The following is a 144,179-nucleotide window of genomic DNA, read 5'->3' as shown; positions in this document are numbered from 1 at the left end:
ATCCCTTGTACCTTCACATTGACGATGAAACACAGAAATTGCCCCGGTATTTAATACAAAAGGCACAATGACGGCATAAGTACAAGAAGAGGAAATCTTCTCTTTGTCTGATGTTTGCTTACAGCGTTTCCTGGGAGCCCAGTACTAGATATCGATGCACCACTTCAGGTGGACCTTCACATTGACGATGAAACCCAGAAATTGCGTCGGGATTTAATACAAAATGCACAATGCCGACTTAAGTACAAGAAGAGTAAATCCTCTCATTGTTTGTGGTTTGCTTTCAGCGCTTCCTGGGAGATCAGTATTACATTCCGATGCACTACTGCAGCTTTACTCTATTCCTTGGACCTACACATTGACGATAAAGCACAGAAATTGCGTCGGGATTTAATACAAAACGCACAATGCCGACTTAAGTACAATAAGAGTAAATCTTCTCATTGTTTCTGGTTTGCTTTGAGCGTTTGCTGGGAGATCAGTATTAGATTGCGATGCACTACTGCAGCTTTACTCTATGCCTTGGACCTTCACATTGACGATGAAACACAGAGATAGCGTCGGGAATTAATACAAAAGGCACAATGCCGACTTAAGTACAAGAAGAGAAGATCTACTCATTGTTTGTGTTTTGCTTTGTGCGATTCCTGGGGGATCATGATTAGATTCCGATGCACTACTGCAGCTGTACTCTATCCCTTGGACCTTCCCATTGGCGATGAAACACTGATATTGCGTTGGGTTTTTTTCCAAAAGGCACAATGCCGAATTAAGTACAAGGAGATCAAATCTTCTCATTGTTTATGGTTTGCTTTGTGATATGCTGGGAGATCAGTTTTAGATTCCGATGCACTAATGCAGCTTTACTCCATCCCTTCAACCTTCACATTGACGATGAAACACAGAAATTGCGTCAGGAATTAATACAAAAGGCACAATGCCGACTAAAGTACAAGAAGTGTAGATCGTATCATTGTTTTGGTTTCTTTTGAGCGTTTCCTGAGAGATCGGTATTTGATTCCGAAGCACTACTGCAGCTCTACTCATTCCCTTGGACGTTCACATTGGCGATGAAACACAGAAATTGCGTCGGGATTTAATACAAAAGGCACAATGCCGACTTAAGTACAAGAAGAAAAAATCTTCTCATTGATTGTGGTTTGCTTTAATGGTTTCCTGAGAGTCCAGTATTAGATTTGGATGCACCACATCAGGTTTACTGTATCCCTTGGACCTTCATGTTTACGATGAAGTACAGATATTGCGTCGGGATTTAATATAATAGGCATAATGCCGACTTCAGTTTAAGGAGAGTAAATCTTCTCATTGTATGTGGTTTGCTTTGAGAATTTCTTGGGATATTAGTGTTAGATTCCGATGCACTTCTGCAGCCTTACTCTACCCCTTGGATCTTCACATTGACGCTGAAACACAGAAATTGCCTCGGGATTTAATACTAAAGGCACAATGCAGTATTAAGTACAAGAAGAGTAAATCTTCTCATTCTTTGTGGTTTGCTTCGAGCGTTTCCTGGGAGATCAGTATTAGATTCCTATGCACTACTGCATCTTTACTCTACCCCTTGCACCTTCACATTGACGATGAAACACAGAATTTGCCTCGGGATTTAATATAAGAGGCACAATTACAGCTTAAGTACAAGAGGAGTAAATCTTCTCTTTGCTTGTGGTTTGCTTTGAGCGTTTCCTGGGAGATCAGTATTAGTTCCGATGCACGACTGCATCTTTATCCCTTGGACCTTCACATTTACGATAAAACACAGAAATTGCCTCAGGATTTAATACAAAAGGCACAATGTCGACTTAAGTACAAGAAGAGTAAATCTTCTTATTTGTTGTGGTTTGCTTGGAGCGTTTCGTGGGAGATCAGTATTAGATTCCTATGCACTACTGCATCTTTACTCTATCCCTTGGACCTTCACATTGACGATGAAAGACAGAAATTGCGTCGGGATTTATCACAAAATGCACAATGGCGACTTAAGTACAAGAAGAGTAAATCTTCTCATTGTTTCTGGTTTGCTTGAACGTTTCCTGGGAGATCAGTATTAGATTCCGATGCACTACTGCTGCTTTACTCTATCCCTTGGACCTTCACATTGACGATGAAACACAGAAATTGCGTCGGGATTTATCACAAAATGCACAATGCCGACTTAAGTACAAGAAGAGTAAATCTTCTCATTGATTGTGGTTTGCTTTGAGGGTTTCCTGAGAGACCAGTATTAGATTCCCATCCACTACTGCAGCTTTACTCTATCCCTTGGACCTTCACATTGACAATGAAACACAGAAATTGCGTGAGAATTAATTCAGAAGGCACAATGCCGACTTAAGTACAAGAAGTGTAAATCTCCTCATTGTTTGGTGTTTCCTTTGAGCGTTTCCTGAGAGATCGGTATTAGATTCCGAAGCATTACTGCAGCTTTACTCTATCCCTTGGACCTTCACTTTGGCGATGAAACACAGAAATTGCGTCGGGATTTAATACAAAAGGCACAATGCCGACTTAAGTACAAGAAGAGTAAATCTTCACATTGATTGTGGTTTGCTTTGAGGGTTTCCTGAGAGACCAGTATTAGATTTCGATGCAGTACAGCTGGTTTACTTTATCCCTTGGACCTTCACGTTTACGATGAAATACAGATAATGCGTCTGTATTTAATATAATAGGCACAATACCGACTTAAGTTTAAGGAGCGTAAATCTTCTCATTGTATGTGGTTTGCTTTGAGCATTTCCTGGGAGATCAGTGTTAGATTCCGATGCACTACTGCAGCCTTACTTTATCTCTTGGACCTTAACATTGACGATGAATCACAGAAATAGCGTCGGGCATTAACACAAAAGGCACAATGCCGACTTAAGTACAAGAAGAGTAAATCTTCTCATTGTTTGTGGTTTGTTTTGAGCGTTTCCTGGGAGATCAGTATTAGATTCCTATCAACTACTGCATCTTTACTCTATCCCTTGGAGCTTCACACTGACGATGAAACACAGAATTTGCCTCGGGATTTATACAATAGGCACAATGACAGCGTAAGTACAAGAAGAGTAAATCTTCTCATTGTTTGTGGTTTTCTTTGAGCGTTTCCTGGGAGATCAGTATTTGGTTCCGATGCACTACTGCATCTTTATCCCTTGGACCTTCACATTTACGATATAACACAGAAATTGCCTCAGGAATTAATACAAATGGCACAATGTCAACTTAAGTACAAGAAGAGTAAATCTTCTCATTGTTTGTGGTTTGCTTTGAGCACTTCCTGGGAGGTCATTATTGCATTCCGATGCACTACTGCAGCTTTACTCTATCCCTTGGACCTTCACATTGCCGATGAAACACAGAAATTGTGTCGGGGTTCAATACAAAACGCACAATGCCGACTTAAGTACAATAAGAGTGAATCTTCTCATTGTTTCTGGTTTGCTTTGAGCGTTTCCTGGGAGATCAGTATTAGATTCCGATGCACTACTGCAGCTTTACTCTATGCCTTGGAACTTCACATTGACGATGAAACACAGAGATAGCGTCAGGACTTAACAGAAAAGGCACAATGCCGACTTAAGTACAAGAAGAGATCTACTCAATGTTTGTGTTTTGCTTTGTGCGATTCCTGGGGCATCAGTATTAGATTCCGATGCATTACTGCAGCTTTACCCTATCCCTTGGACCTTCACATTGGCGATGAATCACTGATATTGCGTTGGGATTTGTTACAAAAGGCTTAAGTACAAGGAGAGTAATTCTTCTCATTGTTTCTGGTTTGCTTTGAGCGTTTCCTGGGAGATCAGTATTAGATTCCAATGCACCACTGCAGCTTTACTCCATCCCTTGGACCTTCACATTGACGATGAAACACAGAAATTTCGTCCGGAAATTATACAAAAGGCACAATGCTGACATAAGTACAAGATGAGTAAACCCTCTCATAGTTTGTGGTTTCCTTTGAGCGTTTCCTGGAAGATCAGTATTAGATTCCGATGCACTACTGCAGCTCTACTCTATCCCTTGGACCTTCACATTGACGATGAAACACAGAAATTGCGCGGGAATCACTTGAAAAGGCACACTGCCGACTTAAGTACAAGAAGAGTAAATCTTCTCAATGTATGTGGTGTGCTTTGAGCATTTCTTGGGAGGTCAGTGTTAGATTCCGATGCACTACTGCAGCTTTACTCTATGCCTTGGAGCTTCACATTGACGATGAAACACAGAGATAGCGTCGGGACTTAACACAAAAGGCACAATGCCGACTTAAGTACAAGAAGAGTAAATCTTCACATTGATTGTGGTTTGCTTTGAGGGTTTCCTGAGAGACCAGTATTAGATTTCGATGCAGTACAACTGGTTTACTTTATCCCTTGGACCTTCACGTTTACGATGAAATACAGATATTGCGTCCGTATTTAATATAATAGGCACAATGCAGTCTTAAGTTTAAGGAGCGTAAATCTTCTCATTGTATGTGGTTTGCTTGGAGCATTTCCTGGGAGATCAGTGTTACATTCCGATGCACTACTGCAGCTTTACTCTATCTCCTAGACCTTCACATTGACGATGAATCACAGAAATAGCGTCGGGAATTAATACAAACGGCACAATGCCCAGTTAAGTACAATAAGAGTAAATCTTCTCATTGCTTCTGGTTTGCTTCGAGCATTTCCTGGAAGATCAGTATTAGATTCCTATGAACTACTGCATCTTTACTCTATCCCTTGGAGCTTCACACTGACGATGAAACACAGAATTTGCCTCGGGATTTATACAATAGGCACAATGACGGCGTAAGTACAAGAAGAGTAAATCTTCTCATTGTTTGTGGTTTTCTTTGAGCGTTTCCTGGGAGATCAGTATTTGGTACCGATGCACTACCGCATCTTTATCCCTTGGACCTTCACATTTACGATATAACACAGAAATTGCCTCAGGATTTAATACAACTGGCACAATGTCAACTTAAGTACAAGAAGAGTAAATCTTCTTATTATTTGTGGTTTGCTTCGAGCGCTTCCAGAGAGATCAGTATTAGATTCCTATGCACTAGTGCATCTTTACTCTATCCCTTGAACGTTCACATTAACGATGAAACACAGAAATTGCTTCGGGATTTAATACAAAAGGCACAATGACGGCTTAAGTATGAGAAGAGGAAATCTTCTCTTTGTTTGTGGTTTGCTTTCAGCGTTTCCTGGGAGCCCAGTATTACATATCGATGCACAACATCAGGTTTACTGTATCCCTTGGACCTTCACGATTACGACGAAATACAGAAATTGCGTTGGGATTTAATACAAAAGGCACAATGCCGACTTAAATACAAGAAGAGTAAATCTTCTCATTGTTTGTGGTTTGCTTTGAGCACATCCTGGGAGGTCATTATTGCATTCCGATGCACTACTGCAGCTTTACTCTATCCCTTGGACCTTTACATTGCCGATGAAACACAGAAATTGCGTCGGGGATCAATACAAAACGCACAATGCCGACTTAAGTACAATATGAGTGAATCTTCTCATTGTTTCTGGTTTGCTTTGAGCGTTTCTTGGGAGATCAGTATTAGATTCCGATGCACTACTGCAGCTTTACTCTATGCCTTGGAGCTTCACATTGACGATGAAACACAGAAATTGCGTCGGGATTTAATACAAAAGGCACAATGCCGACTTGAGTGCAAGAAGAGTAAATCTTCACATTGATTGTGGTTTGCTTTGAGGGTTTCCTGAGAGACCAGCATTAGATTTCGATGCACGACATCGGGTTTACTGTATCCCTTGGACCTTCACGTTTACGATGAAATACAGATACTGCGTCGGGATTTAATATAATAGGCACAATGCCGACTTAAGTTTAAGGAGAGTAAATCTTCTCATTGTATTTGGTTTGCTTTGAGCATTTCCTGGGAAATCAGTGTTAGATTCCGACGCACTACTGCAGTCTTACTCTATCCCTTGGACCTTCACATTGACGATGAAACACAGAAATTGCGTCGGGATTTAATACAAAAGGCACAATGCCGACTTAAGCACAAGAAGTGTAAATTTTCTCATTGTTTGCGGTTTGAATTGAGCCTTTCCTGGTATATCAGTATTAGAATGCGATGCACTACTGCAGCTCTACTCTATCCCTGGGACTTCACACTGACGATGAAACATAGAAATTGCGTCGTGATTTAGTACAAAAGGCACAATGCCGACTTAAATACAAGTAGAGTAAATCTTTTCATTGTTTGTGGTTTGCTTTGAGCATTTCCTGGGAGATCAGTATTCGATTCCGATGGTCTACTGCAGCTCTACTCTATCCCTTGGACCTTCACATTTACAATGAATCACAGATATTGCGTGGGGATTTAATGCAAAAGGCACAATGCCGACATAAGTACAAGAAGTTTGCTTTGTGCGTTTGCTGGGAGATCAGTATCAGATTCCGATGCACCCCTGCAGCTCTACTCTATCCCTTGGACCTTCACATTGACGATGAAACACAGACATTGCGTCGGTATTTAATACAAAAGGCACAATACCGACTTCAGTACAAGAGAAATAAAACTTCTCATTGTTTGTGGTTTGCTTTGAGCATTTCCTGGGAAATCAGTGTTAGATTCCGATGCACTACTGCAGTCTTACTCTATCCCTTGGACCATCACATTGACGATGAAACACAGAAATTGCGTCGGGATTTAATACAAAAGGCACAATGCCGACTTAAGCACAAAAGTGTAAATTTTCTCATTGTTTGTGGTTTGAATTGAGCCTTTCCTGGTATATCAGTATTAGAATACGATGCACTACTGCAGATCTACTCTATCCCTGGGACTTCACATTGACGATGAAGCATAGAAATTGCGTCGTGATTTAGTACAAAAGGCACAATGCCGACTTAAATACAAGTAGAGTAAATCTTCTCATTGTTTGTGGTTTGCTTTTAGTGTTTCCTGGGAGATCAGTATTCGATTCCGATGCTCTACTGCAGCTCTACTCTATCGCTTGGACCTTCACATTGACGATGAAACACAGACATTGCGTCGGTATTTAATACAAAAGGCACAATACCGACTTCAGTACAAGAGGAATAAAACTTCTCGTTGTTTGTGGTTTGCTTTGAGCGTTTCCTGTTAGATCAGTATTAGATTCCGATGCACTACTGTAGCTATACTCTATCCCTTGGACCTTATCATTGATGATGAAACACAGAAATTGCGTCGGGATTTAATACAAAAGGCACAATGCCGACTTACGTACAAGAAGAGTAAATCTTCTCATTGTTTGTGGTTTGAATTGAGCGTTTCCATGGAGATCAGTATTAGATTCCGATGCACTACTGCAGCTTTACTCTATCCCTTGGACCTTCACATTGACTATGAAACACAGAAATTGCGCCGGGATTTTATACAAAAACACAATGCCGACTTAAGCACAAGAACAGTATATCTTCTCATTTTTTGCGGTTTGCTTTGAACGTTACCAGGGAGATCAGTATTAGATTCCGATGCACTACTACAGCTTTGCTCTGTCCCTTGGACCTTCACATTGATGATGATACACAGATATTGCGTCGAGATTTATACAAAAGGCACAACGCCAACTTAAGTACAAGAAGAGTAAATCTTCTCATTGTGTGTGGTTTGCTTTGTGCGTCTGCTGGGAGATCAGTATTAGATTCCGTTGCCCTACTGCAGCTTTACTCTATCACTTAGACCTTCACATTGTCGACGACACACAGAAATTTCCTCAGGATTTGTCACAAAAGGCATAATTACGACTTAAGCACAAGAAGATTAAATCTTCTTATTCTTGTGGCTTGCTTTGAGCGTTTCCGGAGTGATCCGTATTAGATTCCGATTCACTACTGCAGCTTAACTCTATACCTTGCACCTTCATATTGACGATGTAACACAGAAATTGCGTCGGAATTGAATACAAAAGGCACAATGCCGACTTAAGTAAAAGAAATGTAAGTCTTCTCATTGTTTGTAGTTTCCTTTGAGCGTTTCCTGAGAGATCGGTATTAGATTCCGAAGCACTACTACAGCTTTACTCTATCCCTTGGACCTTCACGTTTACGATGAAACACAGAAATTGCGTCGGGATTTAATACAAAAGGCACAATGCCGACTTAAGTACAAGAAGAGTAAATCTTCTCATTGATTGTGGTTTGCTTTGAGGGTTTCCTGAGAGACCAGTATTAGATTTCGATGCACCACATCAGGTTTACTGTATCCCTTGGACCTTCACGTTTACGATGAAATACAGATACTGCGTCGGGATTTAATATGATAGGCACAATGCCGACTTAAGTTTAAGGAGAGTAAATCTTCTCATTGTATGTGGTTAGCTTTGAGCATTTCCTGGGAAATCAGTGCTAGTTCCGATGCACTACTGCAGTCTTACTCTATCCCTTGGACCTTCACATTGACGATAAGACACAGAAATTGCGTCGGTACTTAATACAAAAGGCACAATGCAGACTTAAGTACCAGAAGAGTAAATCTTCTCTGTGGTTTGTTTCGAGCGTTTACTGGGAGATCAGTATTAGATTATTATGCACTACCACATCTTTACTCTATCCCTTGGACCTTCACACTGACGATGAAACACAGAATTTCCCTCTCGATTTAATTCAAAAGGCACAATGACGGCTTAAGTACAAGAAGAGTAAATCTTCTCATTGTTTGTGGTTAGCTTTGAGCATTTCCTGAGAGATCAGTATTAGATTCCGATGCACTACTGCAGCTCTACTCTAACCCTGGGACTTCACATTGACGACGAAACATAGAAATTGCGTCGTGATTTAGTACAAAAGGCACAATGCCGACTTAAATACAAGTAGAGTAAATCTTCTCATTGTTTGTGGTTTGCTTTCAGTGTTTCCTGGGAGATCAGTATTTGATTCCGATGCTCTACTGCAGCTCTACTCTATCCCTTGGACCTTAACATTGACGATGAAACACAGACATTGCGTCGGTATTTAATACAAAAGGCACAATACCGACTTCAGTAAAAGAGGAATAAAACTTCTCATTGTTTGTGGTTTGCTTTGAGCGTTTCCTGGGAGATCAGTATTAAATTTCGATGCACTACTGCAGCTTTACTCTATCCCTTGGACCTTCACATTGACGATGAAAGCCAGACATTGCGTCGGTATTTAATACAAAAGGCACAATGCCGACATATGTACAAGAAGTTTGCTTTGTGCGTTTGCTGGGAGATCAGTATTAGATTCCGATGCACAAACTCAGCTTTACTCTATCCCTTGGACCTTCACATTGACGATGAAACACAGAAATAGCGTCGAGACTTAATACAAAGGGCACAAAGCCGGCTTAAGTACAGGAAGAGTAGATCTTCTCATAGTTTGTGGTTTGCTATGAGCGTTTCCTGGAAGATCAGTATTAGATTCCGTTGCACTACTGAAGCTCTACTCTATCATTTGGACCTTCTCATTGACGATGAAACACAGAAATTGCGTCGGGACTTTATACAAAAGTCACAATGCCGACTTAAGTACCAGAAGAGTAAATCTTCTCATTGTTTCTGGTTTGCTTGGAGCATTTCCTGGGTGAACAGTATTACATTCCGAAGCACTACTGCAGCTTTATTTTATCCTTTGGACCTACACATTGACGATGTAACACAGAAATTGCGTCGGGATATAATACAAAAGGCACAATGCCGACATACGTACAAGAAGAGTAAGTCTTCTCATTGTTTGTGGTTTGAATTGAGCGTTTCCTCGGAGATCAGTATTAGATTCCGATGCACTACTGCAGCTTTACTCTATCCCTTGGACCTTCACAGTGACGATGAAACACAGAAATTGCGTGGGGATTTAATACAAAAGGCACAATGCCGACTTAAGTAAAAGAAGAGTAAATCTTCTCATTGTTTGATGTTGGCTTTGAGCGTTTCCTGAGAGATCAGTATTAGATTCCGAAGCCCTACTGCAGCTTTACTCTACCTCGGACCCTCACATTGGCGATGAAACACAGAAATTGCGTCGGGATTTAATACAAATGGCACATTGCCGACTTAAGTACAAGATGAGTAAATCTTTTCACTGTTCGTGGTTAGCTTTGAGCGTTTCCTGGGAGTTCAGTATTAGATTCCGATGCACTACTGCCTCTCTACTCTATCCTTTTGACCTTCACACTGACGATGAAACACAGAAATTGCCTCACGATTTAATACAAAAGGAACAATGACGACTTAAGTACAAGAAGAGTAAATCTTCTCAGTGTTTGTGGGTTGCTTACAGCTTTTCTTGGGAGACCAGTATTACATTTCGATGCACCACATCACGTTTACTGTATCCCTAGGACCTTCATGTTTACGATGAAATACAGATATAGCTTCGGGATTTAATACCAAATGGACAATGCCGACTTAAGTAGAAGAAGAGTAAATCCTCTCATTGTTTGTGGTTTGCATTGATCGGTTCCTGAGAGATCAGTATTTCATTCCGATGCACTACTTCAGCTTTACTCTATCCCTTGGACCATCACATTGACGATGAAACACTGAAAATGCGTCGGGATTTAATACAAAAGGCACAATGTCGAATTAAGCAGAAGAAGAGTTAATCTTCTCATTGCTTGTGGTTCGCTTTGAACGTTTCCTGAGAGATCAGTATTAGCTTCCAATGCACCATTGCAGCTTTACTCTATCCCTTGGACCTTCACATTGACGGTGAAACACAGAAATTGCGTCTTGATTTAATAGAAAACGCACAATGCCGACTTAAGTACAAGAAGTGTATATCTTCTCAACGTTTGTGGTTTGCCTTGAGCGTTTCCTGGGAGATCAGTATTAGATTCCGATGCACTACTGCAGCTTTACTCTATCCCTTGGACCTTCACATTGACGACGAAAGACAGAAATTGAGTCGGGATTTAATACAAACGGCACAATGCCGACTTAAGCACAAGAAGTGTAAATTTTCTCATTGTTTGTGGTTTGAATTGAGCCTTTAATGGGATATCAGTATTAGAATCCGATGCAATACTGCAGATAGACTCTATCCCTTGAACCTTCACATTGACGATGAAACACAGAAATTGCGTCGTGACTTAATACAAAAGGCACAATGCCCACTTAAGTACAAGAAGAGTAAACCTTCTCATTGTTTCTGGTTTGCTTGGAGCCTTTCCTGGGTGAACAGTATTACATTCCGAAGCACTACTGCAGCTTTACTTTATCCTTTGGACCTACACATTGACGATGTAACACAGAAATTGCGTCGGGATATAATACAAAAGGCACAATGCCGACATACGCACAAGAAGAGTAAATCTTCTCATTGTTTGTGGTTTGAATTGAGCGTTTCCTCGGAGATCAGTATTAGATTCCGATGCACTACTGCAGCTTTACTCTATCCCTTGGAGCTTCACATTGACTATGAAACACAGAAATTGCGCCGGGATTTTATAAAAAAACACAATGCCGACTTAAGCACAAGAACAGTATATCTTCTAATTTTTTGCGGTTTGCTTTGAACGTTACCATGGAGATCAGTATTAGATTCCGATGCACTACTACAGCTTTGCTCTGTCCCTTGGACCTTCACATTGATGATGATACACAGATATTGTGTCGAGATTTATACAAAAGGCACAACGCCAACTTAAGTACAAGAAGAGTAAATCTTCTCATTGTGTGTGGTTTGCTTTGTGCGTCTGCTGGGAGATCAGTATTAGATTCCGTTGCCCTACTGCAGCTTTACCCTATCACTTAGACCTTCACATTGTCGACGACACACAGAAATTTCCTCAGGATTTGTCACAAAAGGCATAATTACGACTTAAGCACAAGAAGATTAAATCTTCTTATTCTTGTGGCTTGCTTTGAGCGTTTCCGGAGTGATCCGTATTAGATTCCGATTCACTACTGCAGCTTAACTCTATACCTTGCACCTTCATATTGACGATGTAACACAGAAATTGCGTCGGAATTGAATACAAAAGGCACAATGCCGACTTAAGTAAAAGAAATGTAAGTCTTCTCATTGTTTGTAGTTTCCTTTGAGCGTTTCCTGAGAGATCGGTATTAGATTCCGAAGCACTACTACAGCTTTACTCTATCCCTTGGACCTTCACGTTTACGATGAAACACAGAAATTGCGTCGGGATTTAATACAAAAGGCACAATGCCGACTTAAGTACAAGAAGAGTAAATCTTCTCATTGATTGTGGTTTGCTTTGAGGGTTTCCTGAGAGACCAGTATTAGATTTCGATGCACCACATCAGGTTTACTGTATCCCTTGGACCTTCACGTTTACGATGAAATACAGATACTGCGTCGGGATTTAATATGATAGGCACAATGCCGACTTAAGTTTAAGGAGAGTAAATCTTCTCATTGTATGTGGTTTGCTTTGAGCATTTCCTGGGAAATCAGTGCTAGTTCCGATGCACTACTGCAGTCTTACTCTATCCCTTGGACCTTCACATTGACGATAAGACACAGAAATTGCGTCGGTACTTAATACAAAAGGCACAATGCAGACTTAAGTACCAGAAGAGTAAATCTTCTTTGTGGTTTGTTTCGAGCGTTTACTGGGAGATCAGTATTAGATTATTATGCACTACCACATCTTTACTCTATCCCTTGGACCTTCACACTGACGATGAAACACAGAATTTCCCTCTCGATTTAATTCAAAAGGCACAATGACGGCTTAAGTACAAGAAGAGTAAATCTTCTCATTGTTTGTGGTTAGCTTTGAGCATTTCCTGAGAGATCAGTATTAGAATTCCGATGCACTACTGCAGCTCTACTCTATCCCTGGGACTTCACATTGACGACGAAACATAGAAATTGCGTCGTGATTTAGTACAAAAGGCACAATGCCGACTTAAATACAAGTAGAGTAAATCTTCTCATTGTTTGTGGTTTGCTTTCAGTGTTTCCAGGGAGATCAGTATTTGATTCCGATGCTCTACTGCAGCTCTACTCTATCCCTTGGATACTTAACATTGACGATGAAACACAGACATTGCGTCGGTATTTAATACAAAAGGCACAATACCGACTTCAGTAAAAGAGGAATAAAACTTCTCATTGTTTGTGGTTTGCTTTGAGCGTTTCCTGGGAGATCATAATTAAATTTCGATGCACTACTGCAGCTTTACTCTATCCCTTGGACCTTCACATTGACGATGAAACACAGAAATCTCCTCAGGATTTGTCACAAAAGGCACAATGATGACCTAAGCACAAGAAGAGTAAATCTTCTTATTTTTGTGGTTTGCTTTGAGCGTTTCTGGGGTGATCCGTATTAGATTCCGATGCACTACTGCAGCTTTACTCTATACCTTGGACCTTCACATTGGCGATGAAACACAGAAATTGCGTCTGAATTTAAATGGAAAGACACATTGCCGACTTAAGTACAAGAAGAGTAAATCTACTCATTGTTTCTGCTTTGGATTGAGCGTTTCCTGGATGATCAGTATTAGATTTAGATGCACTACTGCAGGTTTACTCTATCCCTTGACCCTTCACATTGACGATGAATCCCAGAAATCGCGTCGGGATTTAATACAAAAAGCACAACGCCGACTTCAGTGCAAGAAGAGTAAATTTTCTCTTTGTTTGTGGTTAGCTTTGAGCGTTTCCTGGGTGATCAGTATTAGATTCCGAAGGACAACTGCTGCTTTACTCTATCCCATGGACCTTCACATTGACGATGGAACACAGAAATAGCGTCGGGATTTAGTACGAAAGGCACAATGCCGACTTAAGTACAAGAAGAGTAAATCTTCTTATTGTTTGTTGTTTGCCTTGAGCGTTTCCTGGGAGATCAGTATTAGATTCCGAAGCACATCTCCAGATTTACTCTATCCCTTGGACCTTCACATTGACGATGAAACACAGAAATTGCGTGGGGAATTAATACAAAAGGCACAATGCCGACTTAAGTACAAGAAGAGTAAATCTTCTCATTGTTTCTGGTTTGCTTGGAGCCTTTCCTGGGTGAACAGTATTACATTCCGAAGCACTACTGCAGCTTTGCTTTATCCTTTGGACCTACACATTGACGATGTAACACAGAAATTGCGTCGGGATATAATACAAAAGGCACAATGCCGACTTACGTACAAGAAGAGTAAATCTTGTCATTGTTTGTGGTTTGAATTGAGCGTTTCCTTGGAGATCAGTATTAGATTCCGATGCACTACTGCAGCTTTACTTTATCCCTTGGACCTTCACATTGACTATGAAACACAGAAATTGCGCCGGGATTTTATACAAAAAGCACAATGCCGACTTAAGCACAAGAACAGTAAATCTTCTCATTGTTTGCGGTTTGCTTTGAACGTTACCAGGGAGATCAGTATTAGATTCCGATGCACTAATTCAGCTTTGCTCTATCCCTTGGACCTACACATTGGTGATGAAACACAGATATTGCGTCGAGATTTATACAAAAGGCACAATGCCAACTTAACTACAAGAAGAGTAAATCTTCTCATTGTGTGTGGTTTGCTTTGTGCGTCTGCTGGGAGATCAGTATTAGATTCCGTTGCACTACTGCAGCTTTACCCTATCACTTAGACCTTCTCATTGTCGTCGAAACACAGAATTTCCTCAGGATTTGTCACAAAAGGCATAATTATGACTTAAGCATAAGAAGAGTAAATCTTCTTATTTTTGTGGCTTGCTTTGAGTGTTCCTGGAGTGATGCAAGAAGAGTAGATCCTCTCATTATTTGTGGTTTGCTTTTTAGCGATCCCTAGAGGATAAGTACTAGATTCCATTGCACTACTGCATTTTTACTCCATCCCTTGGACCTTTACATTGACGATGAAACACAGAAATTTCCTCAATTTAATACAAAAGGCACAATGACGACTTAAGCACAAGAAGAGCAAATGTTCTTATTTTTGTGGTTTGCTTAGAGCGTTTCCTGAATGATCGGAATTAGATTCCGATGCACTACTGCAGCTTAACTCTATCCCTTGGACCTTTACATTAACGATGAAACACAGATATTGCGTCGGACTCTAATACAAAAAGCATAATGCCGACAAAATTACAAGAAGAGTAAAAATTCTTATTGTTTGTGGTTTGCTTTGTGCGTTTGATGAGAGATCAGTATTAGATTCCGATGCAGTACTGCAGCTTTACTCCATCCCTTGCACTTTTAGAATGACGATGAAATACAGAAATTGCGTCCAGATTTAACACAAAATTCACAATGCTAACTTAAGTACAAGAAGAGTAAATCTTCTCGTTGTTTGTGGTTTGCTTTGAGCGTTTCCTGGGACATCAGTATTATATTCCGATGCACTACTGCAGTTCTACTCTATCCCTTGGACCTTCACATTGACGATGAAACACAGAAATAGCGTCGGGTTTTAATACAAAAGGCTCAATGCCGACTTCAGTACAAGAAGAGTAAATCTTCCCATTGTCTGTGGTTTGGTTTGAGCGTTTCCTGGGAGATCAGTATTAGATTGCGATGCACTGTTGCAACTTTACTCTATCCCTTGGACCTTCACATTGACGATGAAATACAGAAATTGCGTCGGGATTGAATACAAAAGGCACAATGCCGACTTAAGTACAAGAACAGTATATCTTGTCATTGTTTGTGGTTTGCTTTGAGCGTTTACTGGGAGATTAGTATTAGTTTCCGAAGCACAACTTCAGCTTTACTCTATCCCTTGGAATTTCACATTCACGATGAAATACAGATATTGCGTTGGGACTTAATACAAAAGGCACAATGCCGACTTAAGTACAAGAAGAATAAATCTTCTCATTGGTTGTGGTTTGCTTTGGGCGTTTCCTGGGAGATCAGCATTAGGTTCCGATGCACTACTGCATCTTTTCTCTATCCTTGGACTTTCACATTGACGATGAAACAGAGATATTGCGTTGGGATTTAATACAGAAGGCACAATGACGACTTAAGTACAAGAAGAGTAAATCATCTCATTGTTTGTGGTTTGCTTTGTGCGTTTGCTGGAAGATCAGTATTAGATTACGATGCACTACTGCAGTTTTACTCCATCCCTTAGACCTTCACATTGACGATGAAACACAGAAATTGCATCGGGATTTAATACAAAAGGCACATGGCCGACTTGAGTACAAGAAGAGTAAATTTTCTCGTTGTTTGTGTTTTGCTTTGAGAGTTTCTGTGAGATCAGTATTTGATTCCGATGCACTACTGCAGCTTTACTCTATTCCTTGCACCTTCACATTGACGATGAAACACAGAAATTGTGTCGGGATTTAATACAAAATGCACAATACCGACTAAAGTACAGGAAGAGTAAGGCTTCTCAATGTTTGTGGTTTGCTTTGAGCATTTCCTGAAAGATCAGTATTAGATTCCCATGCACAACTGCAGCTCTACTCCATCCCTTGGACCTTCACATCGACGCTGAAACTCAGAAACTGCGTCGGGATTTAATACAAAACGCACAATGCCGACTTCAGTACAAGAGGAGTAAATCCTCTCATTGATTGTGGTTTGCTTTGGGCGTTACCTGGGTTATCAGTTTAGATTCGATGCAGTACTGCATCTCTACTCTATCTCTTGGACCTTCACATTGATGATGAAACACAGATATTGCGTCGGGTTTTAATAGAGAAGGCTCAATGCCGACATAAATACAATAAGAGTAAATCTTCTCATTGTTTGTGGTTTGCTTTCAGCGTTTCCTGGGAGACCAGTAATAGATTTCGATGCACCACATCAGGTTTACTGTATCCCTAGGTCTTTCACGTTTACGATGAAATACAGATATTGCGTCGGGATTTAATAGCAATTGCACAATGCCGAATTAAGTAGATGAAGAGTGACTCCTCTCATTGTTTGTGGTTTGCATTGATCGGTTCCGGGGAGATCAGTATTACATTCCGATACACTACTGCAGCTTTACTCTATCATTTGGACCTTCACATTGACGATGAAACTCAGATATTGCTTCGGTATTAATTACAAAAGGAACAATGCCGACTTCAGTACAAGATGAGTAAATCTTCTCATTGTTTCTGGTTTGCTTTGAGCGTTTCCTGTTGGATCAGTATTAGATTCCGATGCACTACTGCAGCATTACTCTATTCCCTGGACCTCCACATTGACGATGAAACACAGAAGTTGCGTCTGGATTTAATACAAAAGGCACAATGTCGACTGAAGTACAAGAAAAGTAAATATTCGTTTTGATTGTGGTTTGCTTTGAGCGTTTCCTGGGAGATCAGTATTAGATTCCGATGCACCACTGCAGCTTTACCCTATCCCTTGGGCCTTCACGTTGACGATGAAACACAGATATTGCGTCGGTATTTAATATAAAAGGCACAATGCCGACTTATGTACAAGAATAGTAAATCCTCTCATTGTTCGTGGTGTGCTTTGAGCGTTTCCTGGGAGGTCATTATTAGATTCCGATGCACTACTGCAGCATTACTCTATCACTTGGACTATCACGTTGTCGATGAAACACAGAAATTGCGTCGCGATTTAATACAAAAGGCAGAATGGCAACTAGAGTACAAGAAGAGTATATATTCTCAATTTTTGTGATTTGCTTTCAGCGTTTCCTCGGAGATCATTATCGGATTCCGATGCACTATTGCAGCTTTACTCTATCGCTTGGACCACCACATTGGCGTTGAAACACAGAAATTGCGTCGGGATTTAATACAAAAGGCACAATGCCAACATAAGTACAAGATGAGTAAATCATCACATAGTTTGTGGTTTTCTTTGAGCGTCTCCTGGGTGATCAGTAATAGATTCCGATGCACTACTACAGCTTTACTCTATCCCTTGGACCTTCACATTGACGATGAAACGACGAAATTGCGTCGGGATTTAATACAAGGGGCACAATACCGACTTAAGTACAAGATGAGTATATCTTCTCATTGTTTGTGGTTTGCTTTGAGCGTTGCATGGGAGATCAGTATTAGATTCCGGTGAACTACTGCAACTTTACTCTATCCCTTGGAACTTCACATTGACGATGATACACAGAAATTGACTCGGGATTCAATACAAAAGGCAGAATGCCGACTAAAGTACAAAAAGAGTCAATCTTCTCATTGTTTGTGGTTTGCTTTGAGCGTTTCCTGGGAGATCAGTTTTGGATTCCGATACACTACTGCAGCTTTACTCTATCATTTGGACTTTCACATTGACGATGAAACACAGATATTGCGTCGGGATTAATTACAAAAGCACAGTGCCAAATGAAGTACAAGAAGAGTGAATCTTCTCATTGTTTGTGGTTTGCTTTAACCGTATCCTGGGAGATCAGTATTAGATTCCGATGCACCACTGCGGCTTTACTCTATCCCTTGCACCTTCACATTGTCGATGAAACACAGAAATTGCGTCGGGATTTAATACAAAAAGCACTATGCCGTCTTAAGTACAAGAAGAGTAAATCTTCTCATTGTTTGTGGTTTGTATTGAGCGTACCTGGGAGATCAGTATTAGATTCCGATACACTACTGCAGCTTTACTCTATCATTTGGACCTTCACATTGACGATGAAACACAGATATTGCTTCGGTGTTAATTACAAAAGGCACAATGCCGACTTCTGTACTAGAAGAGTAAATCTTCTCATTGTTTCTGGTTTGCTTTTAGCGTTTCCTGTTGGATCAGTATTAGATTCCGATGCACTACTGCAGCATTACTCTATTCCTTGGACCTCCACATTGACGATGAGACACAGAAATTGCGTCTGGATTTAATACAAAATGCACAATGTCGACTGAAGTAGAAGAAAAGTAAATATTCCTTTTGATTGGGGTTTGCTTTGAGCGTTTCCTGGGGGATCAGTATTAGATTCCGATGCACCACTGCAGCTTTACCATATCCCTTGGGCCTTCACATTGACGATGAAACACAGATATTGCGTCGGTATTTAATATAAAAGGCACAATGCCGACTTATGTACAAGAATAGTAAATCCTCTCATTGTTCGTGGTGTGCTTTGTGCGTTTGCTGGGAGATCATTATTAGATTCCGATGCACTACTGCAGTGTTACTCTATCCCTTGGACCTTCACATTGACGTTGAAACACGGATATTGCATCGTGATTAATTACAAAAATCACAATGCCGACTTATGTACAAGAAGAGTACATCTTCCCAATGTTTGTGGTTTGCTTTGAGCGTTTCCTGTGGGATCTGTATTAGATTCCGATGCACTAATGCAGCTTTACTCTATCCCTTGGACCTACACATTGACGAGGAAACACAGAAATTGCGTCGGGATTGAAAACAAAAGGCAAAACGCCGACTTATGTATTTGATGAGTATATGTTCTCATTGTTTGTGGTTTGCTTCGAGCGTTTCCTGGGAGATGAGTGTTAGATTCCGATGCACTACTGCAGCTTTACTCTATCCCTTGGAACTTCACATTGACGATGAAACACAGAAATTGCGTCGGAATTTAATACAAAAGACACAATGGCGACTTAAGTACAAGTAGAGTAAATATTTTCATTGTTCGTGGTTTGCTTTGAGCGTTTCCTGGGTGATCAGTCATGGATTCCGATGCAGTACTACACGTTTACTCTATCCCTGGGACCTTCACATTGACGATGAAACGACGAAATTGCGTCGCGATTTAATGCAAAAGACACAATGCTTACATAAGTACAAGAAAAGTAAATCTTCTCATTGTTTTTAGCTTGCTTTGAGCGTTTCCTGCGAGAACAGTATTAGATTCCGATGCACTACTGTAGCTTCACTCTATCCCTTGTACCTTCAGATTGACGAAGAGACACAGAAATTGCGTTGGGATTTAATACATAAGGCAGAATGCCGACTTAAGTAGAAGAAGAGTAAATCTTCTCATTGTTTGTGGATTGCTCTGAGCGTTTCCTGGGAGATCAGTATTAGTTTCCGATGCACTACTGCAGCCTTAATCTATCCTTTGGACCTTCAGATTGACGATGAAACACTGAAATTGCGTCGGGATTTGATACATAAGGCACAATGGCGACTTAAGTACCAGAAGAGTTAATTTTCTCATTGTTTGTGGTTTGCTAGGAGCGTTTCCTGGGAGATCAGTATTAGATTCCGATGCACTACTGCAGATTTACTCTATCCCTTGGATCTTCAGATTGACGATGAAACACAGAAGTTGCGTCGGGATTCAAACAAAAAATTCACAATGCCGACTCAAGTAAAAGAAGAGTAAATCTTCTAATTGTTTGAGGTTTGTTTTGAGCGTTTCCTGGTAGATCAGTATTAGACTCCGATGAACTACTGCAGCTTTACTCTATCCCTTGGAACTTCACAAAGACGACGATACACAGATATTGCCTTGGGATTTAATACAAGAGGCACAATACCGACTTAAGTGCAACAAAAGTATATCTTCTCATTGTTTGTGGTGTGCTTTGAGCGTTTCCGGGGAGATCAGCATTAGATTCCGATACAGTACTGCAGCTTTACTCTATCATTTGGACCTTCACACTGACGATGAAACACAGATATTGCGTCGGGATTAATTTTAAATGCACCATGGCAACATAAGTACAAGAAGAGTAAATCGACTCATTGTTTGTGGTTTGCTTTGAGCGTTTCCTCTGGGATCAGTCTTAGATTCCGATGCACTATTGCGCCTTTACTCTATCCCTTGGACCTTCACAGTGACGATGAAACACAGAAATTGCTTCGGGATTTAATACGAAAGGCACAATGTCGACTTAAGTACAAGAAAGGTAAATATTCTGTTTGTTTGTGGTTTGATTTGACGTTTCCTGGGAGATCAGTATTATATTCCGATGCACTACTGCAGTTTTACTCTATCCCTTGGACCTTCACATTGCCGATGAGACACAGAAATTGCGTCAGGATGTAAAACAAATGGCAAAATGCCGACTTATGTATTAGATAAGTATATCTTCTCATTGTTTGTGATTTGCTTTGAGCGTTATTTGGTAAATCGGTATTAGATTCCGATGCACTACTGCAGCTTTACTCTATCCCTTGGATCTTCACATTGACGATGAATCACAGAAATTGCGTCGGAATTTTATACAAAAGACACAATGCCGACTTAAGTACAAGTAGAGTAAATATACTCATTGTTTGTAGTTTGCTTTGAGCGTTTCCTGGGAGATCAGTAATAGATTCCGATGCACTACTACAGCTTTACTCTATCCCTTGGACCATCACATTGACGATGAAACGACGAAATTGCGTCGCGATTTAATGCAAAAGGCACAATGCCACTTAAGTACAAAAAGAGTAAATCTTCTCATTGTTTGTGGTTTGTTTTGAGCGTTTCCTAGGAGATGAGTATTAGTTTCCGATGCACTACTGTAGCATTACTCTATCCCTTGGACTTTCACATTGACGATGAAACACAGAAATTGCGTTGGGATTTAATACAAAACGCACAATGCCGACTTATGTACAAGAATAGTAAATCCTCTCATTGTTCGTGGTGTGCTTTGAGCGTTTCCTGGGAGATCAGTATTAGGTTCCGATGCACTACTGCAACGTCACTCTATCCCTTGGACCCTCTCATTGACGATGAAGCACAGAAATTTCGTCGGTACTTAATACAAAAGGCACAATGCCGACTTAAGTACAAGAAGAGTAAATCTTCTCATTCTTTGTGGTTTGCTTAGAGTGTTACCTGGGAGATCAGAATAAGATTCCGGTGCACTACAGCAGCCTTACTCTATCACTTGGACTATCACATTGTCGATGAAACACAGGAATTGCGTCGCGATTTAATACAAAAGGCAGAATGATAACTTGAGTACAAGCAGAGTAAATCCTCTCAATTTTTGTGATTTGTTTTGAGCGTGTCCTGAGAGATCATTATCAGATTCCGATGTACTACTGCAGCTTGACTCTATCGCTTGGAACTTCACATTGACGATGAAACATAGAAATTGCGTCGGAATTTAATACAAAAGACACAATGGCGACTTAAGTACAAGTAGAGTAAATATTTTCATTTTTCGTGGTTTGCTTTGAGCGTTTCCTGGGTGATCAGTCATGGATTCCGATGCAGTACTACAGGTTTACTCTATCCCTTGGACCTTCACATTGACGATGAAACGACGAAATTGCGTCGCGATTTAATGCAAAAGGCACAATGCTTACTTAAGTACAAGAAAAGTAAATCTTCTCATTGTTTGTAGCTTGCTTTGAGCGTTTCCTGCGAGAACAGTATTAGATTCCGATGCACTACTGTAGCTTTACTCTATCCCTTGTACCTTCACATTGACGAAGAGGCACAGAAATTGCGTCGGGATTTAATACATAAGGCAGAATGCCGACTTAAGTAGAAGAAGAGTAAATCTTCTCATTGTTTGTGGTTTGCTTTGAGCGTTTCCTGGGAGATCAGTATTAGATTCCGATGCACTACTGCAGCCTTACTCTATCCTTTGGACCTTCAGATTGACGATGAAACACTGAAATTGCGTCGGGATTAAATACGTAGGGCACAATGGCGACTTAAGGACCAGAAGAGTTAATTTTCTCATTGTTTGTGGTTTGCTAGGAGCGTTTCCTGGGAGATCAGTATTAGATTCCGATGCACTACTGCAGATTTACTCTATCCCTTGGATCTTCAGATTGACGATGAAACACAGAAGTTGCGTCGGGATTCAAAAGAAAAAATTCACAATGCCGACTCAAGTAAAAGAAAAGTAAATCTTCTCATTGTTTGAGGTTTATTTTGAGCGTTTCCTGGTAGATCAGTATTAGACTCCGATGCAATACTGCAGCTTTACGCCATCCCTTGGATCTTCACATTGACGATGAAACACAGAAGTTGCGTCGGGATTTAATACAAAAGGTACAATACCGACTTAGGTACAAGAAGAGTATACCTTCTCATTGTTTGTGGTTTGCTCTGAGCGTTTCCTGGGAGATCAGTATTAGATTCCGATGAACTACTGCAGCTTTACTCTATCCCTTGGAACTTCACAATGACGACGATACACAGATATTGCCTTGGGATTTAATACAAAAGGCACAATACCGACTTAAGTACAAGAAAAGTATATCTTCTCATTGTTTGTGGTGTGCTTTGAGCGTTCCCGGGGAGATCAGCATTAGATTCCGATACACTATTGCAGCTTTACTCTATCATTTGGACCTTCACACTGCCGATGAAACACAGATATTGCGTCGGAATTAATTACAAAAGCACCATGCCAACATAAGTACAAGAAGAGTAAATCGACTCATTGTTTGTGGTTTGCTTTGAGCGTTTCCTCTGGGATCAGTATTAGATTCCGATGCACTATTGCGCCTTTACTCTATCCCTTGGACCTTCACAGTGACGATGAAACACAGAAATTGCTTCGGGATTTAATACGAAAGGCACAATGTCGACTTAAGTACAAGAAGAGAAAATGTTCTCATTGTTTGTGGCTTGCTTTGAGCGTTTTCTGGGAGATCAGTATTAGATTCCGATGCACCACTGCAGCTTTACTCTATCCCTTGGAACTTCACATTGACGATGAAACACAAAAATTGCGTCGGGATTCCAAACAAAAGGCACAATGCCGACTCAAGTACAAGAAGAGTAAATCTTCTCATTGTTTGAGGTTTGCTTTGAGCGTTTCCTGTTAGATCAGTATTAGACTCCGACTCAATACTGCAGCTTTACTCTATCCCTTGGACCTTCACATTGCCGATGAGACACAGAAATTGCGTCGGGATGTAAAACAAATGGCAAAATGCCCACTTATGTATTAGATAAGTATATCTTCTCATTGTTTGTGATTTGCTTTGAGCGTTATTTGGGAGATCGGTATTAGATTCCGATGCACTACTGCAGCTTTACTCTATCCCTTGGAACTTCACATTGACGATGAAACACAGAAATGGCGTCGGAATTTTATACAAAAGACACAATGCCGACTTAAGTACAAGTAGAGTAAATATACTCATTGTTTGTAGTTTGCTTTGAGCGTTTCCTGGGAGATCAGTAACAGATTCCGATGCACTACTACAGCTTTACTCTATCCCTTGGACCTTCACATTGACGATGACACGACGAAATTGCGTCGCGATTTAATGCAAAAGGCACAATGCCACTTAAGTACAAAAAGAGTAAGTCTTCTCATTGTTTGTGGTTTGTTTTGAGCGTTTCCTAGGAGATGAGTGTTAGTTTCCGATGCACTACTGTAGCATTACTCTATCCCTTGGACTTTCACATTGACGATGAAACACAGAAATTGCGTTTTGATTTAATCCAAAACGCACAATGCCGACTTATGTACAAGAATAGTAAATCCTCTCATTGTTCGTGGTGTGCTTTGAGCGTTTCCTGGGAGATCAGTATTAGGTTCCGATGCACAACTGCAACGTCACTCTATCCCTTGGACCCTCTCATTGACGATGAAGCACTGATATTTCGTCGGTATTTAATACAAAAGGGACAATGCCGAATTAAGTACAAGAAGAGTAAATCTTCTCATTCTTTGTGGTTTGCTCTGAGCGTTCCTCGGGGATCAGTAATTGAATCCAATGCACTACCGCAGCCTTACTCTAACTCTTGGACCTTCTCATTGAAGATGAACCACAGAAATTAAGTCGGGATTTTATACAAGATGCACAATGAGGACTTAAGTACAAGTAGAGTAAATCTTCTCATTGTTTGTGGTTTGCTTTGTGCGTTTCCTGGGAGATCAGCATTCGATTCTGATACACTACTGCAGTGTTACTCCACTCCTTGGACCTTCACATTGACTATGAGAAACAGAAATTGCGTCGGGATTTAATACAAAAGGCACAATGCCAACTTAAGTTCAAGAAGAGTAAATCTTCTCATAGATTGTGGTTTGTTTGGGCGTTTCCTCGGAGATCAGTATTAGATTCCGATGCACTACTGCAGCGTCACTCTATCCCTTGGACCCTCTCATTGACGAGGAAGCACAGAAATTTCGTCGGTATTTAATACAAAAGGGACAATGCCGACTTAAGTCCAAGAAGACTATATCTTCTCATTCTTTGTGGTTTGCTTAGAGTGTTACCTGGGAGATCAGAATAAGATTCCGATGCACTACAGCAGCTTTACTCTACCATTTGGACTATCACATTGTCGATGAAACACAGGAATTGCGTCGCGATTTAATACTAAAGGCAGAATGATAACTTGAGTACAAGCAGAGTAAATCCTCTCAATATTTGTGATTTGTTATGAGCGTGTCCTGAGAGATCATTATCAGATTCCGATGCACTACTGCAGCTTGACTCTATCGCTTGGAACTTCACATTGACGATGAAACACAGAAATTGCGTCGGAATTTAATACAAAAGACACAATGGCGACTTAAGTACAAGTAGAGTAAATATTTTCATTGTTCGTGGTTTGCTTTGAGCGTTTCCTGGGTGATCAGTCATGGATTCCGATGCAGTACTACAGGTTTACTCTATCCCTTGGACCTTCACATTGACGATGAAACGACGAAATTGCGTCGCGATTTAATGCAAAAGGCACAATGCTTACTTAAGTACAAGAAAAGTAAATCTTCTCATTGTTTGTAGCTTGCTTTGAGCGTTTCCTGCGAGAACAGTATTAGATTCCGATGCACTACTGTAGCTTTACTCTATCCCTTGTACCTTCACATTGACGAAGAGACACAGAAATTGCGTCGGGATTTAATACATAAGGCAGAATGCCGACTTAAGTAGAAGAAGAGTAAATCTTCTCATTGTTTGTGGTTTGCTTTGAGCGTTTCCTGGGAGATCAGTATTAGATTCCGATGCACTACTGCAGCCTTACTCTATCCTTTGGACCTTCAGATTGACGATGAAACACTGAAATTGCGTCGGGATTTAATACGTAGGGCACAATGGCGACTTAAGGACCAGAAGAGTTAATTTTCTCATTGTTTGTGGTTTGCTAGGAGCGTTTCCTGGGAGATCAGTATTAGATTCCGATGCACTACTGCAGATTTACTCTATCCCTTGGATCTTCAGATTGACGATGAAACACAGAAGTTGCGTCGGGATTCAAAAGAAAAAATTCACAATGCCGACTCAAGTAAAAGAAAAGTAAATCTTCTCATTGTTTGAGGTTTATTTTGAGCGTTTCCTGGTAGATCAGTATTAGACTCCGATGCAATACTGCAGCTTTACGCCATCCCTTGGATCTTCACATTGACGATGAAACACAGAAGTTGCGTCGGGATTTAATACAAAAGGTACAATACCGACTTAGGTACAAGAAGAGTATACCTTCTCATTGTTTGTGGTTTGCTCTGAGCGTTTCCTGGGAGATCAGTATTAGATTCCGATGAACTACTGCAGCTTTACTCTATCCCTTGGAACTTCACAATGACGACGATACACAGATATTGCCTTGGGATTTAATACAAAAGGCACAATACCGACTTAAGTACAAGAAAAGTATATCTTCTCATTGTTTGTGGTGTGCTTTGAGCGTTTCCGGGGAGATCAGCATTAGATTCCGATACACTACTGCAGCTTTACTCTATCATTTGGACCTTCACACTGACGATGAAACACAGATATTGCGTCGGGATTAATTACAAAAGCACCATGCCAACATAAGTACAAGAAGAGTAAATCGACTCATTGTTTGTGGTTTGCTTTGAGCGTTTCCTCTGGGATCAGTATTAGATTCCGATGCACTATTGCGCCTTTACTCTATCCCTTGGACCTTCACAGTGACGATGAAACACAGAAATTGCTTCGGGATTTAATACGAAAGGCACAATGTCGACTTAAGTACAAGAAGAGAAAATGTTCTCATTGTTTGTGGCTTGCTTTGAGCGTTTTCTGGGAGATCAGTATTAGATTCCGATGCACCACTGCAGCTTGACTCTATCCCTTGGAACTTCACATTGACGATGAGACACAGAAATTGCGTCGGGATGTAAAACAAATGGCAAAATGCCCACTTATGTATTAGATAAGTATATCTTCTCATTGTTTGTGATTTGCTTTGAGCGTTATTTGGGAGATCGGTATTAGATTCCGATGCACTACTGCAGCTTTACTCTATCCCTTGGAACTTCACATTGACGATGAAACACAGAAATGGCGTCGGAATTTTATACAAAAGACACAATGCCGACTTAAGTACAAGTAGAGTAAATATACTCATTGTTTGTAGTTTGCTTTGAGCGTTTCCTGGGAGATCAGTAACAGATTCCGATGCACTACTACAGCTTTACTCTATCCCTTGGACCTTCACATTGACGATGACACGACGAAATTGCGTCGCGATTTAATGCAAAAGGCACAATGCCACTTAAGTACAAAAAGAGTAAGTCTTCTCATTGTTTGTGGTTTGTTTTGAGCGTTTCCTAGGAGATGAGTGTTAGTTTCCGATGCACTACTGTAGCATTACTCTATCCCTTGGACCTTCACATTGACGATGAAACACAGAAATTGCGTTTTGATTTAATCCAAAACGCACAATGCCGACTTATGTACAAGAATAGTAAATCCTCTCATTGTTCGTGGTGTGCTTTGAGCGTTTCCTGGGAGATCAGTATTAGGTTCCGATGCACAACTGCAACGTCACTCTATCCCTTGGACCCTCTCATTGACGATGAAGCACTGATATTTCGTCGGTATTTAATACAAAAGGGACAATGCCGAATTAAGTACAAGAAGAGTAAATCTTCTCATTCTTTGTGGTTTGCTCTGAGCGTTCCTCGGGGATCAGTAATTGAATCCAATGCACTACCGCAGCCTTACTCTAACTCTTGGACCTTCTCATTGAAGATGAACCACAGAAATTAAGTCGGGATTTTATACAAGATGCACAATGAGGACTTAAGTACAAGTAGAGTAAATCTTCTCATTGTTTGTGGTTTGCTTTGTGCGTTTCCTGGGAGATCAGCATTCGATTCTGATACACTACTGCAGTGTTACTCCACTCCTTGGACCTTCACATTGACTATGAGAAACAGAAATTGCGTCGGGATTTAATACAAAAGGCACAATGCCAACTTAAGTTCAAGAAGAGTAAATCTTCTCATAGATTGTGGTTTGTTTGGGCGTTTCCTCGGAGATCAGTATTAGATTCCGATGCACTACTGCAGCGTCACTCTATCCCTTGGACCCTCTCATTGACGAGGAAGCACAGAAATTTCGTCGGTATTTAATACAAAAGGGACAATGCCGACTTAAGTCCAAGAAGACTATATCTTCTCATTCTTTGTGGTTTGCTTAGAGTGTTACCTGGGAGATCAGAATAAGATTCCGATGCACTACAGCAGCTTTACTCTACCATTTGGACTATCACATTGTCGATGAAACACAGGAATTGCGTCGCGATTTAATACTAAAGGCAGAATGATAACTTGAGTACAAGCAGAGTAAATCCTCTCAATATTTGTGATTTGTTATGAGCGTGTCCTGAGAGATCATTATCAGATTCCGATGCACTACTGCAGCTTGACTCTATCGCTTGGAACTTCACATTGACGATGAAACACAGAAATTGCGTCGGAATTTAATACAAAAGACACAATGGCGACTTAAGTACAAGTAGAGTAAATATTTTCATTGTTCGTGGTTTGCTTTGAGCGTTTCCTGGGTGATCAGTCATGGATTCCGATGCAGTACTACAGGTTTACTCTATCCCTTGGACCTTCACATTGACGATGAAACGACGAAATTGCGTCGCGATTTAATGCAAAAGGCACAATGCTTACTTAAGTACAAGAAAAGTAAATCTTCTCATTGTTTGTAGCTTGCTTTGAGCGTTTCCTGCGAGAACAGTATTAGATTCCGATGCACTACTGTAGCTTTACTCTATCCCTTGTACCTTCACATTGACGAAGAGACACAGAAATTGCGTCGGGATTTAATACATAAGGCAGAATGCCGACTTAAGTAGAAGAAGAGTAAATCTTCTCATTGTTTGTGGTTTGCTTTGAGCGTTTCCTGGGAGATCAGTATCAGATTCCGATGCACTACTGCAGCCTTACTCTATCCTTTGGACCTTCAGATTGACGATGAAACACTGAAATTGCGTCGGGATTTAATACGTAGGGCACAATGGCGACTTAAGGACCAGAAGAGTTAATTTTCTCATTGTTTGTGGTTTGCTAGGAGCGTTTCCTGGGAGATCAGTATTAGATTCCGATGCACTACTGCAGATTTACTCTATCCCTTGGATCTTCAGATTGACGATGAAACACAGAAGTTGCGTCGGGATTCAAAAGAAAAAATTCACAATGCCGACTCAAGTAAAAGAAAAGTAAATCTTCTCATTGTTTGAGGTTTATTTTGAGCGTTTCCTGGTAGATCAGTATTAGACTCCGATGCAATACTGCAGCTTTACGCCATCCCTTGGATCTTCACATTGACGATGAAACACAGAAGTTGCGTCGGGATTTAATACAAAAGGTACAATACCGACTTAGGTACAAGAAGAGTTTACCTTCTCATTGTTTGTGGTTTGCTCTGAGCGTTTCCTGGGAGATCAGTATTAGATTCCGATGAACTACTGCAGCTTTACTCTATCCCTTGGAACTTCACAATGACGACGATACACAGATATTGCCTTGGGATTTAATACAAAAGGCACAATACCGACTTAAGTACAAGAAAAGTATATCTTCTCATTGTTTGTGGTGTGCTTTGAGCGTTTCCGGGGAGATCAGCATTAGATTCCGATACACTACTGCAGCTTTACTCTATCATTTGGACCTTCACACTGACGATGAAACACAGATATTGCGTCGGGATTAATTACAAAAGCACCATGCCAACATAAGTACAAGAAGAGTAAATCGACTCATTGTTTGTGGTTTGCTTTGAGCGTTTCCTCTGGGATCAGTATTAGATTCCGATGCACTATTGCGCCTTTACTCTATCCCTTGGACCTTCACAGTGACGATGAAACACAGAAATTGCTTCGGGATTTAATACGAAAGGCACAATGTCGACTTAAGTACAAGAAGAGAAAATGTTCTCATTGTTTGTGGCTTGCTTTGAGCGTTTTCTGGGAGATCAGTATTAGATTCCGATGCACCACTGCAGCTTTACTCTATCCCTTGGAACTTCACATTGACGATGAAACACAAAAATTGCGTCGGGATTCCAAACAAAAGGCACAATGCCGACTCAAGTACAAGAAGAGTAAATCTTCTCATTGTTTGAGGTTTGCTTTGAGCGTTTCCTGTTAGATCAGTATTAGACTCCGACTCAATACTGCAGCTTTACTCTATCCCTTGGACCTTCACATTGCCGATGAGACACAGAAATTGCGTCGCGATTTAATACAAAAGCCAGTATGGTAACTTGAGTACAAGCAGAGTAAATCCTCCCAATTTTTGTGATTTGCTTTGAGCGTTTCCTGAGAGATCATTATCAGATTCCGATGCACTACTGCAGCTTTACTCTATCGCTTGGACCTTCACATTGACGATGAAACACAGAAATATCGTCGGTATTTAATACAAAAGGCACAAAGCCGACATAAGTACAAGAAGATTACATCTTCTCATTGTTAGTGGTGTGCTTCGAGCGTTTCCTGGGAGATGAGTGTTAGATTCCGATGCACTACTGCAGCTTTACCCTACCCCTTGGAACTTCACATTGACGATGAAACACAGAAATTGCTTCGGAATTTAATACAAAAGACACAATGCCGACTTAACTACCAGTAGATTAAATATTCTCATTGTTTCTGGTTTGCTTTGAGCCTTTCCTGGGTGATCAGTAATAGATTCCGATGCACTACTGCAGCTTTACTCTATCCTTTGCACCTTCACATTGACGATGAAACGACGAAATTGCGTCGGCATTTATTGCAAAAGGCACAATTCCTACTTAAGTACAAGAAAAGTAAATCTTCTCATTGTTTGTGGTTTGGTTTGAGCATTCCCTGGGAGATCAGTATTAGATTCCGATGCACCACTGCAGCTTTACTCTATCCCCTGGACCTTCACATTGACGATAAAAACACAGAAATTGCGTCGGGATATAATGCAAAAGGCACAATGCCGACGTAAGTACAAGAAGAATAAATCTTCTCATTGTTTGTGGCTTGCTTTGAGCGTTTCCTGCGAGATCAGTATTAGATTCCGATGCACTACTGTAGCTTTACTCCATCCCTTGTACCTTCACATTGACGATGAAACACAGAAATTGCGTCGGGATTTAATACAAAAAGGCAGAATGCCGACTTAAGTACAAGAAGAGTAAATCTTCTCATTGTTCGTGGTTTGCTTTGAGCGTTTCCTGGGAGATCAGTATTAGATTCCGATGCACTACTGCACCTTTACTCCATCCCTCGAACCTTCACACTGACGATGAAACTCAGAAATTGAGTCGGGATTTAATACAAAAGGCAGAATGGCAACTTGAGTACAAGCAGAGTAAATCCTCTCAATTTTTGTGATTGCTTTGAGCGTTTCCTTGGAGATCATTATCAGATTCCGATGCACTACTGCAGCTTTACTCTATCGCTTGGACCTTCACATTGACGATGAAACACAGAAATTGCGTCGGGATTTAATTCAAAGTACACAATGTCGACTTAAGTACAAGAAGAGTAAATGTTGTTGCTTTTGTGGTTAGCTTTGAGCGTTTCCTGGGAGATCAGTATTAGATCCCGGTGCACTACTGCTTCTTTACTCCATCCCTTGGACCTTCACATTGCCGATGAAACACAGAAATTGCGTCGGGATTTAAAACAAAAGGCAAAATGCCGACTTATGTATTAGATGAGTATATCTTCTTATTGTTTGTGGTTTGCTTCGAGCGTTTCCTGGGAGATGAGTGTTAGATTCCGATGCACTACTGTAGCTTTATTCTATTTCTTGGAACTTCACACTGACGATTAAACACAGAAATTGCGTCGGAATGTAATACAAAAGTAACAATGCCGAGTTAAGTACAAGTAGAGTAAATATTCTCTTTGTTTGTGGTAGGCTTTGAGCGTTTCCTGGCTGATCAGTAATAGATTCCGATGCACTACTACAGCTTTACTCTATCACTTGGACCTTCACATTGATGATGTAACGACGAAATTGCGTCGGGATTTAATGCAAAAGGCACAATGGCTACTTAAGTACAAGAAAAGTATATCTTCTCTTTGTTTGTGGCTTGCTTTGAGAATTTCCTGCGAGAACAGTATTAGATTCCGATGCACTACTGTAGCTTTACTGCATCCCTTGTACCTTCACATTGGCGATGAGACGCAGAAATTGTGTCGGGATTTAATACATAAGGCAGGATGCCGACTTAAGTACAAGAAAAGTATATCTTCTCATTGTTTGTGGTTTGCTTTGAGCGTTTCCTGGGAGATCAGTATTAGATTCCGATACACTACTGCAGCTTTACTCTACCATTTGGACCTTCACATTGACGATGAAACACAGATATTGCGTCGGGATTAATTACAAAAGGCACAATGCAGACTTCAGTACAAGGAGAGTAAATCTACTCGTTGTTTGTGGTTTGCTATGAGCGTTTCCTGGAGGATCAGTATTAGATTCCGATGCACTACTGCCTACTGCATCATTACTCTATCCTTAGGACCTCCATATTGACGATGAAACACAGAAATTGCGTCTGGATTTAATACAAAAGGCACAATGCCGACTTAAGTACAAGAAAAGTAAGTATCCGTTTTGATTGTGGTTTGCTTTGAGCGATTCCTGGGAGATCAGTATTAGATTCCGATGCACCTCTGCAGCTTTACCCTATCCCTTGGGCCTTCACATTGACGAAGAAACACAGATAATGCGTCGGTATTTAATATAAAAGGCACAATGCCGACTTATGTACAAGAATAGGAAATCCTCTCATTGTTCGTGGCGTGCTTTGAGCGTTTCCTGGGAGATCATTATTAGATTCCGATGCACTACTGCAGCGTCACTCTATCCCTTGGACCCTGTCATTGACGATGGAGCACAGAAATTTCGTCGGTATTTAATACATAATGCACAATGTCGACTTAAGTACAAGAAGAGTAAATCTTCTCATTCTTTGTGGTTTGCTTAGAGTGTTACCTGGTACATCAGAAGAAGATTCCGATGCACTACAGCAGCTTTACTCTATCACTTGGACTATCACGTTGTCGATGAAACACAGAAATTGCGTCTCGATTTAAAATAAAATGCAGAATGGCAACTTGAGTACCAGAAGAGTAATTCCTCTCAATTTTTGTGATTTGCTTTGAGCTTTTCCTGGGAGATCATTATCAGATTCCGCTGCACTACTGCAGCTTTACTCTATCGCTTGGACCACCACATTGACGATGAAAAACAGAAATTGCGTCGGGATTTAATACAAAAGGCACAATGCCAACATAAGTACAAGAAGAGTAAATCATGTCATAGTTCGTGGTTTACTTTGAGCGTTTCCTGGGTGATCAGTAATAGATTCCGATGCACTACTACAGCTTTACTCTATCCCTTGGACCTTCACATTGACGGTGAAACGACGGAATTGCGTCGGGATTTAATGCAAAAGACACAATGCCTACTTAAGTACTAGAAGAGTTAATTTTCTCATTGTTTGTGGTTTGCCAGGAGCGTTTCCTGGGAGATCAGTATTAGATTCCGATGCACAACTGCAGCTTTACTCTATCCCTTGGAACTTCAGATTGACGATGAAACACAGAATTTGCGTCGGGATTCAAAACTAAAAAGGCACAATGCTGACTCAAGTAAAAAAAGAGTATATCTTCTCATTGTTTGTGGTTTGCTTTGAGCGTTTCCTGGGAGATCAGTATTAGATTCCGATGAACTACTGCAGCTTAACTCTATCCCAAGGAACATCACAATGACGATGATACACAGAAATTGCCTTGGGATTTAATACAAAATGCACAATACCGACATAATTACAAGAAAAGTATATCCTCCCATTGTTTGTGGTTTGCTTTGAGCGTTTCCTGGGAGATCAGTATTAGATTCCGATACACTACTGCAGCTTGACTCTATCATTTGGACCTTCACACTGACGATGAAACACAGATATTGCGTCGGGATTAATTACAAAAGCACAATGCCAACATAAGTACAACAAGAGTAAATCGTCTCACTGTTTGTGGTTTGCTTTGAGCGTTTCCTCTAAGATCAGTATTAGATTCCGATGCACAACTGCAGCTTTACTCTATCCCTTGGAACTTCAGATTGACGATGAAACACAGAATTTGCGTCGGGATTCAAAACTAAAAAGGCACAATGCTTACTCAAGTAAAAAAAGAGTATATCTTCTCATTGTTTGTGGTTTGATTTGAGCGTTTCCTGGGAGATCAGTATTATATTCCGATGCACTACTACAGCTTTACTCTATCCCTTGGACCTTCACATTGACGAAGAGGCACAAATATTTCGTCGGTCTAAATACAAAAGGCACAATGCCGACTTAAGTACAAAAAGAGTAAATCTTCTCATTGTTATTGGTTTGCTTTGAGCGTTTTCTGCGATATCAGTATTAGATTGCAATGCACTACTGCAGCTTTTCTCAACCCCTTGGACCTTCACATTGACGATGATACACAGAAATTGCGTCGGGATTTAATAAATAAGGCACAATGCCGACTTAAGTACAAGAACAGAAAATCTTCTCATTGTTTGTGGTTTGCTTTGAGCGTTTTCTTGGAGATCAGTATTAGTTTCCGATGCACCACTGCAGCTTTACTGTATCCCTTGGATCTTCTCTTTGCCGATGACACACAGAAATTGCGTCGGGATTTAAAACAAATGGCAAAATGCCGACTTATGTATTAGATAAGTATATCTTCTAATTGTTTGTGGTTTGCTTTGAGCGTTTCCTGGGAGATCAGAATTAGATTCCGATGCACTACTGCAGCTTTACTCTATCCCTTGGAACTTCACATTGACGATGAAACACAGAAATTGCGTCGGGAAATAATACAGAAGGAACAATGCCGATTGAAGTACAAGTAGATTAAATATTCACATCGTTTGTGGTTTGCTTTGAGCGTTCCCTGGGTGATCAGTAATAGATTCCGATGCACTACTACAGATTTACCCTATCCCTTGGACCTTCTCATTGACGATGAAACGACGAAATTGCGTCGGGATTTAATGCAACAGGCACAATGCCTACTTAAGGACCAGAAGAGTTAACTTCCTCATTGTTTGTGGTTTGCTAGGAGCGCTTCCTGGGGGATCAGTATTAGATTCCGATGCACTACTGCAGCTTTACTCTATCCCTTGGATCTTCAGATAGATGATGAAAAACAGAATTTGCGTCCGGAATCAAAACAAAAAGGCACAAAGCCGCCTCAAGTAAAAGAAGAGTAAATCTTCTCATTGTTTGAGGTTTGTTTTGAGCGTTTCCTGGTAGATCAGTATTAGATTCCGATGAACTACTGCAGCTTCACTCTATCCCTTGGAACTTCACAATGACGTTGATACACAGAAATTGCCTTGAGATTTAATACAACAGGCACAATACCGACGTAAGTATAAGAAAAGTATATCTTCTCATTGTTTGTGGTTTGCTTTGAGCGTTTCCTATGGGATCAGTATTACATTCCGTTGCACTATTGCGCCTTTACTCTATCCCTTGGACCTTCACAGTAACGGTGAAACACAGAAATTGCGTCGGGATTTAATACGTAAGGCAAAATGTTGACTTAAGTACAAGAAAGGTAAATATTCTTTTTGCTTGTGGATGATTTGAGCGTTTCCTGGGAGATCAATATTATATTCCGATGCACTACTGCAGCTTTACTCTATCCCCTGGAGCTTCACATTGACGAAGAGGCACAAATATTTCGTCAGTCTTAATACAAAAGGCACGATGCCTACTTAAGTACAAAAACAGTAAATCTTCTCATTGTCTGTGGCTTGCTTTGAGCGTATCCTGTGAGATCAGTATTACATTGCGATGCACTACTGCAGCTTTTCTCTAGCCCTTGGACCTTCACATTGACGATGAAACACAGAAATTGCGTCGGGATTCAAAACAACAGGCACAATGCCGACTCAAGTACAAGAGGAGTAAATCTTCTCATTGTTTGAGGTTTGCTTTGAGCGTTTCCTGTTAGATCAGTATTAGAATCCGAAGCACCACTGCAGCCTTACTCTATCCCCTGGACCTCCACATTGACGATGAAACACAGAAATTGCGTCGGGATATAATGCAAAAGGCACAATGCCGACGTAAGTACAAGAAGAATAAATCTTCTCATTGTTTGTGGCTTGCTTTGAGCGTTACCTGCGAGATCAGTATTAGATTCCGATGCGCTACTGTAGCTTTGCTCCATCCCTTGTACCTTCACATTGACGATGAAACACAGAAATCGCGTCGGGATTTAATACAAAATGCAGAATGCCGACTTAAGTACAAGAAGAGTAAATGTTCTCATTGTTTGTGGTCTGTTTTAAGCGTTTCCTGGGAGATCAGTTATAGTTTCCGATGCACAATTGTCGCATTACTTTATCCCTTGGACCTTCACATTGACGATGAAACACCGAAATTGCTACGGGATTTAATACAAAAGGCACAATGCCGACTTCAGTTCAAGAAGAGTAAATCTTCTCATTGTTGTGGTTTGCTTTGAGCGTTTCCTGTGGGATCAGTATTAGATTCCGATGCACTACTGCTGCATTACTCTATCCCTAGGACCACCACATTGACGATGAAACATAGAAATTGCGTCTGGATTTAATACAAAAGGCACAATGTCGACTGAAGTATACGAAAAGTAAATATTCGTTTTGATTGTGGTTTGCTTTTAGCGTTTCCTGGGAGATCAGTATTAGATTCCGATGCACTACTGCAGCTTTACCCTATCCCTTGGGCCTTCACATTCACGATGAAATTCAGATATTGCGTCGGTATTTAATATAAACGGCACAATGCTTACTTATGTACAAGAATAGTATATCCTCTCATTGTTCGTGGTGTGCTTTGAGCGTTCCCTGGGAGATCAGTATTAGATTCCGATGCACTACTGCAGAGCCTACTGCAGAGCCACTCTATCCCTTGGACCCTCTCATTGACGATGAAGCACAGAAATTTCGTCGGTATTTAATACAAAAGGCACAATGCCTACTTAAGTACAAGAAGAGTCAATCTTGCCAGTCTTTGTGGTTTGCTTAGAGTGTTACCTGGGAGATCAATATTAGATTCCGATGCACTACTGCAGCATTACTCTATCGCTTGGACCTTCACATTGACGATGAAACACAGAAATTGCGTCGGGATTTAATACAAAAGTCACAATGCCAACTTAAGTACAAGAAGAGTAACTCATCTCATAGATTGTGGTTAGTTTTGAGCGTTTCCTCGGAGTTCAGTATTAGATTCCAATGCACTACCGCAGCTTTACTCTATCCTTTGGACCTTCACATTGACGATGAAACACAGAATTTGCGTCGGGAATTAATACATAAGGAAAAACGCCGACTTAAGTACAAGAAGAGTAAATCTTCTCATTGTTTGTGGTTTGCTTTGAGCATTCCCTGGGAGATCAGAATTAGATTCCGATGCACCACTGCAGCTTTACTCTATCCCCTGGACGTTCACATTGACGATGAAACACAGAAATTGCGTCGCGATATAATGCAAAAGGCACAATGCCGACATAAGTACAAGAAGAATAAATCTTCTCATTGTTTGTGGCTTGCTTTGAGCGTTTCCTGCGAGACCAGTATTAGATTCCGATGCACTACTGTAGCTTTACTCCATCCCTTGTACCTTCACATTGACGATGAAACACAGAAATTGCGTCGGATTTAATACAAAAGGCAGAATGCCGACTTAGGTACAAGAAGAGTAAATCTTCTCATTGTTTGTGGTTTCCTTTGAGCGTTTCCTGGGAGATCAGTATTAGATTCCGATGCACTACTGCAGCCTTACTATATCCCTTGGACCTTCAGATTGAAGATGAAACACTGAAATTGCGTCTTGATTTAATCCATAAGGCACAATGCCGACTTAAGTACCAGAAGAGTTAATTTTCTCATTGTCTGTGGTTTATAGGAGCGTTTCCTGGGAGATCAGTATTAGATTCCGATGCACTACTGCAGCTTTACTCTATCCCTTGGAACTTCACATTGACGATGAAACACAGAAATTGCGTCGGATTTCAATACAAAAGACACAATGCCGACTTAAGTACAAGTAGAGTAAAAATTCTCATTGCTTGTCGTTTGCTTCGAGCGTTTCCTTGGTGATCAGAAATAGATTCCGATGGACTACTACAGCTTTACTAAATTCCTTGGACCTTCACATTGACGATGAAACGACGAAATTGCGTCGGGATTTAATGCAAAAGGCACAATGCCTACTTAAGTACAAGAAAAGTAAATCTTCTCATTGTTTGTGGCTTTCTTTGAGCGTTTCCTGCGAGAACAATATCAGATTCCGATGCACTACTGTAGCTTTACTCCATCCCTTGTACCTTCACATTGACGATGAGACACAGAAATTGCGTCGGGATTTAATACATAAGGCAGAATGTCGACTTAAGTAGAAGAAGAGAAAATCTTCTCATTGTTTGTGGTTTGCTTTGAGCGTTTCCTGGGAGATCAGTATTAGATTCCGATGCACTACTACAGCCTAACTCTATCCCTAGGACCTTCACATTGTCGATGAAAAACTGAAATTGCGTCGGGATTTAATACATAAGGCACAATGCTTACTTAAGTACCAGAAGAGTAATTTTCTCATTGTTTGTGGTTTGCTAGGAGCGTTTCCTGGGAGATCAGTATTAGATTTCGTTGCACTACTGCTGCTTTACTCTATGCCTTGGATCTTCAGATTGACGATGAAACACAGAAATTGCGTCGGGATTTAATACAAAAGGCACAATGCCGACTTAAGTACAAGAAGAGAAAATCTTCTCATTGTTTGTGGTTTATTCTAAGCGTTTCCTGGGAGATCAGTATTAGATTCCGATGAACTACTGCAGCTTTACTCTATCATTTGGAACTTCACAATGACGATGATACACAGAAATTACCTTGGGATTTAATACAAAAGGCACAATACCGACTTAAGTATCAGAAAAGAATATCTTCTCATTGTTTGTGGTCTGCATTGAGCGTTTCCTGCGAGATCAGTATTAGATCCCGATACACTACTGCAGCTTTACTCTATCATTTGGACCTTCACACTGACGTTGAAACACAGATATTGCATCGGGATTAATTACAAAAGCACAATGCCAACATAAGTACAAGAAGAGAATATCGTCTCATTGTTTGTGGTTTGCTTTGGGCGTTTCCTCTGGGATCAGTATTAGATTCCGATCACTATTGCGCCGTTACTCTATCCCTTGGACCTCCACAGTGACGATGAAACACAGAAATTGTGTCGGACTTTAATACAAAAGACTCAATGCCGACTTGAGTACAAGAAGAGTAATCATCTCATTGTTTGTGGTTGGCTTTGAGCGTTTCATGTGAGATCAGTATTAGATTCCGATGCACTACTGCAGCTATACTCTATCCCTTGGACTTTCACATTGACGATGAAACGCAGAAATTGCGTCGGGATTTAATACAAAAGGCACAATGCCGCCTTAAGTACAAAAAGAACAAATCATCTCATTGTTTGTTGGTTGCTTTGAGCGATTCCTGGAGATCAGTATTAGATTGCGATACACTACTGCACCTTTACTCTATCCCTTGGACCCTCACATTGACGATGAAACACAGAAATTGCTTCGGGATTTAATACAAAAGGCACATTGGCGACTTAAATAAAATAAGGTTAAAACTTCTCATTGTTTGTGGTTAGCTTTGAGCGTTTCCTTGGAGATCAGTATCAGTTTCCGATGCACTTCTACAGATTTACTCTATCCCTTGGACCTTCACACTGCCGATGAAACACAGAAATTGCGTCGCGATTTAATGTAAAAGGCACAATGCCGACTTAAAAACAAGAATAGTAAATCATCTCATTGCTCGTGGTTTGTTTGAGCGTTTCCTGGGAGATCAGTATTAGATTCCGATGCACTACTGCAGCTTTACTCTATCCCTTGGACCTTCACATTGACGAGGAAACAGAGAGATACCGTCGGCATTTTTTACAAAAGGCACAATGGCGACTTAAGTTCAAGAAGAGTAAATCTTATCATTGTTTGTGGTTTGCTTTGAGCCTTTCCTGGGAGATCAGTATTAGATTCCGATGCACTACTGAAGCTTTACTCTATCCCTTGGACCTTCAGATTGACGATGAAACACAGAAATTAGGTCGGAATTTAATAGAAAAGTCAGAATGAAGACGTAAGGACAAGAACAGTAATCTTCCCATTGTTTGTGATTTGCTTTGAGCGATTCAAGAAAGTTCAGTATTAGATTCCGATGCTCTACTGCAGCTTTACTCTATCCCTTGGACTTTCACATTGACGTTGAGACGCAGAAATTGCGTCGGGATTTAATACAAAAGGCACAATGCCGCCTTAAGTAAAAAATGAGCAAATCTTCCCATTGTTTGTTGTTTGCTTTGAGCGTTTCCTGGAGATCAGTATTAGATTGCGTTACACTACTGCACCTTTACTCTATCCCTTGGAACCTCACATTGACAATGAAACACAGAAATGGCGTCGGGATTTAATACAAAAGGCACAATGGCGATTTAAGTAAAATAAGGTTAAATCTTCTCATTGTTTGTGGTTAGCTTTGAGCGTTTCCTGGGAGATCAGTATTAGTGTTCGATGCACTTCTGCAGCTTTACTCTATGACCTGGACCTTCAATTGTCGATGAAACGCAGAAATTGCGTCGGGATTTAATACAAAAGGCACAATGCCGCCTTAAGTACAAAAAGAGTAAATCTCCTCATTGTTTGTTGTTTGCTTTGAGCGCTTCCTGGGAGATCAGCATTAGATTGCGATACACTACTGCGACTTCACTCTATCCCTTTGACCCTCACATAGCAGATGAAACACAGAAATAGCGTCGGGATTTAATACAAAAGACACAATGCCGACTCAAGTACAAGAAGAGTATATCTTATCACTGTTTGTGGTTTGTTTTGAGCGATTCCTGGGAGATCAATATTAGATTCCGATGCACTACTGCAGCTTTACTCTATCCCTTGGACCATCACATTGACGACGAAACACAGAAATATGCGTCAGGATTTAATACAAAAGGCACAAGGACGACTGAAGTACAAAAAGAGTCAATCTTCTCATTGTTGTTGGTTTGCTTTGAGCGTTTCCTGGGACATCAGCACTAGACTCCGATGCACTACTGCAGCTTTACTCTATCCCTTGGACCCTCACATTGACGATGAAACACAGAAATCGCGTTGGGATTTAATACAAACGGTACAATGCCGACTTAAGTACAAGAAGAGTAAATCTTCTCATTGTTCATGGTTTGCTTTGAACGTTTCCTGGGAGATCAGTATTAGTTTCCGATGCACTACTGCAGCTTTACTCATTCCCTTGGACCTTCACATTGACAATGAAACACAGAAATTGCGTCGCGATGTAATGTAAAAGGCACAATGCCGCCTTAAGTACAAAAAGAGCGAATCTTCTCATTGTTTTTTTGTTTGCTTTGAGCGTTTCCTGGAGATCAGTATTAGATTGCGATACACTACTGCACCTTTACTCTATCCCTTGGACCCCCACATTGACGATGAAACACAGAAATTGCGTCGGGAATTAATACAAAAGGCACAATGGCGACTTAAGTAAAATAAGGTTAAATCTTCTCATTGTTTGTGGATAGCTTTGAGCGTTTCCTGGGAGATCAGTATTAGTTTCCGATGCACTTCTGCAGAGTTACTCTATCCCTTGGACCTTCACATTGACGATGAAACACAGAAATTGCGTCGCGATTTAATGTAAAAGGCACAATGCCGACTTAAGCACAAGAATAGTAAATCTTCTCATTGTTCATGGTTTGCTTTGAGCATTTCCTGGGAGATCAGCATTAGATTCCGATGCACTACAGCAGCTTTACTCATTCCCTTGGACCTTCACATTGACGATGAAACACAGAAATTGCGTCGCGATGTAATGTAAAAGGCACAATGCCGACATAAGTACAAGAATAGTAAATCTTCTCGTTGCTCGTGGTTTCTTTGAGCGTTTCCTGGGAGATCAGTATTAGATTCCGATGCACTACAGCAGCTTTAATCTATTCCTTGGACCTTCACATTGACGAAGAAACACAGAGATACCGTTGGGATTTATTACAAAAGGCACAATGTCGACATAAGTTCAAGAAGAGTAAATCATCGCATTGTTTGTGGTTTGCTTTGAGCGTTTCCTGGGAGATCAGTATTAGATTCCGATAGACTACTGCAGCTTTATCCCTTGGGCCTTCACATTGACGATGAAATACAGGGATACCGTCGGGATTTATTATAAAAGGCACAATGGCGACTTAAGTTCAGGAAGAGTAAATCTTCTCATTGTTTAAGGTTTGCTTTGAGCGCTTCCTGGGAGATCAGTACTAGGTTCCGATGCACTACTGAAGGTTTACTCTATCCCTTGGACCTTCAGATTGACGATGAAACACAGAAATTGCGTCGGAATGTAATACAAAAGGCACAATGCCGTCTTAAGTACAAGAAGAGTAATCTTCTCATTGTTTGTAGTATGCTTTGAGCGTTTCCAGGGAGATCAGTATTCGATTCCGATGCACTACTGCAGCTTTATTCTATCCCTTGGAGCCTCTCATTGATGATGAAACACAGATATTGCGTCGGGATTTAATACAAAAGGCACAATGCCGACTTAAGTACAAGAAGAATAGACCTTCTCATTGTTTTGTGGTTTGCTCTGAGCGTTTCCTGGGAGATCAGTACTAGATTCCATTGCACTACCGCAGCTTTACTCAATCCCTTGGACCTTCACATTGACAATGAAACACAGAAATATGCGTCAGGATTTGATACAAAAGGCACAAGGACGACTCAAGTACAAACAGAGTGAATCTTCTCATTGTTGTTGGTTTGCTTTGAGCGTTTTCTGGAACGTCAGTGCTAGACCCCGATGCACTACTGCAGCTTTACTCTATCCCTTGGACTCTCACATTGACGATGAAACACAGAACTTGCGTCGGGATTTAATACAAATGGTACAATGCCGACTTAAGTTCAAGAAGAGTAAATCTTTTCATTGCTCATTGTTTGCTTTGAGCGTTTCCTGGGTGATCAGCTTTAGAATCCGATGCACTACTGCAGCTTTACTCTATCCCTAGAACCTTCATATTGTCGATGAATCTCAGAAATTGCGTCGGGATTTAATACAAAAGGCACAATGCCGAGGTTTGTATAAGAAGAGTAAAAATTCTTTTAAATTGTGGTTTGCTTTCAGCGTTTCCTGGGAGATCAGTATTAGACTCCGATGCACTACTTCAGCCTTACTCATTCCCATGGACCTTCACATTGTCGAATAAACACAAGAATTGCGTGCGATTTAATGTAAAAGTTACAATGCCGACTGAAGTAAAAGAATAGTAAATCTTCTCATTGTTCGTGGTTTGTTTGTGCGTTTCCTGGGAGATCAGTGTTGGATTCCGATGCACTACTGCAGCTTTACTCTATACCTGGGACCTTCACATTGACAATGGAACGCAGAAATAGCGTCGGGATTTAATATAAAAGGCACAATGCCGCCTTAAGTACAAAAGGAGTAAATCTTCTCATTGTGTGCTGTTTGCTTTGAGCGTTTCCTGGGAGATCAATATTAGATTGCGATACACTACTGCACGTCTACTCTATCCCTAGAACCATCACATTGACGATGAAACACAGAAATTGCGTCGAAATTTAATACAAAAAAACAATGCCGACTTAAATACAAGAGGAGTAATCTTCTCACTGTTTGTGGTTTGCCTTGAGTGCTTCATGTGAGATCAGTATTAGATTCCGATGCACTACTGCAGCTTCACTCTACCCCTTGGACTTTCAGATTGACGACGAAGCGCAGAAAATGCATCGGGATTTAATACAGAATGCACAATGCCGCCTTAAGTACAAAAAGAGTAAATCTTCTCAATGTTTGTTGTTTGCTTTGAGCGTTTACTGGGAGATCAGTATTACATTGCGATACACTACTGCACATTTACTCTATCCCTAGGACCCTCACATTGACGATGAAACACAGAAATTGCGTCGGGATTTAATTTAAAAGGCACATTGCCGACTTAAGTACAAGAAGAGTATATCTTATCATAGTTTGTGGTTTGGTTTGAGCGTTTCCTAGGAGATCAATATCGGATTCAGATGCACCACTGCAGCTCTACATTATCCATTGGACCATCAGATTGCCGATGAAAAACAGAAATTGCGTCGGGTTTTAAAACAAAAGTCACAATGGCGACTACAGTACAAGAAGAGTAAATCTTTTAATTGTTTGTGGTTTGCTTTGAGCGTTTCCTGGGAGATCAGTATTAGATTCCGATGCACTACTGCAGCTTTACTCTATCCCTTTGACCTTACATTGACGTTGAAACACAGAAATTGCGTCGGAATTTAAAACAAAAGGCACAATGCCGACTTAAGGACATGAAGAGTAAATCTTCTCATTGTTTTGTGGTTTGCTCTGAGCGTTTCCTGGGAGATCAGTACTAGATTTCATTGCACTACTGCAACTTTACTATATCCCATGGACCTTCACATTGACGATGAAACACAGAAATATGCGTCAGGCTTTAATAGAAAAGAGACAAGGACGAATGAAGTACAAAAAGGATAAATCTTCTTTTTGTTGTTGGTTTGCTTTGAGAGCTTCCTGGGACATCAGTACTAGACTCCGATGCACTACTGCAGCTATACTCTATCATTTGGACCCTCACATTGACGATGAAACACACAAATTGCGTCGGTATTTAATACAAAATGTACAATGCCGACTTAAGTACAAAAAGAGTAAATCTTCTCATTGTTCATGGTTTGCTTTGAGCGTTTCCTGGGAGATCAGCTTTAGATTCCGATGCACTACAGCAGCTTCACTCTATCCCTTGGACCCTCACATTGACGAAGAAACACAGAAATTGCGTCGGCATTTAATACAAAATGTACAATGCCGACTTAAGTACTAGAAGAGTAAATCTTCTCATTGTTCATGGTTTGCTTTGAGCGTTTCCTGGGAGATCAGCTTTAGATTCCGATGCACTACTGCAGCTTTACTCTATCCCTAGAACCTTCACATTGACGATGAAACTCATAAATTGCGTCGGGATTTAATACAAAAAGCAGAATGTCGACGTAAGTACTAGAAGAGTAAATTTTCTTTTAAATTGTGGTTTGCTTTGAGCGCTCCCTGGGTTATCAGTATTAGATTCCGATGCACTACTGCAGCTTTGCACTATCGCCTGGACCTTCACATTGACGATGAAACACAGATATTGCGTCGGGAGATAATACAAAAGGCACAATGCCGACATAAGTACAAGAAGAGTATATCTTTTCATTGTTTGTGGTTTACTTTGAGCGTTTCCTGGGAGATCAGTATTAGATTCCGATGCACTACAGCAGCTTTACTCTATCCCTTGGACTTTCACATTGACGATGAAACGCAGAAATTGCGTCGGGATTTAATACAAAATGCACAATGCCGCCTTAAGTACAAGAAGAGTAAGTCTTCTCATTGTTTGTTGTTTGCTTTGAGCGTTTCCTGGGAGATCAGTATTAGATTACGACACACTACTGCACCTTTTCTCTATCCCTTGGAATCTCACATTGACGATGAAACGCAGAAATTGCGTCAGAAGATAATACAAAAGGCACAATTCACCTTAAGTACAGGAAGAGTATATCTTATCATTGTTTGTTTTTTGCTTTGAGCGTTTCCTCGGAGGTCAGTATTAGATTCCGATGCACTACTGCAGCTCTACTCTATCCCTTTGTCCTTCACATTGAAGATGGAACACAGAAATTGCGTCGGGATTTAATACAAAAGGCACAATGCCGACTTAAGTACAAGAACAGTAAATCTTCCCATTGTTTGTGGTTTGCTTTTAGCGTTCCTTGGGAGATCAGTACTAGATTACGATGCACCACTGCAGCTATACTCTATCCCTTGAACCTTCATATTGACGATGAAACTCAGAAATTGCGTCGGGAGATAATACAAAAGGCACAATGCCGACATAAGTACAAGAAGAGTATATCTTTTCATTGTTTGTGGTTCACTTTGAGCGTTTCCTGGGAGATCAGTATTAGACTCCGATGCACTACAGCAGCTTTACTCTATCCCTTGGACTTTCACATTGACGATGAAACGTAGAAATTGCGTCGGGATTTAATACAAAATGCACAATGCCGCCTTAAGTACAAGAAGAGTAAATCTTCTCATTGTTTGTTGTTTGCTTTGAGCGTTTCCTGGGAGATAAGTATTAGATTGCTACACACTACTGCACCTTTACTCTATTCCTTGGACCCTCACATTGACGATGAAACACAGTAATTGCGTCGGGATTTAGTACAAAAAGCACAATGCCGACTTAAGTCGAAGAAAAGTATATCTTATCACTGTTTGTGGTTTGCAGTGAGCGTTTCCTGGGAGATCAGTATTAGATTCCGATGCACTACTGCAGCTTTAGTCTATCTCTTGGACCCTCACATTGACGATGAAACACAGAAATCGCGTCGGGATTTAAAACAAAAGGCATTCTGCCGACTTAAGTACAAGAAGAGTATATCTTCTCATTGTTTGTGGTTTGCTCTGAGCTCTCCCGGGGGATCAGTACTAGATTTCATTGCTCTACTGCAGCTTTACTCTATCCCTTGGACCTTCACATTGACGATGAAACACAGAAGTATGCGTCAGGATTTAATACAAAAGGCACAAGGACGACCGAAGTACTAAGATAGTCAATGTTCCCATTGTTTGTTGTTTGGTTTGAGCGTTTCCTGGGACATCAGTACTAGATTCAAATGCACTACGGCAGCTTTACTCTATCCCTTGGACCTTCACATTGACGATGAACCACAGAAATTGCGTCGGGATTTAATTCAAAAGGCACAATGCCGACTTAAGTACAAGAAGAGTAAATCTTCTCATTGTTTGTGGTTTGTCTTGAGCATTTCCTGGGTGATCAGTAAAAGGTTCCGATGCACTACTGCAGCTTTACTCTATCCCATGAAACTTCACATTGACGATGAAACGCAGAGATTGCGTCGGAATTTAATACAAAAGGCACAATGCCGACTTAAGTACAAGAAGAGTAAATATTCTTTTTTGTTTGTTGTTTGCTTTGAGCGTTTCCTGGGATATCAGCATTAAATTCCGATGCTCTACTGCAGCTTTATTCTATCCCTTGGACCTTCACATTGACGAATAAACACAAAAATTGCGTCGCGATTTTATGTAAAAGGCACAATGACGACTTAAGTACAAGAATAGTAAACCTTCTCATTGTTCGTGGTTTGTTGGAGCGTTTTCTGGGAGAGCAGTATTAGATTCCGATGCGCTACTGCAGCTTTACTCTACCCTTGGACCTTCACATTGACGATGAAACACAGAGATTGCGTTGGGATTTAAAACAAACGGCACGATGCCGACTTAAGTACAAGAAAAGTATATCTTCTCATTGTTTGTGGTTTGCATTGAGCGTTTCCTGGGAGATCAGTATTAGACTCCGATGCGCTACTGCAGCTTTACTCATTCCCTTGGACCTTCACATTGAGGAAGAAACACAGAAATTGCGTCGCAATTTAAAGTAAAAGGCACAATGCCGACTGAAGTAAAAGAATAGTATATCTTCTCATTGTTCGTGGTTTGTTTGTGCGTTTCCTGGGAGGTCAGTATTAGATTGCGATACACTACTGCACATTTACTCTATCCCTAGGACCCTCACATTGACGATGAAACACAGAAATTGCGTCGGGATTTAATTTAAAAGGCACATTGCCGACTTAAGTACAAGAAGAGTATACCTTATCATAGTTTGTGGTTTGCTTTGAGCGTTTCCTAGGAGATCAATATCAGATTCTGGTGCACCACTGCAGCTCTACATTATCCACTGGGCCATCAGATTGCCGATGAAACACTGAAATTGCGTCGGGTTTTAAAACAAAAGGCACAATGGCGACTACAGTACAAGAAGAGTAAATCTTTTAATTGTTTGTGGTTTGCTTTGAGCGTTTCCTGGGAGATCAGTATTAGATTCCGATGCACTACTGCAGCTTTACTCTATCCCTGTGACCTTCACATTGACGATGAAGCACAGAAATTGCGTCGGAATTTAAAACAAAAGGCACAATGCCGACTTATGGACATGAAGAGGAAATCTTCTCATTGTTTTGTGGTTTGCTCTGAGCGTTTCCTGGGAGATCAGTACTAGATTCCATTGCACTACTGCAGCTTTACTCTATCCCGTGGACCTTCACTTTGACGATGAAACACAGAAATATGCGTCAGGATTTAATAGAAAAGACTCAAGGACGACTGAAGTACAAAAAGTGTAAATCTTCTCATTGTTGTTGGTTTGCTATGAGCGTTTCCTGGGACATCAGTACTAGACTCCGATGCACTACTGCAGCTTTACTCTATCCCTTGGACCCTCACATTGACGATGAAACACAGAAATCGCGTCGGGATTTAATACAAAATGTACAATGCCGACTTAAGTACAAAAAGAGTAAATCTACTCAGTGTTCATGCTTTGCTTTGAGCGTTTCCTGGGAGATCAGCTTTAGATTCCGATGCACTACTACAGCTTTACTCTATCCCTTGGACCCTCACATTGACGAAGAAACACAGAAATTGCGTCGGCATTTAATACAAAATGTACAATGCCGACTTAAGTAGAAGAAGAGTAAATCTTCTCATTGTTCATGGTTTGCTTTGAGCGTTTCCTGGGAGATCAGCTTTAGATTCCGATGCACTACTGCAGCTTTACTCTATCCCTAGAATCTTCACATTGACGATGAAACTCATAAATTGCGTCGGGATTTAATACAAAAGGCACAATGCCGACGTAAGTACTAGAAGAGTAAATTTTCTTTTAAATTGTGGTTTGCTTTGAGCGCTCCCTGGGTTATCAGTATTAGATTCCGATGCACTACTGCAGCTTTGATCTATCGCCTGGACCTTCACATTGACGATAAAACGCAGATATTGCGTCGGGAGATAATACAAAAGGCACAATGCCGACATATGTACAAGAAGAGTATACCTTTCATTGTTTGTGGTTTACTTTGAGCGTTTCCTGGGAGATCAGTATTAGATTCCGATGCACTACAGCAGCTTTACTCTATCCCTTGGACTTTCACATTGACGATGAAACGCAGAAATTGCGTCGGGATTTAATACAAAATGCACAATGCCGCCTTCAGTACAAGAAGAGTAAATCTTCTCATTGTTTGTTGTTTGCTTTGAGCGTTTCCTCGGAGATCAGTATTAGATTGCGACACACTACTGCACCTTTACTCTATCCCTTGGACCCTCACATTGACGATGAAACACAGAAATTTCTTCGGGATTTAATACAAAAAGCACAATGCCGAGTTAAGTAGAAGAAAAGTATATCTTATCACTGGTTGTGGTTTGCATTGAGCGGTTCCTATTAGATCAATATTAGATTCCGATGCACTACTGCAGCTTTAGTCTATCTCTTGGACCCTCACATTGTCGATGTAACACAGAAATTGCGTCGGGATTAAATACAAAATGCACAAAGCCGACTTAAGTACAACAAGAGTAAATGTTCCCATTGTTCGTGGTTTGCTTTGACCGTTTCCTGGGAGGTCTGTATTAGATTCTGATGCACTACTGCCGCTTTACTCTATCCTTGGACCTGCACATTGACGATCAAACACAGAAATTGCGTCGGGATTTAATACAAAAGGCACAATGCCGCCTTAAGTACAAGAAGAGTAAATCTTCTCATTGTTTGTGGTTTGCCTTGAGCGTATCCTGGGAGATCAGTACAAGATTCCGATGCACTACTGCAGCTTTACTCCATCCCTTGGACTTTCACTTTGACGATGAAGCACAGAGATTGCGTCGGGATTTAATACTAAAGGCACAAAGCAGACTTAAGTACAAGAAGAGTAAATCTCCTGATTGTTTGTGGTTTGCTTTGAGCATTTCGTGGGAGATAAGTATTAGATACCGATGCACTACTGCGGCTTTACTCTATCCCTTGGACCTTCAGATTGACGATGAAACACAGTATTTGCGTCGGGATTTAAAACAAAAGGCACAACGCCGACTTAGGTACAAGAACATTAAATCATCTCATTGTTTGGGGTTTACTTTGAGGGTTTTCTGGTAGATCAGTATCAGATTCCGACGCACTACAGCAGCTTTGCTCGATCGCTTGGCCCTTCATATTGACGATGAAACACAGAAATTGCGTGGGAAGATAATACATAAGGCACAATTCACCTTAAGTAGAAGAAGATTATATCTTATCACTATATGTGGTTTGCTTTGAGCGTTTCTTCGGAGGTCAGTATTAGATTCCGATGCACTACTGCAGCTCTACTCTATCCCTTTGTCCTTCACATTGACGATGGAACACAGAAATTGCGTCGGGATTTAATACAAAAGGCACAATGCCGACATAAGTACAAGAAGAGTAATTCCTCTCAGTGTTTGTGGTTTGCTTTAAGCATTTCGTGTGAGATCAGTATTAGTTTCCGATGCATTACTGCAGTATTACTCTATCCCTGTGACCTTCGCATTGACGATGAAACATAGAAATTGCGTTGGGATTTAATACAAAAGTCTCAAATCCGACTAAAGTACAAGAAGCGTAAAACCTCTCATTGTTTGTGTTTTGCTTTGAGCGTTGCCTGGGAGATCAGTATTAGATTCCGATACACTACTGCACCTTTACTCTATCCCTTGGACCCTTACATTGACGATGAAACACAGAAATTGCGTCGGGATTTAAAACAAAGGGTACAATGCCGACTTAAGTACAAGAAGAGTATATCTTATCATTGTTTGTGGTTTGCTCTGAGCGTTTAATGGGAGATCAGTTTTAGATTCCGATGCACTCCTGCAGCTACTCTGTCCCTTGGACCATCACATTGACGATCATACACAGAAATTGCGTCGGGATTTAAAAGAAAAGGCACTATGCCGACTTGAGTACAAGAATAGTAAATCTTCTCATTGTTTGTAGTATGCTTTGGGCGTTTCCTGGGAGATCAGTATTAGATTCCGATGCACTACTACAGCTTTAGTCTATCTCTTGGATCCTCACATTGACGATGAAACACAGGAATTGCGTCGGGATTTAATACAAAAGGCACAATGCCGACTTAAGTACAAGAAGAGTAAATCTGCCCAGTGTTTGTGGTTTGCTTTGAACGTTTCCTGGGTGATCTGTATTAGATTCCGATGCACTACTGCAGCTTTACTATAACCTTGGACCTTCACATTGACGATTAAACACAGAAATTTTGTCGGGATTTAATACAAAAGGCACAATGCCGAGTTAAGTACAAGAAGAGTATATCTTCTCATTGTTTGTGGTTTGCTCTGAGCTTTCCTGGGACATCAGTACTAGATTTCATTGCACTACGACAGCTTTACTCTATCCCATGGACCATCACATTGACGATGAAGCACAGAAATTGCTTCGGGATGTAATACAAACTGCACAATGCCGACTTAAGTACAATAAGGTGAAATCTTCTCATTGCTTGTGGTTTGCCTTGAGCGTTTCCTGGGTGATCAGTATTCGTTTCCGATGAACTTGTGCAGCTTTACTCTATCCCTTGGACCTTCACATTTACGATGAAACACAGAAATTGCGTCGGGATTTAATACAAAAGGCACAATGCCGACTTAAGTAAAAGAAGAGTAAATCTTCTCATTGTTTGTGGTTTGCCTTGAGCATTTCCTGGGTGATCAGTACAAGATTCCAATGCACTACTGCAGCTTTACTCTATCCCGCGAACTTCACATTGACGATGAAACTCAGAAATTGCGTCGGGATTTAAAACAAAAGGCACAATGCCGACTTAGGTACAAGAACATTAAATCATCTCATTGTTTTGGGTTTGCTTTGAGGGTGTCCTGGTAGATCAGTATTAAATTCCGATGCACTACTGCAGCTTAGCTCTATCGCTTGGACCTTCACATTGACGATGAAACACAGAAATTGCGTCGGGAGATAATGCAAAAGGCACAATGCCGACTTATGTACAAGAAGAGTATATTTATTCATTGTTTGTGGGTTACTGTGAGCGTTTCCTGGGAGATCAGTATTAAATTCCGATGCACTACTGCAGCTTTACTCTATTCCTTGGACTTTCACATTGACGATAAAAGGCAGAAATTGCGTCGGGATTTAATACAAAAGGCACAATGATGCCTTAAGTACAAAAAGAGTAAATCTTGTTGTTTGTTGTTTGCTTTGAGCGTTTACTGGGAGATCAGTATTAGATTGCGATACACTACTGCACCTTTACTCTATCCCTTGGACCCTCACATTGACGATGAAACGCAGATATTGCGTCGGGATTTCATACAAAAGGCACAAGGCCGACTACAGTACAAGAAGAGTATATCTTATCATTTTTTGTGGTTTGCTTTGAGCGTTTCCTGGGAGATCAGTATTAGATTCCGATGCACTACCGCAGCTTTACTCTATTCCTAGGACCTACACACTGACGACGAAACACATAGATTGCGTCGGAATTTAATACAAAAGGCACAATGCCGACATATGTTCAAGAAGAGTAAATCTTTTAATTGTTTCTCGTTTGCTTTGAGTGATTCCTGGGAGATCGGTATTAGATTCCGATGCACTACTGCAGCTTTGCTCGATCGCTTGGACCTTCACATTGACGATGAAACACAGAAATCGCGTCGGGATGTAATACAAAAGGCTCAATTCCGACTTAAGTACAAGAAGAGCAAATTCTCTCATTGTTTGTGGGTGTCTTGAGCGTTTCCTGGGAGATCAGTATTAGATTCCGATGCACTACTGCAGCTTTACTGTACCCCTTGGACCTTGACATTGAAGATAAACACAGAAATTGCGTCGCGATTTAATGTAAATGGCACAATGCCGACATAAGTACAAGAATAGTAAATGTTCTCATTGTTCCTGGTTTATTTGAGCGTTTCCTGGGAGATCAGTAATAGATTCCGATGCACTACTGCAGCTTTACTCTATCCCCTGGACCTTCACATTGACGATGAAACACAGAGATTGCTTCGGGATTTAATACAAATGGCGCAAAGCAGACTTAAGTACAAGAAGAGTAAATCTCCTGATTGTTTGTGGTTTGCTTTGAGCGTTTCGTGGGAGATAAGTGTTAGATTCCGATGCACTACTGCGGCTTTACTCTATCCCTTGGACCTTCAGATTGACGATGATACACAGAAATTGCGTAGGGATTTAAAACAAAAGGCGCAATGCCGACTTAGGAACAACAACATTAAATCATCTCATTGCTTGGGGTTTGCTTTGAGGGTTCCCTGGTAGATCAGTATTAGAATCCGATGCATACTGCAGCTTTGCTCGATCGCTTGGACCTTCACATTGACGATGAAACACAGAAATTGCGTCGGGAGATAATACAAAAGGCACAATGCCGACTTAAGTACAAGAAGAGTATATCTTTTCATTGTTTGTGGTTTACTGTGAGCGTGTCCTGGGAGATCAGTATTAGATTCCCATGCACTACAGCAGCTTCAGTCTATCTCTTGGACCCTCACATTGACGATGAAACACGGATATTGCGTCGGGATTAAATACAAAATGCACAATGCCGATTTAAGTACAAGGGGAATGTGTCTGCCCATTGTTTGTGGTTTGCTTTGAGTGTTTCCTGGGAGATCTGTATTAGATTCCGATGCACTACTGCAGCTTTACTCTATCCTTGGACCTTAACATTGACGATGAAACACAGAAATTGCGTCGGGATTTTATACAAAAGGCACAATGCCGCCTTAAGTACAAGAAGAGTAAATCTTCTCATTGTTTGTGTTTTGCCTTGAGCGTTTCCTAGGTGATCAGTACAAGATTCCGATGCACTACTGCAGCTTTACTCTATCCCATGAAACTTCACATTGACGATGAAACTCAGAATATGCGTCGGGATTTAATACAAAAGGAAAATGCTGACTGAAGTACAAGATGAGTAAATATTCTTTTTGTTTGTTGTTAGCTTTGAGCGTTCCTGGGAGATCAGTATTAGAATCCGATGCACTACTGCAGCTTTACTGTATCCCTTGGACCTTCACATTGAAGATCAAACACAGAAATTGCGTCGCGATTTAATGTAAAAGGCACAGTGCCGACATAAGTACATGAATAGTAAATCTTCTCATTGTTCGTGGTTTATTTGAGCGGTTCCTGGGAGATCAGTATTAGTTTGCGATGCACAACTGCAGCTTTCCCCTATCCCTTGGACGTTCAGATTGACGATGAAACACATAAATTGCGTTGGGATGTAATACAAAAGGCACAATGCCGACATGAGTACAAGAAGAGTAAATCTTCACATTGTTGTGGTTTGCTTTGAGCGTTTCCCGGGACATCAGTACTAGTTTCCGATGCACTACTGTAGCTTTACTCTATCCCTTGGACCTTCACATTGACGATGAAACACAGAAATTGCGTTGGGATATAATACAAAAGGCCCAATGCCGATGTAAGATCAAGAAGAGTAAATCTTCTCATTGTTTGTGGTTTGCTTTGAGCGTTTCCTGGGTGTTAAGTGCTAGAATCCGATGCACTACTGCAGCTTTACTCTATCCCTTGGACCCCCACATTGACGATGAAACACAGAAATTGCGTCGGGATTTAATACAAAAGGCACAATGCCGACTTAAGTACAAGGTGAGTATACCTCCTCATTGTTTGTGGTTTGCTTTGAGCGTTTCCTGGGAGTCAGTATTATATTTCGATGCACTATGGTATCTTTACTCTATCAAATGGACCTTCACATTGGCAATGAGAGACAGAAATTGCGTCGGAAATTAATAGAAAAGGCACAATGCCGACTTAAGTACAAGAAGAATAAATCTTCTCGTTGTTTATGGTTTGCTTTGGGCGTTTCCTGGGAGATCAGTATTGGATTAAGATGCATACTGCAGCATTACTCTATCCCTTGGACCTTCACATTGACGATGAAACACAGAAATTGTGTCGGGATTTAATACAAAAGGCACAATGCCGACTTAATTACAATTAGGTTAAATCTACTCATTGGTTGTGGTTTGCTTTGAGCGATTCCTGGCAGATCAGTATTAGATTCCGATGCACTTCTGCAGCTTTTCTCTATCGCTTGGACCTTCACGTTGACGATGAAACACAAAAATTGCGTTGGGATTTAATACAAAATGCACAATGCCGACTTAAGTACAAGAAGAGTAAATTTTCTCATTGTTTGTGGTTTGTTTAGAGCGCATCCTGGGAGATTAGCGTTAGATTCCGATGGACAACTGCAGCTCATCTCTATCCCTTAACCCTTCACATTGAGGATGATACTCATAATTTGCGTCGGGATTTAATACAAAAGGCACAATGCAGACTTAAGTACAAGAAGAGTAAATGTACTTTTTGTTTTTGGTTTGCTTTGAGCGATTCCTGTGTGATCAGTATTAGATTCCGATGCACTCTTGCAGCTTTACTCTATCACTTGGACCATCACATTGACGATGAAACACAGAAATTGCGTCGCGATTTAATATAAAAGGTACAATGCCGACTTAAGGACAAGAATAGCAAATCTTCTCTTTGTTCGTGGTTTGTTTGAGCGTTTCCTGGGAGATCAGTATTAGAATCCGATGCACTACTGCATCTTTACACTATCTCTTGGACCTTCAGATTGACGATGAAACACAGAAATTGCGTCGGGATTTAAAACAAAAAGCACAGTGTCGACTTAAGTACAAGAATAGTATATTTTCTCATTGTTTGTGGTTTGCTTTAAGCGTTTCCTGGGAGACCAGTATTAGATTCCGAAGCACTACTGCAGCTTTGCTCTATCCCTTGGACCTTCAGATTCACAATGAAACACAGAAATTGCGTCTCGATTTAATACAAAAGGTACAATGCCGACTTAAGTACAAGAAGAGTAAATCTCCTCATTGTTTGTGTTTTGTTTTGAGCGTTTCCTGGGAGATCAGTATTAGATTCCGATGCACTACTGCAGCTTTACTCTATCCCTTGAACCTTCACATTGACGATGAAACTCAGAAATTGCGTAGGGATTTAATACAAAGGCACAATGCCGACATAAGTACAAGAAGAGTAAATCTTCTCATTGTTTGTGGTTTGCTTTGACCGTTCCTTGGGAGATCAGTACTAGATTCCGATGCACTACTTCAGCGTTTCTCTATTCCTTGGACCTACACATTGACGATGAAACTCAGAATTTGCCTTGGGATTTAATAAAAAAGGCACAATGCCGACTTATGTACAAAAAGAGTCAAACTTTTCTTTTTTTGTGGTTTAATTTGAGCGTTTCCTGGGAGATCAGTATTAGATTCCGATGCAGTACTGCAGCTTAACTCTATGCCTTGAACCTTAACATTGACGATGAAACTCAGAGATTGCGTCGGGATTTAGTACAAAAGACACAATGCAGACTTAAGTACAAGAAGAGTAAGTCTTCTCATTGTTTGTGGTTTGGTTTGAGCGTTTCCTGGGAGATCAGTATTAGATTCCGATGCACTACTGCAGCTTTACTCTATGCCTTGAACCTTCACATTGACGATGAAGCACAGAAATTGCGTCGGGATTTAATACAAATGGCAAAAGGCCGACTTAAGCACAAGAAGAGTAAATCTTCACATTGTTGGTGGTTTGCTTTGAGCGTTTCCTGGTAGATCAGTATTAGATTCCGATGCACTACTGCATTTTTACTCTATCCCTTGGACCTTCAGATTGAGGATGAAACACAGAAATTGCGTCGGGATTTAAAACAAAAGGCTCAATTCCGACTTAAGTACAAGAAGAGTAAGACTACTCATTGCTTGTGGTTTGGTTTGAGCGTTTCCTAGGAGAACAGTATTAGATTCCGATGCACTACTGCAGCTTTATTCTATCCCTTGAACCTTCAAATTGACGATGAAACACAGAAATTGTGTTGGGTTTTAATACAAAAGGCACAATGCCGACTGAAGTACAAGACGAGTAAATCTTCTCATTGATTCTGGTTTGCTTTGAGCGTTTCCTGTGAGATCAGTATTAGATTCCGATGCACTACTGCAGCTTTACTCTATCACTTGGACCTTCATATTGACGATGAAACACAGAAATTGCGTCGGGATTTAAAACAAAAGGCACAATATCGACTTAAGTACAAGAAGCGTATATCTTCTCATTGTTTGTGGTTTCCTTTGAGCGTTTCCTGGGTGACCAGTATTAGATTCCGATTCACTACTGCAGCTTAAATCTATTCCTTGGACCTTCAGGTTCACGATGAAAGACAGAAATTACGTCTCGATTTAATACAAAAGGCACAATGTCGACTTAAGTACAAGAAGGGTAAATCTTCGCATTTTTTGTGGTTTGTTTCGAGCGTTTCTTGGGAGATCAGTATCAGATTCCGATGCACTACTGCAGCTTTACACTATCCCATGGACCTTCAGATTGACGATGAAACGCAGAAATTGGATCGGGATTTTCTTTAAAAGGCACAGTGCCAACTTAAGTACAAGAATAGTAAATCTTCTCATAGTTCGTGGGTTGCTTTGAGCGTTTTCTGGGAGATCAGTAAAATATTCCGATACACTACTGCAGCTTTATTCCTTCCCTAGGACAATCACATTGGCGATGAAACACAGAGAGTGCGTCGGGTATTAACACAAAAGGCACAATGCCAACCTAAGTTGAATTACAGTTAATCTTCTCATTGTTTGTGGTTTGTTTTGAGCGTTTCCTGGGAGATCAGTATTAGATTCCGATGCACTACTGCAGCTTTACTGTATCCCTTGGATCTTCAGATTGACGATGAAACACAGAAATTGCGTCGGGATAAAATACAAAAGCCACAATGCCGACTTAAGTACAAGAGAAGTATATCTCTTCAGTGTTTGTGGTTTGCTTTGAGCGTTTCCTGGGAGATCAGTATTAGATTCCGATGCAGTACTGCAGCTTAACTCTATCCCTTGAACCTTAACATTGACGATGAAACTCAGAGATTGCGTCGGGATTTAATACAAAAGGCACAATGCTGCCTTAAGTACAAGAAGAGTAATTCTTCTCATTGTTTGTAATTGGTTTCCGATGCACTACTGCAGCATTACTCTATCCCTTGGACCTTCACATTGACGATGAAACACAGAAATTGCGTCGGGACTTAATACAAAAGGCTCAATGCCGACTTAAGTTCAAGAAGAGTAAATCTTCTCATTGATTCTGGTTTGCTTTGAGCGTTTCCTGGGACATCAGTATTAGATTCCGATGCACTATTGCAGCTTTACTCAATACCTTGATCCTTCAAATTGACGATGAAACACAGAAATTGTGTCGGGATTTAATACAAAAGGCACAATGCCGACTTAAGTACAAGAAGAGTAAATCTTCTCATTGAATCTGGTTTGCTTTGAGCGTTTCCTGGGTGATCAGTAGTAGATTCCGATGCACTACTGCAGCTTTACTCTATAGCTTGGACTTTCACATTGACGATGAAACATAGAAATTGCGTCGTGATTTTATTTAAAAGGCACAATGCCATTTTAAATACAGGAATAGTAAATCTTCTCATAGTTCGTGGTTTGCTTTGAGCGTTTTCTGGGAGATCAGTATAATATTCCGATACACTACTGCAGCTTTATTCTATCCCTAGGACCATCACATTGGCGATGAAACACAGAGAGTGCGTCGGGTATAAATAAAAAAGGCACAATGCCAACCTAAGTTGAAGAAGAGTTAATCTTCTCATTGTTTGTGGTTTGCTTTGAGCGTTTCCTGGGAGATCAGTATTAGATTCCGATGCACTACTGCAGCTTTACTCTATCCCCTGGACCTTCAGATTGACGATGAAAAACAGCAATTACGCCGGGATTTAAAACAAAAGGCGCAATGCGAGTTAGGTACAAGAACAGTAAATCTTCTCATTGTTTGTGGTTTGCTTTGAGCGTTTCCTGGTAGGTCAGTATTAGATTCCGATGCGCTACTGCAGCTTTGCTCTATCGCTTGGACCTTCACAATGACGATGAAACACAGAAATTGCGTCGTGATATAATACAAAAGCCACAATGCTAACTTAAGTACAAGAAGAGTAATTTTTCTCATTGTTTATAATTTCTTTTAAGCGTTTCCTGGGAGATCAGTATTGGTTTCCGATGCACTACTGCGGCATTACTCTATCCCTTGGACCTTCACATTGACGATGAAACACAGAAATTGCGTCGGGATTTAATACAAAGGGCTGAATTCCGACTAAAGTAACAAGAAGAGTAAGTCTTCTCATTGTGTGTGGTTTGGTTGAGCGTTTCCTGGGAGATCAGTATTAGATTCCGATGCACTCCTGCAGCTTTACTCTATACCTTGGACCTTCACATTAACGATGAAACACAGAAATTGGGTCGGGATTTTATTTAAAAGGCACAATGCCAACTAAAGTACAAGAATAGTAAATCTTCTCATAGTTCGTGGTTTGCTTTGAGCGTTTTCTTTGAGATCAGTATTAGATTCCGATGCACTACTGCAGCTTTACTCTATCCCTTGGACCTTCCGATTGATGATGAAACACAGCAATTACGCCGGGATTTAATACAAAAGGCACAATGCCGAGTTAGGTACAAGAACAGTAAATCTTCTCATTGTTTGTGGTGTGCTTTGAGCGTTTCCTGGTAGATCAGTATTAGATTCCGAGGCACTACTGCAGCTTTGCTCTATCGCGTGGACCTTCACATTGACGATGTAACACAGAAATTGCGTCGGGATAAAATACAAGAGGCACAATGCCGACTTAAGTACAAGAGGAGTATATCTCTTCAGTGTTGGTGGTTTGCTTTGAGCGTTTCCTGGGAGATCAGTATTAGATTCCGATGCACTACTGCAGCTTTACTCTATCCCTTGGACCTTCATATTGACGATGGAACACAGAAATTGCGTCGGTATTTAATACAAAAGGCACAATGCCGACTTAAGTAGAAGAACAGTAAATCTTGCCATTTTTTGTGGTTTGCTTTGAGCGTTCCTTGGGAGATCAGTACTAGATTCCGATGCACTACTTCAGCGTTACTCTAACCCTTGGACGTACACGTTGACGATGAAACACAGAAATTGCCTTGGGATTTAATAAATAAGGCACAATGACGACTTAAGTACAAAAAGAGTCAATCTTCTCTTTTTTTGTGGTTTGCTTTGAGCGTTTCCTGGGAGATCAGTATTAGATTCCGATAGAGTACTGCAGCTTAACTCTATCCCTTGAAACCTTAACATTGACGATGAAACTCAGAGATTGCGTCGGGATTTAATACAAAAGGCACAATGCTGACTTAAGTACAAGAAGAGTAATTCTTCTCATTGTTTGTAATTGGTTTCCGATGCACTACTGCGGCATTACTCTATCCCTTGGACCTTCACATTGACGATGAAACACAGAAATTGCGTCGGGATTTAATACAAAGGGCTCAATTCCGACTTAAGTACAAGAAGAGTAAGTCTTCTCGTTGATTGTGGTTTGGTTTGAGCGTTTCCTAGGAGATCAGTAATAGATTCCGATGCACTACTGCACCTTTACTCTATCCCTTGAACCTTCAAATTGACGATGAAACACAGAAATTGTGTTGGGATTTAATACAAAAGGCACAATGCCGACTTAAGTACAAGAAGAGTAAATCTTCTCATTGATTCTGGTTTGCTTTGAGCGTTTCCTGGGAGATCAGTATTAGATCCCGATGCACTACTGCAGCTTTACTCTATACCTTGAACCTTCAAATTGACGATGAAACACAGAAATTGTGTCGGGATTTAGTACAAAAGGCACAATGCCGTCTTAAGTACAGGAAGAGTAAATCTTCTTATTGAATCAGGTTTGCTTTGAGCGTTTCCTGGGTGATCAGTATTAGATTCCGATGCACTACTGCAGCTTTACTCTATACCTTGGACTTTCACATTGACGATGAAACATAGAAATTGCGTCGGAATTTTATTTAAAAGGCACAATGCCATTTTAAATACAGGAATAGTAAATCTTCTCATAGTTCGTGGTTTGCATTGAGCGTTTTCTGGGAGATCAGTACAATATACCGATACACTACTGCAGCTTTATTCTATCCCTAGGACCATCACATTGACGATGAAATACAGAAATTGCGTCGCGATTTAATACAAAAGCATAATGCCGACTTAAGTTCAAGATGAGTAAATCTTCTCATTGTTTGTGGATTGCTTTGAGCGTTTCCTGGGAGATCAGTATTTGATTCCGATGCACTACTGCAGCTTTACTCTATCAATAGGACCTTCAGATTGACGGTGAAAGACAGAAATTGTGTCGGGATTCAAAACAAAAGGCACAGTGCCGACATAAGTACAAGATGAGTATATCTTCTCATTGTTTGTGATTTGCTTTGAACGTTTCCTGAAAGATCAGTATTAGATTCCGATGCACTACTGCAGCTTTACTCTATCCTTGGAGTTTCGCATTGTAGATGCAACGCAGAAATTGCGTCGGGATTTAAAACAAAAGGCTCAATGCCAACTTAAGTACAAAAAGAGTAAGTCTTCTCATAGTTTGTGGTTTGCTTTGAGCGTTTCCTGGGAGATCAGTATTAGATTCCGATGCACTACTGCAGCGTTACTCTATCCCTTGGACCTTCACATTGACGATGAAACACAGAAATCGCATCGGGATTTAATACAAAAGACGCAGTGCGGACATAAGTACAACTAGGTTAAATCTTCTCATTGCTTGTAGTTTGCTTTGAGCGTTTCCTGGGAGATCAGTAGTTGATTCCGATTCACTACTGCAGCTTAACTCTATCAATTGGACCTTCAGATTGACGGTGAAACACAGAAATTGTGACGGGATTTAAAACAAAAGGCACAGTGCCAACTTAAGTACAAGACGAGTATATCTTGTCAATGTTTGTGATTTGCTTTGAGCGTTTGCTGAAAGATCAGTATTAGATTCCGATGTACTACTGCAGCTATACTCTAGTCCTTGGACCTTCACATTCACGATGAAACACAGCAATTGCGTCGGAATTTAATACAAAAGACACAATGCCAACTTAAGTACAAGAAGAGTAATCTTCTCATTGTTTGTGGTTTGAATTGAGCGTTTCATGGGAGATCAGTATTAGATTCCGAAGCACTACTGCAGCTTTACTCTATCACTTAGAACATGACATTGACGATGAAACACAGAAATTGCGTCGCGATTTAATATAAAAGGTACAATGCCGACTTAAGGACAAGAATAGCAAATCTCTTTCTTCGTGGTTTGTTTGAGCGTTTCCTGGGAGATCAGTATTAGATTCCGATGCACTACTGAAGGTTTACTCTATCCCTTGGGTCTTCACATTGACGAAGATACACAGAACTTGCGTCGGAATTTAATACAAAAGACACAATGTCGACTTAAGTGCACAAAGAGTAAATCTTCTCAATGTTTGTGGTATGCTTTGAAGGTTTCCTGGGATCAGTACTAGAATCCGATGCACTACTGCAGCTTTAGTCTGTCCCTAGGAGCTTCACATCGACGATGAAACGCAAAAATTGCGTCGGAATTTAATACAAAAGGCACAATGCCGACTTAAGTGCACAAAGAGTAAATCTTCTCAATGTTTGTGGTTTGTTATGGGCGTTTCCTGGAGATCATTATTAAATTCCGATGCACTACTGCAGCTTTACTCTATCCCTTGGACCTTCAGACTGACGATGAAACACAGAAACTACGTTGGGATTTAAATCAAAAGGCACAATGCCGAGTTAGGTACAAGATCAGTAAATCTTCTCATTGTTTGTGGTTTGCTTTGAGCGTTTCCTGTTAGATCAGTATTACATTCCGATGCGCTACTGCAGCTTTACTCTATCCCTTGGACCTTCATATTGACGTTGGAGCACAGAAATTGCGTCGGTATTTAATACAAAAGGCACAATGCCGACATTAGTACAAAAAGAGTCAAACCTCTCTTTTTTTGTAGTTTGCTTTGAGCGTTTCCTGGTAGATCAGTATTAGATTCCGATGCACTACTGCAGATTAACTCTTTCCCTTGAACCTTCACAATGACGATGAAATTCAGAAATTGCGTCGGGATTTAATACAAAAGGCACAATGCCGACTTAGGTACAAAAAGAGCAAATCTTCTCATTGTTTCTGGTTTGCTTTGAGCGCTTCCTTGGAGATCAGTATTAGATTCCGTTGCACTACTGCAGCTTTACTCTATCCCTTGGACCTTCACATTGACGATGAAACACAGAAAATGCGTCGGGATTTTATATAAAAGGCTCAATGCCGACATAAGTACAACAATAGTAAATTTTCTCAATGTTCGTGGTTTGCTTTGAGCGTTTTCTGGGAGATCAGGATTATATTCCGACGCACTACTGCAGCTTTACTCTATCCCTAGGACCTTAACATTGACGATGAAACAAAGAGAGTGTGTCGGGTATTAATAGAAAAGCACAATGCCAACTTAAGTTGAAGAAGAGTTGATCTTCTCATTGTTTGTGGTTTGGTTGAGCGTTTCCACGGAGATCAGTATTAGATTCCGATGCACTACTGCAGCTTTACTCTCTCCCTTGGACTTTCAGATTGACGATGAAACACAGAAATTGCGTCGGGATATAAAACAAAAGGCACAATGCCGACCTAAGTACAAGAAGGGTATATCTTGTCATTGTTTGTGGTTTGCTTTGAGCGTTTCCTGGTAGATCAGTATTGGATTCCGATGCACTACTGCAGGTTTACTCTGTCCCTTGGACCTTCACTTTCACGAAGAAACACAGAAATTGCGTCGGAATTAAATACAAAAGGCACAATGCCGACTTAAGTACATGAAGAGTAAATCTTCTCATTGATCTTGGTTTGCTTTGAGCGTTTCCTGGGAGATCAGTATTAGTTTCCGATGCACTATTGCAGCTTTATTCTATCCCTTGGAACTCCACATTGACGATGAAACACAGAAATTGCCTCGAGATTTAATACAAGAGGCACAATGCCGACTGAAGTACAAAAAGAGTCAATCTTTTCTTTTTTTGTGGTTTGCTTTGTGCGTTTCCTGGAAGATCAGTATTAGATTCCGATCCTCTACTGCAGCTTTATTGTATCCCTTGAACCTTCACATTGACGATGAAACTCAGAAATTGCGTCGGGATTTAATACTAAAAGGCACAAGGCCGACTTAAGTACAAGAAGAGTAAATCTTCTCATTGATTGTGGTTTGCTTTGAGCGTTTCCTGGGAGATCAGTATTAGATTCCGATGCACTACTGCAGGTTTAGTCTATCCCTTGGACATTCAGATTGACGATGAAACACAGAAATTGCGTCGGGATTCAAAACAAAAGCCATAATGTCGACTTAAGTACAAGAAGGGTATATCTTCTCATTGTTTGTGGTTTGCTTTGAGCGTTTCCTGGGAGACCAGTATTAGATTCCGATGCACTACTACAGCTTAACTCTATCCCTTCGAAATTCAGATTCACGATGAAAGGCAGAAATTGCGCCGGGATTTAATACAAAAGGCACAAGGCCGACTTAAGCACAAGAAGAGTAAATCTTCACATTGTTTGTGGTTTGCTTTGAGCGTTTCCTGGGAGATCAGTATTAGATTCCGATGCACTACTGCAGGTTTACTCTATCCCTTGGACCTTCAGATTGACGATGAAACACAGAAATTGCGTCGGGATTTAAAACAAAAGGCTCAATGTCGCCTTAAGTACAAGAAGGGTATATCTTCTCATTGTTTGTGGTTTGCTTTGAGCGTTTCCTGGGAGACCAGTATTAGATTCCGATGCACTACTCCAGCTTAACTCTATCCCTTGGACCTTCAGATTTACGATGAAAGACAGAAATTGCGTCTCGATTTAATACAAAAGGCACAATGCCGACTTAAGTACAAGAAGAGTAAATCTTCTCATTGGTTGTGGTTGTTTTGAGCGATTCCTGGGAGATCAGTATTAGATTGCAATGCACTATTGCAGCTTTAAACTATCCCTTGGACCTTCAGATTGACGATGAAACACAGCAATTACGCCGGGATTTAAAACAAAAGGCACAATGCCGAGTTAGGTACTAGAACAGTAAATCATCTCATTCTTTGTGGTGTGCTTTGAGCGTTTCCTGGTAGATCAGTATTAGATTCCGATACACTACTGCAGCTTTACTCTATCCCTTGTAATTTCATATTGACGATGGACCACAGAAATTGCGTCGGTATTTAATACAAAAGGCACAATGCCGACTTAAGTAGAAGAAGAGTAAATCTTGCCACTGTTTGTGGTTTGCTTTGAGCGTTCCTTGGGAGATCAGTACTAGATTACGATGCACTACTTCAGCGTTACTCTATCCCTTGGACCCACACATTGACGATGAAACACAGAAATTGCCTTGGGATTTAATAAAAAAGGCACAATGCCGACATAAGTACAAAAAGATTCAAACTTCTCTTTTTTTGTGGTTTGCTTTGAGCATTTCCTGGGAGATCAGTATTAGATTGCGATGCAGTACTGCAGCTTAGCTCTATCCCTTGAACCTTAACATTGACGATGAAACTCAGAGATTGCGTCGTGATTTAATACAAAAGGCACAATGCTGACTTGAGTACAAGAAGAGTAATTGTTGTCATTGTTTGTAATTTCTTTTAAGCGTTTCCTGGGAGATCAGTATTGGTTTGCGATGCACTACTGCGGCATTACTCTATCCCCTGGACCTTCACATTGACGTTGAAACACAGAAATTGCGTCGGGATTTAATACAAAAGGCTCAATTCCGACTTAAGTACAAGAAGAGTAAGTCTTCTCATTGCTTGTGGTTTGGTTTGAGCGTTTCCTAGGAGATCAGTATTAGATTCCGATGCACTACTTCAGCTTTACTCTATCCCTTGAACCTTCAAATTGACGATGAAATACAGAAATTGTGTTGGGATTTAATACAAAAGGCACAATGCCGACTGAAGTACAAGACGAGTGAATCTTCTCATTGATTCTGGTTTGCTTTGAGCGTTTCCTGGGAGATCAGTATTAGATTCCGATGCACTACTGCAGCTTTTCTCTATACCTCTAACCTTCAAATTGACGAAGAAACACAGAAATTGTGTCGGGATATAATACAAAAGGCACAATGCCGACTTAAGTACAAGAAGAGTAAATCTTCTCATTGAATCTCATTTGCTTTGAGCGTTTCCTGGGCGATCAGTATTAGATTCCGGTGCACTACTGCAGCTTTACTCTATACCTTGGAGTTTCACATTGACGATGAAACATAGAAATTGCGTCTGGATTTTATTTAAAAGGCACAATGCCAACTGAAATACAAGAATAGTCAATCTTCTCATAGTTCGTAATTTGCTTTGAGCGTTTTCTGGGAGATCAGTATAATATTCCGATACACTACTGCAGCTTTATTCTATCCCTAGGACCATCACATTGGCGATGAAACACAGAGAGTGCGTCGGGTATAAATACAAAAGGCACAATGCCAACCTAAGTTGAAGAAGAGTTAATCTTCTCATTGTTTATGGTTTGCTTTGAGGGTTTCCTGGGAGATCAGTATTAGATTCCGATGCACTACTGCAGCTTTACTCTATCCCTTGGACCCTCACATTGACGATGAAAAACAGAAATTGCATCGGGAATTAATACAAAAGGCACAATGCCGACTTAATTGCAATTAGGTTAAATCTTCTCATTGTTTGTGGTTTGCTTTGAGGGTTTCCTGGGAGATCAGTATCAGATTCCGATGCACTTCTGCAGAATTTCTCTATCGCTTGGACCTTCACATTGACGATGTAACACAAAAATTGCGTCGGGATTTAATACAAAATGCACAATGCCGACTTAAGTACAAGAAGAGTAAATCCTCTCATGTTTGTGGTTTGTTTAGAGCGTATCCTGTGAGATTAGCATTAGATTCCAGTGGACAACTACAGCTTATCTCTATCCTTTGACCCTTCACATTGCCGATGATACTCAGAAATTGCGTCGGGATTTAATACAAAAGTTACAATGCAGACTTAAGTACAAGAAGAGTAAATGTACTTTTTGATTTTGGTTTGCTTTGAGCGATTCCTGGGAGATTAGTATTAGATTCCAATGCACTACTGCAGCTTTACTCTATCCCTTGGACCTTCAGATTGACGATGAAACACAGCAATTACGCCGGGATTTAAAACAAAAGGCACAATGCCGAAATAGGTACAAGAAGAGTAAATCTTCTCATTGTTTGTAGTGTGCTTTGAGCGTTTCCTGGTAGATCAGTATTAGATTCCGATGCGCTACTGCAGCTTTGCTCTATCGCTTGGACCTTCACACTGACGATGAAACACAGAAATTGCGTCGGGATAAAATACAAAAGCCACAATGCTAACTTAAGTACAAGAAGAGTAATTCTTCTCATTGTTTGTAATTACTTTTAAGCGTTTCCTGGAAAATCAGTATTGGTTTCCGATGCACTAATGCGGCATTACTGTATCCCTTGGACCTTCACATTGATGATGAAACACAGAAATTGCGTTGGGATTTAATACAAAGTGCTCAATTCCGACTTAAGCACAAGAAGAGTAAATCTTCTCATTGATTCTGGTTTGCTTTGAGCGTTTCCTGTGTGATCAGTATTAGATGCCGATGCACTCCTGCAGCTTTACTCTATACCTTGGACCTTCACATTGACGATGAAACACAGAAATTGGGTCGGGATTTTATTTAAAAGGCACAATGCCAACTAAAGTACAAGAATAGTAAATCTTCTCATAGTTCGTGGTTTGCTTTGAGCGTTTTCTGGGAGATCAGTATTAGATTCCGATGCACTACTGCAGGTTTAGTCTATCCCTTGGACCTTCAGATTGACGATGAAACACAGAAATTGCGTCGGGATTTAAAACAACAGGCACATTGTCGACTTACGTACAAGAAGGGTATATCTTCTCATTGTTTGTGGTGTGCTTTGAGCGTTTCCTGGTAGATCAGTATTAGATTCCGAGGCACTACTGCAGCTTTGCTCTATCGCGTGGACATTCACATTGACGATGAAACACAGAAATTGCGTCGGGATAAAACACAAAAGGCACAATGCCGACTTAAGTACAAGAGGAGAATATCTCTTCAGTGTTTGTGGTTTGCTTTGAGCGTTTCCTGGGAGATCAGTATGAGATTCCGATGCACTACTGCAGCTTTACTCTATCCCTTGGACCTTCATATTGACGATGGAACACAGAAATTGCGTCGGTATTTAATACAAAAGGCACAATGCCGACTTAAGTAGAAGAAGAGTAAATCTTGCCATTTTTTGTGGTTTGCTTTGAGCGTTCCTTGGGAGATCAGTACTAGATTCCGATGCACTACTTCAGCGTTACTCTATCCCTTGGACGTACACTTTGACGATGAAACACAGAAATTGCCTTGGGATTTAATGAAAAAGGCACAATGACGACTTAAGTACAAAAAGAGTCAATCTTATCTTTTTTTGTGGTTTGCTTTGAGTGTTTCCTGGGAGATCAGTATTTGATTCCGATGCAGTACTGCAGCTTAACTCTATCCCTTGAACCTTAACATTGACGATGAAACTCAGAGATTGCGTCGGGATTTAATACAAAAGGCACAATGCTGCCTTAAGTACAAGAAGAGTAATTCTTCTCATTGTTTGTAATTGGTTTCTGATGCACTACTGCGGCATTACTCTATCCCCTGGACCTTCACATTGACGATGAAACACAGAAATCGCGTCGGGATTTAATACAAAAGGCTCAATTCCGACTTAAGTACAAGAAGAGTAAGTCTTCTCGTTGCTTGTGGTTTGGTTTGAGCGTTTCCAAGGAGACCAGTATTAGATTCCGATGCACTACTGCAGCTTTACTCTATCCCTTGAACCTTCAAATTGACGATGAAACACAGATATTGTGTTGGGATTTAATACAAAAGGCACAATGCCGACTTAAAAACAAGAAGAGTAAATCTTCTCATTGATTCTGGTTTGCTTTGAGCGTTTCCTGGGAGATCAGTATTAGATTCCGATGCACTACTGCAGCTTTACTCTATACCTTGAACCTTCAAATTGACGATGAAACACAGAAATTGTGTCGGGATTTAATACAAAAGGTACAATGCCGACTTAAGTACAAGAAGAGTAAATCTTCTCATTGAATCTGGTTTGCTTTGAGCGTTTCCTGGGTGATCAGTATTAGATTCCGATGCACTACTGCAGCTTTACTCTATACCTTGGACTTTCACATTGACGATGAAACATAGAAATTGCGTCGGGATTTTATTTAAAAGGCACAATGCCATTTTAAATACAGGAATAGTAAATCTTCTCATATCTCGTGGTTTGCTTTGTGAGTTTCATGGGAGACCAGTATAATATTCCGATACACTACTGTAGCCTTATTCTATCCCTAGGACCATCACATTGGCGACGAAACACAGAGAGTGCGACGGGTATAAATAAAAAAGGCACAATGCCAACCTAAGTTGAAGAAGAGTTAATCTTCTCATTGTTTGTGGTTTGCTTTGAGCGTTTCCTGGGAGATCAGTATTAGCTTCCGATGCACTACTGCAGCTTTACTCTATCCCTTGGACCTTCAGATTGACGATGAAACACAGCAATTACGCCGGGATTTAAAACAAAAGGCACAATGCTGAGTTAGGTACAAGAACAGTACATCTTCTCATTGTTTGTGGTGTGCTTTGAGCGTTTCCTGTTAGATCAGTATTAGATTCCGATACGCTAATGCAGCTTTGCTCTATCGCTTGGACCTTCACACTGACGATGAAACACAGAAATTGCGTCGGGATAAAATACAAAAGCCACAATGCTAACTTAAGTACAAAAATAGTAAATCTTCTCATAGTTCGTGGATTGCTTTGAGCGTTTTCTGGGAGATCAGTATTAGATTCCGATGCACTACTGGAGCTTTACTCTATCCCTTGGACCTTCACATTGACGATGAAACACAGAAATCGCATCGGGATTTAATACAAAAGACGCAATGCGGACATAAGTACAACTAGGTTAAATCTTCTCATTGCTTGTAGTTTGCTTTGAGCGTTTCCTGTTAGATCAGTAGTTGATTCCGATTCACTACTGCAGCTTAACTCTATCAATTGGACCTTCAGATTGACGGTGAAACACAGAAATTGTGTCGGGATTTAAAACAAAAGGCACAGTGCCTACTTAAGTACAAGACGAGTATATCTTCTCAATGTTTGTGATTTGCTTTGAGCGTTTCCGGAAAGATCAGTATTAGATTCCGATGCACTACTGCAGCTTTACTCTAGTCCTTGGACCTTCACATTCACGATGAAACACAGCAATTGCGTCGGAATTTAATACAAAAGACACAATGCCAACTTAAGTACAAGAAGAGTAATTCTTCTCATTGTTTGTGGTATGCTTTGAAGGTTTCCTGGAATCAGTACTAGAATCCGATGCACTACTGCAGCTTTAGTCTGTCCCTAGGAGCTTCACATCGACGAAGAAACGCAGAAATGGCGTCGGAATTTAATACAAAAGGCACAATGCCGAATTAAGTGCACAAAGAGTAAATCTTCTCAATGTTTGTGGTTTGTTATGGGCGTTTCCTGGGAGATCATTATTAAATTCCGCTGCACTACTGCAGCTTTACTCTATCCCTTGGACCTTCAGACTGACGATGAAACACAGAAACTACGTTGGGATTTAAATCAAAAGGCACAATGCCGAGTTAGGTACAAGATCAGTAAATCGTCTCATTGTTTGTGGTTTGCTTTGAGCGTTTCCTGTTAGATCAGTATTACATTCCGATGTACTACTGCAGCTTTACTCTATCCCTTGGACCTTCATATTGACGTTGGAACACAGAAATTGCGTCGGTATTTAATACAAAAGGCACAATGCCGACATTAGTACAAAAAGAGTCAAACCTCTCTTTTTTTGTGGTTTGCTTTGAGCGGTTCCTGGTAGATCAGTATTAGATTCCGATGCACTACTGCAGATTAACTCTATCCCTTGAACCTTCACAATGACGATGAAATTCAGAAATTGCGTCGGGATTTAATACAAAAGGCACAATGCCGACTTAGGTACAAGAAGAGCAAATCTTCTCATTGTTTCTGGTTTGCTTTGAGCGTTTCCTTGGAGATCAGTATTAGATTCCGTTGCACTACTGCAACTTTACTCTATCCCTTGGACCTTCACATTGACGATGAAACACAGAAAATGTGTTGGGATTTTATATAAAAGGCTCAATGCCGACATAAGTACAAGAATAGTAAATTTTCTCAATGTTCGTGGTTTGCTTTGTGCGTTTTCTGGGAGATCAGGATTATATTCCGATGCACTACTGCAGCTTTACTCTATCCCTAGGACCTTAACATTGACGATGAAACAAAGAGAGTGTGTCGGGTATTAATACAAAAGCACAATGCCAACTTAAGTTGAAGAAGAGTTGATCTTCTCATTGTTTGTGGTTTGGTTGAGCGTTTCCTCGGAGATCAGTATTAGATTCCGATGCACTACTGTAGCTTTACTCTCTCCCTTGGACTTTCAGATTGACGATGAAACACAGAAATTGCGTCGGGATATAAAACAAAAGGCACAATGCCGACCTAAGTACAAGAAGGGTATATCTTGACATTGTTTGTGGTTTGCTTTGAGCGTTTCCTGGTAGATCAGTATTGGTTTCCGATGCACTACTGCAGGTTTACTCTGTCCCTTGGACCTTCACTTTCAAGAAGAAACACAGAAATTGCGTCGGAATTAAATACAAAAGGCACAATGCCGACTTAAGTACATGAAGAGTAAATCTTCTCATTGATCTTGGTTTGCATTGAGCGTTTCCTGGGAGATCAGTATTAGTTTCCGATGCACTATTGCAGCTTTATTCTATCCCTTGGAACTCCACATTGACGATGAAACACAGAAATTGCCTCGAGATATAATACAAGAGGCACAATGCCGACTGAAGTACAAAAAGAGTCAATCTTCTCTTTTTTTGTGGTTTGCTTTGTGCGTTTCCTGGAAGATCAGTATTAGATTCCGATCCACTACTGCAGCTTTATTGTATCCCTTGAACCTTCACATTGACGATGAAATTCAGAAATTGCGTCGGGATTTAATGCAAATGGCACAATGCCGACTTAGGTACAAGAAGAGTAATTCTTCTCATTGTTTGAGGTTTCTTTTAAGCGTTTCCTGGGAGATCAGTATTAGATCCCGATGCACTACTGCAACATTTCTCTATCCCTCGGACCTTCACATTGACGATGAAAGTCAGACATTGCGTCGGGATTTAATACAAAAGGCTCAATTCCGACTTAATTACAAGAAGAGTAAATCTTCTCATTGTTTGTGGTTTTGTTTGAGCGTTTCTTGGGAGATCAGTATTAGATTACGATGCACTACTGCAGCTTCACTCTATCCCTAGGACTTTTAGATTGATGATGAAACACAGAAATTGCGTCGGGATTTAAAACAAAAGGCACAATGCCGCCATAAGTACAAGAAGAGTAAATCTCTCTCATTGTTTGTGGTTTGGTTTGAGCGTTTCCTGGGAGATCAGTATTTGATTCCGATGCACTATTGCAGCTTAACTCTATCAATTGGACCTTCAGATTGACGGTGAGACACAGAAATTGTGTCGGGATTTAAAACAAAAGGCACAGTGCCGACTTAAGTACAAGACGAGTATATTTTCTCAATCTTTGTGATTTGCTTTGAGCGTTTCCTGAAAGATCAGTATTAGATTCCGATGCACTACTGCAGCTTTACTCTAGTCCTTGGACCTCCACATTGACGATGAAACACAGAAATTGCGTCGGGATTTAATACAAAAGCAACAATGCAGACTTCACAACTAGAGGAGTAAATCTTCTCAATGTTTGTGGTTTCTTTGAGCGTTTCCTGGGAGATCAGTATTAGATTCCGATGCACTACTGCAGCTCTACTCTATCCCTTGGACCTTCACATTGACGATGAAACACAGAAATTGCGTCGCGATTAAATATAAAAGGTACAATGCCGACTTAAGGACAAGAAGAGTAAATCTTCTCTTTCTTCGTGGTTTGTTTGAGCGTTTCCTGGGAGACCAGTATTAGATTCCGATGCACTACTGCAGGTTTACTCTATCCCTTGGACCTTCAGATTGACGACGAAACACAGAAATTGCGTCGGGATTACAACAAAAGGCTCAATGTCGCCTTAAGTACAAGAAGGGTATATCTTCTCATTGTTTGTGGTTTGCTTTGAGCGTTTCCTGGGAGACCAGTATTAGATTCCGATGCACTACTCCAGCTTAACTCTATCCCTTGGACCTTCAGGTTCACGATGAAAGACAGAAATTGCGTCTCGATTTAATACAAAAGGCACAATGCCGACTTAAGTACAAGAAGAGTAAATCTTCTCATTGGTTGTGGTTTGTTTTGAGCGTTTCCTGGGAGATCAGTATTAGATTGCAATGCACTATTGCAGCTTTACACTATCCCTTGGACCTTAAGATTGACGATGAAGACAGCAATTACGCCGGGATTTAAAACAAAAGGCACAATGCCGAGTTAGGTACTAGAACAGTATATCTTCTCATTCTTTGTGGTGTGCCTTGAGCGTTTCCTGGTAGATCAGTATTATATTCCGATACACTACAGCAGCTTTACTCTATCCCTTGTACTTTCATATTGACGATGGAACACAGAAATTGCGTCGGTATTTAATACAAAAGGCACAATGCCGACTTAAGTAGAAGAAGAGTAAATCTTGCCACTATTTGTGGTTTGCTTTGAGCGTTCCTTGGGAGATCAGTACTAGATTACGATGCACTACTTCAGCGTTACTCTATCCCTTGGACCTACACATTGACGATGAAACACAGAAATTGACTTGGGATTTAATAAAAAAGGCACAATGCCGACATAAGTACAAAAAGATTCAAACTTCTGTTTTTTTGTGGTTTGCTTTGAGCATTTCCTGGGAGATCAGTATTAGATTCCGATGCAGTACTGCAGCTTAGCTCTATCCCTTGAACCTTAACATTGACGATGAAACTCAGAGATTGCGTCGTGATTTAATACAAAAGGCACAATGCTGACTTGAGTACAAGAAGAGTAATTCTTGTCATTGTTTGCAATTTCTTTTAAGCGTTTCCTGGGAGATCAGTATTGGTTCCGATGCACTACTGCGGCATTACTCTATCCCCTGGAGCCTCACATTGAGGTTGAAACACAGAAATTGCGTCGGGATTTAATACAAAATGCTCAATTCCGACTTAAGTACAAGAAGAGTAAGTCTTCTCATTGCTTGTGGTTTGGTTTGAGCGTTTCCTAGGAGATCAGTATTAGATTCCGATGCACTACTTCAGCTTTACTCTATCCCTTGAACATTCAAATTGACGATGAAATACAGAAATTGTGTAGGGATTTAATACAAAAGGCACAATGCCGACTGAAGTACAAGACGAGTAAATCTTCTCATTGATTCTGGTTCTTTGAGCGTTTCCTGGGAGATCAGTATTAGATTCCGATACACTACTGGAGCTTTTCTCTATACCTTGAACCTTCAAATTGACGAAGAAACACAGAAATTGTGTCGGGATATAATACAAAAGGCACAATGCCGTCTTAAGTACAAGAAGAGTAAATCTTCTCATTGAATCTGATTTGCTTTGAGCGTTTCCTGGGTGATCAGTATTAGATTCCGGTGCACTACTGCAGCTTTACTCTATACCTTGGAGTTTCACATTGACGATGAAACACAGAGAGTGCGTCGGGTATGAATACAAAAGGCACAATGCCAACCTAAGTTGAAGAAGAGTTAATCTTCTCAATGTTTGTGGTTTGCTTTGAGGGTTTCCTGGGAGATCAGTATTAGATTCCGATGCACTACTGCAGCTTTACTCTATCCCTTGGACCCTCACATTGACGATGAAAAACAGAAATTGCATCGGGAATTAATACAAAATTCACAATGCCGACTTAATTGCAATTAGGTTAAATCTTCTCATTGTTTGTGGTTTGCTTTGAGCGATTCCTGGGAGATCAGTATCTGATTCCGATGCACTTCTGCAGCATTTCTCTATCGCTTGGACCTTCACATTGACGATGTAACACAAAAATTGCGTCGGGATTTAATACAAAATGCACAATGCCGACTTAAGTACAAGAAGAGTAAATCCTCTCATTGTTTGTGGTTTGTTTAGAGCTTATCCTGTGAGATTAGCATTAGATTCCGATGGACAACTACAGCTTATCTCTATCCTTTGACCCTTCACATTGACGATGATACTCAGAAATTGCGTCGGGATTTAATACAAAAGTTACAATGCAGACTTAAGTACAAGAAGAGTAAATGTACTTTTTGTTCTTGGTTTGCTTTGAGCGATTCCTGGGAGATTAGTATTAGATTCCAATGCACTGCTGCAGCTTTACTCTATCCCTTGGACCTTCAGATTTACGATGAAACACAGCAATTACGCCGGGATTTAAAACAAAAGGCACAATGCCGAATTAGGTACAAGAAGAGTAAATCTTCTCATTGTTTGTAGTGTGCTTTGAGCGTTTCCTGGTAGATCAGTATTAGATTCCGATGCGCTACTGCAGCTTTGCTCTATCGCTTGGACCTTCACACTGACGATGAAACACAGAAATTGCGTCGGGATAAAATACAAAAGCCACAATGCTAACTTAAGTACAAGAAGAGTAATTCTTCTCATTGTTTGTAATTACTTTTAAGCGTTTCCTGGGAGATCAGTATTGGTTTACGATGGACTACTGCGGCATTACTGTATCCCTTGGACCTTCACATTGATGATGAAACACAGAAATTGCGTTGGGATTTAATACAAAGAGCTCAATTCCGACTTAAGCACAAGAAGAGTAAGTCTTCTCATTGTGTGTGGTTTGGTTTGAGCGTTTCCTGGGAGATCAGTATTAGATTCCGATGCACTACTGCAGCTTTACTCTATGACTTGAACCTTCAAAATGACGATGAAGCACAGAAATTGTGTTGGGATTTAATACAAAAGGCACAATGCCGACTTAAGTACAAGAAGAGTAAATCTTCTCATTGATTCTGGTTTGCTTTGAGCGTTTCCTGTGTGATCAGTATTAGATGCCGATGCACTCCTGCAGCTTTACTCTATACCTTGGACGTTCTCATTGACGATGAAACACAGAAATTGGGTCGGGATTTTATTTAAAAGGCACAATGCCAACTAAAGTTCAAGAATAGTAAATCTTCTCATAGTTCGTGGTTTGCTTTGAGCGTTTTCTGGGAGATCAGTATTAGATTCCGATGCACGACTGCAGCTTTACTCCATCCCCTGGACCTTCAGATTGACGATGAAACACAGAAATTGCGTCGGGATAAAATACAAAAGGCACAATGCCGACTTAAGTACAAGAGGAGAATATCTCTTCAGTGTTTGTGGTTTGCTTTGAGCGTTTCCTGGGAGATCAGTATTAGATTCCGATGCACTACTGCAGCTTTACTCTATCCCTTGGACCTTCATATTGACGATGGAACACAGAAATTGCGTAGGTATTTAATACAAAAGGCACAATGCCGACTTAAGTAGAAGAAGAGTAAATCTTGCCATTTTTTTGTGGTTTGCTTTGAGCGTTCCTTGGGAGATCAGTACTAGATTCCGATGCACTACTTCAGCGTTACTCTATCCCTTGGAAGTACACTTTGACGATGAAACACAGAAATTGCCTTGGGATTTAATAAAAAAGGCACAATGACGACTTAAGTACAAAAAGAGTCAATCTTCTCTTTTTTTGTGGTTTGCTTTGAGTGTTTCCTGGGAGATCAGTATTAGATTCCGATGCAGTACTGCAGCTTAACTCTATCCCTTGAACCTTAACATTGACGATGAAACTCAGAGATTCCGTCGGGATTTAATACAAAAGGCACAATGCTGCCTTAAGTACAAGAAGAGTAATTCTTCTCATTGTTTGTATTTGGTTACCGATGCACTACTGCGGCATTACTCTATCCCTTGGACCTTCACATTGACGATGAAACACAGAAATTGCGTCGGGATATAATACAAAAGGCTCAATTCCGACTTAAGTACAAGAAGAGTAAGTCTTCTCGTTGCTTGTGGTTTGGTTTGAGCGTTTCCTAGGAGATCAGTATTAGATTCCGATGCACTACTGCAGCTTTACTCTATCCCCTGAACCTTCAAATTGACGATGAAACACAGAAATTGTGTTGGGATTTAATACAAAAGGCACAATGCCGACGTAAAAACAAGAAGAGTAAATCTTCTCATTGATTCTGGTTTGCTTTGAGCGTTTCCTGGGGGATCAGTATTAGATTCCGATGCACTACTGCAGCTTTACTCTATACCTTGAACCTTCAAATTGACGATGAAACACAGAAATTGTGTCGGGATTTAATACAAAATGCACAATGCCGACTTAAGTAGAAGAAGAGTAAATCTTCTCATCGAATCTGGTTTGCTTTGAGCGTTTCCTGGGTGATCAGTATTAGATTCCGATGCACTACTGCAGCTTTACTCTATACCTTGGACTTTCACATTGACGATGAAACATAGAAATTGCGTCGGGATTTTATTTAAAAGGCACAATGCCATTTTAAATACAGGAATAGTAAATCTTCTCATAGTTCGTGGTTTGCTTTGAGAGTTTTATGGGAGATCAGTATAATATTCCGATACACTACTGTAGCCTTATTCTATCCCTAGAACCATCACATTGGCGATGAAACTCAGAGAGTGCGTCGGGTATAAATAAAAAAGGCACAATGCCAACCTAAGTTGAAGAAGAGATAATCTTCTCATCGTTTGTGGTTTGCTTTGAGCGTTTCCTGGGAGATCAGTATTAGATTCCGATGCACTACTGCAGCTTTACTCTATCCCTTGGACCTTCAGATTGACGATGAAACACAGCAATTACGCCGGGATTTAAAACAAAAGGCACAATGCCGAGTTAGGTACAAGAACAGTAAATCTTCTCATTGTTTGTGGTGTGCTTTGAGCGTTTCCTGTTAGATCAGTATTAGATTCCGATGCGCTACTGCAGCTTTGCTCTATCGCTTGGACCTTCACACTGACGATGAAACACAGAAATTGCGTCGGGATAAAATACAAAAGCCACAATGCTAACTTAAGTACAAAAATAGTAAATCTTCTCATAGTTCGTGGTTTGGTTTGAGCGTTTTCTGGGAGATCAGTTTTAGCTTCCGATGCACTACTGCAGCCTTACTCTATCCCTTGGACCTTCAGATTGACGATGAAACACAGAAATTGCGTCGGGATTTAAAACAAAAGGCACAATGTCGACTTAAGTACAAGAAGGGTATATCCTCTCATTGTTTGTGGTGTGCTTTGAGCGTTTCCAGGTAGATCAGTATTAGATTCCGAGGCACTACTGCAGCTTTGCTCTTTCGCGTGGACCTTCACATTGACGATGAAACACAGAAATTGCGTCGGGATTTAATACAAAAGGCTCAATTCCGACTTAAGTACAAGAAGAGTAAGTCTTCTCGTTGCTTGTGGTTTGGTTTGAGCGTTTCCTAGGAGAACAGTATTAGATTCCGATGCACTACTGCAGCTTTACTCTATCCCTTGAACCTTCAAAATGACGATGAAACACAGAAATTGCGTCGCGATTTAATATAAAAGGTACAATGCCGACTTAAGGACAAGAATAGCGAATCTTCTCTTTCTTCGTGGTTTGTTTGAGCGTTTCTTGGGAGATCAGTATTAGGTTCCGATGCACTACTGAAGGTTTACTCTATCCCTTGGATCTTCACATTTACGAAGATACACAGAACTTGCGTCGGAATTTAATACAAAAGACACAATGCCGACTTAAGTAAAAGAAGAGTAAATCTTCTCATTGTTTGTGGTACGCTTTGAAGGTTTCCTGGGATCAGCACTAGAATCCGATGCACTACTGCAGCTTGAGTGTGTCCCTAGGAGCTTCACATCGACTATGAAACGCAGAAATGGCGTCGGAATTTAATACTAAAGGCACAAGGCCGACTTAAGTAAAAGAAGAGTAAATCTTCTCATTGATTGTGGTTTGCTTTGAGCGTTTCCTGGGAGATCAGTATCAGATTCCGATGCACTTTTGCAGCTATTCTCTATCGCTTGGACCTTCACATTGACGATGAAACACAGAAATTGCCTTGGGATTTAATAAAAAAGGCACAATGCCGACATAAGTACAAAAAGATTCAAACTTCTATTTTTTTGTGCTTTGCTTTGAGCGTTTCCTGGGAGATGAGTATTATATTCCGATGCAGTACTGCAGCTTAACTCTATCCCTTGAACCTTAACAGTGACGATGAAACTAAGAGATTGCATCGGGATTTAATACAAAAGACACAATGCAGACTTAAGTACAAGAAGAGTAAGTCTTCTGATTGTTTGTGGTTTGGTTTGAGCGTTTCCTGGGAGATCAGTATTAGATTCCGATGCACTACTGCAGCTTTACTCTATGCCTTGAACCTTCACATTGACGATGAAGCACAGAAATTGCGTCGGGATTTAATACAAAAGGCACAAGGCCGACTTAAGTACAAGAAGAGTGAATCTTCTCTTTGATTGTGGTTTGCTTTGAGCGTTTCCTGGTAGATCAGTATTAGATTCCGATGCACTACTGCAGGTTTACTCTATCCCTTGGACCTTCAGATTGACGATGAAACACAGAAATTGCGTCGAGATTCAAAACAAAAGCCATAATGTCGACTTAAGTACGAGAAGGGTATATCTTCTCATTGTTTGTGGTTTGCTTTGAGCGTTTCCTGGGAGACCAGTATTAGATTCCGATGCACTACTGCAGCTTAACTCTATCCCTTGGACCTTCAGATTCACGATGAAAGACAGAAATTGCGTCGGGATTTAATACAAAAGGCACAAGGCCGACTTAAGCACAAGAAGAGTAAATCTTCACATTGTTTGTGGTTTGCTTTGAGCGTTTCCTGGGAGATCAGTATTAGATTCCGATGCACTACTGCAGGTTTACTCTATCCCTTGGACCTTCAGATTGACGATGAAACACAGAAATTGCGTCGGGATTTAAAACAAAAGGCTCAATGTCGCCTTAAGTACAAGAAGGGTATATCTTCTCATTGTTTGTGGTTTGCCTTGACCGTTTCCTGGGAGACCAGTTTTAGATTCCGATGCACTACTCCAGCTTAACTCTATCCCTTGGACGTTCAGATTCACGATGAAAGACAGAAATTGCGTCTCGATTTAATACAAAAGGCACAATGCCGACTTAAGTACAAGAAGAGTAAATCTTCTCATTGGTTGTGGTTTGTTTTGAGCGTTTCCTGGGAGATCAGTATTAGATTGCAATGCACTATTGCAGCTTTACACTATCCCTTGGACCTTCAGATTGACGATGAAATACAGCAATTACGCCGGGATTTAAAACAAAAGGCACAATGCCGAGTTAGGTACTAGAACAGTAAATCTTCTCATTCTTTGTGGTGTGCTTTCAGTGTTTCCTGGTAGATCTGTATTAGATTCCGATACACTACTGCAGCTTTACTCTATCCCTTGTACTTTCATATTGACGATGGAACACAGAAATTGCGTCGGTATTTAATACAAAAGGCACAACGCCGACTTAAGTAGAAGAAGAGTAAATCTTGCCACTGTTTGTGGTTTGCTGTGAGCGTTCTTTGGGAGATCAGAACTAGATTACGATGCACTACTTCAGCGTTACTCTATCCCTTGGACCCACACATTGACGATGAAACACAGAAATTGCCTTGGGATTTAATAAAAATGGCACAATGCCGACATAAGAACAAAAAGATTCAAACTTCTCTTTTTTTGTGGTTTGCTTTGAGCATTTCCTGGGAGATCAGTATTAGATTCCGATGCAGTACTGCAGCTTAGCTCTATCCCTTGAACCTTAACATTGACGATGAAACTCAGAGATTGCGTCGTGATTTAATACAAAAGGCACAATGCTGACTTGAGTACAGGAAGAGTAATTCTTGTCATTGTTTGTAATTTCTTTTAAGCGTTTCCTGGGAGATCAGTATTGGTTTCCGATGCATTACTGTGGCATTACTCTATCCCCTGGACCTTCACATTGACGTTGAAACACAGAAATTGCGTCGGGATTTAATACAAAAGGCTCAATTCCGACTTAAGTACAAGAAGAGTAAGTCTTCTCATTGCTTGTGGTTTGGTTTGAGCGTTTCCTAGGAGATCAGTATTAGATTCCGATGCACTACTTCAGCTTTACTCTATCCCTTGAACCTTCAAATTGACGATGAAATACAGAAATTGTGTTGGGATTTATTACAAAAGGCACAATGCCGACTGAAGTACAAGACGAGTAAATCTTCTCATTGATTCTGGTTTGCTTTGAGCGTTTCCTGGGAGATCAGTATTATATTCCGGTGCACTACTGCAGCTTTACTCTATACCTTGGAGTTTCACATTGACGATGAAACATAGAAATTGCGTCGGGATTTTATTTAAAAGGCACAATGCCAACTGAAATACAAGAATAGTCAATCTTCTCATAGTTCGTAATTTGCTTTGAGCGTTTCCTGGGAGATCAGTATTAGATTCCGATACACTACTGGAGCTTTTCTCTATACCTTGAACCTTCAAATTGACGAAGAAACACAGAAATTGTGTCGGGATATAATACAAAAGGCACAATGCATTCTTAAGTACAAGAAGAGTAAATCTTCTCATTGAATCTGATTTGCTTTGAGCGTTTCCTGGGTGATCAGTATTAGATTCCGGTGCACTACTGCAGCTTTACTCTATACCTTGGAGTTTCACATTGACGATGAAACACAGAGAGTGCGTCGGGTATAAATACAAAAGGCACAATGCCAACCTAAGTTGAAGAAGAGTTAATCTTCTCAATGTTTGTGGTTTGCTTTGAGGGTTTCCTGGGAGATCAGTATTAGATTCCGATGCACTACTGCAGCTTTACTCTATCACTTGGACCCTCACATTGACGATGAAAAACAGAAATTGCATCGGGAATTAATACAAAATTCACAATGCCGACTTAATTGCAATTAGGTTAAATCTTCTCATTGTTTGTGGTTTGCTTTGAGCGATTCCTGGGAGATCAGTATCTGATTCCGATGCACTTCTGCAGCATTTCTCTATCGCTTGCACCTTCACATTGACGATGTAACACAAAAATTGCGTCGGGATTTAATACAAAATGCACAATGCCGACTTAAGTACAAGAAGAGTAAATCCTCTCATTGTTTGTGGTTTGTTTAGAGCTTATCCTGTGAGATTAGCATTAGATTCCGATGGACAACTACAGCTTATCTCTATCCTTTGACCCTTCACATTGACGATGATACTCAGAAATTGCGTCGGGATTTAATACAAAAGTTACAATGCAGACTTAAGTACAAGAAGAGTAAATGTACTTTTTGTTCTTGGTTTGCTTTGAGCGATTCCTGGGAGATTAGTATTAGATTCCAATGCGCTGCTGCAGCTTTACTCTATCCCTTGGACCTTCAGAATTACGATGAAACACAGCAATTACGCCGGGATTTAAAACAAAAGGCACAATGCCGAATTAGGTACAAGAAGAGTAAATCTTCTCATTGTTTGTAGTGTGCTTTGAGCGTTTCCTGGTAGATCAGTATTAGATTCCGATGCGCTACTGCAGCTTTGCTCTATCGCTTGGACCTTCACACTGACGATGAAACACAGAAATTGCGTCGGGATAAAATACAAAAGCCACAATGCTAACTTAAGTACAAGAAGAGTAATTCTTCTCATTGTTTGTAATTACTTTTAAGCGTTTCCTGGGAGATCAGTATTGGTTTACGATGGACTACTGCGGCATTACTGTATCCCTTGGACCTTCACATTGATGATGAAACACAGAAATTGCGTTGGGATTTAATACAAAGTGCTCAATTCCGACTTAAGCACAAGAAGAGTAAGTCTTCTCATTGTGTGTGGTTTGGTTTGAGCGTTTCCTGGGAGATCAGTATTAGATTCCGATGCACTACTGCAGCTTTACTCTATGACTTGAACCTTCAAATTGACGATGAAGCACAGAAATTGTGTTGGGATTTAATACAAAAGGCACAATGCCGACTTAAGTACAAGAAGAGTAAATCTTCTCATTGATTCTGGTTTGCTTTGAGCGTTTCCTGTGTGATCAGTATTAGATGCCGATGCACTCCTGCAGCTTTACTCTATACCTTGGACGTTCTCATTGACGATGAAACACAGAAATTGGGTCGGGATTTTATTTAAAAGGCACAATGCCAACTAAAGTACAAGAATAGTAAATCTTCTCATAGTTCGTGGTTTGGTTTGAGCGTTTTCTGGGAGATCAGTATTAGATTCCGATGCACGACTGCAGCTTTACTCCATCCCTTGGACCTTCAGATTGACGATGAAACACAGAAATTGCGTCGGGATAAAATACAAAAGGCACAATGCCGACTTAAGTACAAGAGGAGAATATCTCTTCAGTGTTTGTGGTTTGCTTTGAGCGTTTCCTGGGAGATCAGTATTAGATTCCGATGCACTACTGCAGCTTTACTCTATCCCTTGGACCTTCATATTGACGATGGAACACAGAAATTGCGTAGGTATTTAATACAAAAGGCACAATGCCGACTTAAGTAGAAGAAGAGTAAATCTTGCCATTTTTTTGTGGTTTGCTTTGAGCGTTCCTTGGGAGATCAGTACTAGATTCCGATGCACTACTTCAGCGTTACTCTATCCCTTGGAAGTACACTTTGACGATGAAACACAGAAATTGCGTTGGGATTTAATAAAAAAGGCACAATGACGACTTAAGTACAAAAAGAGTCAATCTTCTCTTTTTTTGTGGTTTGCTTTGAGTGTTTCCTGGGAGATCAGTATTAGATTCCGATGCAGTACTGCAGCTTAACTCTATCCCTTGAACCTTAACATTGACGATGAAACTCAGAGATTCCGTCGGGATTTAATACAAAAGGCACAATGCTGCCTTAAGTACAAGAAGAGTAATTCTTCTCATTGTTTGTATTTGGTTACCGATGCACTACTGCGGCATTACTCTATCCCTTGGACCTTCACATTGACGATGAAACACAGAAATTGCGTCGCGATTTGATATAAAAGGTACAATGCCGACTTAAGGACAAGAATAGCGAATCTTCTCTTTCTTCGTGGGTTGGTTGAGCGTTTCTTGGGAGATCAGTATTAGGTTCCGATGCACTACTGAAGGTTTACTCTATCCCTTGGATCTTCACATTTACGAAGATACACAGAACTTGCGTCGGAATTTAATACAAAAGACACAATGCCGACTTAAGTACAAGAAGAGTGAATCTTCTCTTTGATTGTGGTTTGCTTTGAGCGTTTCCTGGTAGATCAGTATTAGATTCCGATGCACTACTGCAGCTTTACTCTATCCCTTGGACCTTCAGATTGACGATGAAACACAGCAATTACGCCGGGATTTAAAACAAAAGGCACAATGCCGAGCTAGGTACAAGAACAGTAAATCTTCTCATTGTTTGTGGTGTGCTTTGAGCGTTTCCTGTTAGATCAGTATTAGATTCCGATGCGCTACTGCAGCTTTGCTCTATCGCTTGGACCTTAACGCTGACGATGAAACACAGAAATTGCGTCGGGATAAAATACAAAAGCCACAATGCTAACTTAAGTACAAAAATAGTAAATCTTCTCATAGTTCGTGGTTTGGTTTGAGCGTTTTCTGGGAGATCAGTTTTAGATTCCGATGCACTACTGCAGCCTTACTCTATCCCTTGGACCTTCAGATTGACGATGAAACACAGAAATTGCGTCGGGATTTAAAACAAAAGGCACAATGTCGACTTAAGTACAAGAAGGGTATATCCTCTCATTGTTTGTGGTGTGCTTTGAGCGTTTCCAGGTAGATCAGTATTAGATTCCGAGGCACTACTGCAGCTTTGCTCTTTCGCGTGGACCTTCACATTGACGATGAAACACAGAAATTGCGTCGGGATTTAATACAAAAGGCTCAATTCCGACTTAAGTACAAGAAGAGTAAGTCTTCTCGTTGCTTGTGGTTTGGTTTGAGCGTTTCCTAGGAGATCAGTATTAGATTCCGATGCACTACTGCAGCTTTACTCTATCCCTTGAACCTTCAAAATGACGATGAAACACAGAAATTGCGTCGCGATTTGATATAAAAGGTACAATGCCGACTTAAGGACAAGAATAGCGAATCTTCTCTTTCTTCGTGGGTTGTTTGAGCGTTTCTTGGGAGATCAGTATTAGGTTCCGATGCACTACTGAAGGTTTACTCTATCCCTTGGATCTTCACATTTACGAAGATACACAGAACTTGCGTCGGAATTTAATACAAAAGACACAATGCCGACTTAAGTAAAAGAAGAGTAAATCTTCTCATTGTTTGTGGTATGCTTTGAAGGTTTCCTGGGATCAGCACTAGAATCCGATGCACTACTGCAGCTTGAGTGTGTCCCTAGGAGCTTCACATCGACGATGAAACGCAGAAATGGCGTCGGAATTTAATACTAAAGGCACAAGGCCGACTTAAGTACAAGAAGAGTAAATCTTCTCATTGATTGTGGTTTGCTTTGAGCGTTTCCTGGGAGATCAGTATCAGATTCCGATGCACTTTTGCAGCTATTCTCTATCGCTTGGACCTTCACATTGACGATGAAACACAGAAATTGCCTTGGGATTTAATAAAAAAGGCACAATGCCGACATAAGTACAAAAAGATTCAAACTTCTATTTTTTTGTGCTTTGCTTTGAGCGTTTCCTGGGAGATGAGTATTAGATTCCGATGCAGTACTGCAGCTTAACTCTATCCCTTGAACCTTAACAGTGACGATGAAACTCAGAGATTGCATCGGGATTTAATACAAAAGACACAATGCAGACTTAAGTACAAGAAGAGTAAGTCTTCTCATTGTTTGTGGTTTGGTTTGAGCGTTTCCTGGGAGATCAGTATTAGATTCCGATGCACTACTGCAGCTTTACTCTATGCCTTGAACCTTCACATTGACGATGAAGCACAGAAATTGCGTCGGGATTTAATACAAAAGGCACAAGGCCGACTTAAGTACAAGAAGAGTGAATCTTCTCTTTGATTGTGGTTTGCTTTGAGCGTTTCCTGGTAGATCAGTATTAGATTCCGATGCACTACTGCAGGTTTACTCTATCCCTTGGACCTTCAGATTGACGATGAAACACAGAAATTGCGTCGGGATTCAAAACAAAAGCCATAATGTCGACTTAAGTACGAGAAGTGTATATCTTCTCATTGTTTGTGGTTTGCTTTGAGCGTTTCCTGGGAGACCAGTATTAGATTCCGATGCACTACTGCAGCTTAACTCTATCCCTTGGACCTTCAGATTCACGATGAAAGACAGAAATTGCGTCGGGATTTAATACAAAAAGCACAAGGCCGACTTAAGCACAAGAAGAGTAAATCTTCACATTGTTTGTGGTTTGCTTTGAGCGTTTCCTGGGAGATCAGTATTAGATTCCGATGCACTACTGCAGGTTTACTCTATCCCTTGGACCTTCAGATTGACGATGAAACACAGAAATTGCGTCGGGATTTAAAACAAAAGGCTCAATGTCGCCTTAAGTACAAGAAGGGTATATCTTCTCATTGTTTGTGGTTTGCCTTGACCGTTTCCTGGGAGACCAGTTTTAGATTCCGATGCACTACTCGAGCTTAACTCTATCCCTTGGACGTTCAGATTCACGATGAAAGACAGAAATTGCGTCTCGATTTAATACAAAAGGCACAATGCCGACTTAAGTTCAAGAAGAGTAAATCTTCTCATTGGTTGTGGTTTGTTTTGAGCGTTTTCTGGGAGATCAGTATTAGATTGCAATGCACTATTGCAGCTTTACTCTATCCCTTGGACCTTCAGATTGACGATGAAATACAGCAATTACGCCGGGATTTAAAACAAAAGGCACAATGCCGAGTTAGGTACTAGAACAGTAAATCTTCTCATTCTTTGTGGTGTGCTTTGAGTGTTTCCTGGTAGATCTGTATTAGATTCCGATACACTACTGCAGCTTTACTCTATCCCTTGTACTTTCATATTGACGATGGAACACAGAAATTGCGTCGGTATTTAATACAAAAGGCACAATGCCGACTTAAGTAGAAGAAGAGTAAATCTTGCCACTGTTCGTGGTTTGCTGTGAGCGTTCCTTGGGAGATCAGTACTAGATTACGATGCACTACTTCAGCGTTACTCTATCCCTTGGACCCACACATTGACGATGAAACACAGAAATTGCCTTGGGATTTAATAAAAAAGGCACAATGCCGACATAAGTACAAAAAGATTCAAACTTCTCTTTTTTTGTGGTTTGCTTTGAGCATTTCCTGGGAGATCAGTATTAGATTCCGATGCAGTACTGCAGCTTAGCTCTATCCCTTGAACCTTAACATTGACGATGAAACTCAGAGATTGCGTCGTGATTTAATACAAAAGGCACAATGCTGACTTGAGTACAGGAAGAGTAATTCTTGTCATTGTTTGTAATTTCTTTTAAGCGTTTCCTGGGAGATCAGTATTGGTTTCCGATGCATTACTGTGGCATTACTCTATCCCCTGGACCTTCACATTGACGTTGAAACACAGAAATTGCGTCGGGATTTAATACAAAAGGCTCAATTCCGACTTAAGTACAAAAAGAGTAAGTCTTCTCATTGCTTGTGGTTTGGTTTGAGCGTTTCCTAGGAGATCAGTATTAGATTCCGATGCACTACTTCAGCTTTACTCTATCCCTTGAACCTTCAAATTGACGATGAAATACAGAAATTGTGTTGGGATGTAATACAAAAGGCACAATGCCGACTGAAGTACAAGACGAGTAAATCTTCTCATTGATTCTGGTTTGCTTTGAGCGTTTCCTGGGAGATCAGTATTATATTCCGGTGCACTACTGCAGCTTTACTCTATACCTTGGAGTTTCATATTGACGATGAAACATAGAAATTGCGTCGGGATTTTATTTAAAAGGCACAATGCCAACTGAAATACAAGAATAGTCAATCTTCTCATAGTTCGTAATTTGCTTTGAGCGTTTTCTGGGAGATCAGTATAATATTCCGATACACTACTGCAGCTTTATTCTATCCCTAGGACCATCACATTGGCGATGAACACAGAGAGTGCGTCGGGTATAAATACAAAAGGCACAATGCCAACCTAAGTTGAAGAAGAGTTAATCTTCTCATTGTTTGTGGTTTGCTTTGAGGGTTTCCTGGGAGATCAGTATTAGATTCCGATGCACTACTGCAGCTTTACTCTATCCCTTGGACCCTCACATTGACGATGAAAAACAGAAATTGCATCGGGAATTAATACAAAAGGCACAATGCCGACTTAATTGCAATTAGGTTAAATCTTCTCATTGTTTGTGGTTTGCTTTGAGCGATTCCTGGGAGATCAGTATCAGATTCCGATGCACTTCTGCAGCAGTTCTCTATCGCTTGGACCTTCACATTGACGATGTAACACAAAAATTGCGTAGGGATTTAATACAAAATGCACAATGCCGACTTAAGTACAAGAAGAGTAAATCCTCTCATTGTTTGTGGTTTGTTTAGAGCGTATCCTGTGAGATTAGCATTAGATTCCGATGGACAACTACAGGTTATCCCTATCCTTTGACCCTTCACATTGACGATGATACTCAGAAATTGCGTCGGGATTTAATACAAAAGTTACAATGCAGACTTAAGTACAAGAAGAGTAAATGTACTTTTTGTTTTTGGTTTGCTTTAAGCGATTCCTGGGAGATTAGTATTAGATTCCAATGCACTACTGCAGGTTTACTCTATCCCTTGGACCTTCAGATTGACGATGAAACACAGCAATTACGCCGGGATTTAAAACAAAAGGCACAATGCCGAATTAGGTACAAGAAGAGTAAATCTTCTCATTGTTTGTAGTGTGCTTTGAGCGTTTCCTGGTAGATCAGTATTAGATTCCGATGCGCTACTGCAGCTTTGCTCTATCGCTTGGACCTTCACACTGACGATGAAACACAGAAATTGCGTCGGGATAAAATACAAAAGCCACAATGCTAACTTAAGTACAAGAAGAGTAATTCTTCTCATTGTTTGTAATTACATTTAAGCGTTTCCTGGGAGATCAGTATTGGTTTCCGATGCACTACTGCGGCATTACCGTATCCCTTGGACCTTCACATTGATGATGAAACACAGAAATTGCGTTGAGATTTAATACAAAGTGCTCAATTCCGACTTAAGCACAAGAAGAGTAAGTCTTCTCATTGTGTGTGGTTTGGTTTGAGCGTTTCCTGGGAGATCAGTATTAGATTCCAATGCACTACTGCAGCTTTACTCTATGCCTTGGACCTTCAAATTGACGATGAAGCACAGATATTGTGTTGGGATTTAATACAAAAGGCACAATGCCGACTTAAGTACAAGAAGAGTAAATCTTCTCATTGATTCTGGTTTGCTTTGAGCGTTTCCTGTGTGATCAGTATTAGATGCCGATGCACTCCTGCAACTTTACTCTATACCTTGGACCTTCACATTGACGGTGAAACACAGAAATTGGGTCGGGATTTTATTTAAAAGGCACAATGCCAACTAAAGTACAAGAATAGTAAATCTTCTCATAGTTCGTAGTTTGCTTTGAGCGTTTTCTGGGAGATCAGTATTAGATTCCGATGCACTACTGCAGCCTTACTCTATGCCTTGGACTTTCAGATTGACGATGAAACACAGAAATTGCGTCGGGATTTAAAACAAAAGGCACAATGTCGACTTAAGTACAAGAAGGGTATATCTTCTCATTGTTTGTGGTGTGCTTTGAGCGTTTCCAGGTAGATCAGTATTATATTCCGAGGCACTACTGAGCTTTGCTCTATCGCGTGGACCTTCACATTGACGATGAAACACAGAAATTGCGTCGGGATAAAATACAAAAGGCACAATGCCGACTTAAGTACAAGAGGAGTATATCTCTTCAGTGTTTGTGGTTTGCTTTAAGCGTTTCCTGGGAGATCAGTATTAGATTCCGACGCACTACTGCAGCTTTACTCTATCCCTTGGACCTTTGTATTGACGATGGAACACAGAAATTGCGTCGGTATTTAATACAAAAGGCACAATGCCGACTTAAGTAGAAGAAGAGTAAATCTTGCCATTGTTTGTGGTTTGCTTTGAGCGTTCCTTGAGAGATCAGTACAAGATTCCGATGCACTACTTCAGCGTTACTCTATCCCTTGGACATACACATTGACGATGAAACAAAGAAATTGCCTTGGGATTTAATAAAAAAGGCACAATGACGACTTAAGTACATAAAGAGTCAATCTTCTCTTTTTTTGTGGTTTGCTTTGAGCGTTTCCTGGGAGATCAGTATTAGATTACGAAGCAGTACTGCAGCTTAACTCTATCCCTTGAACCTTAACATTGACGATGAAACTCAGAGATTGCCTCGGGATTTAATACAAAAGGCACAATGCTGACTTAATACAAGAAGAGTAATTCTTCTCATTATTTGTAATTTCTTTTAAGCGTTTCCTGGGAGATCAGTATTGGTTTCCGATGCACTACTGCGGCATTACTCTATCCCTTGGACCTTCACATTGACGATGAAACACAGAAATTGCGTCGGGATTTAATACAAAAGGCTCAATTCCGACTTAAGTACAAGAAGAGTAAGTCTTCTCGTTGCTTGTGGTTTGGTTTGAGCGTTTCCTAGGAGATCAGTATTAGATTCCGATGCACTACTGCAGCTTTACTCTATCCCTTGAACCTTCAAATTGACGATGAAACACAGAAATTGTGTCGGGGTTTAATACAAAAGGCATAGTGCCGACTTAAGTACAAGAAGAGTAAATCTTCTCATTGAATCTGGTTTGCTTTGAGCGTTTCCTGGGTGATCAGTATTAGATTCCGATGCACTACTGCAGCTTTACTCTATACCTTGGACTTTCACATTGACGATTAAACATAGAAATTGCGTCGGGATTTTATTTGAAAGGCACAATGCCAACTGAAATACAAGAATAGTCAATCTTCTCATAGTTCGTAATTTGCTTTGAGCGTTTCCTGGGAGATCAGTATAATATTCCGATACACTACTGCAGCTTTATTCTATCCCTAGGACCATCACATTGGCGATGAACACAGAGAGTGCGTCGGGTATAAATACAAAAGGCACAATGCCAACCTAAGTTGAAGAAGAGTTAATCTTCTCATTGTTTGTGGTTTGCTTTGAGGGTTTCCTGGGAGATCAGTATTAGATTCCGATGCACTACTGCAGCTTTACTCTATCCCTTGGACACTCACATTGACGATGAAAAACAGAAATTGCATCGGGAATTAATACAAAAGGCACAATGCCGACTTAATTGCAATTAGGTTAAATCTTCTCATTGTTTGTGGTTTGCTTTGAGCGATTCCTGGGAGATCAGTATCAGATTCCGATGCACTTCTGCAGCATTTCTCTATCGCTTGGACCTTCACATTGACGATGTAACACAAAAATTGCGTAGGGATTTAATACAAAATGCACAATGCCGACTTAAGTACAAGAAGAGTAAATCCTCTCATTGTTTGTGGTTTGTTTAGAGCGTATCCTGTGAGATTAGCATTAGATTCCGATGGACAACTACAGGTTATCTCTATCCTTTGACCCTTCACATTGACGATGATACTCAGAAATTGCGTCGGGATTTAATACAAAAGTTACAATGCAGACTTAAGTACAAGAAGAGTAAATGTACTTTTTGTTTTTGGTTTGCTTTAAGCGATTCCTGGGAGATTAGTATTAGATTCCAATGCACTACTGCAGCTTTACTCTATCCCTTGGACCTTCAGATTGACGATGAAACACAGCAATTACGCCGGGATTTAAAACAAAAGGCACAATGCCGAATTAGGTACAAGAAGAGTAAATCTTCTCATTGTTTGTAGTGTGCTTTGAGCGTTTCCTGGTAGATCAGTATTAGATTCCGATGCGCTACTGCGGCTTTGCTCTATCGCTTGGACCTTCACACTGACGATGAAACACAGAAATTGCGTCGGGATAAAATACAAAAGCCACAATGCTAACTTAAGTACAAGAAGAGTAATTCTTCTCATTGTTTGTAATTACATTTAAGCGTTTCCTGGGAGATCAGTATTGGTTTCCGATGCACTACTGCGGCATTACTCTATCCCTTGGACCTTCACATTGACGATGAAACACAGAAATTGCGTCGGGATTTAATACAAAAGGCTCAATTCCGACTTAAGTACAAGAAGAGTAAGTCTTCTCGTTGCTTGTGGTTTGGTTTGAGCGTTTCCTAGGAGATCAGTATTAGATTCCGATGCACTACTGCAGCTTTACTCTATCCCTTGAACCTTCAAATTGACGATGAAACACAGAAATTGTGTCGGGGTTTAATACAAAAGGCATAGTGCCGACTTAAGTACAAGAAGAGTAAATCTTCTCATTGAATCTGGTTTGCTTTGAGCGTTTCCTGGGTGATCAGTATTAGATTCCGATGCACTACTGCAGCTTTACTCTATACCTTGGACTTTCACATTGACGATTAAACATAGAAATTGCGTCGGGAATTTATTTAAAAGGCACAGTGCCATTTTAAATACAGGAATAGTAAATCTTCTCATAGTTCGTGGTTTGCTTTGAGTGTTTTCTGGGAGATCAGTATAATATTCCGATACACTACTGCAGCTTTATTCTATCCCTAGGACCATCACATTGACGATGAAACACAGAAATTGTGTCGCGATTTAATACAAAAGCACAATGCCGACTTAAGTTCAAGATGAGTAAATCTTCTCATTGTTTGTGGATTGCTTTGAGCGTTTCCTGGGAGATCAGTATTTGATTCCGATGCACTACTGCAGCTTTACTCTATCAATAGGACTTTCAGATTGACGGTGAAACACAGAAATTGAGTCGGGATTTAAAACAAAAGGCACATTGTCGACTTAAGTACAAGAAGGGTATATCTTCTCATTGTTTGTGGTGTGCTTTGAGCGTTTCCTGGTAGATCAGTATTAGATTCCGGGGCACTACTGCAGCTTTGCTCTATCGCGTGGACCTTCACATTGACGATGAAACACAGAAATTGCGTCGGGATAAAATACAAAAGGCACAATGCCGACTTATGTACAAGAGGAGAATATCTCTTCAGTGTTTGTGGTTTGCTTTGAGCGTTTCCTGGGAGATCAGTATTAGATTCCGATGCACTACTGCAGCTTTACTCTATCCCTTGGACCTTCATATTGACGATGGAACACAGAAATTGCGTCGGTATTTAATACAAAAAGCACAATGCCGACTTAAGTAGAAGAAGAGTAAATCCTACCATTTTTTGTGGTTTGCTTTGAGCGTTCCTTGGGAGATCAGTACTAGATTCCGATGCACTACTTCAGCGTTACTCTACCCCTTGGACGTACACATTGACGATGAAACACAGAAATTGCCTTGGGATTTAATAAAAAAGTCACAATGACGACTTAAGTAGAAAAAGAGTCAATCTTCTTTTTTTTTGTGGTTTGCTTGGAGTGTTTCCTGGGAGATCAGTATTAGATTCCGATGCAGTACTGCAGCGTAACTCTATCCCTTGGACCTTCGCATTGACGATGAAACACAGAAATTGCGTCGGGATTTAATACAAAAGGCTCAATTCCGACTTAAGTACAATAAGAGTAAGTCTTCTCGTTGCTTGTGGTTTGGTTTGAGCGTTTCCTAGGAGATCAGTATTAGATTCCGATGCACTACTGCAGCTTTACTCTATCCCTTGAACCTTCAAATTGACGATGAAACACAGAAATTGTGTTGGGATTTAATACAAAAGGCACAATGCCGACTTAAAAACAAGAAGAGTAAATCTTCTCATTGATTCTGGTTTGCTTTGAGCGTTTCCTGGGAGATCAGTATTAGATTCCGATGTACTACTGCAGCTTTACTCTATACCTTGAACCTTCAAATTGACGATGAAACACAGAAATTGTGTCGGGATTTAATACAAAAGGCACAATGCCGACTTAAGTACAAGAAGAGTAAGTCTTCTCATTGAATCTGGTTTGCTTTGAGCGTTTCCTGGGTGATCAGTATTAGATTCCGATGCACTACTGCAGCTTTACTCTATACCTTGGACTTTCACATTGACGATGAAACATAGAAATTGCGTCGGGATTTTATTTAAAAGGCACAATGCCATTTTAAATACAGGAGTAGTAAATCTTCTTATAGTTCGTGGTTTGCTTTGAGAGTTTTATGGGAGATCAGTATAATATTCCGATACACTACTGTAGCCTTATTCTATCCCTAGGACCATCACATTGGCGATGAAACACAGAGAGTGCGTCGGGTATAAATAAAAAAGGCACAATGCCTACCTAAGTTGAAGAAGAGTTAATCTTCTCATTGTTTGTGGTTTGCTTTGAGCGTTTCCTGGGAGATCAGTATTAGATTCCGATGCACTACTGCAGCCTTACTCTATCCCTTGGACCTTCAGATTGACGATGAAACACAGAAATTGCGTCGGGATTTAAAACAAAAGGCACAATGTCGACTTAAGTACAAGAAGGGTATATCTTCTCATTGTTTGTGGTGTGCTTTGAGCGTTTCCAGGTAGATCAGTATTAGATTCCGAGGCACTACTGCAGCTTTGCTCTATCGCGTCGACCTTCACATTGACGATGAAACACAGAAATTGCGTCGGGAAAAAATACAAAAGGCACAATGCCGACTTAAGTACAAGAGGAGTATATCTCTTCAGTGTCTGTGGTTTGCTTTAAGCGTTTCCTGGGAGATCAGTATTAGATTCCGACGCACTACTGCAGCTTTACTCTATCCCTTGGACCTTCATATTGACGATGGAACACAGAAATTGCGTCGGTATTTAATACAAAAGGCACAATGCCGACTTAAGTAGAAGAAGAGTAAATCTTGCCATTGTTTGTGGTTTGCTTTGAGCGTTCCTTGGAAGATCAGTACAAGATTCCGATGCACTACTTCAGCGTTACTCTATCCCTTGGACGTACACATTGACGATGAAACACAGAAATTGCCTTGGGATTTAAAAAAAAAGGCACAATGACGACTTAAGTACATAAAGAGTCAATCTTCTCTTTTTTTGTGGTTTGCTTTGAGCGTTTCCTGGGAGATCACTATTAGATTACGATGCAGTACTGCAGCTTAACTCTATTTCTTGAACCTTAACATTGACGATGAAACTCAGAGATTGCGTCGGTATTTAATACAAAAGGCACAATGCTGACTTAAGTACAAGAAGAGTAATTCTTCTCATTGTTTGTAATTTCTTTTAAGCGTTTCCTTGTAGATCAGTATTGGTTTCCGAAGCACTACTGTGGCATTACTCTATCCCTTGGACCTTCACATTGACGATGAAACACAGAAATTGCGTCGGGATTTAATACAAAAGGCTCAATTCCGACTTAAGTACAAGAAGAGTAAGTCTTCTCGTTGCTTGTGGTTTGGTTTGAGCGTTTCGTAGGAGATCAGCATTAGATTCCGATGCACTACTGCAGCTTTACTCTATCCCTTGAACCTTCAAATTGACGATGAAACACAGAAATTGTGTCGGGGTTCAATACAAAAGGCACAGTGCCGACTTAAGTACAAGAAGAGTAAATCTTCTCATTGAATATGGTTTGCTTTGAGCGTTTCCTGGGTGATCAGTATTAGATTCCGATGCACTACTGCAGCTTTACTCTATACCTTGGACTTTCACATTGACGATTAAACATAGAAATTGCGTCGGGAATTTAATTAAAATGCACAATGCCATTTTAAATACAGGAATAGTAAATCTTCTCATAGTTCGTGGTTTGCTTTGAGTGTTTTCTGGGAGATCAGTATAATATTCCGATACACTACTGCAGCTTTATTCTATCCCTAGGACCGTCACATTGACGATGAAACACAGAAATTGTGTCGCGATTTAATACAAAAGCACAATGCCGACTTAAGTTCAAGATGAGTAAATCTTCTCATTGTTTGTGGATTGCTTTGAGCGTTTCCTGGGAGATCAGTATTTGATTCCGATGCACTACTGCAGCTTTACTCTATCAATAGGACCTTCAGATTGACGGTGAAACACAGAAATTGAGTCGGGATTTAAAACAAAAGGCACATTGTCGACTTAAGTACAAGAAGGGTATATCTTCTCATTGTTTGTGGTGTGCTTTGAGCGTTTCCTGGCAGATCAGTATTAGATTCCGGGGCACTACTGCAGCTTTGCTCTATCGCGTGGACCTTCACATTGACGATGAAACACAGAAATTGCGTCGGGATAAAATACAAAGGGCACAATGCCGAGTTAAGTACAAGAGGAGAATATCTCTTCAGTGTTTGTGGTTTGCTTTGAGCGTTTCCTGGGAGATCAGTATTAGATTCCGATGCACTACTGCAGCTTTACTCTATCCCTTGAACCTTCAAATTGACGATGAAACACAGAAATTGTGTTGGGATTTAATACAAAAGGCACAATGCCGACTTAAAAACAAGAAGAGTAAATCTTCTCATTGATTCTGGTTTGCTTTGAGCGTTTCCTGGGTGATCAGTATTTGATTCCGATGCACTACTGCAGCTTTACTCTATACCTTGGACTTTCACATTGACGATGAAACATAGAAATTGCGTCGGGATTTAATACAAAAGGCACAATGCCGACTTAAGTACAAGAAAAGTACACCTTCTCGTTGATTCTGGTTTGCTTTGAGCGTTTCCTGGGAGATCAGTATTAGATTCCGATGCACTACTGCAGCTTTATTCTATCCCTTGGACCTTCACATTGACGTAGAAACACAGAAATTGCGTCGAGATTTTATATAAAAGGCTCAATGCCGACATAAGTACAAGAATAGTAAATCTTCTCATTCTTCGTGGTTTGCTTTGAGCGTTTTCTGGGAGATCAGTATTATATTCCGATGCACTACTGCAGCTTTACTCTATCCCTAGGACCTTCACATTGACGATGAAACACAGAGAGTGTGTCCGGTATTAATGCAAAGGGCACAATGCCAACTTAAGTTGAAGAAGAGTTAATCTTCTCATTGTTTGTGGTTTTGTTTAAGCGTTTCCTGGGAGATCAGTATTAGATTCCGATGCACTACTGCAGCTTTACTCTATCACTTGGACCTTCAGATTGACGATGAAACACAGAAACTGCTTCGCGATTTGAAACAAAAGGCACAATGCCGAACTAAATACAAGAAGGTTATATCTTCTCATTGTTTGTGGTTTGATCTGAGCGTTTCCTGTTACATCAGTATTAGATTCCGATTCACTACTGCAGCTATACTCTATACCTTGGTCCATAACATTGGCGATGAATCACAGAAATTGGGTCGGAATTTAAAACGAAAGGCACAATGCCGAATTATGTACAAGAAGAGTAAATCCTCACATTGTTTGTGGTTTGCTCTGAGCGTTTCATGGGAGATCAGTACTGGATTCCATTGCACTACTGAAGCTTCACTCTATCCCTTGGATCTTCACATTGACGATGAAACACAGAAATTGCGTCGGAATTTAATACAAAAGGCACAATGCCGACGTAAGCACAATCAGGTTAAATCTTCTTATTGTTTGTGGTTTACTTTGAGCGTTTCCTGGGAGATCAGTATTAGATTCCGATGCTCTTCTGCAGCTTTACTCTAACTCTTGGACCTTCACAATGACGGCGAAACACAGATATTGCGTCGGGATTTAATAAAAAAGGCACAATGCCGACATAAGTAGAAGAAGATTAAATCTTCTCATTGTTTGTGGTTTGTTCTTAGCGTTTCGTTGGAGATCACCAATAGATTCAGATGCACTACTGCAGCTTTACTCTATCTCTTGAACCTTCAAATTGACAATGAAACACAGAAATTGTGTCGGGATTTAATACAAAAGGCACAATGCCGACATAAGTACAAGAAGAGTACATCTTCTCGTTGATTCTGGTTTGCTTTGAGCGTTTCCTGGGAGATCAGTATTAGAATATGATGCACTACTGCAGCTTTCCTCTATCCCTTGGACCTTCAGATTGACGATGAAACACAGAAATTGTGTCGGGAATTAATACAAAAGGCACAATGCCGACTTAAGTACAAGAAGAGTAAATCTTCTCATTGTTCGTGGTTTGTTCTGAGCGTTTCCTGTTAGATCAGTATTAGTTTCCGATGCACTACTGTAGCCTTAATCTACCCCTTGGACTTCGTCATTGACGATGAAACACAGAAATTGCCTCGAGATTAAATACAAAGGCACAATGCCGACTTAAGTACAAAAAGAGTCAATCTTCTCATTGTTTGTGGGTTGTATTAAGCGTTTCCTGGGAGATCAGTATTAGTTTCCGATGCACTACTGCAGCATTACTTTATCCCTTGGACCTTCACATTGACGATGAAACACAGACATTGCGTCGGGATTTAATACAAACGGCTCAATAACGACTTAATTACAAGAAGAGTAAATCTTCTCATTGTTTGTGGTTTCGTTAGAGCGTTTCCTGGGAGATCAGTATTAGAATATGATGCACTACTGCAGCTTTCCTCTATCCCTTGGACCTTCAGATTGACGATGAAACACAGAAATTGTGTCGGGAATTAATACAAAAGGCACAATGCCGACTTAAGTACAAGAAGAGTAAATCTTCTCATTGTTCGTGGTTTGTTCTGAGCGTTTCCTGTTAGATCAGTATTAGTTTCCGATGCACTACTGTAGCCTTAATCTACCCCTTGGACTTCGTCATTGACGATGAAACACAGAAATTGCCTCGAGATTAAATACAAAGGCACAATGCCGACTTAAGTACAAAAAGAGTCAATCTTCTCATTGTTTGTGGGTTGTATTAAGCGTTTCCTGGGAGATCAGTATTAGATTCCGATGAACTACTGCAGCTTTACCCTATCCCTTGGACCTTCACATTGACGTTGAAACACAGAAATTGCGTTGGGATTTAATACAAAAGGCAATATGCCGAGTTAAGTACAAGAAGAGTAAATCTTCTCATTGTCCGTGTTTAGCTTTGAGCATTTCCTGGGAGATCAGTACTGGATTCTGATGCGCTAATGCAGCTCTACTCCATCCCTTGGACCTTCACATTGACGATGAAACACAGATATTGCGTCGGGACTTAATACGAAAGGCACAATGTCGACATAAGTACAAGAAGAGTATATTCTCTTTTTGATTTTCGTTTGCTTTGAGCGTTTCCTGGGAAATCAGTTTTAGATTCCGATGCACTACTGCAGGTTTACTCTATCCCTTGGTCTTTTAGATTGATGATGAACCACAGAAATTGCGTCGGGATTTATAGCAAAAGGCACAATGCCACCTTAAGAACAAGAAGAATACATCTTCTCATTGTTTGTGGTTTGGTTGGAGCGTTTCCAGGGAGATCAGGATTAGATTCCAATGCAACATTGCAGCTTTACTCTATCCTTGGACCTTCACATTGACGATGAAACACAGATATTGCGTCGGGATTTAATACAAAACGCACAATGACGACTTATGTACAAGAAGAGTAAATCTTCTCATTGTTTTGGTTTGCTTTGAGCGTTTCCTGGGAGATCAGTATTAGATTCCGATGCACTACTGCAGCTATACTCTACACCTTGGCCCTTCACATTGACGATGAAACACAGAAATTGCGTCGGGATTTAAAACAAAAAGCACAATGACGACTTATGTACAAGAAGAGTAAATCTTCTCATTGTTTGTGGTTTGTTTTGAGCGTTTCCTGGGAGATCAGTACTAGATTCCATTGCACTACAGAATCTTCATTCTATCCCTTTGATCTTCACATTGACTATGAAACACAGAAATTGCGTCGGAATTTAAGACAAAAGGCACAATGCCGACGTAAGCACAATCAGGTTAAATCTTTTTATTGTTTGTGGTTTGCTTTGAGCGTTTCCTGGGAGATCAGTATTAGATTCCGATGCACTTCTGCAGCTTTACTCTAACTCTTGGACCTTCACAATGACGATGAAACACAGATATTGAGTCGGGATTTAATACAAAAGGCACAATGCCGACATAAGTAGAAGAAGATTAAATCTTCTCATTGTTTGTGGTTTGTTCTTAGCGTTTCGTGGGAGATCACCAATAGATTCCGATTCACTACTGCAGCTTTACTCTATTTCGTGAACCTTCAAATTGACGATGAAACACAGAAATTGTGTCGGGATTTAATACAAAAGGCACAATGCCGACTTAAGTACAAGAAGAGTACATCTTCTCGTTAATTCTGGTTTGCCTTGAGCGTTTCCTGGTAGATCAGTATTAGATTCCGATGCACTACTGCAGCTTTATTCTATCCCTGGGACCTTCACATTGACGATGAAACACAGAAATTGCGTCGGGATTTTATATAAAAGGCTCAATGCCGACATAAGTGCAAGAATAGTAAATCTTCTCATTCTTCGTGGTTTGCTTTGAGCGTTTTCTGGGAGATCAGTACTATATTCCGATGCACTACTGCAGCTTTACTCTATTCCTAGGAGCTTCACATTGACGATGAAACACAGAGAGTGTGTCCAGTATTAATACAAAGGGCACAATGCCAACTTAAGTTGAAGAAGAGTTAATGTTCTCATTGTTTGTGGCTTTATTTAACCGTTTCCTGGGAGATCAGTATTAGATTCCGATGCACTACTGCAGCTTTACTCTATCCCTTGGACCTTCAGATTGACGATGAAACACAGAAATTGCTTCGCGAATTGAAACAAAAGGCACAATGCCGACTTAAGTACAAGAAAAGTAAATCTTCTCATTGTTTGTTGTTTGCTCTGTTCGTTTCCTGGGAGATCAGTACTAGATTCCATTGCACTACTGCAGCTTTACTCTATCTTGGACCTTGATATTGACGATGAAACACAGAAATAGCATCGGGATATAATACAAGTGGCACAATGCCATCTTAAGTACAAGAAGAGTAAATCTTCTCATTGTTTGTGGTTTGCTTTTGGCGTTTCCTGGGAGATCAATATTAGATTCCGATGCATACTGCAGCATTACTCTATCCCTTGGACCTTCACATTGACGATGAAACTCAGAAATTGTGTCGGGATTTAATACAAAAGGCACAATGCCGACTTAAGTTCAAGATGAGTAATACTTCTCATTGTCTCTGGTTTGCTTTGAGCGTTTCCTGGGATATCGGTATTATATTCCGATGCAGTACTACAGCTTTACTCTATCCCTTGGACCTTCACATAATCGATAAAACACAGAAATTGCGTCGGGATTAAAGCCAAAAGGCACAATGCCGACTTAAGTACAAGAAGAGTAAATCTGCTCATTGTTTGTGGTTTGCTTTGAGCGTTTACTGGGAGATCAGTATTAGATTCGGATGCACTTCTGCAGCTTTACTCTATCCCTTGGACCTTCACATTGACGATGAAAGACAGAAATTGCGTCGGGATTTAATAGAAAAGGCACAATACCGACTTAAGTACAAGAAGAGTAAATCTTCTCATTGTTTGTGGTTTGTTTTGAGCGTTTCCTGGGAGATTACCATTAGATTCCGATGCACTACTCCAGCTTTACGCTATCCCTTGAACCTGCACATTGACGATGAAACTCAGAAATTGCGTCGGGTTGTAATACAAAAGGCACAATGCCGACTAAAGTACAAGAAGAGTAAATATTCTTTTTGTTTGTGGTTTGCTTTGAGCGTTTCCTGGGAGATCAGTTTTAGTTTCCGATGCACTACTGTAGCTTTACTCAATCCCTTGAACCTTCCCAGTAACGATGAAACAAGAAATTGTGTCGCGATTTAATATAAAGGGCACAATGCCGACTTAAGTACAAGAAGAGTAAATCATCTCATTGTTCGTGGTTTGTTTGAGCGTTTCCTGTGATATCACTATTAGATTCCGATGCACTACTGCAGCTTTGCTCTATCCATTGGACCTTCACATTGGCGATGAAACACCGAGATTGCGACGGGATTTAATACAAAAGGCATAATGCCGACTTGGGTTCAAGAAGAGTATATCTTCCCATTGTTTGTGGTTTGCTTTGAGCGTTTCCTGGGAGATCAGTATTAGATTCCGATGCACTATTGCACCTTTACTCTATCCCTTGGAACTTCAGATTGACGATGAAACACAGAAATTGCGTCGGGATTTAAAACAAAAGGCACAATCGCAACTTAAGTACAAGAAGAGTAAATCTTCTCTTTGTTTCTGCTTTGCTTTGAGCGTTTCCTGGGACATCAGTAATAGGATCCGATGCACTACTGCAGCATTACTCTATCCCTTCGACGATCAGATTGACGATGAAACACAGAAATTGCGTCGGGATTTAAAGAAAAATTGGCATAATGCTGACTTAAGTACAAGAAGGGTATATCATCTCATTGTTTGTGGTTTACTTTGAGCGTTTCCTGGGAGATCAGTATTAGATTCCGATCCACCACTGCAGCTTCACGCAATCCTATGGACCTTCAAATTGACGATGAAAGATAGAAATTGCGTCGGGATTTAATACAAAAATCATAATGCCGGCTTAAGTACAAGAAGAGTAAATCTTCTCATTGTTCGTGCTTTGCTTTGAGCGTTTCCTTGGAGGTCAGTATTAGATTCCGAAGCACTACTGCAGCTTCACTCTATCCCTTGGACCTTCACATCGACGATGAAACGCAGAAATTGCGTCGGGATTTAATACAAAAGGCACAATGCCAACTTAAGTACAAAAAGAGTAAATCTTCTCATTGTTTGTGGTTTGCTTTGAGCTTTTCCTGGGATATCAGTATTAGATTACGATGCACTACTGCAGCTTTACTCCATTCCTTGGACCTTCACTCTGACGAAGAAGCTCAGAAATTGTGTCGGGATTTAAAGTAAAAGGCAAAATGCCGACTTAAGTACAAGAAGAGTAAATCTTCTCATTGTTTGTGGTTTGCTTCGAGCGTTTTCTGTTAGATCAGTATTAGATTCCGATGCACTACTGCAACATTACTCTATCCCTCGGACCTTCAGATTGACGATGAAACACAGATATTGCGTCGGGATTTAAAACAAAAGGAACAACGCCGACGTAAGGACAAGAAGGGTATATCTTCTCATTGTTTGTGGTTTGCTTTGAGCGTTTCCTGGGAGATCAGTATCAGATTCCGATGCACTACTGCAGGCTTACTCTATCCCTTGGACCTTCACATTGACGATGATACACAGAAATTGCGTGGGAATTTTATACAAAAGACACAATGCCGACCTAAGTACAAGAAATTGCGTCGGGATTCAGTACAAAACGCACAATGCTGACTTAAGTACAAATTGAGTAAATCTTCTCATTGTTTGTGGATAGATTTGAGCGTTTAATGGGAGATCAGTATTGCATTCCGATGCACTACTGCAGCTTTACTCTCCCCCTCGGAACTTCACATTGACGATGAAACACACAAATAGCGTCGGGATTTAATACAAAAGGCACAATGCCGACTTAAGTACAAGAAGAGTAAATCTTCTCATTGTTTGTGGTTTGCTTTGAGCGTTTCCTGGGAGATCAGTAATAGATTCCGATGCACAACTGCAGCATTACTCTAGGCCTTGGACCTTCACATTTACGATGAAACACAGAAATTGTGTCGGGATTTAATACAAAATGCACAATGCCGACTTGAGTACAAGATGAGTAAATCTTCTCATTGTTTGTAGTTTTCTTTGAGCGTTTCCTAGGAGAACAGTATTACATTCCGAAACACTACTGCAGTATTACTCTATCCCATGGACCTTTATGTTGATGATGAAACACAGAAATAGCGTAGGGATTTAATACAATAGGCACAATGTCGACTTAAGTACAAGAACAATAAATCTCCTCATTGTTTGTGGTTTGCCCTGAGCATTTCCTGGGAGATCAGCAATAGATTACGATGCACTACTGCAGCTTTACTATATCCCTTGAACATTCACATTGAAGATGAATCTCAGAAATAGCGTCGCGATGTAATACAAAACGCACAATGCCGACTTAGGTACAGGAAGGTTAAATCTTCTCATTGTTTGTGGATTGTTTTGAGCAGTTCCTGGCAGATCAGTATTAGATTGCGATACACTACTGCTGCATTACTGTATACCTTGTACCTTCACATTGAGGATGAAACACAGAAATTGCGTCAGGATTTAACACAAAAGGCACAATGCCGACTTAAGTACTAGAAGAGTAAATATTCTTTTTGTTTGTGGTTTGCTTTGAGCGTTTTCTGGGAGATGAGTATTAGATTTCGATGCTCTACTGCAGCTTTTCTCTATCCCTAGGGCCTTAACATTGACGATGAAACACAGAGATTGCGTCCGGAATTAATGCAAAAGGCTCAATGCCAACTTAAGTTCAAGAAGAGTAAATCTTCTCATTGTTTATGGTTCGCTTTGAGCGTTTCCTGGGAGATCAGTATTAGATTCCGATGCACTACTGTAGCTTTACTCAGTTCCTTGGACCTTCGGAGTGACGATGAAACACAGAAATTGCGTCGGGATTTAAAACAAAAGGCACAATGCCGACTTAGGTACAAGAAGGGTATATCTTCCCATTGTTTGTGGTTTGCTTTGAGCTTTTTGGAGGGAGATCAGTATTAGATTCCGATGCACTACTGCAGTTTTACTCTATCCCGTGGACCTCCACACTGACGATGATTCACAGAAATTGCGTAGGAACTTAATACAAGAGGCACAAAGCCGACGTAAGTACAAGTAGATTAAATCTTCTCATTGTTGTGGTTTGCTTTGAGCGTTTCCTTGGTGATCAGTATTGCATTCCGATGCACTACTGCAGGTTTACTCTATCCCTTGGACTTTCATATTGACGACGAATCGCAGAAATTGCGTTGGGATTTAATACAAAAGACACAATGCCGACAAAAGTACTGAAGTACAAATTGAGTAAATCTTCTCATTGTTTGTGGTTTGCATTGAGCGTTTAGTGGGAGATCAGTATTAGATTCCGATGCACTAATGCAGCATTACTCTATCCCTTGGACCTTCACATTGACTATGAAACACAGAAATTGCGTCGTGATTTAATACAAAAGGCACATTGCCGACTTATATACAAGAAGAGTAAATCTTTTCATTGTTTGTGGTTTGCTTTGAGCGTTTCCTGGGAGTTTAGTATTAGATTCCGATGCACTACTGCAGCTTTACTCTACAGGTAACCCTACGACCTTCACATTGACGATGAAACACAGAAATTGCTTCGGGATTTAATACAAAAGGCACAATGTCGACTTCAGTACAAGAAGAGTAAATATTCTCTGTGTTTGTAGTTTGCTAGAGCGTGTCCTGGGAGATCAGTAATAGATTCCGATGCACTACTGCAGCTTTACTCTATCCCATGGACCTTAACATTGACGATGAAACAGAGAAATTGCGTCGGGATTTAATTCAAAAGGCACAATGCCGACAAAAGTACATGAAGAGCTAATCTTCTGATTGCTTTTGGTTTGGCTTGATCGTTTCCTGGGAGATCAGTATTAGATTCCGTTGCACTACTGCAGCTTCGCTCTATCCCTTGGACCTTCACATTGACGATGAAACACAGGATTTGCGTCGGGATTTAATACAAAAGGCACAATGCCGACCTTAGTACAAGCAGAGTAAATCTTCTCATTGTTTGTGGTTTGCTTTGAGCGTTTCCTTGGAGATCAGAATTGGATTCCGATGCACTACTGCAGCTATATTCTATCACTCGGACCGTCACATTGAAGATGAAACACGGAATCCGCGTCGGTCTTTAATACAAAAGGCAATTGTTAACTTAAGTGTGAGAAGTGTAAACCTTCTCATTGTTTCTCGTTTCATTACAGCGTTTCATGGGCGATAAGTATTAGATTCCGATGCACTACTGCAGCTTTGCTCTACAGGTATCACTTGGACCATCATATTGACGATAAAACACAGAAATTGCGACAGGTTTTAATACAAACGGCACAATGCGACTTAAGTACAAGAAGAGTAAAGCTTCTCATTTTTGTGGTTTGCGTTGAGCATTTCCTGGGAGACCAGAATTACATTCCGATGCACTACTGCAGCTTTTTTCTGTCCCTTGGACATTCACATTGACGATGAAACACTGAAATCGCGTCGGGATTAAATTCAAAATGCACATTGCCGACTTACGTACCAGAAGAATAAATCTTCTCATTGTTTCTGCTTTGATTTCAGCATTTCCTGGGAGATAAGAATTAGATTTCGATGCACTACTGCAGCTTTACTCCACAGGTATCCCTTGGACCTTCACATTGACGATGATACACAGAAATTGCGTCAGGATTTAATACAAAAGGCACAATGCCGACTGAAGTACAGGAAGAACAAATCTTCTCTTTCTTTGTGGTTTGCTTTGAGCGTTTCCCGTTAGATCAGTATTAGATTCCGATGCACTACTGCAGCTTTACTCTATCCCTTGGATCTTCACATTGACGGTTAAACGCCGAAGTTGCGACGGGATTTCATACAAAAGACACAATGCTGACTTAAGTACAAGAAGAGATAATCTTCTCATTGTTTGTGGTTGGCTTTGAGCGTTTCCTGGGGGATCAGTATTAGATTCCGATGCAGTACTGCAGTTTTACTCTATCCCTTGGACCTTCACCTTGACAATGAAACACAGCAATTGCTTCGGGATATAATACAAAAGGCACAATGTCGACTTCAGTACAAGAAGAGTAAACATTCTTTTTGTCTGTAGTTTGCTTTGAGCGTTCCCTGGGAGATGAGTTATAGATTCCGATCCACTACTGCAGCTTTAATCTATCCCTTGGACCTTCAAATTGCCGATTAAACACAGAAATTGCGCCGGGATTTAATATAAAAGCCATAATGCCGAATTAAGTACAAGAAGAGAAAATCTTCTCATTGTTTGTGGTTTGCTTTGAGCGTTTCCTGGGAGATCAGTATTAGATTCCGATGCACTACCGCAGCTTTACTCAATCCCTTGGACCTGAACATTGACGATGTAACGCAGAAAATGCGTCGGGATTTAATACAAAAGGCACAATGCCGACTTAAGTACAAGAAGAGTGAATCATCTAATTGCTTGTGGTTCGCTTGTGTCGTTTCCTTGGGGATCGGTATTAGATTCCGATGCACTACTGCAGCTTAACTCTAACCCTTGGTCCTTCACATTGATTATGAAACACAGGATTTGCGTCGGGATTTAATACAAAAGGCACAATGCCGACTTAAGTGCAAGAAGAATAAATCTTCTCATTGTTTGTGGTTTGCTTTGAGCGTTTCCTGGGAGACCAGTAATATATTTCGATGCACCACATTAGGTTTACTCTATCACTTGGAGTTTCCCATTTACGATGAAACACGGAAATTGCGACGGGATTTAATACAAAAGGCACAATGACGACTTAAGTACAAGAAGAATAAATCTTCTCATTGTTTGTGGTTTGCTTTGAGCGTTTCCTGGGAGACCAGTAATATATTTCGATGCACCACATTAGGTTTACTCTATCACTTGGAGTTTCCCATTTACGATGAAACACGGAAATTGCGACGGGATTTAATACAAAAGGCACAATGACGACTTAAGTACAAGAAGAATTAATCTTCTCATTGTTTGTGGTTTTGCTTTGAGCGTTTCCTGGGAGATCAGAATTAGATCCCGATGCACTACCGCAGCTTTGCTCTATCCCTTGGACCTTCACATTGATGATGAAACACAGTAATGGCGTCAGGATTTAATACAAAAGGCACATTGCCTACTTACGTACCAGAAGAGTAAAACTTCTCATTGTTTCTGGTTTGATTTGAGTGTTTCCTGGAAGATAAGTATTAGAATCCGATGCACGACTGCAGCATTACTCTACAGGTATCCCTTGGGCCTTCACATTGACGATGATACACAGAAATTGCGTCGGGTTTTAATACAAAAATCACAATGCCGACTTAAGTACAAGAAAGCAAATCTTCTCATTGTTTGTGGTTTGCTTTGAGCGTTTCCTGGTTGATCAGTATTAGATTCCGATGCACTAATGCAGCTCCACTCTATCCCTTGGTTTTTCACATTAACGAAAAAACACAGAAATTGCGACGGGACTTATGCAAAAGACACAATGCCGATTTAAGTACAAGAGGAATTAATCTTCTCATTGTTTCTGGTTTGATTTGAGCGTTTCCTGGGAGATCAGTATTATATTCCGATGCACTACTGCAGCTTTACTCAATCCCTTGGACCTTCACATTGACGATGAAACGCAGATATTGCGTCGGGATTTAATACAAGAGGCACAATACCGACTTAAGTACAAGAAGAGTAAATCTTCTCATTGGTTTTGGTTTGCTTTGAGCGTTTCCTGGGAGTTCAGTAATTGATTCCGGTGCACTACTGCAGCTTTACTCTGTCTCTTGGACCTTCACAATGACGATGAAACACAGAAATTGCGTCCGAATTTAATACAAAAGGCACAATGCCGACTCAAGTACAAGAAGAGTAAATCTTCTCATTGTGTTGGTTTGCTCTGAGCCTTTCCTGGGAGATCAGTACTAGGTTCCATTGCAGTACTGCAGCTTTACTCTATCCCTTGTCTACCGTATCTTCCTTCGCCGTCGGCGTTGTCGTGGTTACCGTGAGACACCGTTATACCAAGAGGAAAGGCACGTCGATCTTAGAGCATGAGATATGATGACCTTAAGCCGTAGACAACACACAACGGTCACGGTAGCACCTGAATCCAGAATAGCTGCAGTAGTTAAGAACTACGAACTATCCCCTGTTGACCAGGTCCCCAAAACTTAACTCGTAACGAGATCCCTCCAAAGCAAATTGTCATAACGATCGTCTATAAAGACTTCGTAGAACGAGAATAAATGTTACGGTTTATGGAATAATAACAGATACGACCAAAAGTGTCTTGTCTCTTCTGCTTTATTTAACATAACTCCGTTCACAGTTTCATTTCGTATTCACCACTCATTCACCAAATGCTTTGATGAACAGTTTTGGTTGCATAACACCAACAGTCAAGATAATGATACAGCTTTTCTCCTTTTTATAAATTGAAGCCCGCTCTCCGTGATATAATTAAAAAAAAACGGTCTCAATACCGCGTGCCTCGTGAGACGCAAATAGACTTATCCTGGAATTGACCGCCCTGTAGGTGTACTCAATTTAATGACCTCACTTCACTGTCCGCTATTTCGCGTAACTGAATGTCCATTTGTTAGTCTGATTATACACTGTAGCTATTTAAAATTCGCTCCTATATTTTTCACAACGCACAATTAGCACTTCGTTACTGGTTTTCTTTTTTTTTTTTTTCTAAGAGTAAAAGGAAAAAAAAGACGCCGTACCATCGGCTTAGTCGATATAAAGCAAAACACCTTAATATGCCCAATTTTACCTCTTCTTATAGGATCGGCTACCTTTATCATTAATTTATTACGTATTATTTCCAATAACGCTAAACAGGTATCGCCGTTATATTTTAATTGTATTCAAAAGCATGTTACTACTATAATGACCGACCAAATCATAACAAATTGTGCGGCGTGCGTTTTTAACGATAACTTTACGCTATTCAAGTTCCGTTACAGCTGTCTTGACTCGTAATGTTACATGGCCCCCCAGACTGTGATGTCTTGAAGAGAGTTGCAGACAGAACAGGCTTATTTTTTTTTTTTTTTGTGTACTGTGACAGGAGAGGGTATTTGTTTCGGCGAATACACACACTCTCAGATTCACTCAACAAGTCAGTACATACATTCTACAATATTTAAGTTGAGTTAATGGGCCTAGACAAAATGCCCTTAACTAAATTCCACATTTGTTTATAGGTTGTCTTAGAAGCACTTCGCACTAATCACTTCATATTCACACCACATTTTTTTTCTTGGATGAAGCCCTCAGTTCTTCAACCGACTGTGCAAGGCAGGGATCACAGCCGGGTTCAACGATTGGCATCCTAGGCCAAAACCCTTATTAGGCCACTTGTTTAACCAGAGAGGATTTGGTCCTTTTCTTTTCCTCTTAATTCCACTTTTAAATCATCCATCCTCGCTGTTCGGTGAGAGGATAAATCGTATTTCAGCGTCGTCATTTTTGCTGATACCAAGAAGGTATCTCATGGAAATCGTCGGTACATTCTTTAATTTTCTTTGTAAGTTAGTATAAGTACGTATTTATCCATTGGTGCTTTTATTTAGTCCACTGAGTGTAGTCTTGGTATCATTCAGTGTTTCTTGAATCTATATTTTGCTCATTATTGATAATACTTCTTCAGGTCTATGTGAGGGAACAAGCCTTTAATTACATCAGTATCACAATCTGCCAGGAGGTAGCTCCCTTCATGAGGTATTTTCATTATTTTATATGGATCTGTATATAAATATTGCCATTTCTTATTCAGTCTTTTCCTGGTTGATGCTTTTGGGTGATTTCTCAATAAAATTTCTTCCCCTACATCATATGTGACTACTTTCTTCACATTTTTATCAAAACGGGTTTTTCTCAATTGTGCTTGATGCTTCAGGTTTTTGTAGACCTTTTTCACCATATCTTCTTTCTTGGTAATCTTTTGTTCTATTGCAGGTAATTTCTTCATCCATTCTGGCACAATACTTTCACCAAATACTATTTGGTTAGGTGAATAACCTGTCGATAAGTGTGGTAAGTCATTATACACTTTCTCAAATTCATAAATCCAATCGATCCATTTATAATGTTGTTTGGGTATGTACGTCCGTAAAAATCGGTTCAACTCTCGGAAGATTCTTTCAACCAGATTTCCACAAGGGTAAAATCTTGAGATGTAAATGTGCTGGATTCCTTGTTCTTTCATAGTGTCTCTCCATACTTTGCTTGTATAATAAGCAGCGTTGTCTGTCAAGATCATTATAGGTTTGCCAAGCTCAGTTATATAGTTGTTGATAAATTTGCGTAACATGGGTCGAACGTGGAGATTTTTCAAAGGATATAATATCACATATTTTGAAAAGAGATCATAGAAAGCCAATACATATTTGAAGTGTCCACGTGTCATGGGACATGGCCAACAGACGTCACATGACACCAACATTGAAGGTTGTTGTGGGATGATAGGATGTAATTCTATCTTCTGACAATAGTTTATGAGTTTCGCCTTCTGACATATTTTGCACTTCTTAATAATATTTGTAGCTATACGACCCAAATTTGGATGATAGCAGTATTGTGCTATTTTGGCTGTACATTTAGCGGCACCAAAATGACCCCAATTCAAGTGAGTGTACCATACTAGTGATTCTAAATACTTATTTGGAACACAAGCTTTCCAAACATCTTCTTCATCCTTCCTCCGATACAATATTCCGGATTTTAATTGATACTGTTCTTGAGGGTGACTTAGCGTTTTGCTTTCAACAGCATGCCTAATGGCTTTCCACAACTTATCATCTTCTTGCAGTTGTGGAAGACTTCGAGATAGCTGTGAAATCTGCCTCTCACAATATTGCCTTGATAAATTCATGACTTTAAAGTCAATAGTCCGTTCTTCACACTCGTCGGCATTCTTTCTTTTCGGTAATCTTGAAAGAGCATCGGCTATGATGTTGTCTTTCCCTCTGATGTATTTGAGCATAATATCATATTCTTGCAGTAGCAAGGCCCACCGGGTTAAACGTGAATGGAACATCCTTCCTGTTAAAATAAAAGATAAAGCTTTGTGGTCGCAGAATACAATGATCTTCTTTCCATATACAAAATAGCGAAACTTTCTAAGTGACCAGACCACGGCCAGTACTTCCAATTCAGTAGTACAATATGCACGTTCACAGCTAGAGAGTGTTCTGCTGGCAAACCCAATTATCTTGATGGTACTGATATCTTCTGGATTGTCCATCTGGAAAAGAGTGGCGCCCAATCCTGTTTCAGAAGCATCCGCAGCAATATAAAAATCTTGATCAAGTCTTGGATGATGTAACAGTGGAGCATTAGTCAAAGCATTGCGGATGTTATCAAAAGCTTGCGTGCATTCGGAATTCCACTCCCACATGACATTTTTTCTTAACAGCTGTAACAAACAGTCTTGGCTTCCTAACTGATTGGGTAAAAATCGTCGAAAAAATGAAACTAAGCCGATAAATGACTTTAATTCCGTTCTATTCTTTGGATAAGCACATCTGTTAATCGCATCCATCTTTTTAGGATTTGGTTTTATCCCTTCAGGAGTGATTATATGTCCAAGAAATTTCAATTGGTTATCAGCAAACTTGGAATTGCTCAAATTTACAGTAACTCCGTATTCCAAAAATTTCGCAAAAACTCTTCTTAATAAGTCCAAATGTTCCTCCCAAGTTTCAGAAGCAATTAGCAAATCATCCACATATAAAGTAACTTCATTCAAAAGGTCTCTGCCCAGTACGGTATCCAATGCCGATATGGAAACACCACCGCTTATTTTCAACCCAAATGGCATGACAGTAAACTGGTAACTTCGGCCCAGAAAAACGAATGCAGTATATTTTCTAGATTCTTTCGATGTTCTAGTTTGCCAATATGAACTACGCATATCCAAAGAAGTTAAGAAGCGGGCACCATAAAACTTTTGTACTAACTCTTCTAGGTTCTCTGGTCGCGTTTGTACAGGTATAATGATCTTATTGATCTCTCTGGCATCCAACACCAATCTGATGTCACCATTGGGTTTAATTACCGCCACAAGAGGGTTACAATATTCAGAATCTGAGGGCTCAATAATACCCCATTCTAACATTTTATTGATTTCCTTTCTGACTACTTCTTTCTTTGTCCATGGGATAGAATAGGAAGTACAACAAAAGGGTTTATGTGCATACGTCTTCATATGGTATTCAAAGTCTTTTATTATACCTGGACGTTTACTAAAAATTGACTGATATGCTTCCAACAAGTGGTACAGTTCATCCCTTTGGATAACAGATAAATATTCTGATTCTAACACCTTTTCCTGCAATGACATTTTATCCATTATTTCTTCAGAACATTCAATAAGGCATATATCATACACATTTTCATCATCAATACTGACTTATTTTACCATTAGATTCATACACAATTGGTTTGGAATTACTTGGCCCTTTCTCAGGGTGGCTGTCAAAACATTACCATTGGAATTAAATATACATTCACCTTTCTCTAAATTAATGATTGCACCGGTCTCACATAAAAAATCCAAACCCCAGATACATGGTACTGTCATTTTAGGAACAACCAGGAATGTACTTTCTATTTGAGCCCCCTTTATTGTAACGTCAACACGTACCTGTTTCACAACTTTTTGCATTTTTGCGCTGAACGCGCCAGACATGGTACATCCTGTGATAGGAAAAGTGGACATTTTTACCCCTCGGCTTACCTGTTTTAAACAGTCCAACGTCATGACACTAATAGTTGCTCCAGTATCAATTAATATTTCAACATCAACATTATTTATACTTGTTGGAATTATTGCCTGTAAAATTTGTCCACATTTATTAGAAACTTCAGGTTTTTCTTCAATTAATTCATTCCTTATATCCTGATCATTATTGTACCTTAATACTCTCAGTTCAAATTGATGCCTGCCTTCCTTCTCCTTTCCAGTCATCCTAGGAAGGCATTTGGTGACTGGTATTAGTTTAATCTATCTCGTTGAGTCATCGGTGGGGGTTCATGAACTTCCACAATCCGTACAGTATGATCCGAGTTATGGTATTCACCCCGTCGCACATTGGAGGCTCCTTCGCCCATTGGTATAACTCCTTGTGCTGGATGAGGACTCGAGGCATTTGTTCCATCCTGCCGATGAACATCATGCTTCGAATTATCTTCCCAAGGTCGAATGCAATTGGGTTCATCAGTTGGGTACCTGTTACTCTTATTAATATCACTACTATGCACATTCGCGTCACCATATCGAGGTTTACCTCTTGCACAGTAAGTATCTCTTCTATATTTTTTATAATCATTGTTTTTATTGCAACCATGGGATGAAGATTGTCCATGCTCCTGTGATGCAGGTTTGACCTGGTTTTCGGTATTATTATTATCATACGTTAAATTATTATTATAATTATTCGTATCACTATGAGTGTGAGTCGACATTTGATTACTACTCATTTGTCTTGCGTCTTCCATAATCATATCTATAGAGTCAATCACCGACAAGAATTGTTCTACGTCGTGGTCAGGAACGTTTATTAACTTTTCACGTATATTTATGGGCAACCTTCCCTTCATAATTCTGATCACTTCCTTGTGAGAAATTGGATCACTCCAATAACGTGTCTTATTTATGTACTTTTCAAAATATTGCCTTAAAGTACTCCTTTTACTGTTAAAATACTCAGGTTGGTAAACCTCTTTTCTTAATTTCTCTTGTTTACTCGACGACCAGTATTTAGTCAAAAAACGTTGTTCAAACTCAGCACAAGTATGGCAACTTTCACTTACTTCGGCGGCCCATAATGCGGCTTCTCCGGTAATTTTGGATACTATAAATTGAAGTCGGTCGTGTTCTGACCAGCTACGCGGAAATATTCTTTTGAAACTGTTGATAAAGATTTTCGGATGCAAGTTGTTCTTTTCAGTGGAGAATGTTGGGAATTGTCTACTTTTAAAAATGCTGTTCTCCACCTTTAAAGAAGACAAATATCCTCGCTGACCAAAAGAATCATCATCTTTACCAACCGAATCATCAACTTCCCAATGCAAATTTTCACCACAATTGTACTTCGTATTATCACATGTTCGGTTGTTTTTCGACCTATTCTCCGAACGTTCGTCCTCTGTCAACAAATTTTGTGATGACTTCTGTTCTAACTCCGCCAAATTATGATTGGTTTCCTTTTGCCATTTTATTTTCTGAAATTCGCTAGTGAAGAGCTTAATTAATTCATCATTCCTAGTTAGGTGCTCATTGATATTTTCATTTGGCTGGGATCCAATAGTAGTCTTAACCTTGTCTACAATTTCATTTCCTTTTATTTCTATCCATTCAGATAGATCTTCGTCAAGTCTTTTAGTTTGATCTACTAAATACTTGTAATCCCCTTACGAGCATCAGACTCAAACTCGACTATTTGTTTCGAAAGCTCTTCTATCTGTGCGCTAGCATTGAAACAGCTGCTTTCACACTTAACCATCCTGTTGGACAGGCCATCATAACTCTTTGAAACTACATCATATTTCTTTTCTACGTCATGAAGTTTTCCCATTAAATTATTATATTGCCTTTCTAAGGTGTTAGAAAACTCTACATCTAGTTCTCCAAATTTCGCATTTAATTGAGTCTCCCAGTCCGCCTTTAATTATTTCTTAGTATTTACCAGTTTATAATCAAAGGTGTTCAGTTTGCTTTCCAAAGAATCCATTTTAACTTCTAATGAACCAAATTTGGCCTCAAAATTTTCATTTAACTTTTGATTGTCCTCTTTTAATTGCTTATTATCTTTTTCTAGTAAACCAAGTCTTCCATTCATTACACCCATTTGAGTACTTATTGATACCAGCATATCAAACATTTTTTGATTAATATTTCCATTTTGAGGATAAACTTGCTGATCTACTTCCGAAACCACAAGATCTTTATGTTCTCCCACGCTGCTTACCTTACTTATCATTGTATTTGAATCTCCTAACGGCTCTAAATCAATAACTGTATTATTATCTGTACATGTCTCCTGTCCCACATTGAGCTCATGGGATGCATCATCCCTTTCCTCTTCACTTTCCTCTCTCTCTCTACTCATTACTCTACTCAACTGCACATTATCATGTATTCTTTTCGTTCGTTTTGACATGATTATTCACTACCAAGACATACACTTATTTTCACTATGTATTTATATATATTTATCTACCGAAATCACAAGTCTCAGCTTCCTTTTTTGTTTTATAATTATACAGTTATTTTAATCATACCTGGTAGTATCGCTCACTTTTATCGATTATTGTAGAAGACCTCTTTCATTGGACAGATTCACTGGCTGCTACAATATTTTCCAACTCTAGGGTTCGTGAATCCGGATGACACTCGACTCGATGCAGCAATCCTCCTCGATCGAGCCGCACGTTGTGGCGCCACTTCTACCGTATCTTCCTTCGCCGTCGGCGTTGTCGTGGTTACCGTGAGACACCGTTATACCAAGAGGAAAGCCGCGTCGATCTTAGAGCATGAGATATGATGACCTTAAGCCATAGACAACACACAACGGTCACGGTAGCACCTGATTCCAGAATAGCTGCAGTAGTTAAGATCTACGAACTATCCGCTGTTGACCAGGTCCCCAAAACTTAAATCGTAACGAGATCCCTCCAAAGCAAATTGTCATAACGATCGTCTATAAAGGCTTCGTACAACGAGAATAAATGTTACGGTTTATGGAATAATAACAGATACGACCAAACTGTCTTGTCTCTTCTGCTTTATTTAACATAACTCCGTTCACAGTTTCATTTCGAATTCACCACTCATTCACCGAAACGCTTTGATGAACAGTTTTGGTTGCATAACACCAACAGTCAATGATAATGATACAGCTTTTCTCCTTTTTATAAATTGAAGCCCGCTCTCCGTGATATAATAAAAAAAAACCGGTCTCAATACCGCATGCCTCGTGAGACGCGAATAGACTTATCCTGGAATTGACCGCCCTGTAGGTGTACTCAATTTAATGACCACACTTCACTGTCCGCTATTTCGCGTAACTGAATGTCCATTTGTTAGTCTGATTATACACTGTAGCTATTTAAAATTCGCCCCTATATTTTTCACAACGCACAATTAGCACTTCGTTACTGGTTTTCTTTTTTTTTTTTCTAAGAGTAAACGGAAAAAAAGACGCCGTATCATCGGCTTAGTCGATATAAAGCAAAACACCTTAATATGCCCAATTTTACCTCTACTTATAGGATCGGCTACCTTCATCATTAATTTATTACATATTATTTCCAAAAACGCTAAACAGGTATCGCTGTTATATTTTAATTGTATTCAAAAGCATGTTACTACTATAATGACCGACCAAATCATAACAAATTGCGCGGCGTGCGTTTTTAACGAAAACTTTACGCTATTCAAGTTCCGTTACAGCTGTCTTGACTCGTAATGTTACACTTGGACCTTCACAATGACGATGAAACACAGAAATTGCGTCGGGATTTAATACAAAAGGCGCAATGCCGACTTAAGTACAAGAAGAGTAAATCTTCTCATTGATTGTGCTTTACTTTGTGCGTTTCTCGGGAGATCAGCATTACATTCCGATGCACTACTGCAGCATTACTCTATCCCTTGGACCATCACATTGACGATGAAACACAGAAATTGTGTCGGGATATAATACAAAAGGCACAATGCCAACTTAATAACAAGAAGAGCATTTCTTCTTATTGTTTGTGGTTTGGTTTGAGCGTTTCCTGGGACATCAGTAGTAGATTCCTGTGCACTACTGCAGCTTTTTTCTCTATCCCTTGGACCTTCTCATTGACGATGGAACACAGAAATTGCGACGGGATTTAATACAAGATGCACAATGCCGACTTAAGTACAAGAAGAGTAAGTCTTCTCATTGTTTGTGGTTTTCTTTGAGCGTTTCCTGGGAGATCAGCATTAGATTACGATGCACTACTGCAGCTTTACTCTATTCCTTGAACATTCACATTAAAGATGAATCTCAGAAATTGCGTCGCGATTTGATACAAAACGCACAATGCCGACTTAGGTACAAGAAGGTTAAATCTTCTCATTTTTTGTGGATTGTTTTGAGCGATTCCTGGGAGATTAGTATTAGATTCCAATGCCCAACTGCAGCTTTACTCTATCCCTAGGACCTTCACATTGACGATGAGACATAGATATTGCGTCGGGATTTAACACAAAAGGCACAATGCCGACTTAAGTACTAGAAGAGTAAATTTTCTTTTTGTTTGTGGTTTGCTTTGAGCGTTTTCTGGGAGATCAGTATTAGATTTCGATGCACTACTGCAGGTTTACTCTATCCCTTGGACCTTCACATTGACGATGAAACACAGAGATTGCGTCAGGAATTAATGCAAAAGGCTCAATGCCAACTTAAGTTCAAGAAGAGTAAATCTTCTCATTGTTTGTGGTTTGCTTTGAGCGTTTCTTGGGAGATCAGTATTAGATTCCGATGCACTACTGCAGCTTTACTCAATTCCTTGGACCTTCACACTGACGAAGAAACACAGAAATTGCGTAGGAATTTAATACAAAAGGCACAACGCCGACTTAAGTGCTAGAAGCGTAGATCTTCTCATTGTTTGTGGTTTGCTTAGAGCGTTTCCTTGGAGATCAGTATTGCATTCCGATGCACTACTGCAGCTTTACTCTATCCCTTGGAACTTCACATTGACGATGAATCGCAGAAACTGCGTCGGCATTTCATACAAAAGGCACAATGCCGACATTAGTACAAATTGAGTAAATCATCTAATTGTTTGTGGTTTGCATTGAGCGTTTACTGGGAGATCAGTATTAGATTCCGATGCACTACTGCAGCTTTACTGTATCCCTTGGACCTTCACATTGACGATGAAACACAGAAATTGCGTCGGGATTTAATAAAAAATGCACAATGCCGACTTATGTTCAAGAAGAGTAAATCTTCTCATTGGTTGTGGTTTGCTTTGAGCGTTTCCTGGGAGATCAGTATTAGATTCCGTTGCACTACTGCAGCTTTACTCAATTCCTTGGACCTTCGGATTGACGATGAAGCACAGACATGGCATCGGGATTTAAATAAAAGGCACAATACCGACTTAAGTACAAGAAGGGTATATCTTCCCATTGTTTGTGGTTTGCTTTGAGCGTTTCCAGGGAGATCAGTATTAGATTCCGATGCACTACTGCTGGTTTACTCTATGCCTTGGACCTTCACACTGATGATGAAACACAGAAATTGCGTAGGAATTTAATACAAAAGGCACTACGCCGACTTAAGTGCAAGAAGAGTAAATCTTCTCATTGTTTGTGGTTTGCTTTGAGCGTTTCCTGGGAGATCAGTAATACTTTCCGAAACTCTACTGCAGCTTTACTCTATCCCATGGACCTTCATATTGACGATGAAACACAGAAATTGCATCGTAATTTTATACAAAAGGCACAACGCCGACTTAAGTATAAGAAGAGTAAATCTCCTCAATGTTTTTGGTTTGCTCTGAGCGTATCCTGTGAGATCAGTACTAGATTCCATTGCACTACTGCAGCTTTACTCTATCCCTTGGACCTTCACATTGACGATGAAACACAAAAATTGCGTCGGGATTTAATACAAAAGGCACCATGCCGACTTAGGTACAAGAAGACTAAACCTTCTCATTGTTTGTGGTTTGCTTTGGGCGTTTCCTGAGAGATCAGCATTAGATTCCGATGCACTACTGCAGCATTACTCTACCCCTTGACCTTCACATTGACGATGAAACACAAAAATTGTGTCGGGAATTAATACGAAAAGGCACAATGCCGACTTAAGTACAAGAAGAGTAAATCTTCTCATTGTTTGTGGTTTGCTTTGAGCGATTCCTGGGAGATCAGTATTAGATTCCGATGCACTACTGCAGCATTACTCTATCCCTTGGACCTTTACATTGACGATGAAACACAGAAATCATGTCGGGATTTAACCCAAAAGGAACAGTGCAGGCTTATGTACAAGATGAGTAAATCTTCTCATTGTTTGTGGTTTGGTTTGAGGTTTTCCTGGGACATCAGTACTAGATTCCGATGCACTACTGCAGCTTTACTCTATCCCTTGGACCTTCTCATTGACGATGGAAAACAGAAATTGCGTCAGGATTTAATACAAAATGCACAATGTCGACATAAGTACAAGAAGAGTAAACCTTCTCATTGTTTCTAGTTTGATTACAGCGTTTCCTGGGAGATAAGTATTAGATTCCGATGCAGAACTGCAGCATTACTGTATATCTTGGACCTTCGCATTGACGATAAAACACAGAAAGATTGACTCTTCTTGAACTTAAGTCGTCAATGTGCCTTTGTATTAAATCCCGACGCAATTTATATGTTTCATCGTAAATGTGAAGGTCCAAGTGATAGAGTAAACCTGATGTGGTGCATCGAAATCTAAACTGGTCTTCCAGGAAACGCTTCAAGCAAACCACAAACATGGAGAAGCTTTGCTCTTCTTGTACTTATGTCGGCATTGGGCCTTTTGTATTAAATCCTGTAATTCTACTCTATCCCTTGGACCATCACATTGACGATGCAACATAGAAATCGCGTCGGGAGTTAGTACAAAAGGCATATTGCCGACTTACGTACCAGAAGAGTAAATCTTTAACTGTTTGTGGTTTGATTTGAGCGTTTCCTGGGAGATAAGTATTAGATTCCGATGCACTACTGCAGCTTTACTCTACAGGTATCCCTACGACCTTCACATTGACGATGAAACACAGAAATTGCTTCGGGATTTAATACAAAAGGCACAATGTCGACTTCAGTACAAGACGAGTAAATATTCTTTGTGTTTGTAGTTTGCTTGAGCGTGTCCTGGGAGATCAGTAATAGATTCCGATGCACTACTGCAGTTTTACTCTATCCCTTGGACCTTAACATTGACGATGAAACATCGAAATTGCGTCGTGATTTTATTCAAAAGGCACAATGCCGACAAAAGTACAAGAAGAGCTAATCTTCTGATTGTTTTTGGTTTGTATTGAGCGTTTCCTGGGAGATCAGTATTAGATTCCAATGCACTACTGCAGCTTTGCTCTATCCGTTGGACCTTCACATTGACGATGAAGCACAGGATATGCGACGGGATTTAATACAAAAGGCACAATGCCGACTTAAGTACAAGCAGAGTAAATCTTCTCATTGTTTGTGGTTTGCGTTTAGCGTTTCCTGGGAGATCAGTAAGAGAATCCGATGCACTACTGCAGCTTTAAACTATCTTGGACCTTCACATTGACGATGAAACACAGAAATTGCATCGGGAATTAATACAAAAGGCTCCAAGCCGACTTAAGTTCAAGAAGAATAAATCTTTAATTGTTTGTGGTTTGCTTTGAGCGTTTCCTGGGAGTTCAGATTTGGATTCCGATGCACTACTGCAGCTTTATTCTATCACTTGGACCTTTCCATTGAAGATGAATCACAGAATTCGCGTCGGGATTTAATACAAAAGGCAATTGTTGACTTAAGTACAAGAAGTGTAAATCTTCTCATTGTTTCTAGTTTCATTACAGCGTTCCATGGGAGATAAGTATTAGATTCCGATGCACTACTGCAGCTTTGCTCTACAGGTATCCCTTGGACCTTCACATTGACGACAAAACACAGAAATTGCGACGGGATTTAATACAAAAGGCACAATGCCGACTTAAATACAAGGAGAGTAAATCTTTTAATTGTTTTCGGTTTTCTGGGGGATCAGTACAAGATTCCGAAGGACTACTGCAGCTTTACTCTATCCCTTGGACCTTCACATTGCCGATTAAACACACAAATTGGGCCGGGATTTAATATAAAAGGCATAATGCCGAATTAAGAACAAGAAGAGAATGTCTTCTCTTTGTTTGTGGTTTGCTTTGAGCGTTTCATGGGAGATCAGTATTAGATTCCGATGCACTACCGCAGCTTTACTCTATCCCTTGGTCCTGAACATTGACGATGTAACACAGAAATTGCGTAGGGATTTAATACAAAAGCCACAATGCTGACTTAAGTACAAGAAGAGTAAATCCTCTCATTGTTTGTGGCTTGCTTTTAGCATTTCCTGGGAGATCAGTATTAGATTCCGATGCACTACTGCAGCTTAACTCTATCCCTTGTGCCTTCACATTGACGATGAAACACAGGATTTGCGTCGGGATTTAATACAAAAGGCACAATGCCGACTTAAGTGCAAAAAGAGTAAATCTCCTCATTGGTTGTGGTTTGCTTTGAGCGTTTCCTGGGAGACCAGTAATAGATTTCGATGCACCACATCATGTTTACTGTATCACTTGGACTTCCCCATTTACAATGCCGACTTCAGTTGAAAAAGAGTAAATCTTCTCATTGTTTGAGGTTTGTTTTGAGCGTTTCCTGGAAGATCAGAATTAGATTCCGATGCACTACTGCAGCTTCAATCTATCCCTTGGACCTTCACATTGACGATGAAACACAGATATTGCGTCGGGATATAATGCAAATGGCACATTGCCGACTTAATTACAAGGAGAATAAATTTTCAAATTGTTTGTGGTTTGCCTTGAACGTTTCCTGGGAGGTAAATATTAGATTCCGATGCACTACTGCAGCTTAACTCAATCCCTTGGAGCTTCACAGTGACGGTGAGACACAGATATTGCGTCGGGATTTAATACATAAGGCACAATGATGACTTAAGTACAAAAAGGATAAATCTTCTCATTGTTTGTGGTTTGGTTTGAGCGTTTCCTGGGAGATCAGTATTAGGTTCCGATGCACCACTGCAGCTTTACTCTGTCCCTTGGACCTTCACATTGACGATGAAATACAGAAATGGCGTCGGGATTTAATACAGAAGGCAAAATGCCAACTTAAGTACAAGATTAGTGAATCTTTACAAAGTTTCTGTTTTGTTTTTGGCGTTTCCTGGGAGTTCAGAAATAGATTCCGATGCACTACCGCAGCTTTACTCTATCCCTTGGACCTTCACATTGACAATGAAACCCAGAAATCGCACCGGGATTTAATACAAAAGGCACATTGCCGGCTTAAGTACAAGAAGAGTAAACACACTCATTGTTTCTAGTTTGATAACAGTGTTTCCTGGGGGATAAGTATAAGATTCCGATGGACTACCGCAGCTTTACTATATCCCTTGGACCTTCACATTGACAATGAAACCCAGAAATCGCATCGTGATTTAATACAAAAGGCACATTGCCGACTTAGGTGCAAGAAGAGTAAACTTTCTCAGTGTTTCTAGATTGATTACAGAGTTTCCTGGGGAATAGGAATTAGATTCCGATGCAATACTGCAGCTTTACTCTGTCCCTTGGACTTTTATATTGACGATGAAGCACAAAAAATTGCGTCGGGATATTATACAAAAAGCACAATGCTGACTTAAGTGCAAGAAGAGTAAGTCTTCTCATTGTTTGTGGCTTGCTTTGCGCGTTTCCTGGGAGATCAGTATTGGATTCCGATGCACCACTGCAGCTTTACTCTACCCCTTTCACCTTCACATGGACGATTAAACACAGAAATGGCGTCAGGATTTAATACAAAAGGCACAATGCCCACTTAAGTACAAGAAGGTTAAATCTTCTCATTCTTTGTGGTTTGTTTTGCGCGTTTCCTGGGGGATCAGAATTAGATTCCGATACCCTACTGCAGCTTTACTCTATCCCTTGGACCTTCACATTGAGGATGAAACACAGACATCGTGACGGGATTTAATACAACAGGCACATTGCCGACTTACGTACAAGAAGACTGAATCTTCTCAATGTTTCTGCTTTGATTTGAGCGTTTCCTGGGATATAAGCATTAGATTCCGATGCACTGCTGAAGCTTTACTCTATCCCTTGGACCTTCACATTGACGATGGTACACAGAAATAGCGTTGGGATTTAATACAAAAGGCACAATGCCGACTTAATTACAAGAAGAGGAAATCTTCTCATTGTTTGTGGTTTGCTTTGAGCGTTTCCTTGGAGATCAGTATTACATTCCGATGCACTACTGCAGCTTTACTGTATCCCTTGGACTCTCACATTGTCGATGAAACACTGAAATTGCGTCGGGATTTAATACAAAATGCACAATGCCGGCTTAAGTACAAGAAGAGTAAATCCTCTAATTGTTTGTGGTCTGCTTTGTGCGTTTCTGGGACATTAGTATTAGATTCCGATGCACTACTGCAGCTTTACTCCATCCCTTGGACCTTCACATTGACGATGAAACAGAAATTGCGACGGGATATAATACAAAATGCACAATGCCGACTTAAGTACAAGAGGAGTATATCTTCTCATTGCTTCCGGTTTGCTTTGAGCGTTTCCTGGGTGATCAGTATTAGATTCCGATGCACTACTGCAGCTTTACTCCTTCCCTTGGACCTTCACATTGACGATGAAAGACAGATGTTGCGTCGTGATTCAATACAAAAAGCACAATGCCGACTTCAGTACAGGAAGAGTAAATCTTCTCATTGCTTCCGGATTCCTTTGAGCGTTTCCTGGGTGATCAATATTAGATTCCGATGCAATACTCCTGCTTTACTCTATCGTTTGGACCTTCAAATTGACGATGAAACACAGAAATTGCGTCGGGATTTAATACAGAAGGCAAAATGGCAACTAAAGTACAAGAGGAGTATATTTTCTCATTGCTTGTGGTTTGCTTTGAGCGTTTCCTGGGGGATCAGTAGTAGAGTCCGATGCACTACTGCAGACTTACTATATCCCTTGGACTTTCACATTGACGAAGAAACACAGATATTGCGTCGGAATTTAATACAAAAGGCACAATGCCGACTTAAGTACAAGAAGAGTAATTCTTCAGACTGTTTTTGGTTTGCTTACAGCATTTCCTCGGAGCTCAGTATTAGATTCCGATGCACTACAGCACCTTTTCTAAATCCCTAGGACCTTCATATTGACGTTGAAACACAGAAATTGCGTCGGGATTCAATTCAAAAGGCACATTGCCGACCGAAGTACAAGAACAGTATATCTTCCCATTGTTTGTGGTTTGCTATGTGCGTTTCATGGGAGATCAGAATTAGATTCCGATGCATTACTGCAGCTTTAATCTATCCCTTGGACCTTCACATTGACGAAGTAACACAGAAATTGTGTCGGGATTTAATACAAAAGGGACAGTGCCGACTTAAGTACTGGAAGAGTAAATCTTCTCATTGTTTGTGGTTTGCTTTGAGCGTTTCATGGGAGATCAGTATTAGATTCCGATGCACTACTGCAGCCTTACTCTGTCCCTTGGACCTTTACATTGACGCTGAAGCACAAAAAATTGCGTCGAGATATAATACAAAAAGCACAATGGTGACTTAAGTACAAGAAGACTAAGTCTTCTCATTGTTTGTGGCTTGCTTTGAGCGTTTCCTGGGAGATCAGTATTGGATTCCGATGCAGCACTGCAGCTATACTCTATCCCTTTCACCTTCACATGGACGATTAAACACAGAAATGGCGCCAGGATTTAATACAAAAGGCACAATGCCGACTTAAGTACAAGAAGAGAAATTCTTCTCAATATTTCTTTTTGCTTTGAGCGTTCCTGGGAGACCAGTATTAGATTCCGATGCACTACTGCAACTTTACTCTATCCCTTGGACCATCAAATTGACGACGAAACACAGTAATAGCGTCGGGATTTAATACAAAAGGCACAATACCGACTTAAGTTAGAAATGAGTAAATCTTCTCATTGTTCGTGGTTTACTTTGAGCGTTTAATGAGTGATCAGTATTAGATTCCAATGCACTGCTGCAGCTTTACTCCATCCCTTTGACCTTCACATTGACGATGAAACAGAAATTGCGACTGGATATTATACAAAATGCACAATGCCGACATAAGTACGAGAGGAGTATATCTTCTCATTGTTTGAGGATTGCTTTGAGCGTTTCCTGGGGGATCAGTATTAGAATCCGATGCACTACTGCAGCCTTACTTTATCCCTTGGACCTACTCATTGACGATGAAACAAATAAATTGCATCGGGATTTAATACAAAAGGCACAATGCCGACTTAAAAACAAGAAGAGTACTTTTTCTCATTGCCAGTGGTTTGCTTTGAGCGTTTCCTGGGAGATCAGTATTAGATTCCGATGCACCACTGCAGCTTTACTCTATCCCTTGGACCTTCACATTGCCGATAAAACACAGAAATTGCATTTTGGCTTAATACAAAAGGCACAATGATGGCTTAAGTACAAGAAGAGTAAATCTTCTCATTGCCAGTGGTTTGCTTTGAGCGTTTCCTGGGATATCAGTATTAGATTCCGATGCACTACTGCAGCTTTACTCTATCCCTTGGACCTTCACATTGACGATGAAACACAGAAATTGCGTACGGATTTAATACAAAAATCACAATGCCGACATAAGTACAAGAAGAGCAAATCATCTCATTGTAAGGTGTTTGCTTTGAGAGTTTCCTGGGAGATTAGTATTACAATTTGATGCACTACTGCAGTTTTACTGTATACCTAGGACTTACACATTATCGATGAAACACAGATATTCCGTCGGGATTTAATACAAAATGCACAATGCCGGCGTAAGTACAAGAAGAGTAAATCTTCTCATTGTTTTTGGTTTGCTTTGAGCGTTTCCTGGGAGATCAGTATTGGATTCCGATGCAGCACTGCAGCTATACTCTATCCCTTTCACCTTCACATGGACGATTAAACACAGAAATGGCGCCAGGATTTAATACAAAAGGCACAATGCCGACTTAAGTACAAGAAGAGAAATTCTTCTCAATATTTCTTTTTGCTTTGAGCGTTTCCTGGGAGACCAGTCACAGATTCCGATGCACTACTGCAACTTTACTCTATCCCTAGGACAATCAAATTGACGACGAAACACAGTAATAGCGTCGGGATTTAATACAAAAGGCACAATACCGACTTAAGTTAGAAATGAGTAAATCTTCTCATTGTTCGTGGTTTACTTTGAACGTTTCATGAGTGATCAGTATTAGATTCCAATGCACTGCAGCAGCTTTACTCCATCCCTTTGACCTTCACATTGACGATGATACAGAAATTGCGATTGGATATTATACAAAATGCACAATGCCGACATAAGTACGAGAGGAGTATATCTTCTCATTGTTTGAGGATTGCTTTGAGCGTTTCCTGGGGGATCAGTAGTAGAATCCGATGCACTACTGCAGCCTTACTTTATCCCTTGGACCTACTCATTGACGATGAAACAAATAAATTGCATTGGGATTTAATACAAAAGGCACAATGCCGACTTAAAAACAAGAAGAGTAATTTTTCTCACTGTTTGTTTTTAGCTTTAAGCGTTTCCAGGGAGATCTGTATTGGATTCCGCTGCACTATTGCAGCTTTACTCTATCCCTTGCACCTTCACATTGACGATGAAACACAGAAATTGCGTACGGATTTAATACAAAAATCACAATGCCGACATAAGTACAAGAAGAGCAAATCATCTCATTGTAAGTTGTTTGCTTTGAGAGTTTCCTGGGAGATTAGTATTACAATCCGATGTACTACTGCAGTTTTACTGTATACCTAGGACTTTCACATTATCGATGAAACACAGATATTCCGTCGGGATTTCTTACAAAAGGCACAATGCCGACTTAAGTACAAGAAGAGTAAATCTTCTCATTGTTTGTGGTTTGCTTTAAACGATTCCTGGGAGCTCAGTATTCGATTCCGATGCACTACTGCAGCTTTAACTCTATCCCTTGGACCCTCAGATTGACGACGAAACACAGAAATTGCGTCGGGATTTAATACAAAAGGCACAATGATGGCTTAAATACAAGAAGAGTACATATTCTCATTGATTGTGGTTTGCTTTGAGCGTTTCCTGGGAAATCAGTATTAGATTCCGATGCACTACTGCAGCTTTACTCTATCCCTTGGACCTTCACATTGACGATGAAACACAGAAATTGCGTACGGATTTAATACAAAAATCACAATGACGACATAAGTACAAGAAGAGCAAATCATCTCATTGTAAGTTGTTTGCTTTGAGAGTTTCCTGGGAGATTAGTATTACAATCCGATGTACTACTGCAGTTTCACTGTATACCTAGGACTTTCACATTATCGATGAAACACAGATATTCCGTCGGGATTTCTTACAAAAGGCACAATGCCGGCTTAAGTACAAGAAGAGTAAATCTTCTCATTGTTTGTGGCTTGCTTTAAACGATTCCTGGGAGCTCAGTATTCGATTCCGATGCACTACTGCAGCTTTAACTCTATCCCTTGGACCCTCAGATTGACGACGAAACACAGAAATTGCGTCGGGATTTAATACAAAAGGCACAATGCCGACTTAAGTACAAGAAAAGTGTATCTTCTCATTAATTGTGGTTTGCTTTGAGCGTTTCCTGGGAGATCAGTATTAGATTCCGATGCACTACTGCAGCTTTACTCTATCCCTTGGACTTTCACATTGCCGATGAAACAGAGAAATTGCGTCGGGATGTAATACAAAAGGCACAATGCCGACTTACGTACAAGAAGAGTAAATCTTCTCATAGTTTGTGGTTTGCTTTGACCGTTTCCTGGGAGATCAGTAATAGATTCCTATGCACTACTGCAGCTGTACTCTATCGCTTGGACCTTCACATTGACGATGAAACACAGAAAATGCGTCGGGATTTAATACAAAACGCACAATGATGACTTCAGTAAGAGAAGAGTAAATCTTCTCATTGTTTGTGGATTGCTTTGAGCGTTTAATGGGAGTTCAGTATTAGATACCGATGCACTACTGTAGCTTTACCCCATTCCTTGGACCTTCACATTGACGATGAAACACAGAAATTGCGTCGGATTTAATACAAAAGGCACATTGCAGACTTAAGTACAAGAAGAGTATATATTCTCACTGCTTGTGGTTTGCTTTGAGCGTTTCATAGGAGATCAGTATTGGATTCCGATCAACTACTGCAGCTTTATTCTATCCCTTGGACATTCACATTGACGAGGAAACACAGACACGGCGTCAGGATTTAATACAAATGGCACAATGCCGACTTAAGAACAAGAAGAGTTAATCTTCTCATTGTCTTTGGTTTGCTTTGAGCCTTTCCTGGGAGATCAGTATTAGATTCCGATGCACTACTGCAGCTTTAATCTATCCCTTGGACATTTAAATTGACGACGAAACACAGGAATTGCGTCGGGATTTAATACAAAAGGCACAATGCCGACTTAAGTACAGGACGAGTATATCTTCTCATTGTTTGTGGTTAGCTTTGAACATTTCATGGGAGATCAGTATTAGATTCCGATGCACTACTGCAGCTTTACTCTTTCCCTTGGACATTAACATTGACGATGAAACACAGAAATTGCGTCGGGATTTAATACAATAGGCATAATGAAGACTTAAGTACAAGAAGAGTATATATTGTCATTGTTTGTGGTTCGCTTTGAGTGTTTCATGGGAGATCAGTATTGGATTCCGATGCTCTACTGCAGATTTGCTTAATGCCTTGGACATTTACATTGACGACGAAGCACAGGAATTGCGTCCGGATTTAATACAAAAGGCACAATGCCGACATAAGTACAAGAAGAGCAAATCATCTCATTGTTAGTTGTTTGTTTTGAGCGTTTCCTGGGAGATCAGTATTACAGTCCGATGCACTACTGCAGCTTTACTCTATCCCTTGGACCTTCACATTGCCGATAAAACACAGAAATTGCATTTTGGCTTAATACAAAAGGCACAATGATGGCTTAAGTACAAGAAGAGTAAATCTTCTCATTGCCAGTGGTTTGCTTTGAGCGTTTCCTGGGATATCAGTATTAGATTCCGATGCACTACTGCAGCTTTACTCTATCCCTTGGACCTTCACATTGACGATGAAACACAGAAATTGCGTACGGATTTAATACAAAAATCACAATGCCGACATAAGTACAAGAAGAGCAAATCATCTCATTGTAAGTTGTTTGCTTTGAGAGTTTCCTGGGAGATTAGTATTACAATTTGATGCACTACTGCAGTTTTACTGTATACCTAGGACTTACACATTATCGATGAAACACAGATATTCCGTCGGGATTTAATACAAAATGCACAATGCCGGCGTAAGTACAAGAAGAGTAAATCTTCTCATTGTTTTTGGTTTGCTTTGAGCGTTTCCTGGGAGATCAGTATTGGATTCCGATGCAGCACTGCAGCTATACTCTATCCCTTTCACCTTCACATGGACGATTAAACACAGAAATGGCGCCAGGATTTAATACAAAAGGCACAATGCCGACTTAAGTACAAGAAGAGAAATTCTTCTCAATATTTCTTTTTGCTTTGAGCGTTTCCTGGGAGACCAGTCACAGATTCCGATGCACTACTGCAACTTTACTCTATCCCTTGGACAATCAAATTGACGACGAAACACAGTAATAGCGTCGGGATTTAATACAAAAGGCACAATACCGACTTAAGTTAGAAATGAGTAAATCTTCTCATTGTTCGTGGTTTACTTTGAACGTTTCATGAGTGATCAGTATTAGATTCCAATGCACTGCAGCAGCTTTACTCCATCCCTTTGACCTTCACATTGACGATGATACAGAAATTGCGATTGGATATTATACAAAATGCACAATGCCGACATAAGTACGAGAGGAGTATATCTTCTCATTGTTTGAGGATTGCTTTGAGCGTTTCCTGGGGGATCAGTAGTAGAATCCGATGCACTACTGCAGCCTTACTTTATCCCTTGGACCTACTCATTGACGATGAAACAAATAAATTGCATTGGGATTTAATACAAAAGGCACAATGCCGACTTAAAAACAAGAAGAGTAATTTTTCTCACTGTTTGTTTTTAGCTTTAAGCGTTTCCAGGGAGATCTGTATTGGATTCCGCTGCACTATTGCAGCTTTACTCTATCCCTTGCACCTTCACATTGACGATGAAACACAGAAATTGCGTACGGATTTAATACAAAAATCACAATGCCGACATAAGTACAAGAAGAGCAAATCATCTCATTGTAAGTTGTTTGCTTTGAGAGTTTCCTGGGAGATTAGTATTACAATCCGATGTACTACTGCAGTTTTACTGTATACCTAGGACTTTCACATTATCGATGAAACACAGATATTCCGTCGGGATTTCTTACAAAAGGCACAATGCCGACTTAAGTACAAGAAGAGTAAATCTTCTCATTGTTTGTGGTTTGCTTTAAACGATTCCTGGGAGCTCAGTATTCGATTCCGATGCACTACTGCAGCTTTAACTCTATCCCTTGGACCCTCAGATTGACGACGAAACACAGAAATTGCGTCGGGATTTAATACAAAAGGCACAATGATGGCTTAAATACAAGAAGAGTACATATTCTCATTGATTGTGGTTTGCTTTGAGCGTTTCCTGGGAAATCAGTATTAGATTCCGATGCACTACTGCAGCTTTACTCTATCCCTTGGACCTTCACATTGACGATGAAACACAGAAATTGCGTACGGATTTAATACAAAAATCACAATGCCGACATAAGTACAAGAAGAGCAAATCATCTCATTGTAAGTTGTTTGCTTTGAGAGTTTCCTGGGAGATTAGTATTACAATCCGATGTACTACTGCAGTTTCACTGTATACCTAGGACTTTCACATTATCGATGAAACACAGATATTCCGTCGGGATTTCTTACAAAAGGCACAATGCCGGCTTAAGTACAAGAAGAGTAAATCTTCTCATTGTTTGTGGCTTGCTTTAAACGATTCCTGGGAGCTCAGTATTCGATTCCGATGCACTACTGCAGCTTTAACTCTATCCCTTGGACCCTCAGATTGACGACGAAACACAGAAATTGCGTCGGGATTTAATACAAAAGGCACAATGCCGACTTAAGTACAAGAAAAGTGTATCTTCTCATTAATTGTGGTTTGCTTTGAGCGTTTCCTGGGAGATCAGTATTAGATTCCGATGCACTACTGCAGCTTTACTCTATCCCTTGGACTTTCACATTGCCGATGAAACAGAGAAATTGCGTCGGGATGTAATACAAAAGGCACAATGCCGACTTACGTACAAGAAGAGTAAATCTTCTCATTGTTTGTGGATTGCTTTGAGCGTTTAATGGGAGTTCAGTATTAGATACCGATGCACTACTGTAGCTTTACCCCATTCCTTGGACCTTCACATTGACGATGAAACACAGAAATTGCGTCGGATTTAATACAAAAGGCACATTGCAGACTTAAGTACAAGAAGAGTATATATTCTCACTGCTTGTGGTTTGCTTTGAGCGTTTCATAGGAGATCAGTATTGGATTCCGATCAACTACTGCAGCTTTATTCTATCCCTTGGACATTCACATTGACGAGGAAACACAGACACGGCGTCAGGATTTAATACAAATGGCACAATGCCGACTTAAGAACAAGAAGAGTTAATCTTCTCATTGTCTTTGGTTTGCTTTGAGCCTTTCCTGGGAGATCAGTATTAGATTCCGATGCACTACTGCAGCTTTAATCTATCCCTTGGACATTTAAATTGACGACGAAACACAGGAATTGCGTCGGGATTTAATACAAAAGGCACAATGCCGACTTAAGTACAGGACGAGTATATCTTCTCATTGTTTGTGGTTAGCTTTGAACATTTCATGGGAGATCAGTATTAGATTCCGATGCACTACTGCAGCTTTACTCTTTCCCTTGGACATTAACATTGACGATGAAACACAGAAATTGCGTCGGGATTTAATACAATAGGCATAATGAAGACTTAAGTACAAGAAGAGTATATATTGTCATTGTTTGTGGTTCGCTTTGAGTGTTTCATGGGAGATCAGTATTGGATTCCGATGCTCTACTGCAGATTTGCTTAATGCCTTGGACATTTACATTGACGACGAAGCACAGGAATTGCGTCCGGATTTAATACAAAAGGCACAATGCCGACATAAGTACAAGAAGAGCAAATCATCTCATTGTTAGTTGTTTGCTTTGAGCGTTTCCTGGGAGATCAGTATTACAGTCCGATGCACTACTGCAGCTATACTGTATTCCTTGGACTTTCACATTATCGATGAAACACTGAGATTGCGTCGGGATATAATACAAAATGCACAATGCCGACTTAAGTACAGGAAGAGTAAATCTTCTCATAGTTTGTGGTTTGCTTTGATCGTTTCCTGGGAGATCAGTTTTAGATTCCGATGCACTACTGCAGCTTTACTCTATCCCTTGGACCTTCAGATTGACGATGAAACACAGAAAATGCGTCAGGAGTTAATACAAAAGGGCACAATGAAGACTTAAGTACAAGAAGCGTATATATTCTCACTGCTTGTGGTTTGCCTTGAGCGTTTCATGGGAGATCAGTATAGGATTCCGATGAACTACTGCAGCTTTATTCTATCCCTTGGACATTCACATTGACGATGAAACACAGAAATGGTGTCAGAATTTAAAACAAATGGGACAATGCCGACTTAAGAACAAGAAGAATAAATCTTCTCATTGTATTTGGTTTGATTTGAGCGTTTCCTGGGAGATCAGTATTAGATTCCACTGCACTACCGCAGCTTTACTCTATCCCTTGGACCTTCACATTGACGATGTAACACAGAAATTGTGTCGGGATTTAATGCAAAGGGGACAGTGCCGACTTAAGTACTGGAAGACTAAATCTTCTCATTGTTTGTGGTTTGCTTTGAGCGTTTCATGGGAGATCAGTATTAGATTCCGATGCACTACTGCAGCCTTACTCTGACCCTTGGACCTTTACATTGACGATGAAGCACAAAAAATTGCGTCGGGATATAATACAAAAAGCACAATGGTGACTTAAGTACAAGAAGACTAAGTCTTCTCATTGTTTGTGGCTTGCATTGAGCGTTTCCTGGGAGATCAGTATTGGATTCCGATGCAGCACTGCAGCTATACTCTATCCCTTTCACCTTCACATGGACGATTAAACACAGAAATGGCGCCAGGATTTAATATAAAAGGCACAATGCCGACTTAAGTACAAGAAGAGAAATTCCTCTCAATAATTCTTTTTGCTTTGAGCGTTTCCTGGGAGACCAGTCACAGATTCCGATGCACTACTGCAACTTTACTCTATCCCTTGGACCATCAAATTGACGACGAAACACAGTAATAGCGTCGGGATTTAATACAAAAGGCACAATGCCGACTTAAGTTAGAAATGAGTAAATCTTCTGATTGTTTGTGGTTTACTTTGAGCGTTTCATGAGTGATCAGTATTAGATTCCAATGCACTGCTGCAGCTTTACTCCATCCCTTTACCTTCACATTGACGATGAAACAGAAATTGCGACTGGATATTATACAAAATGCACAATGCCGACATAAGTACGAGAGGAGTATATCTTCTCATTGTTTGAGGATTGCTTTGAGCGTTTCCTGGGGGATCAGTAGTAGAATCCGATGCACTACTGCAGCCTTACTTTATCCCTTGGACCTACTCATTGACGATGAAACACAGAAATTGCATTTTGGCTTAATACAAAAGGCACAATGATGGCTCAAGTACAAGAAGAGTACATCTTCTCATTGACAGTGGTTTGCTTTGAGCGTTTCCAGGGAGATCAGTATTAGATTCCGATGCACTACTGCAGCTTTACTCTATCCCTTGGACCTTCACATTGCCGATAAAACTCAGAAATTGCGTTTTGGCTTAATACAAAAGGCACAATGATGGCTTAAGTACAAGAAGAGTAAATCTTCTCATTGCCTATGGTTTGCTTTGAGCGTTTCCTGGGAGATCAGTATTAGATTCCGATGCACTAATGCAGCTTTACTCTATCCCTTGGACCTTCACACTGACGATGAAACACAGAAATTGCGTACGGATTTAATAAAAAAATCACAATGCCGACATAAGTACAAGAAGAGCAAATCATCTCATTGTAAGTTGTTTGCTTTGAGAGTTTCCTGGGAGATTAGTATTACAATCCGATGCTATACTGCAGTTTTACTGTATACCTAGGACTTTCACATTATCGACGAAACACAGATATTCCGTCGGGATTTAATACAAAATGCAAAATGCCGGCGTAAGTACAATAAGAGTAAGTCTTCTCATTGTTTTTGGTTTGCTTTGAGCGTTTCCTGCGAGATCAGTATTAGATTCCTTTACACTACTGCACCTTTACTCTATACCTTGGACTTTCACATTGCCGATGAAACACAGAAATTGCGTCGGCATTTAATAGAAAAGGCACAATGCCGACTTAAGCACAAGAAGAGTAAATCTTTTCATTGTTTCCGGTTTGCTTCGAGCGTTTCCTGGGAGCTCAGTATTAGATTCCGATGCACTATTGCAGCTTTACTCTATACCTTTGACCTTCACATTGACGACGAAACACAGAAATTCCGTCGGGATTTCTTACAAAAGGCACAATGCCGGCTTAAGTACAAGAAGAGTAAATCTTCTCATTGTTTGTGGTTTGCTTTGAGCGATTCCTGGGAGCTCAGTATTCGATTCCGATGCACTTCTGCAGCTTTAACTCTATCCCTTGGACCTTCAGATTGACGACGAAACACAGAAATTGCGTCGGGATTTAATACAAAAGGCACAATGCCGACTTAAGTACAAGAAAAGTGTATCTTCTCATTGTTTGTGGTTTGTTTTGAGCGTTTACTGGGAGATCAGTATTAGATTCCGATGCACTACTGCAACTTTACTCTATCCCTTGGACTTTCACATTTCCGATGAAACACAGAAATTGCGTCGGGATTTAATACAAAAGGCACAATGCCGACTTACGTACAAGAAGAGTAAATCTTCTCATAGTTTGTGGTTTGCTTTGACCGTTTCCTGGGAGATCAGTATTACATTCCTATGCACTACTGCAGCTGTACTCTATCCCTTGGACCTTCACATTGACGATGAAACACAGAAAATGCGTCGGGATTTAATACAAAAGGCACAATGTTGACTTAAGTACAAGAAGAGTATATATTCTCATTGTTTGTGGTTTGCTTTGAGCGTTTCATGGGAGATCAGTATTGGATTCCGATGCACTACTGCAGCTTTACTCTATCCCTTGGATATTTACATTGACGACGAAACACAAGAATTGCATCGGGATTTAATACAAAGGGCACAATGCCGACTTAAGTACAAGAAGAGTATATTTTCTTATTGTTTGCGGTTTGCTTTGAGCGTGTCATGGGAGATCAGTATTAGATTCCGATGCACTACTGCAGCTTTACCCAATCCCCTGGATACTCACATTGACGTTGAAACACAGAAATTGTGTCGGGATTTAATACAAAAGGCACAATGCCGACTTAAGTACAAGAAAAGTATATCTTCTCATTGTTTGTGGTTTGCTTTGAGCGTTTGTAGGGAGATCAGTATTAGATTCCGATGCACTACTGCAGTTTTACTCTATCCCTTGGACTTTCACATTGACGATGAGACACAGAAATTGTGTCGGGATTTAATACAAAAGGCACAATGCCGATTTAAGTTAGAGAAGAGTAAATCTTCTTATTGTTTGTGGATTGCTTTGAGCGTTTCATGGGAGATCAGTATTAGATTCCGATGCACTACTGCAGTTTTACTCCATCCTTTGGACCTTCACACTGACGATGAAACACTGAGATTGCGTCGGGATATAATACAAAATGCACAATGCCGACTTAAGTACAGGAAGAGTAAATCTTCTCATAGTTTGTGGTTTGCCTTGTGCGTTTCCTGGGAGATTAGTTTTAGATTCCGATGCACTACTGCAGCTTTACGCTATCCCTTGGACCTTTACATTGACGATGAAACACAGAAAATGCGTCGGGATTTAATACAAAATGCACAATGAAGACTTAAGTACAAGAAGAGTATATATTCTCATGGCTTGTGGTTTGCTTTGAGCGTTTCATGGGAGATCAGTATTGGATTCCGATGAACTACTGCAGCTTTATTCTATCCCTTGGACATTCACATTGACGATGAAACACAGAAATGGCGTCAGGATTTAATACAAATGGCACAATGCCGACTTAAGAACAAGAAGAGTTAATCTTCTCATTGTCTTTGGTTTGCTTTGAGCGTTTCCTGGGAGATCAGTATTAGATTCCGATGCACTACCGCAGCTTTACTCCATCCCTTGGTCCTTCACATTGCCGATGAATCACAGAAATTGCGTCGGAATTTAATGCAAAATGCACAATGCCGACTTAAGTACAAGAGTAGTAAATCTTCTCATTGTTTGTGGTTTGCTTTGAGCGATTCCTGGGAGCTCTGTATTAGATTCCGATGCTCTACTGCAGCTTTACTCTATCCCTAGGACATTCACATTGACGATGAAACACAGAAATTGCGTCGGGATTTAATACAATAGGCACAATGCTGACTTACGTACAAGAAGAGCATATCATCTCATTATTAGTTGTTTGCTTTGAGCGTTTCCTGGGAGATCAGTATCACAGTCCGATGCACTACTGCAGCTTTACTGTATTCCTAGGACTTTCACATTATCGATGAAACACAGAAATTCTGTCGGGATTTAATACAAAATGCACAATGCCGATGTAAGTACAAGTAGAGTAAATCTTCACATTGTTTTTGGTTTGCTTTGAGCGTTTGCTGGGAGATGAGTATTAGATCCCGATGCACAACTGCAGCTTTACTCTATCCCTTGGACCTTCACATTGACGACGAAACACAGAAATTGCGTCGGGATTTAATACAAAAGGCACAATGCCGACTTAAGTACAAGCTAAGTATATCTTCTCATTGTTTATGGTTTGCTTTGAGCGTTTCAAGGGAGATAAGTATTAGATTCCGATGTGCTATTGCAGTTTTACTCTATTCCTTGGACTTTCACATTGACGATGAAACACAGAAAATGCGTCGGGATTTAATACAAAAAATCACAATGAAGGCTTAAGTACAAAAAGAGTATATATACTCACTGCTTGTGGTTTGCTTTGAGCGTTTCATGGGAGATCAGTATTGGATTCCGATGCACTACTGCCGCTTTACTCCATACTTTGGACCTTCACAATGACGATGGAACACTGAGATTGCGTCGGGATATAATATAAAATGTACAATGCCGACTTAAGTACAGGAAGAGTAAATCTTCTCATAGTTTGTGGTTTGCTTTGAGCGTTTCCTGGGAGATCAGATTTAGATTCCGATGCACTACTGCAGCTTTACTCTATACCTTGGACCATCACATTGACGATGAAACACAGAAATTGCATTTTGGCTTAATACAAAAGGCACAATGATGGCTTATGTACAAGAAGAGTACATCTTCTCATTGACAGTGGTTTGCTTTGAGCGTTTCATGGGAGATCAGTATTAGATTCCGATGCACTACTGCCGCTTTACTCAATACTTTGGACCTTCACAATGACGATGGAACACTGAGATTGCGTCGGGATATAATACAAAATGTACAATGCCGACTTAAGTACAGGAAGAGTAAATCTTCTCATAGTTTGTGGTTTGCTATGAGCGTTTCCTGGGAGATCAGATTTAGATTCCGATGCACTACTGCAGCTTTACTCTATACCTTGGACCATCACATTGACGACGAAACACAGAAAATGCGTCAGGATTTAATACAAAAGATCACAATGAAGACTTAAGTACAAAAAGAGTATATATTCTCACTGCTTGTTGTTTGCTTTGAGCGTTTCATGGGAGATCAGTAGTGGATTCCGATGAACTACTGCAGCTTTATTCTATCCCTTAGACATTCACATTGCCGATGAAACACAGAAATTGCGTCGGAATTTAATACAAAATGCACAATGCCGACTTAAGTACAAGAAGAGTAAATCAACTCATTGTTTGTGGTTTGCTCTGAGCGTTTTAATAGGAGATCAGTATTAGATTCCGATGCACTACTGCAGCTTTACTCTATCCCTGATACATTCACATTGACGATGAAACACAGAAATTGCGTCGGGAGTTAATACAAAAGGCACAATGCCGACTTCAGTAAGAGAAGAGTAAATCTTCTCATTGTTTGTGGATTGCTTTGAGCGTTTAATGGGAGTTCAGTATTAGATACCGATGCACTACTGTAGCTTTACCCCATTCCTTGGACCTTCACATTGACGATGAAACACAGAAATTGCGTCGGGATTTAATACAAAAGGCACAATGCAGACCTAAGTACAAGAAGAATAATTCTCCTCACTGTTTGTGGTTTGTTTGAGCGTTTCCTGGGAGATCAGTTTTAGATTCGGATGCACTACTGCAGCTTTACTCTACCCCTTGGACCTTCACATTGACGATGAAACACAGAAAATGCGTAGGGATTTAATACAAAAGGCACAATGAAGACTTAAGTACAAGAAGAGTATATATTCTCACTGCTTGTGGTTTGCTTTGAGCGTTTCATAGGAGATCAGTATTGGATTCCGATGACTACTGCAGTTTTATTCTATCCCTTGGACATTCACATTGACGAAGAAAGACAGAAACGGCGTCAGGATTTAATACAAATGGCACAATGCCGACTTAAGAACAAGAAGAGTTAATCTACTCGTTGTCTTTGGTTTGCTTTGAGCGTTTCCTGGGAGATCAGTATTAGATTCCGATGCACTACGCAGCTTTACTCCATCCCTTGGACCTTCACATTGTCGATGAATCACAGAAATTGCGTCGGAATTTAATACAAAATGCACAATGCCGTCTTAAGTACAAGAGTAGTAAATCTTCTCATTGTTTGTGGTTTGCATTGAGCGATCCCTGGGAGCTCTGTATTAGATTCCGATGCACTACTGCAGCTTTAATCTATCCCTTGGACATTTACATTGATGACGAAACACAGGAATTGGGTCGGGATTTAATACAAAAGGCACAATGCCGACTCAAGTACAAGAAGAGTAAATCTACTCATTGTTTGTGGTTTGTTCTGGGCGTTTCATGGGAGATCAGTATTGGATTCAAATGCACTACTGCAGCTTTACTCTATCCCTTGGACATTTACATTGACGACGAAACACCGGAATTGCGTCGGGATTTAATACAAAAGGCACAATGCCGACTTAAGTACAAGACGAGTATATCTTCTCATTGTTTGTGGTTAGCTTTGAACGTTTCATGGGAGATCAGTATTAGATTCCGATGCACTACTGCAGCTATACTCTTTCCCTTGGACATTCACATTGACGATGAAACACAGAAATTCCGTCGGGATTTAATACAATAGGCACAATGAAGACTTAAGTACAAGAAGAGTATATATTGTCATTGTTTGTGGTTCGCTTTGAGCGTTTCATGGGAGATCAGTATTGGATTCCGATGCACTACTGCAGCTTTGCTTAATGCCTTGGACATTTACATTGACGACGAAGCACAGGAATTGCGTCCAGATTTAAACAAAAGGCACAATGCCGACTTAAGTACAAGAAGAGCAAATCATCTCATTGTTAGTTGTTTGCTTTGAGCGTTTCCTGGGAGATCAGTATTACAGTCCGATGCACTACTGCAGCTCTACTGTATTCCTTGGGCTTTCACATTATCGATGAAACACAGGAATTCTGTCGGGATTTAATACAAAATGCACAATGCCGACGTAAGTACAAGAAGAGTAAATCTTCTCATTGTTTTTGGTTTGCTTTGAGCGTTTCATGGGAGATCAGTATTAGATTCCGATGCACTACTGCAGCTTTACTCTATCCTTTGGACCTTCACATTGACGATGAATCACTGAGATTGCGTCGGGATATAATACAAAATGCACAACGCCGACTTAAGTACAGGAAGAGTAAATCTTCTCATAGTTTGTGGTTTGCTTTGAGCGTTTCCTGGGAGATCAGTTTTAGATTCCGATGCACTACTGCAGCTTTACTCTATCCCTTAGACCTTCACATTGACGATGAAACACAGAAAATGCGTCAGGAGTTAATTCAAAAGGGCACAATGAAGACTTAAGTACAAGAAGAGTATATATTCTCACTGCTTGTGGTTTGCCTTGAGCGTTTCATGGGAGATCAGTATTGGATTCCGATGAACTACTGCAGCTTTATTCTATCCCTTGGACATTCACATTGACGATGAAACACAGAAATGGCGTCAGGATTTAAAACAAATGGGACGATACCGACTTAAGAACAAGAAGAATAAATCTTCTCATTGTCTTTGGTTTGATTTGAGCGTTTCCTGGGAGCTCTGTATTAGATTCCGATGCACTACTGCAGCTTTACTCTATCCCTAGGACATTTACATTGACGACGAAACACAGGAATTGCGAAGTTAATAAATACAAAAGGCACAATGCCGACTTAAGTACAAGAAGAGTAAATCTACTCATTGTTTGTGGATTGCTTTGAGCGTTTAATGGGAGTTCAGTATTAGATACCGATGCACTACTGTAGCTTTACCCCATTCCTTGGACCTTCACATTGACGATGAAACACAGAAATTGCGTCGGGATTTATTACGAAAGGCACAATGTAGACCTAAGTACAAGAAGAATAATTCTCCTCACTGTTTGTGGTTTGCATTGAGCGTTCCCTGGGAGATCAGTATTAGATTCCGACGCACTACTGCAGCTTTACTCTATCCCTTGACCTTCACATAGACGATGAAACACAGAAATTGCGTCGGGATTTAATCCAAAAGGCACAATGCTGACTTAAGTACAAGAAGAGAAAATCTTCTCATTGTTTGTGGTTTTCTTTGAGCTTTTCCTGGAAGATCAGTATTAGATTCCGATGCACTACTCCAGCTTTACTCTATCCCTTGGACCTTCACATTGACGATGAAACAAGGAAATTGCGGCGGGATTTAATTGAAAACGCACAATGATGACTTAAGTACGAAAATAGTAAATCTTCTCATTGTCAGTGGTTTGCTTTGTGCGTTTCCAGGGAGATCAGTATTACATTCCGATGCACTACTGCAGCATTCATGTATCACTTGGACTCTCACTCTGTCGATGAAACACAGAAATTGCGTCGGGATTTAATTCAAAATGCACCGTGCTGACATAAGTACAATAAGAGTAAATCTTCTCTTTGTATGTGGTTTGCTTTGAGCGTTTCCTCGGAGATCAGTATTAGTTTCCGATGCACTACTTCTGCTTTACTCTATGCCTTGGACCTTCACATTGACGATGAAACACAGAAATGGCGTCGGGATGTAATATAAAAGGCACAATGCCGACTTAAGAACAAGTAGAGTAAAACTTGCCATTGTTTCTGGTTTGCTTTGAGCGATTCCTGGGGGATCAGTATTATATTCCGTTGCACTACTGCAACTCTACTCTATCCCATGGACCTTCACATTGACGACGAAATATAGGAATGGCGTAGGGATTTAATACAAAAGGCACAATACCGTCATAATTACAAGTAGAGTAAATCTTCACATTGTTTATGGTTAGCTTTGAGCGTTTCTTGGGAGATCAGTATTAGCTTCCGACGCACTACTGCTGCTTTACTCTATCGCTTGAACATTCACATTGACGATGAATCTCAGAAATTGCGTCGGGATTTAATAAAAAAGGAACAATGCCGACTTAAGCACAAAAAGTTAAATCTTCTCATTGTTTCTGGTTTGCTTGGAGCGTTTTCTGGGAGATCAGTATTAGATTCCGATGCACTTCTGCAGCTTTACTATATCCCTCGGACCATCTGATTGACGATGAAACACAGAAATTGTGTCTTGATTTAATACAAAAGGCACAATGCTGACTTAAGTACAAGAAGAGTAAACCTTCTCATTGTTTGTGGTTTGCTTTGAGCGTTTCCTGGGAGATCAGTATTAGATTCCGATGCACTTCTGCAGCTTTACTATATCCCTTGGACCTTCACATTGACGATGAAAAACAGAAATTGCGTCGGGATTTAATGCAAAAGGCACAATGCCGACTTACGTTCAAGAAGAGTAAAGCTTCTCATGATTCGCTGTTTGCTTTGAGCGTTTCCTGGGAGATCAGTATTAGATTCCGGTGCAGTACTGCAGCTTTAATCTACCTCTTGGACCTTCACATTGACGATGAAACACAGAAATTGCGTCGGGGTATAATACAAATGGCATAATGCAGACTTAAGTAGAAGGAGAGAAAATATTCTCATTGTTTGTGGTTTGCTTTGAGCGTTTCCTGGGAGATCAGTATTAGATTCCGATGCAGTACTGCAGCTTTAATCTACCTCTTGGACCTTCACATTGACGATGAAACTCAGAAATTGCGTCGGGATTGAATAAAAATGGCACAATGCCGACTTAAGTACAAAAAGGTTAAATCTTCTTATTGTTTCTGGTTTGCTTGGAGCGTTTTCTGGGAGATCGGTATTCGATTCCGAAGCACTACTGCAGGTTTGCTCTATCCCATGGACCAACACATTGACGATCAAACACAGAAATTGCGTCGGGATTTAATGCAAAAGGCACAATGAAGACTTCAGTACTAGAAAAGTAAATCTTCTCATAGTTTGTGGTTTGGTTTGAGCGTTTCCTGGGATATCACTATTAGATTCCGATGCAGTACTGCAGCTTTACTCTACCTCGTGGACCTTCACATTGACGATGAAACACAGAAATTGCGTCGGGGTATAATACAAAAGGCATAATGCCGACTTAAGTAGAAGGAGAGAAAATCCTCTAATAGTTTGTGGTTTGCTTTGAGCGTTTCCTGGGAGATCAGTATTAGATTCCGATGCACTTCAGCAGCTTTACTCTATCCCTTGGACCTTCATATTGACGATGAAACACATAAATTGCGTCGGGAATTAATACAAAAGGCACAATGCCGACTTAAGTACTAGAATAGTAAATGTTCTCATTGTTTGTGGTTTGCTTTGATCGTTTCCTGGGAGATCAGTATTAGAATCCAATGCACTACTGCAGATTTACTCTATCCCTTGGACCCTCACATTGACGATGAAACACAGAAATTGCGTCGGGATATAATACAAAAGGCACAATGCCGACTTAAGTACAAGAAGAGTAAATGATCTCATTAATTAAGGTTTGCTTTGAACGTTTCCTGGGAGATCAGTATTAGATTCAGGTGCACTACTCCAGCTTTACTCTGTCCCTTGGTCCTTCACATTGACGATGAAACACAGATATTGCGTCGAGATTCACTACAAAAGGCACAATGCCGACGTAAGTACAAGAAGAGTATATATTCTCATTGCATGTGGTATGCTTTAAGAATTTCCTGGGAGATGAGTACTACATTCCGATGCACTGCTGCAGCTTTAATCTATCCCTTGGACCTTCACATTGACAATGAAACACAGAAATTGCGTCGGGATTTAATACATAAGGCACAATTCCACTTAAGTACAAGAAAAGTAAATCTTCTTAATGTTTGTGGTTTGCTTCGAGTGTTTCGTGTGAGATCAATATTAGATTCCGATGCACTACTGCAGCTTTAATCTATCCCTTGGGCCTTGGCATTGACGATGAAACAGAGAAATTGCGTCGGTTTTTAATACAAAAGGCACCATGCCGACTTAAGTACAAGAAGATTAAATCTTCTCATTGTTTGTAGTTTGCTTTGAGGGTTTCCTGGGAGATCAGTATTAGTTTCCGATGCACTACTGCAGCTTTACTCTATCCCTTGACCTTCACATAGACGATGAAACACAGAAATTGCGTCGGGATTTAATCCAAAAGGCACAATGCTGACTTAA

Source organism: Schistocerca piceifrons, chromosome 2 (genome assembly GCF_021461385.2).
Source record: "Schistocerca piceifrons isolate TAMUIC-IGC-003096 chromosome 2, iqSchPice1.1, whole genome shotgun sequence".
NCBI classification, from domain to species: domain Eukaryota; kingdom Metazoa; phylum Arthropoda; class Insecta; order Orthoptera; family Acrididae; genus Schistocerca; species Schistocerca piceifrons.
The sequence above is the reverse complement of the archived record's forward strand: the minus strand, read 5'-3'. Positions refer to the sequence as shown.